Source organism: Delphinapterus leucas, chromosome 1 (assembly GCF_059928025.1).
Source record: "Delphinapterus leucas isolate spDelLeu-1000000601 "Yukka" chromosome 1, BTC_Dleu_Yukka2, whole genome shotgun sequence".
In the NCBI taxonomy this organism is placed as follows: domain Eukaryota; kingdom Metazoa; phylum Chordata; class Mammalia; order Artiodactyla; family Monodontidae; genus Delphinapterus; species Delphinapterus leucas.
The window spans coordinates 88,705,665-88,845,253 of NC_143129.1; the positions used below are offsets into that span (position 1 = coordinate 88,705,665).

General features: G+C 46.2%; 2 protein-coding genes across 4 annotated transcripts; one reads left to right on the forward strand and one right to left on the reverse strand.

The window, feature by feature from the left end:
• Positions 1-4,178: 4,178 nt before the first annotated feature.
• On the forward strand, positions 4,179-65,989 carry CASQ2 (calsequestrin 2). 2 transcript variants are annotated; one of them, XM_089917330.1, is made up of 12 exons: positions 4,179-4,433; positions 25,032-25,116; positions 28,566-28,666; positions 30,127-30,238; positions 36,932-37,005; positions 43,439-43,569; positions 44,978-45,023; positions 51,660-51,714; positions 62,188-62,288; positions 64,434-64,508; positions 65,481-65,589; positions 65,662-65,684. In XM_089917330.1, the coding sequence occupies exons 1-12, from the start codon at positions 4,200-4,202 to the stop codon at positions 65,682-65,684; spliced, it is 1,146 nt and encodes a 381-aa protein (XP_089773456.1). In that variant the 5' UTR covers positions 4,179-4,199. The 2 variants fall into 2 exon arrangements, with proteins under 2 accessions (XP_089773456.1, XP_022439539.1); XM_022583831.3 differs by having other exon boundaries at positions 65,481-65,989.
• A 13,224-nt stretch (positions 65,990-79,213) lies between these two features.
• On the reverse strand, positions 79,214-133,053 carry VANGL1 (VANGL planar cell polarity protein 1). Of its 2 annotated transcripts, XM_089917317.1 has the most exons (9): positions 123,699-127,473; positions 115,730-115,862; positions 111,158-111,762; positions 104,839-104,962; positions 98,001-98,008; positions 93,359-93,492; positions 91,776-91,908; positions 90,346-90,580; positions 79,214-86,356 (listed from the first exon to the last, which is right to left on the reverse strand). In XM_089917317.1, the coding sequence occupies exons 1-9, from the start codon at positions 123,767-123,769 to the stop codon at positions 86,096-86,098; spliced, it is 1,704 nt and encodes a 567-aa protein (XP_089773443.1). In that variant the 5' UTR covers positions 123,770-127,473; the 3' UTR covers positions 79,214-86,095. The 2 variants fall into 2 exon arrangements, with proteins under 2 accessions (XP_089773443.1, XP_022439696.1); XM_022583988.2 differs by lacking the exons at positions 98,001-98,008; positions 104,839-104,962 and adding an exon at positions 132,953-133,053 and having other exon boundaries at positions 79,215-86,356; positions 111,155-111,762; positions 123,699-123,905.
• Positions 133,054-139,589: the final 6,536 nt, after the last annotated feature.

Sequence of the window (139,589 nt, forward strand, 5' to 3'; positions counted from 1 at the left end):
GAACTTTCTCAAACCTGTGGCCTGTGCCAGGGCCTATCCTGGGAAAGATAATATTCTATGGGCGGAACAAATCCTAGAAGTTTAGAGCCAGAAAGCGGCCATGGGAGACCAGTGAGTCTGACCCTCTTTTCCACACATTAGAAATGTGAGGGCCGAGAGGTGAGGAGACCCACCAAGGTCACACAGCTGGGTTGTGCTGTGTCAGACCAGCCCAGGATCCAGGTGTGCTGGCTCCCGGGCCACAGCTCTCTCTGAGCTGCCTCCGAGTCGTTCAGATAGGTTCCTTACCCCGTGGACCCACCCATGGAGGTGTGAGCCCATATGTCTTATTAACAGACAAAAAAGTCTGAGAGAGAAAACTGATGCTTCCATCGGAGGTGGATGCAACGCCCCCTAGTGGTGGAATCCCCGTAGGTCTCAGTGCGGAGGCACCTACCTCTTCTCCCTGGAAGAAGAATGCTCTCGGCCTCAGCCCTGCCCTCCCTGCTGCTCCTAGGTTCCCTCCTTGAAGATGCTTTCCTTCACCCCCGGTCCAAAAGGGCCACCTCCCACCCACTGTCGCAGGCTCTCCCTTGTCCTTCTCAACTGCTCTTTAGAGCACGTGCCTTTATTTGAAGTCCTATTTTATACGGGTGCACACACATATACCCCTTAAGTACATTGATTATTTACTGCTCATCTCCCCTCTCGGATGTAAACTCAGTGAGTTCAGATGAATAATGTGTCCAACCCCAGTACCCAGTAGAGTGTCTGGTACATAGAAGTTGCCCATAAAAATGTATTTAATTAACAAATAAATGAAAGATCATGGCTTCAAATACTGATTCATCTGTAAAACGAGTTATTGTGAAGATCCAGTTAAATAACATATGCAAAATGGTCCTGCCACCTGTCAAGGGTAAACAAATGAAAGGGGGAGGTTAGAATATGGGATTCTAGGGAGTGGCCACTTGGAGTGAGGGACTGGAAATTGTTAGCAAAAACAAGGGGCCTATGTCATATATCGTGACAATAGTTAACGTACATTTATATTGATTTCCTTTCTTTGTTTTATCCTTTCTTGTTTAAAAACAAAGACAAAAAATACCTGCTAATGGCACATAAAGACACATGTACAATTCAGCACAGTCACATAAACCAGGCGTGTGTAGGTGACACCCTGACCTGGGTAGCTGCTAAAACTGGAATGAAAAGCTGATCTGCTAGATGCCAAATTGACTCAGACATGTCAGAAGCATCCCTTGTTTACAAAATAAATACATTGGGAGGGAGGGAGACGCAAGAGGGAAGAGATATGGGAACATATGTATATGTATAACTGATTCACTTTGTTATACAGCAGAAACTAACACACACACACACACACACAAATAATAAAAAATAAATACATTAAGGCTGGTGGGCAAGAAAGCAAAGGAAAAACAAAAACAATAAAAAGCAGTCAGAAAAAAATGGCTGGGACATAAAAAGTCGACATGCAAACCTAACCTTCCTAAGAGGGGGACACGCATTTCAACCCCCGTGTCTCGGTGTGGGTGGACAGTGGGAAACCTGATCACCACAACACGTGTGAGTAGCCATGCCGTCCTCAGGGCTGGGCTTTGAGGTCCCAAATTGAGCCAGGCTTTAGGGACAGAAACTTTCCACACTGGAGCTTTTTTTCTGTTAATACACAGTTGGTCATAAGCCAGACTTGAGGGCTAAACTGAATTTTTAAAAATTATCCCTTTACCCTGGTACTTTTCATCAGTTGCAAGTCAGTGGGAAATTCAAAGACTCTGACTTTAAACATCTCTCAGTTTTTTGGTAACATTTAAAAAAAGCATATATTAAGATAAGTGGAGCAAATTCTAAATAAAGATAAGCCAGTGAGATTGAGACAACTGGGAACAGTTTTGGGAAGCTGACCTTGAAAAGACAAGACATATATTGTTTCACTCAAAAATCATTTCCCCCTTAAATTTTCTAAAGAAAGCAGAGATCTTGCACACTTGCAAGTGACCTGAAAAGCTAACCACATCTTAGAACAGCTATTCTTGGCTCTATCTTTTTTTTTTTTTTTGCGGTACGCGGGCCTCTCACTGCTGTGGCCTCTCCCGTTGCGGAGCACAGGCTCTGGACGCGCAGGCTCAGCAGCCACGGCTTACAGGCCCAGCCGCTCCGCGGCATGTGGGATCTTCCCGGACCTGGGCACGAACCCGTGTCCCCTGCATCGGCAGGCGGACTCTCAACCACTGCACCACCAGGGAAGCCCTCTTGGCTCTATCTTTAAAAGCCTAGAGAATTCACCATCAGAAAGAACAGAATGCTGTCATGGGTTTCAGCGAGGGGTTCCCCAAGGTCCTGGCTTCCTGGACATGAACCTGTCCTGAAGACAACTCCCGTCAGCCTGACTGTCAGCATCAGGACCTCTGGCTGCAGTAGAGGGGCTTGCTTTCACTCATGTAGGCCACTGAACTTCTTTTCTCCTTCTGTTCCCTGCAAAGTTTGTATGGGACAGAGTCCTTGCTATTTCCAAAGCTGATTTTCCAACCAGAAGAAGAAAAAAATTTGGCCTAAATCATGAGAGCCATTAGACTACTCTAAAGAGCGGAAGGACAGGGGTGGACTGTTGTTTGACCAGAAAAGATGGAGCCACTTAAGAAAAGAAGTGTCTGTGGGGGAACTGCCCCATCAGAGTGAAAGCATCCAGGAGCACCAGGCTCCAAGGCAGAGCAGAACCCTCACTCAGGCAGTTGATAACGCAATCTCTGACAGGGTGCTGAGCTCCCTGAAGCTCAGTTAGCTCCCCTGTGCAATGAGCCCTAATCACGTCTGCCCCAGTTGCCTGCTGGATTCAAGAAGGCAGAGAGAAAAGGGTTCACAAACCATTACTATTAGAAACTGAGAAGTAATTATTACAATAACCTACGTTCCACCATCTCCAGGAAGAATGAAGTAACTATAATAGCTGCCGTGTTTGGGTAACTGTTTTGTACCATGCCTTCCCATCTCTGTGTTCCAAGCCTTACAATATAGTCGTAATTATCCCCATTTTACATGGTGGGCGTGGTGGTGGGGGGGAGAGATTGAGAATCAGAGAGGGTGAGTGACCTTCCAAAGTCTATTCAGCCATTAAGAGGCAGAGCACGGCTTCGAACTCGGATCTGTCCGGCTCCTGGACTCTCTACAGCAGTCTGTCTCTAATGAAGAGGAAAAGGGCAAAAATGATACATTGGGGGTTAATGTTAAAAAAGAAAGATGACGGGGATGATAGCGAAAAGCCTAAGAGGGCTTCTGAGGAAGACTGTTGAACTTTTATTTTATTTAATTTTATAATAGGGCAGGATCTCCTGGTGTCAGCAGCGTTCAGCGGTGAGCCGGGGCAGAAGGAGAGGAACTGTGACCCCGGGTGGGCTGGGCTCCTGGGAAGCTCCACGCTTTCTGTGGAGAAAAGGTGACCCTACATTCCTCGCCCAGTGACCGGCAGAGCCACGGGGATACGGCGCAGTGGCCAGCCAGGGAAAAGGCAGGTGCAGAACGTCAAGTCCACCTGGGGGTCCGGCTGGTCCCCAGGTCAGCAGTGAGTAGGTAGGGGATGAGCAGCCTGCCAGGAAGGGACAGACTGAAGTAGTTCCCTGGGGTAATAGACCGATTCAACAGCGTCTGAGTGGCCCTGTGCACATCCAAGTGCCACGTCTCTGTCCTCTCCTTTTCTCCTCCTCCCTCTTGAGTGAACTTCTCTCCTCTGACCTTCCCGCCCTCCCTATTTCATGTGCACACGTTCCCCCCGTCTCCCTCCCACCTCCTCCTCCACCGGCCTGACAAACTGTATCAGCGAATCCCTCAACAGTGCCATATCTAACTTTTTAATTCATTGCATGATTTATTTTTAGCCTGAAACAACTGCATCCTAAAAATGGAGTTCCTGATGAGACAGGGGCTGGGCAGAGCTATGCGAGGTATCTGGGGCTGGGCCGCCTAGCCTGGCTCTGGTTCTACACATGCATGGGTGTGAGCCTCTGCACGCTTCGTCCCAAGCCCACAATTACAGTCAGCAGCCGGAGAAGGTGAAGAGGGGGTTCTCGGGCCCAGGAAGGGCCAAGGAGAGAGACGAGATCGGCCTCTCTGCTCCCCACTGCTCCCAGCAAGTCCTCTAAGGCACCAGTCTCTTTCCTACACACCGTGTCTCTGGGAAAGAAAAACAAAACTTCGCCCAGATGAAGAGAACCCACCTGTTTGTGGTGGCGGTCTACCTGCTGTCCTCCTGCAGGGCAGAGGAGGGGCTGAACTTCCCCACCTATGACGGCAAGGACCGCGTGGTCAGTCTAACCGAGAAGAACTTCAAGCAGGTTTTGAAGAAATACGACTTGCTCTGCCTCTACTACCATGAGCCCGTGTCTTCAGATAAAGTCGCGCAGAAACAGTTCCAAATGAAAGAAATCGTGCTGGAGGTGAGTGGGGGGCCCCCAGACCACATGGCCCAAGGGAGCGGGAGGTGGCCAGTGGTCGGCATGGGAGGACCTGAGGGCTCTGAGAGTATATCCTCAAGTCTTGCCGCATTTCAGTCTCAGGCAAATCTGAAGATATTCTTGTTGCAAAGCTGGGATGTGTGAAAAACAGGGGTGGGTCCAGACTCTTAAGATGGGACAATTGAACGTGCTGCATAATAGTCTGTAAAGATGTAAAGTCTGTCATCTGATGGTCCTCTTGATTTCTCAAGGGCAATAGTTCAAGCTACTCTTTTTCTCAGAGAATGTTAAAGCTATTGTTAAAAAGCCTGACTGAAATGAAATTCAGGGTTATTTGCAGGTTTCATTCGGCGTGCTAATTTCCTACTCTTTGTTCCCTTAAGTCTCCCCATGATCCTGATGAAGCAGGAGTCATTTGACCTTGCCTGTCCTCGTGGGTCAGATGGGGAATATCACTAAGCGATGAGGCTCTCCTGTGACTCGGTTTTAGTCAACATCGCACAGTGTAGATGTGGGAAGATTTGAGCTGCGCGTTCATTAATGGGAATATTTCTCTTTCTCAGAAAGTTCTTGGTGTGAGTTCAGGGAAGATGCTGAAGTCAGTTCTTATTTCATCTGCATTACATGGCCTGTCCGTAAACCTGGCGCTGGGACCCGTTCTCTAATCGAACTCCTCCCACAGTTCCTCCTGGACAGTTTCAGATCGCTTACACTCAGGAACACCTGTGAGTGCCAAGAATTCTAATAGGCACCAAGATCCCTTATCAGTCCCCAGGTCGGGCTCAGCCCAGGCACAAATCTGTGAAAAGGACAACTGGAGAACTACAGCAGTTTATTAACCGGCGCAGCCAGAAAGCTCAGCTCAATCAGATGCCTTTTTTTCTTTCTTTTTTTCCAGTGTTATTGAGACATAACTGACATACTTTATAATCAAAGACTCTGATGAACAGAATTACCATGTAAAACCCACGTGGATTTTAATTCTCAAGAAAAAGTGGCTGTAATAAAATCCAGGAAAACCACCCCAAACACATCAAAATATCTTTGATAATTAAAAAAGTATTGCAGAATCCTGTGTCTCCCGATCATCACACACGTATCTATTTTCAGAGGATTTATACACGGCAGTGTGGTCATTACAGAGAGCTCTGGTGGACAAGAAACCTCTGTGGGTTACAAGTGAGGAAAAAGCAGGGACCGTTATTAGGTCTTTGTACTACATATACGGGAAAATTACAGGCTGGAAAAAACCAGGACATACAGCACAGCTGCTGCTCAGCCCATGAAATCCTCACTCACATGATTATCTCCATCTCAAACTGCCCTACTCAATTATAGAGACGTACTTATGAAAAGTTAATTGAAGGCGTAAGGATTCTACCATATCTGCTCGTATCTGTCCACTTAGCCTAGAACGCAAAAAGAATGCCAGTGCAAGCAATGACCCCATTTCTGATTCCCTGTTATATTAACACACATGCACACACACACACACACTCTCACACAAACTCCCTCAAGAATCTGTCTCCCCCAAAGATGAATTCTGTACTCCCAAGGAAAATCCTGAGAAGGAGCTTTGCCCTGGACTCACCATCCTTCCAGGCACCTTTGATCCAAGAGTGCCCGGCAGAGACTGACAAGGAGGAAGTTGAGCACAGGAGGTAGTCTGATGCCCCACAGACTCCTAAATCACTAAGGGAAAGAGATCACAGAACTTGGAGTCAGGAGTTCCTGATTTATATTCTGGCTTTGCCTCTACTGGACGCATGACATAGGGCAGGTTACTTAATTTCTCTGAGCCTCATTTTCTTATCTATAAATCTGAAAAAAATAACTATCATACAGGCTTATGAGATGATTAAATAATAATAATCAACATTTATTGAATGCTTCCTGTGTGCAGGGATTGTATGTGGTAGCTGGTTTGATCTTTACAGTACTTCTCTGATGTAGATACAGTTACTATCCCCCTTTTACAGATGGGGAAACTGAGGCACAGAGAGGCTAAGTTGCCCAAGATCACTCTACTCGTGCGGGTGAAGGCAGTTTTAGCCCCTATACTGCGTTACTGCTGGAATCAAATGAGACAATGTACAAGGAGTTGGTGGATACCCTGTTCAGTATTATTTCAAGAGTCTTCCTTAAATAGAGTGCTCAGCCTGTGAGCCTGGGCCTGATGATGCCAGCTGTATCATCTGTATCAGCTGAGAGGCACGGAGCCCCAGAGGCGCTGCTCGTGCAAATGTCCAAACCCTGGGGGAGGTAGGGCTCCCTCCGCGCGTGTCGGGGGGAGGGAGGGGTGGGCCTTTGTTGAGATACCTGTCAGGTGCCGGCTGTTCCTCAGAATCCAGGACAAGACTGGTTCCAGGAATCCCATGACTGATACGAGGGGGTAGATGTGAGCCTCTAAATTTTTTTTGTGGTCAGAAAAGCCTATTTTGTCCTCTTAATTCCCTGGACTCCAAACCTACACTAAGGAAAATATCCTGCCCATCCCAGAGCTGTGTCTGTTTGGGATAGAAGGAAGGGAGGAGACAGTGAAATCTCAGCCCTGGGCAGACAGCACAGGAAGGGGCGGGCTCCTTCCCTCCCAATAGTTTGGGAAGGTGGCTTGCTTTCTTCTTTTTGTTTTTATGAATTTTATTTTATTTACTTTTTATACAGCTGGTTCTTATTAGTTATCTATTTTATACATATTAGTGTATATATGTCAATCCCAATCTCCCAATTCATCCCACCACCACCCACCCTGGGGAAGGTGGCTGTCCATGTTTTTTATCATAACTCACTATGACGTAATGTGTACAGACACATACACAGGTGAAACAAAAGTTTCATAGGACAACACATTATTATTTGGGGAATACTTGGATTTAAAATACTTTTGTCTTCTATTTTATTGTTATTTTCTATTCTTCTATTGTATTTCATTAAAAAAATGCTAATCCCAACCTATTAAATTGATTTCCCTCTCCGGTGATGAGTTGCCATCCTCAGGTTGAAAACCCAGGGAATTTCTAAGGGTTAGAAGGTTAGGAATTAGAAGTTCATAACTTGTCACGTAAAGGCCATCCCATTCTGATAAAAAAAATCCAAAGGTACTATGGTCAATTTTTTGTCTGCTGCTGTAAGGACTGACGTTGAAACACCCAGAAACAGTCCCATCCACAGGGTAAGGAGGTCACTGCTCGACTTGGGGCCTTGAAATGCAGATCATTTAGTCATACATCTGTCACTTACTCTAGGTTGGGCCTTGGGGTGCACGCTGTGGATACCGGGAACATGAGGCACTCAGGTGGCTCATAGCCTGATGTGGAAATTACAGTACAATACAAATGAAAAACCACAGTGCAACGGGGTCACTGTAATAGTAGGGCAACATAAGGTCCTCTGGGAGTGCAGAGGAAAGAGGAAGCACCCTGCCCTCTGGGAGAGATGTGGAAGGCATGACAAGGAAGAATTGATTTGTGAAAATGAGTAGAATTTACCAGACAAATAAGCGAGGGTCAGAGAGGGAACCCCAAGAGCTAAGGTGCTGATAACTCCCAAATCTTTTTCCACCCCACTAGCTTTTTCCTAAAATTTGGCCACGAGGGCCTCGTTCCTTTAGGTAAAATTTTTATCCCTACTTAGTCAAGCCCCTCTGGGAGAAGCCGTCTTTTAAGACATTGCTATCCATTTACACTTCCATCTGATCAAGTTTGAGTTTTGTGTTGAGAGCAGGGTTTGATAAGGGGAAGAGGAGAAAGGGAAGAATATGAGGCCATTAAAAGCTTAGGCAGAAAAAGGGCAAGTCAAATGGCACCGGGAGGCATCACACTCAAACTTTGCTTTGCGTTTGGTTGGGGTCTAATTCTGGGGGACCCCAGTGTTGGTGCATTGTACGTAGCTCTATACAGATGTTCTGTAAATGCTTGTTGAATGAATGAGTGAAGTGTTAGAGCTCAAAAGAACCTTGTGAACCATCTAGATTTTTCTGAACCTCTCACGTCATACATGCGGCCTTACAGTGTTGTGACTTACACAGCTGGTAATCCTGATTCTTGGTTGGGCATTTCATCCACAAAGTAACAACACACTAGTATAAGAATATGTTAGACTATGTGGAAAAGACAAAGCAGGCAATAAGAACTGCCACCCAGAGCTAAACATGGTTAATGTTCTGATAGAGTTCTTTCCAGTATTTTTTTCTATGCATAAAATCACGTTTTCCAATTAGGTTTACACCTTTTTTTTTTTTTTTTTTGCGGTACGCGGGCCTCTCACTGTTGTGGCCTCTCCCGTTGCGGAGCACAGGCTCCGGACGCGCAGGCTCAGCGGCCATGGCTCACGGGCCCAGCCGCTCCACGGCATGTGGGATCTTCCCAGACCGGGGCACAAACCCATGTCTCCTGCATTGGCAGGCGGACTCTCAACCACTGCGCCACCAGGGAAGCCCATATACCATTTTTATAGTTTTGTTTCCTGCTTATTTCGTTTCAGTATATTGTGAGTGTTCCTATGTCACTAAATAGCTTTAAATTCTTGACAAACATAATGTTAATGCTGGCATAGTATTCCACTGTATGATCATACATATTTTTAAGATAATTTCTGTTCTTTTTCCTTTTAATTTTTTAAAAAAATTTTATTGGAGTATAGTTGATTTACAATGTTGTGTTAGTTTCAGGTGTACAGCAAAGTGAATCAGTTATACGTATACATATATTCACTCTTTTTTAGATTCTTTTCCCATATAGGCCATTACAGAATTTCTCTCTTTTTGGACACTGACACAATTTTCAGGGTTTTAAAAACCTTTGTCTATTTATATTTTTATTGTTGTTTTAATGGATATTCTTTGATTTCTAGCTAGGCTGAATTTTTCATAAAATTATTTGCCATTTACATTTTTTCTTATTTTTCTATGTCTTTTCCCCATTTTTTCTATTGAGGTGTCAACTCAGATTATAAAGGGAGTTGCAATTTTGTATACTATTTCCTTCAGCTTTGGCCAAGTCAGCAAATGTAGTCATACCACAATGGCTGAATCCTGTTAGTACCGCAGGACTCAGAGACACAAGAGGAGGATACGGGCACTGAATTTGATTCTTCCTTGCTCCTTTGTTGCCTGCTTCCACCTTCGCCTTGAAACAGCAGTGCAAGTGCTATGCCTATCATGTTCTATAAATATTGCCAGAGAAAGTCCTCCCACATTCGACATCACTGACCTCTCTCAGGTTGAAATGCTTGAGAGGGGATGTGCTCTAACGTGGGCTTCCAAATCAGATAGACCTGGGTTTAACTCCCAAGGAAGTCTGTCTGTGTTCAGGTTCCTTACTTGTGATGTGAGATGCCGGAGATGGCGTGAGGATTCAGTGAGGCAGGATGGCAAGAGCTCAGCTTCTGGCACACAGAAGGTACTGGACAAATGCTGACTCCTTTCAGCCCTCACCCCCTTTCAGTCGGGATTTTAGATACAGCCCAGCCTAACCCGTCACTTTAGAGACTGAGGACCCCAGGCCACTCTCAGAGAGCTCAGGACTGGTGATGCGATGCCATGTTGCTTATTCACAGCCAGCCACGCCCAGAAAGGTGGAGTGACCTTCCCCGATCACAGACCCTCTCCCTCTGATCGCCAAGGCTTACGGAGCCTGTGTCTGATAGATTCCACAACATCATCAGCGTCAGTTCTTAAATTAGGCCCCTTCCACATTTTCAGTCACACTGCAGCCTCCTTGCATTTAAGAAGTTCTTCCATTCCCTTCAGGCTCCTTCTAACTCACTCTTTCTCTCCTTGGAGACATATGTTGGAGTTCTCCCCCTAGATTGGAAGCTTCCTGAAGGCAACTGAATTCAAAGCAAACTTGGTAAGGGGGGAAAGTTAAAAAAAAAAAAACAGAGATGGAATCAAGTTCCTATGGACAAGGACAAAAAAACTGCTTGTGAGCCAAAAACACAACTGAATGAATGACCTGGTCATGTGACAGAGGGTGCCTTGATGTCAGAAGGAACCCCAGCAGTATGGTGTCCACATTGTGAGTTCCTGAGCTCGCTGGAAACGGTGTCATGGTCCTGCCAAATGCCTAGGCCAGATTTGCAGAACCATTTACTTCTTCCTCTTCCCCTCCTACCGTCACACAGATCTTATCCCCCAGTCCAAGGCCCATTTCCTTTCCTCTACACCACTCCACCTCTAGGAAACCAGCATTCCAACCTGAAAAAGAAGGAAGGAAAAGGTGAAAACTTTTCCTAGTGAGCTTCATGCGTACGGAGAAATGATTTCATGGCCACTCTAGAGGGAAAGGAGAAAGGAGGCCTCAGTGTTGGAATCACTGGGCACTCTGATCACATTCATCTCCAGAGCTGAGGCTGTGCACTGTGTATGTATGTCCTATGGGAGCAACTAAACACACCAACCTGTAACCAATATACATTTACAGGATTAGGAAAAACTACAGGGGATTTTTCTCAGGCAAGTTAGTGTTTCAGAACATGAAAATACGTACTGTGAATCCTTGAATAGAAATATTCATTCGTCAAATATCTTTTGCTCTTAGTGGGACTCTCAGGAATCATAGCATGAATGAATGAGTCACTTAATAGATGGTGAACAAGCAATGCTTTCCACACTGTGAACAGTAAATATCACTTCATTTGTTTAGGGTGACTGGTCCCTGGGATTGGCAGGCAACCTGGGGTCCTGGCACAGAAATAGCCACATCACTCCGGTAGTTGACCGCCAGGTTGACCAGCTGCACCTATTGTTTCTTGGGACGTCCAAGGCTGCTTCCCCTCTGCATCCCCTCTGATGCTTCCCCAGAGGATCCCCTCTGCAGGGCCTTCTGCTCTTCCTGCTTAAGGAGGTCCCACTTCGCTCACCACAAAAAAGCCACTGCCATCCCCACACATGACCTGCCCAGGGGCTCTCTCCCGAGCCCTCTTGGATATCAAATGGCAAGATCACTGCCTAAAAATTATTGGAAATGGCCTGTCCACCAGCAGGGAGGGTTATTGTTATGACTGACTGTCCAGGGCTGGTAAGCAGGTTATTTCCCAATACTTTTTAGATGGTGATTCCAGAACAGATCATCCATTAGGCCCTACAGGGGAGGAGGCTGGTTCCTCATCTACGGCAGAACCAAGGATCTGAATCCCGTGCATTGCAGGCTTCTGGGTTCTGCTAAGTGTCCTAATGCCGCTGCTCTCAGTCTGCCAAGGCCCACAACAGACTGAGCTCCCTTCTATATTCAGGTCTCAGTTTCCTAATCAATCTATATATCAGTGAGAAATCTTTGGTGGGGTGACTGAAGCCTCTTTAGGTTCTGCCATATGCCCAGTGTCGTCGACATGACTTTTGTGCACAGCCATCCTCGTGTATCCAACTTCAGGTGAGGTTGCAGTGCTTGGGCAAAACAGACAGCTGTGGGTCAGAGTAACTGAATTTCTCTTTCATTTACTATTCGATCCTGGGCAAGTCACAAATATGCATCACATTTTATTCATCTAAAACATCAACTGTGTGCTTTCTACCTCAGTGAATTAAGAGAATTCAATGAAAACAGGTGAATAAAAATTTCTCATAAGATTATAAGAAGCTGGACAAGTGTCAGGTATTATTACTTTGTTACGTTGTCTACTACTTAGGAACTATGTAGACTGCTGAGGGCCTGAAATACAGCTGGTGCTTATCAAATGCTAATTCCCTTCACCTGTCACTTGAAATGTAGCCCCTGTTCTTGGCCAGTTGCAGTAGTTCTCAACCTTGGCTGCACGTGGGACTCACCTACAGAGTTTTAAAAAACACCTATGCCTGGGTCTTTCCCACCCCCCCCACCCCCCACCAGCACTGATTTAACTGGTCATAGGGGAAGGGATGATATCCAGGTGCTACAGTTTTTAAAACCTCCCTGGGTGATTCTAATGTGCAGCCAAGTTTGGGGACCACTTGAGGCTTGATGTTCAAAATGTGGACGGCAGACCACACCAGTGGCAATGGTATAAGCAGGGTGTTTGTTACATTTAAACAGGATCCACAGGTGATTCATAGGCATGTTAAAGTTTGCAAAGCACTATACTGGTCTGTTGGGTTGGAGAAATTTTCCAGATGACCATAATCATGTTGCACCTGCTTGACCTTTGGTCTGTTGACGCTCCTGAATGACAATGGACCTGTCAACATTCCTCTGATTTGAAAAACTGCTGAGATGTGAAGTTGGTTTGGGGGCTGCAGGGATTCAGGTCTGCTCCAGGGACTCTGCCAGGTCTCCCAGTCTTCTCCCACGGTCCCCTCACTCACACAGTCAGTGATTAATACTTTGGACCTCCTAAGAAAGGGAAGATCTGGGCCCATGGGAAGCCTCCCCCTCCTTGAGAGGTTTCCAGTGGAATTACAGGGGTTTCTAAGGCCAGATCAGAAGGTGCCTTAAAGAATCTTAGATCAGGGTCCAGGATTTACCTTCAGAAAGGGAGAAAAAGCATCTATTTGGTTGCCATGGCACACTTCCCTTTTCTGCATAAGAGATGACAAAAATCTGAGAACCCTGGGGGTATATGAATATGGGATACTAACATGTTAGCATGTTTAACAGAAAAGTACGGGGAAGCTGCTCAGAGAAAACTGGTGAGTGTTCTATAACGTGGAACTAAGTCTTGTGAACACCCAAATAGAAATATTCATTCTTTCATTTATTTGTCAAGTATTCATGCACTGCTTACTTAGAAAATGCAGATGACATGGTCCCTGGTAGCTAAGGAGTTGGTCTTCTTTTGTTGACGATGAGAACTCACTTCCTTTAGGTCTATGCTTAAGTGTCATCTCATGAAAGAAGTCATCTTGACCACCTATATAAATCACACTCTCCAAGCACCCCCTTATCCCTTCAACCTTACTTTGTTCTTCTCCATAGCCCTTGGCTGACATAGTGCATATTGTTCTACACTGCTGTAGAGTGTAAAACCCACAGAGACAAGGACTTTGTTCTCTTCATTGCTGTACTCCAGCACCTAGATCAGTGTCTGATTCACAGTGGGCTCTCAATGGTGTTTGCTGAATGAATGTTAAATGAACACATGAGGCTGGAGGGGTATGGAAATGGCACTTATTATGAACTTACCATAAAACATGTCCAATATGGGTGCTTTGCATATGTCATTCTGTTGAATTCTTACAACGTATTCTCACATTATGTACAAAGAAATGATTCCATAGAGTTGAGTAGAAATTGCCCCAAGTCACAAAGCTATAAAATGGCACAGCATGAAGCAGGATTTGAACCCACGTCTACTTGTTTCCAAACATCATGTTCCTTCCACTACACCAAGGAACTGGGATTGCTGAATTGGATCGCTTCCTGTTTGTAAGCAGTGCCAACTTACAAAAGGACAAGTGTCTCTAGTTTGAATTCTGGATTTTCACCCACACTTAAGCAGTGTTTAATTTCACAACTGGACTATGTGTTGAACTGAAGTGACTGGTGTGAGTAGAGGGAATAATGCTTAGCACCGCCTACTTGGTATTTAATAAATGTTGGGTGGGTGGGTAGAAGGATGGATGGAGAGAAAAGAAAAAAGCATGGAATTACAGATTCATTGCCTACATTGGAACTATATTTCTCCTTGATATCTTTTAAAAATTAAATCCGTTTTTAAAAAAGAATTGAGTGGAAATGTGAAAAATTAAACTGAATCTGTCAGATTCAGGGAACTGTTTGTCATCCCTGCTTAATCCTGCTGAAATATGGGTAAAACAGATTTTTTTTTAACCATGGGACTCTCAGTCCAAAATACATACACAGTATGGGCAGAAACCTCTGGGTTCTCTAAGGCTGATGCTGTCTTCAAACCTATTTAGCACTGGAAAATGTCCCAGTGGTTGCATTTCCAAACCTCAAGAGAGGAAGGCAAAATGAAGTTTTGGGAGGCAAGTGAATCCACAGATGGGATGATGTGGGAACACTGGGCAGAGAAACGCAACACACACAGGATTCAGGTATTTCTTCCAACTGTTCACTGCCCAAGGATGGGATTCTCCAAACTCGCACCTGCTGCACCCGGAAAACTCAGATGAGGTCAGGCTTATTTTGTTTTGGCTTTGGGACTAAATCCTCGCGTAGAGCCAGTGCTCTCAGAAGATGAGTGCCCAGGCTCACTCTTCAGTTGCACTTCTCCTTAGAGCCCACGTGCCACTGAACTGTTGGGTGCGTGTTTGCTCTGCACTTCTCAGTAATAAAACTAGAGCCTGGGGTGAGATGGTGAAAAGACAAGAAGTGCTATGGTAAGAGTGTGGATTGAGTTGATTACAGTTAAATGTTCTCTTCCATACACAGAATTAATACGGAAATAGAGATTTTACAAAATGGCAAATACAGTGTTGATTCAGAAGCTTTTAGACCATTGGAACCTTCTTTTCTCACTCCTCCCACCCGCAAAAGCCCTCGATAATATTCAAGCCCAAATAGGATATCTAGTCATCGTATCCTTGAGGCAGACCTCCTCCCAAAGTTATAAATTTCTAAATGGAGATATGAGAGACCCCAAAATTCACTGTGATAAAAGTATTATAAGGATAATTGTAGTGTAAAGTAGCAAAATAGAAACGAACAAAATCTGTTTCAGAATCACAAGATTTTTCTTTAAAAGCAGCAGCCCTATTGCAGTTTGAGCTTCACTGGTTGGTGTGGAGTATTTTTGCATAATTATCAGCTCAGCCTTAGCATCTAAAATGACTTGTTCCAAAGAATCTGAAAAAGGATATATATACATAATATATATATATGTTATATATATTATATATCATATACCTGTACAACTGAATCACTTTGCTGTACACCTGAAACTAATACAACACTGTAAATCAATTCTACTTCAATTTAAAAAAATAAAAATAGGATGTATTGCAAAAAAAAAAAAAAAATGACTTGTTCTATTAAAAAAGCCAGTCCCCACAAAGTGCTGCATCTGTCCAATGAAGCCTCTGAGGTTCCCTCTTCCGTAGACTGAATGTGGTTTGATCCAGATAAGCCATTTCTGTTTGGAAAGACATGCAGGAACATGGCCAGAGCACCATCTTGCCATGCAATGGGCTGGGCAGGCCAGAGCCACTTCTCAGTGCCCAGAGAGCCTGTTCCAGGAGCGCCCGCCTGCTGCCCGGTGCCCCAAGCCAGGCAGAGCTCTCCTCACCATCTGCCGTGTGCTGGGCAGGGAGGCGGGCCAGCAGATACTCCTTCACACGCTCACCTGCCTCTACCTTACACTGCCCTGGCTCCGCACCCCAAGCCATTCCTTAGCCTGGCCGCACACACCCAGCTTCCCTGTGAAGGAACTGAGAGCATTTCTTGAACCTGAAGGAAAGAGTGAATACAACCCATAAACAGCAGCCCGCACCATGGCCCAGCAATGCAAGAAGCATATACTTAGGAGGGAGACCCCGTGGGTCTGAGTCCTTACACTGTCCAGACAGTTGGCAGGTCACTGAGTTGCTCAAGGCTGAGCCCCTTCCTTTGTAAAAGAGAGACCACCAACCCCTTGTCCCAGGGTTCCTCTGAAGAGAAAAGAGGGGTGTGTGTAAAGTGAACGGCCCACGTCTGGTGCTCAGGAAAGGACTATTCTCGAACGTATTGTGTATGTGAAAGTACATTGAAAACTAACTCTCAGGTTAGTTATACGTGGCATTTGTTGTCATTAGCAGATGGTATCAAAATAAACACTAGTCAGACATTTCGTAAAGTTCAGCCAAGCAGCAGCAGGTTTCTCTTCTGCTTTTTAATGTGCGCTATTGGGGAGATGCAGCAAAGAGGCCTGTCTGCCATCATTTTACATTTAGAAGGGCTCTCCCAGCTGCAGCCTCCGTCCTTCCCTCTGATTTCTTTTTCTTTTTTTTGAGGAAGTGCACCAACCTATGGAAAGTCTCGTTAGAAAAGGGATAGTCTCTCTCTGGCTGCAGGAACGCGGTGGATAATGTGTGGGACTCTTCCCAGGAAGGGGGTTACCAAGGGGTGTTGACATTTGGGCTACCAGACTGCATTTTCACAGGCTCTCGGAAACAGAACTCTGCTGAGAAAAAATTGGAAAAGGGCATGGCCTCACCCCCATGTCAGTCAAATCCATTTTCCCCCCCAAATCCCATTGCAATAATATTTTTAGTATGAAAAACAGAAAACAAAAAAGAACCCCTGGACTCCAGGAACAGCCTCCCTCAGTCTGTCATTTTGGACATTACAAAATGCTACCCAGGGAGATCATGTTTATATGTTAGAGACAGTTGTAAGGCGGTGGTTCTCAGGGTGTGGACCCAGGACCCGCAGCATGAGCATCTCCTGAGACCTAGTCAGACATGCACACTCGTAGGTCCCATCCCAGGCCTGCCGAATTAGGAATTCTGGGTTGGACCCAGCAATCTGGGTTTTTACAAGGCTTCCCTCCAGGTAATGCTGACGCGGGCTCAGATTCAAGAACCACCGGCTTGGGTAATGAGGTTGCCCTATAGTGAATTTATAGGGAACAAACATTCATAAGCACTTGCATACATGTTACTCCTGCAAGAATTAGATCTCGCATTTTCAGATTAGAAAATTGAAATCAGGGAAGTTGTGACCTGCCCAGAGTCTCATACCTGATAAGTGGCAGAGCCAGGATTCAGGCCCAGGTCCCTCTGAGGCCCAGATGAAGGGAATGTAATGTAATGGATGAAAGCTTGGGCCCTGGAGCCAGAGTGTCAGGGTTGGAATCCCAGCTGTGTCACTTAAACGCTGTGTGGCTCTGGGCAAGTTGGTTAACCTCTCTGTGCCTCTATTTCCTCATCTCAAACTTCTACTTCATGTGGCTTTCGTGAAGATTCCATAAGATAATTCATGTAAGGTGCTGGAGCAGTATCTGGCATATAGCAAGCACTCAAGAGGCGCTATTTTTATTGTTGCTGTTATACTGCTTCTCAATGTGGTGGAGTGGAAAGAACACATAGCAATGACCTCTGGGTCTTTTCCTTGGCCTTGACCAAGGTGATAGCCCCAAAGTGCTAATAAAAACAATCAACAGCCTCCCTTTCCCTCAAGGCTCTTTTAGAAGCCTCCCAGTCCAGCCCCAAGAGGCCCCAATGTTCACTTGAATCTCATAAAATAGCTGTTCCATTCCCTTGCCTGCCTCTAGCATGGACACATCATGTGCCAACCCCCCAGCTATACATAGCCCGGGCCTCATCTGAGGGCGGTGGAAAGTGACAGATTACCGGAGCTAAACGTCAGCTCTCCGGTTTCAAGGGAGGACACAAACAGTAGTTGAATTGCTTGACGTGTGGCCAGATGGTATCAGGGACAGTGGGTGAAAAGAGCTGTTTGGCTCTTGGCTTACATGGAAAGACCAGGGTTGCAGCCAGGGTATTTTTAATGACTGGCCTGAGGGACATTCACTTGGAGCAAAGATCTGTGACATTTCCCCCCAAATTTCTCAGCCCTTGATTTTTTTTTCAGATTCTTGACCCTGCAGAAAGTAACCCCGCCTCAGCTCCCTTTAATAAGTAAACACTCCTTTGTCTCTGCTACCGCATGCCTCGCCAGCTTCCTCTGACCATGAAACAAATCAGTCTTTCTCCTCCAGGAAGACCATTCTTGGGAAGTGGTACAAATGTATCTTTCTTCCTGTCCGTCCTTGGTTTAGGGCTGAGACGTCTCACAAAGGGACTGGACTTGGAGGGACACACATAGACAGAGAGGGCATCTTGCATGTCCTGTCCTCTGAGGCCAAAGGGAACGTGTCCCCTGGCGCTGCTGTGTTAGTATCCCCTTCCCTTCGTGGCAAACTTTTTGACCAAGTGATCCACATCTGCTCTAATGTGTCCTTGCCACCCACTCGTCGGCCACACTCTCACTGCTTTGGCTTCTGTCCCAGCTCCTCGCTAAAGGTCACCCATGTCTTACTATCCTGAAAGGAGAGACCTCACAGTGGTCCCATCTCCGTGACTCCCCGCAACACTTGATCTGACCACCTGCTCGTTCTCAAGCTTCTCATGACTTTGGAGTCACGAGACTGTGTTCCTTGGTCTCCTACTTCTCCCACAGACCTCTCGGCCTCCACACAGCCTCCTTCTCTCACCTCCTACAAGGCGGCCAGTCCTGGACCCTGTGGTTTTCTCGTACACTCTCCTCACTCCTTCACCCCTCACTTGCACAGTGCCTTCAGGAGCTCTCCCCCAAGCTCCAGGTTGGCACCTCCAGCTCTTGGCTGGATTTCCATGGCCGTGAACTCATTGCATCTAAATCCAAGCTGAGAAGCTGGCTCGTGGTTCTGGCATGCCCTCCTGACATCTGTTTGCCCTTCACTCTGTTCCCTGGCTGGAGACCCTGGAATCATCTTGCCTCCTTCTCTCCTTGGTTCCCCGCAGCTTCTCCAAGGTCATGAAATAGTTACCAGGTCTGAATGATTCTCAACCTCTAACATTACCTCACAAGTTACTTCATGTGCCGCCTTAGCTGGAGACCAGTCTTCTCCCACTCAGTCTCCCAAATGGTCACCTTCGCTTCTACTCTCCTTTCTATCTGTCTGGTCTACGCCCTTAGATCAACCCTCTCCGAACTCAAATTAGCCATATTGTTCTTCTACTCAAACATCTCCCAAATCGGAACCGCTAGTCCTAATATTCCAAGTCCTATGTGCTCTTTTTCTAACATGCCTTAAATACACTAGGCCTTTCAGCTCCCCTGAGAAGCCCTCTGCTCGAGGACAGAAGCCTCTTCTCTTCCACTCACGCTGTGCATCTGCCCCTCCAAACCTTCACCTATTTATGCTGCTTTTTCATCCTTGGATGTCTTTGCTACTCTCCTCTGCCTATCCAGACGCTCCTCCTCTTTCAAGGTCTAGCTGGTCTCCCCTCTTTCTTCCATTCATTTATTTAATAAACTAATATTTTTGAGCTCTCCTCTGCTCAGGTACTGTACTGGGTGCTGGAGATAGTATATGGAGAAAAGCAGACAGGGACATGGAGCTTACAGGCTCACACGTGGATAGTTGATAGACAAATGATCGTATAAGTGAATGTGTACTTACAAACTGAGAAAGGGCTGTGAAGGGAAAGCACAGGGCACTGTGGACAAGTGTAGAAAGGGCACCCAATTCAGACTGGGAGTCAGGAAATGCCTTTTGAGCAACTGACGTTAATGTGCAGACTTCAAGGAGAAATAGGAGCTGGCAAAGAGTGGAGGGAAAGATCTTTTAGGAAGAGAGAAGGGCACGCACAGAAGCAGAGCATGTTGAGTGCCTTTGTGTGAATACAACCAGGCATCCCTGTGGGCAGCTGCGGCCCATGTCTTGGTCTAGGACATGGGAGCTGAACGAGGTGATCCTGTGCAAAGACCTCCTGATTCAGGAAAGAATTTGCTGTTTTGAGCAGCCGAAGACGAGTGTGTTAAGTAAGAGGCAGAGTGGCCCCAAATGAGGCTGGAGAGGCAGGCAGGCCAAACCGTGCAGGGCCTTGCTGGCTATGTTAGGGATTTTGGATTTCATCTTGAGTGCATAGAAATTAAATCTATACTCCTTATCATAGCTTATGAAGCTCTGTATGATTTGACCTCCCTGCCCACGAGCTCTCTTGCTCTGTCTCCATAGCCCTTATTTTCTGTCCTAGTTCTTTAACACTTACCAGCTAATTATTCATTAGCTTCCTCCCTAATGAAATCACAAGGTCCTTGACTCTGGAATGTGTCTTACACTTTTTGGAGCCTTGATCACGGTGGGTCCTCAATTAATAATTATTGTTCTTTTTCCATCCCAATATGTTAGGCTTTGGTATTTCTGAATTAGTACAAGGTTCAGAACCCTATCCAGCTGTCAGAATAGTAAGAAGAAAATATAACACTTATTAAGCACTTACTGCATGCCAAAAACTGTGTCAAGAACTTTACACATTATCTCATTTAATCTTCAAAACAGCCTTATGAAATAGATATTGGTATTGTCCATATTTTACAGAAGAGTGAGCACTTATGACCAAGTCAGGAATCCAGGTCTCTGATGCCAAGCTGTGTACTCTTAACCACTAGGATTCCTGGGTCATTTAAAGCTGAGATCTATTTCTACCACATCATTACAGAGGTAACAATGGTACAATAAATACCTATACAATGCAAAATTTAAAAAGAGAAAGGATAGGGGGCTTCCCTGGTGGCACAGTGGTTGAGAATCCGCCTGCCAATGCAGGGGACACGGGTTCGAGCCCTGGTCCCAGAAGATCCCACATGCCGTGGAGCAACTAAGCCCGGGTGCCACAACTACTGAGCCTGCACTCTAGAGCCCGCGAGCCACAACTACTGAAGCCCACATGCCTGGAGTCCATGCTCCACAACAAGAGAAGCCACCACAGTGAGAAGCCTGTGAGCCACAGCAAAGAGTAGTCCCTGCTCGCTGCAACTAGAGAAAGCCCATGCACAACAACGAAGACCCAATGCAGCCAAAAAATAATAAATAAATAAAATATATACATTTTTTTTAAAAAAGAGAAAGGACATACTATGAATATCCACATTTTTACTACTGAGTTATGCATATTATTTAATATAAATTTTTTTATCTAAAGTTATTTTTGTACTCAAAAGAATCAGCAATGGTCAAAGCAAATCCTAATGTTCTTGGAAAGAATGAGCACTGCACCAATGCCCAGCGGCTGCATGTACCAACTGACGAGACAACCCCATTCTCTAGGATGGACAAGAGGCAAGACCATCCGAGAAGTAACCAACCAACCAACCAACCAACCAACCAAACAGACAAAACCAGCAGGGGAAAGATTATAAGTCAACAGGAGAAAACTGGAGTCCGATCTGAAAAGAGTATTCCAGTTTTCTGGGAATTTAGGAAACATATTGACTCTATCTTTTCTCCTCCTCATGGTTGTAAATTTTAATCACTGTAATTGGTAACAATTTCCTCTTCGCCCTTTGACTCAAAAGCCTCTTAAACTTTTGAAGTACTTGGGCCAGTCCGTTCATTCATCCAAAGTATGTTGAGTGTCTCTAAGGAACTATATGAGATACAAAAGAAGCACAAAATGGGTTTTTTCTCCTTAGGGAGGAAAGATGCACAATACAGAATCCTAATGATTGCAAAATAAGAGCCAGAGTGCTGTGTCCCTGTAATGGGCTATTGGAATTCACAAAAAGGAGGCTGGACTCAAAGATGAGTCTGGAGCTGGGCTTTGCAGCCAAGGCCAGGCTGGCAGCAACTGGAGTGAGCCCGGTGGGATTGTGGTGCAAGAGAATGGAGAATGGAAACTATGAGCTGGAAATCTAGGACCAGAGCAAAGGTGGAGATGAAGCCAAGTGGGAGAGGCAGACAGTGTCTGGCCAGCCCCATCAGCCCAGCAGGGGTTCTTGGTCCTGGAGAGAATGGTCATGGTAGGAGTCAGCCCAGAAGTTCCCAGTCTTTCGCCACAGCCCTTCTCCCCCATCCATCTCACTGCTCTCTCTTGGGTGGCTGCCAGTCCTGGCCACCCTTGACCTAGGCCCAAGAAGGGTACTTGCTAGGGCTGATGGAAGTGATGACAGAGCTCAAGTGGGCAGGCTTTGGGCCTAATCGCCGTGGGAGGTGAGAGTGACAGGATGCCGCAGGGATTGTGTGTAAAGGTACCAAGGAGAAGGTGGGCAGGTGTCAGCTAGCACAGGTTCCTGGACCATCTGTGACTGCCAGCTCTGTCTATCCATCCGTGCCTAGGACGATAATTGGCTGTGCTTAGACAGAAAAGCAGAAAAACAGAACTGAGTTTGCCTGAGCTAGCACCTTCCACTCATATATCTTCAAATGTCACATATAAATACCAATAAGGTAATGAGAAGGGCATGCTTTACAAGCCTAGGAAAGGCACACATTGGCATCTACCTAAGAAACCAATAAAATGTGGTGATGTATGTCTAGAAGAGGTCAGAGTTAAATTCTCTGTTTAATTCTCAGTTAATCTCTAATATTCTTACTATTATTAATATTTCTCTCCTACACTTAAGATGAAGTGGCCAACAGGGCTAAGCATGGCCCGTGGGTCACAGCTGGAAAATATTATGCCACAGCACTTTTGGATGAACTGACAAGCATTTATAGCAGTTTTCCAGAGTGTGGTACGGGATCTGCTGCATCAGAATCATGGGGCTTGGTAGTGTGGTTTATGAAAATGTAGATACTTGAGCTCCACCCCAGCTCTATTCTCTACTTTCCGGTGCTGAAGCCCAGGAAGCCCCATTTTAACCAGTGCTCCAGGTGATTCTTATGCACACAGAGGTTTAAGAACCACTGTTAGAGGCTCATGCTTTAGGAGTTGGGAAACTTACTAATATCACAAAGCCATCAGGTCTCATCATCATTAATTTTTTTTTTTTTTTTTGCGGTACGCGGGCCTCTCACTGTCGTGGCCTCTCCCACCGCGGAGCACAGGCTCTGGACGCGCAGGCTCAACGGCCATGGCTCACAGGCCCAGCCGCCCCGCGGCATGCGGGATCCTCCCGGACCGGGGCACTAACCCGCGTCCCCTGCATCGGCAGGCAGACCCTCAACCACTGCGCCACCAGGGAAGCCCCATCATTAATTTTTAATGATAGAAAGGGAGCATTTAAGTTAATGTTTTGACAGCACTAAATAGGACAGAGTGGCTTACACTGAAAACCAGAAAACTCATTCAAAAATAACCTTGTCTAATAAATTGAATGCAATAGACTAAAGCCAAGTGACTTCGCAGAAAGACCTGTTTAAGCATTACAGGGACGCTCAAGATGAGTCATAATCTAAACACTGATGATATCTTTCATCCTAAGCCCTTCCTAGTCTCAGTCAAAATCTAAGAAAGAAGAGAACACCGCCTGAGGGGTGCCTTAGAGGAACTTAAAACTCTAAAATTTTAGGGAGTTCCCTGGAAGGCTAGTGGTTAGGACTCAGCACTTTCACTGTCATCACCACACGTCTATTAGAACAGCTAAAATAAAAATCAGCGACAACACCAAATGTTGGTAAGGATGCAGAAAAACTGGATCTCTCATCACTACATTGCTGTTGGGAATGTAAAGTGGTACAGCCACTCAGGAAAACAATCAGCAGTTTCTTTAAAAACCACGCGATTATGATCCAACCCAGCAATTTCTCTCCTGAGTATTTATCGTAAAGAAATTAATACTAACCTTCACACAAAAAACTGTACATGAATGTTTACAGCAGCTTTATTCATAATAGCCAAAAACTTGAAACAGCCCAGATGTCCTCCAATGGGTGAATAATTGAAGAAACTGTGGTACCTCCGTACCACGGAAATACTGCTCAGTAATACAAGAGAATGATCTATTAATATACACAAGAATCTGGATGAATCTCCAGAGCAATATGATGAGTAAAAAAAGACCAACCCAAAAGGTTACATATTATATGATTCAACTTATATAACATTCTTGAAAAGAAATGGGGAACAGATTACTGGTTGCCAAAGGTGAGGGAAGAGATGAAGGTGTGGTTGCCAAGGGTTAGGCAAGGGATGAAGGTGGAAGCAAGTGGATGTGACTATAAAAGGACAACATGAGGGATCCTCTTGGTTATGTTCTGCATCTTTACTATATAAATGCCAATATCCAGTTTTGATATTGTATTATAGTTTTCCAAGACGTTACTTTGGAGCAAACTGGGTAAAATGTACGAGGGATCTCTCTGTATTATTTCTTACAACTGCATGTTAATCTACAATTATTTTTTTTAAATTGTAAATAAAGAAATGTAATATTAGTATTACATGATCTTTTTGGTAGCTTCTCCACTCTATTCTATTTTAAGCTTCCATTCAGCCAGATGGCAGGAATTAGATCTCAGGCAACTGAGGGTCTCCCTACTTCCTTATCTCTAAGTTTCAGGGAGCTTAACACGATGCCAGTCTTGTGCTTGGTGTCATCATCTAGGCTGGTGTCCACCCAGAGTAGTTTACAGCCATCTGTCCACCTGACACTGTTGTATCCTCTTCACCTTCGGGGCTATACTTCCACCCAGGTACTCTGATAGTTCTTCCTCTCAACTGGAAGCAGGAAAACTTCAGAGGCTGCCTCTGGTCTTTTTACCAGATACACTCAATGGGCGTTCTTACTCCTCAAGCCCACGGGGTGGAGGGACTTGAGGATTATCTTGGGTACTGGGGTCACAGGTTTCCTTTGTCCTAAGGTCCCTCAGCCTATCTGGCATCTTTTGAGACCCCACCGAACCCAAGGTTCATTTGGTAGCTGCGATGGGCTCCAGGCCCCATGTTAGGTATCTGTGGGTATCTAGTACTTTTTGCTTCCTTTCTGATCCTGCGGTCTCCCAATTCAAATTTTATCTACCCTGAGGGCAGAGAAGGGTGTGCGACAAGGTCTTCCAAGTCTTATATCTTAGATCTGGTCCTTACACTTTTCTCTCCTTCCTTCTCAGAATTCTACTGAATCATCCTTCTTCTGAGGGCATAAGCATAGAACCCCTACATTGCTGCTTGAACTGGTCACAGAGTAACAGGAAGTATGGAGGAAAATCCTCTTGTCAACATATCAAAATAGTATCCCGTGGTATTTTCTACAGTCTTTCTGATCTTGATTCACTTACTCTCCTACTTGTCTCTCCCTTCAGCTTGTGGCCCAAGTCCTGGAACATAAAGATATAGGCTTTGTGATGGTGGATGCCAAGAAAGAAGCCAAGCTTGCCAAGAAACTGGGTAAGTGTGATTTTCTTTGAGATACATCATGAAGAAACAAATGTGTCTTGCAAAAATAAAAAGTACGGTCATTTTTTCTTGCATGATAACTAGACTATTTTTGAATAAATTTAAAATGATCCTGCATACCTTAGTCTTGGCTTGGGGAAGAGTCTCACAAAAGTAAATACAGGTCCGAATTAAATAATTTCACATCAGTCATCTAATATATCTTTGTATCAGTACAAGGAAGAGGGTTTCTTCCTGGAGAAATGGACACTAAAGATTCAAACCTTGGGCTTCCCTGGTGGTGCAGTGGTTGAGAGTCCGCCTGCCGATGCAGGGGACACGGGTTCGTGCCCCGGTCCGGGAAGATCCCACATGCCGCGGAGCGGCTGGGCCCGCGAGCCACGGCTGCTGAGCCTGCGCGTCCGGAGCCTGTGCTCCGCAACGGGAGAGGCCACAGCAGTGAGAGGCCCGCGTACCGCAAAAAAAAAAAAAAAGATTCAAACCTTTATTTCCAGCTTCTAGATCATGTTAAAAGGCTAGCTTCTCGATGGCGGGTGGGAAGTATAAAATAGGAATTTGGAAGTAACATATACACACTACTATAAATAAAATAGATAAACAACAAGGACCTACTGTATAGCACAGGGAACTATTCTCAATATTCTGTAATAACCTATATGGGAAAAGAATCTAAAAAAACCAAATATATATGCATGTATAACTGAATCACTTTGCTGTACATATGAAACTAACACAACATTGTAAATCAACTATACGTCAATTTTTTAAAAAAGCCTAACCTCTCTATTTCACTGACATGGTGATCTCTTTGAGGGAGATCAAATCTCTTTTTCCAACACCTATCATTTCCTGACCTCTTGGCTGAAGCAGCCAACAAAGAATGTCATTAATAGTAGTGACTCTAGGGTCCCAGTGGTTTCTAAATTTAAGTCCAAAGCCCAGCTGGGCATTGTCACCAAGGATGAAAGGGAGGATTTAGATGAGGTATGGTTAAGCAAGCGACTGCACAGTGCAAGTTGTAATCTCTTGTGTCAATATGTCATGGTTAAGTGCAAGAGCGCTTTAAGATTCTTACACCTCTAATCCCAAGGAGAGAGAATATAGGTTACTCCGCTGGGTTGAAACACCCCCAGATGTGTACTGCCCATTTCACTTTTTCTGCATGACCAGTGAAGGATGGCTATTAAAAGAGAGCAGGAAGTTATAAAACAGGATCTTTGAAGAAAGGTTAATTGGATTTGGAGTAGTAAGCACAGGATAAAAAAGATTAGTGGTGGTTCAGTAAATACCTTCAGGCACACGAAAGTGCATTATCTTAGAGAATTTCAAACAACTGTTTTCTATTTTATTTTCAAGAATAGCTTTTTTAAAGAAAGATTTAAATTGTAAGAAACAATATTTTAAAAAAAAGAAACAATATTTAGGGTTAGCTACAAGGAAGAACTCATGACTATAAAATAATAATGAATTATTAAGAATGCCTGGGATATCTCTTTTCCTGGAGATAAATTAAGAAGATTTTTTCCCTTGAGCAGGGGAACAAAGCATGTTCAACTCTTTCTCTAGTCAAAAGCAAGTTGATGAGCTGTCCAGCGCCTCTTGATACCCTAGTCTTCTCCCTTCCCACTGTTTTTTTTTTTTTTTTTTTTTTTCGGTACGCGGGCCTCTCACTGTTGTGGCTTCTCCCATTGCGGAGCACAGGCTGCGGACGCGCAGGCTCAGCGGCCATGGCTCACGGACCCAGCCGCTCTGCGGCATGTGGGATCTTCCCGGACCGGGGCACGAGCCCGTGTCCCCTGCATCGGCAGGCGGACTCTCAACCACTAGCGCCACCAGGGAAGCCCTCCCTTCCCAGTGTTTTAATGAGAAGTTGAATTTGGGAGAATTTCCAGTAAATTTAGTTAGAGGAAAAAGCTGGTGTTCCAGAAATCTAAAAATTTAGGGAGGACAAGCTGGGTAAATAGTCATAAGAATGGACTGGTGGATATCCTCCCCATGGAGGATGTGATGGGGGTTTAAATGTCTAAATGAACCTCTAAATGAAATGGGGCGGGTTCTTTCTGACTATTCGATCCTCGGAGTTTACAGGACAGTTGTATTTTGTGAAGCTGCTCCTTGATCTCCATCCCCATTTCCATGTGCCTGAGTTTGGTCTCTGGACTGGTGCAACAACCTCCTAACTGGTTTCACTCAGAGAAAAATCTAACAGCAGGACACTGGCTGAGGTTCCCCATGGCACCCTTTGTGATCAGTCACTGCCTGCTTCAGGGATACCTGGCCCATCGCTCCTTTAGATTTACAAACGGTGCTCCATGGTGTGCCACGGGTTCTTCAGAAGTGCCCTGGGACACGGTGGGCAGCCTCCCTTTCCTAGAGGTTCTGCAGAAGAGTTCATCTGGAGAAGGCATCCTTCAGCTAATCCGAGAGTTTGAAAACAATTAATCTAAGGAATTAAGGATGCCGCGCCGTTGGACTTAAGGCCAGCCTCGGCTATTTAGCATTCCTGGGGGGAAATGCAGTTCTCCAGCAAAAAGCATCTGTGAAAGTACACAGCATTACGCTGAGAGTGGTGGAGGGTAGGAAAGAAGATGCAGAACCTGCCCTTGCAGCGTTATCAGCAGACTGGGAAAAGATGCGCAGAATTCAGCTACAATAGAAAAGCAAGCTGTTCATTCTGGCTGCAAACATTTATGGGGAGCCCAGTGTGTCCAGACTCCATTCAAGGCACTGGGATCCCAAGAGGACAGCAGCCCTACCCTTATAGAGGGCTCGCTGTTATAGTGAATACCTCTAAATGGAGCTGAGAGCAGATCCATAATGGCAAGGGAGATTGGAGCGGCCTTCTCTGGAAAAATGGGTCGTAAGCTGAGACCCAAAGGAGTTGACCGAGATGGGCAAGGGGGTGGTGGTGGTGGTGAAGGTCACTCTAGGCCCAAGGAGAACATCTGTGCAGAGAATCATGCGCTGTGATTTTTCCTTCATGTCCCCTTTCACAGCAGCTCTTAGGCAAAAAGCCAAGGGAGTTGCACAGGGATGAGGAGCGCAGTTCTCAAGGGAGCACGGGTCCACCCAAGGGAGGATGTAAAGGATAGGGCAGGCACTAGGTTGTGGAAGGGCTTGAATGTCAGGCTAAAAAGCCAGGTAGGCATTGGGCATGAAAACTTTTTGATAAGGAGAATGGGGTCAGCAATACTTTTAGAAAATTGAAGCAGTGGTGGAGTGGAGATTAGATTTTTGGTTCTTGACTAGTTCATTTTGAGTTTCCACTCTGGGAGCCCTTCAGAGGTGTGGCTGCAAGGGAACTGATCCTAGGGTTCATTCTAGTTCCACTGAGCCTGACCCCATGTCACCCAGGTACCCTGAGCCAGACCGTGGCCAATAGGATGGCTCTTCCTACATCGGAATGACTTTATTTGGGGAACTCTTTGGTTTTTTTTTAGGTTTTGATGAAGAAGGAAGTCTGTATGTTCTTAAGGGTGATCGCACAATTGAGTTCGATGGCGAGTTTGCAGCTGATGTCTTGGTGGAGTTTCTCTTGGACGTAAGCATTTATGCACAGTGGCCCTGCATGGCACTGTTCAAATACAGGGGGAAGTAAAAGCCCAAAGTAAGAACAGAGAAGGTGAATAACCTGACCTGGTCTAAGAAAGATATCTCAAGCTTCACAAAAAACTAAATCATGCCTATATCACGGCAATATGTCTACTGGGAAGCTGGCCCTTCAATCACCTCAGAAACTATTTTATTAGCGACCAGAGGGTCACAAATCGGGACTGTGTAGTAGTAAGATGTTAATTCTCTTAGCAATTATACACAAACATCCCCAGAATCCCCTTGGCTTTGTTCCAGGGCTTCTGAAGAAAAGTGTAGGAGAGAGAGTTGGATAGTACCTGGAAGATGGGGTAGGGAGAGGGCTAACAGTCGGCTGAGTGACCCCTCAGGCAGGATGAAAAGAGGCAGGGCTAATGAGACACCCAATATCACACTCCCTCTCAGCCATGGACGTCCAACACCCTGGGGTCCACGTGCTCAGGCAAACAGAGCAACAAACTTTATAAAAATATTCTTCCATAGATAAACTCACGCTTTCAGTAACAGCTGTGAAGTCAAGTTCTTTTGAACACAGGTGCCTGTGCAGATAAAGAACATCCATAATGGTGATTCCTTATCTACCAGCTGGAATACAGTGGCCTATTGCCTTTTCCCCACTGCCTCAGAAACCCAGACAGAGGGTCGGAAGTAAGTTGGAGGTTACTTCCTACAAAAAAGTGCGCATAGGCTCTGCTTGGCCCTCTCGCTAACCCATACCTTATAAGCCCTCAAAAAAGCTGAGGGAGGCAACAGGATAACTGTGGGCCCAATGGCCCTGCTCTGGCTCTGTCAACCAGGAGGGGGCTTTTAGATGCAAGTACCTTAAAGAATAAGCAGCGTCATTGACCCACACAAATGGAAGACCAGGGCGAGGGCAGATTTTAGGCTTGATCAGTCAGGGCTGTAGCTCCATTTTTCTCTGTAAATCACAGATAATGCTCTTTTCGGCGTGTTGGCTTTGTCCTCAGGCTGACTATTCTCAAGTTGGTTATAAGATAGCCAGAAGCAGGAGCTGATATATCACATTTCCTCATTCATATCCACTGAGTGGGGGAAAAATCCAGCCTCCCATTGCTCTCTTAAAAGGAAAGTAGAACTTTCCCCAGGCCTTCAGGCTTATCTACCCTGGAGATTCATTGGCCAGAATTGGGTCACATGCCATTCCTGAATCAATAACCGGCAAGAGAAATGGAGTTGCCCCCAGACCGATCAGCCTACCCCTTGAGGTAAGGTCAGTTCCTCTAAGAAAAGAACTGTGCTCACGGGGGAAGGTGGGGTGGCCATTGAAGCACCAGGACCTAGTCCACAACTTCCCTCCAAAGCCCTCTATACATGTTTCTGATTTCCCCTCCGGGGAGGGAAAAGTTCTCTTATTTGAACAGCTTTTGTGTCATGTGTGTGGTATTCCAGCTCATTGAAGACCCCGTGGAGATCATCAACAGCAAACTGGAAGTCCAAGCCTTTGAGCGCATTGAGGACCATATCAAACTCATAGGCTTTTTCAAGAGTGAGGACTCAGAGTGTAAGTTGTCTGTCAGCCCCAGCCTGTCACTCTAAAGGCTCTTTTCCCAACAAGGTGTGTTAGCTTATCCAGAAAGAAGATGAGCCATTAGCACATCACGTGCTAGGTAGAATAGAGGGAGAATCTTCCTTGCACCCTATGGAATGGGACAAATGAGCAGAAATTATGCAAAACAGGCAGGGGAGCTGAAAGAACATTAAGGTTGGGTCTTGTTTGCTGACCTTGAAGGGGGCCGAGTATTTGACAGAAGAGAGAAAAGCCCTTCCTCCACCTTTTCCACCTGCCCACCAACCCGTGGGATTCTCTCCCCAGATGGGGCAGAGAGTGGGCTGTCTCTCTGACATCGGCAGCTCCTGTGGTCAGCAGTTGGAGAGCTTCTCAGTTACTTGGACAGCATTAGAGGAAAATCTGGGTAGGGATGGGCTTGGGAGCTACAGCACAATGTGGAAGACTGCTGGCCAACCCCCCTTGACCACCAAGGCTGCCTGCAACGGCACAGCCACGCCCTTTGGTACACTCCCTTTGAAAGCTTTGTGGCCAGCTTTGGGGTGGGCAGAGGAACATATCAGACATCACCACAACCCACACAGGGGTGATCGGCGTAGCGAGTGGGAGTCAGGAAGAGTCAGGAAGAGAAGGAACCAGGAAGGCCAACTACTTGAGGACACTTTTTTAAACTGCTTTGGCAACAAGGGCCCTATATGACTTAAGGCTTTTTCTGGTGTCTGAGCCTTGGAGAGAGGGACAGTGTTAGAAAGAGTGGGCATAACTATGAAAGAGAATCTGGTAGCATTCGTACGTGTGGGAGGTGCAAATAAGGGCTGCTCATGACTATTTCTAGAAACTTCAAAATATTTTGAAATTATTTGTAAAGCCGTTTCTGTACCCCATCGGCCAACTGGCATCCTTAGTCGTCTCATCAACAACCCACCTATTTTCTCTCTCTCATGACCCAACTGTCTTCTCATTTACTACATAAAAGCCTCTATTCACCCTCCTTAAGGGTGTGTTTGCGGGAAGGAGCCTAGCCAGGGAGTTTCAACCAAGTTCTTTAGGTGACTTTATTTCAATTTTCACATTCCTATATAGATGCTGACTACTCTGGGGTGCTTCTCCTGACCCCTTCTCTACTTTCTCCTCTTTATTTCACTTCCTTCTATTTCCCTTAATCTTTTTCTGCCTTCCCCGACCCCCTCAATTTTTTCTATCCATTTCCATCCTTCTGTTTCTCTCTCTTCCTCCATTAAGCTCAGGATAGCATATGGGGAGGGAGACGAGGCCAAGATTGGGATAAGAAACACATCTTCCAGGGAATTCCCTGGTGGTTCAGTGATTAGAACTCTGCGCTCTCACTGCCGAGGGCCAGGATTCGATCCCTGGTGGGGGAACTAAGATCCCACAGGCCGCACGGTGTGGCAAAAAAACAAAACAAAACACATCTTCCAGTTTATACCTTCCCCCACCCTAAATGAATAACAATAATAGGTCCATTTAACTAACATATATCCTATGCCAGGGCCCATGCAAGGAGCTTTCTGTAGACGCCTTAGTTTCATTCTCACAACTAGCCTGTAAGGCAGTTACCATCAGTATCAGCATTTTAATGATGAGGAAATGAAGGAACGGAAAGGTTGAGTGAACTCACCCAGTATCACACAGCTACCAAATAAATGGTAGAGCCAAGGTTTACACCCCAGACATCTGACTTTAATGCTCATACACTGAACCACTGGGCTGCACTTTCAAGACTTTACAGCTTTGTCGGGTCATGGCACACATGAAATGTGACCATGTTTGTAAGACACATAGTGGTAAACTGGAAGAGATTTACTTGGGCTTAGCAAAAAAAAAAAAAAATTACCTTCTTAATATAATAATATACAAAATAATAGGAAAGATATCAAATATTACATTGTAGAAAACTACCAAGTAAAATATTTTTAGATTTTGAATGAAAATCTTGTGCTTGTTTCTAAGAATATAGCTTTTGATATTAGGTTTTATGCTTGAAATAGCAACATACAGTTCCTGATCAAGGTGTTTTTTTGTTTTTTTGTTTTTTTGCGGTATGCGGGCCTCTCAGTGTTGTGGCCTCTCCCGTTGTGGAGCACAGGCTCTGGACGCGCAGGCTCAGCGGCCATGGCTCACGGGCCCAGCCGCTCTGCGGCATGTGGGATCTTCCTGGACCAGGGCATGAGCCCGTGTCCCCTGCATCGGCAGGCGGACTCTCAACCACTGCGCCACCAGGGAAGCCCGGCTCTTTCATATTATATATTTCAAAATAATAATGAAGCATTTCCTTAGGAATATGCAATTATCGCTCTACTGGTCTTACACTTTTTCTTAAGATTTAAATAATAAAATTACTAGTGAGCCATTTTAACCTCCTTTTTAAGGTTAAATTTTTGCTTTTAAATTGACAAACTTTGTCAGTACACTGTGTATTTCACATGGTCCTTGGAATTTTCAGTTAACTTCATTCAGGATCTCAGCAAGGTCCGGCATGTTTTGAAGCCAATAATTTATCCTTTGAAGAGTTTTTAACATAATTCAGTTTTTTCAGTTTACCTCTTAGCTCATAAACTCTTAGTAAAATTCCCCTGGGACAGTTAGACTGCTTTAGTGTGAAACAGCAGAGGCAGGTCTTCTGAACCCATTTCTTCACCTAGAGCTAAGAAGAGAAGGGGCTATCAAGATTTGGATGTTATCAGGATCACTTTTTTAATAACAATCTTATATGTGGAATTCAGACCAATAGGTAAAGTTTATATAACAAAGAATTTCTGTGAATAAATACTGCTTGAATCTCAAGATTTTCAGAATGAACTTGACAACAGTCTTTACACCTTCTTGTCATTACAGCCTCACCATCAGTCCTCTTTAATGAAACAATTAATTATATTATGTCCAATTACTATTTTTGAAAGAAATTTTTTTTTTTTTTTTTTTTGCGATACGCGGGCCTCTCACTGTTGTGGCCTCTCCCGTTGCGGAGCACAGGCTCTGGACACGCAGGCTCAGTGGCCATGGCTCACAGGCCCAGCCGCTCAGCGGCATGTGGGATCCTCCCGGACCGTGGCACGAACCCGTGTCCCCTGCATCGGCAGGCGGACTCTCAACCACTGTGCCACCAGGGAAGCCCTTGAAAGAAATATTTTTAATTTACAAAGACAAATAATAATACATTATGAAAACTCCATCTAGAATTAGATTGGCTAATTGTTAATATTTACAGGCATTAGAAAAAAGAAAGAAGGAAGGTAAGAAGAAAGAATGGTAGGGAGGAAGGGATAAATTGAATAATTCAGAAAATTAAGAAAATCAGTTTTGTCCTCTTTAGGAATCCTAATGCCAGATTTTGTTGATAATACTGATTACAATGATTACTAACCTAATAAACAGATAGCAATCATGCATTCCATTGGTGTTAGTAGAAAAATATGAACATTACAGTAAATTAAATCAAAAGAAAAAAATTAAATACTTTAGAGTCTCACAAACCAAAAAACTTCACTGATGATAAACAAACTTGGACTAAAGTAACAATCACACCGAGAAGATCCAGTGGGGAAGGCAGGGGAGCAGACTCTCTCTAGCTGTGATGCTTGCTAGTCTTAGGCACAAAATAATTGTTATTGAAACAGAACATTTATAGAGGGAGCCATTGTTTTCAAATATAATATTAACTACCATAAAATCTGAATGGCTGTAGAAAACATCTAGAAAGATTTATCACCAAAATAATTTATGTCTATCAAGCTCCTTGTAACATACCTGTGGCCATCACACACTGGCTGAAAGCATCAGGATTCCTACTTGGCATTCCCATCACTCTGTCTGTTTCTTCTTGCCTTTCAAAAGAGGCCAAGGTCAGTGGGTGGGGAAGCTAGGAGTGGATAAAATACCCAGGGAAGCAGTTGTTGAGAGTCCTATACTTCTGCTGTAGTTTGAGGGTGATTGGTCAGGAAAGTTTAATGGAACAGAAGGCATTGGCTTTGCAAATGGTCCCAAGCTTTTCTATAGAACAAGAACAATGGAGGCAGTGGAGAAACTGGAAGGATTTAAAACATAAGTAGACTGGAATAGTCTCAGCAGAAAAGGATGCCTAAGAGATTTGGTACCAGATTAGAAAGGACCTGGAAGAACTGGGAGGCTACATCTTCCAGGGAGGTTGGGCATGAAAGTCCATCTCCAGCTTGAGCGTGTAGCTATGGATGCTAGCGTTGAGCGAGCGTGACAAGAACTTCCTAGGGGAACTCAGCTGATGGTTAAGAATGCCAACCTGGGGGAAATGTGGAGCTAAAGGGTCAATACCCAGTACGGAAAACCTGGAGGGATGGGCAAGAAAGGTGAGAAAATACTAAGACACGTCTGCAATAAGCTGGAGGTTGAAGGCTGGATGTTGAGGAGCCCATTCCAGAGGGGAATGAGGAAACAAACAAACAAAAACAGGACATGAGGGCAGGAAAAATCTAGGGAATCACATGAGATCAATAGAGCAGAAGACTAGACCGGGTTTCCTGGAAGACAGCTGTTGTTTGGGCAAGGCTGAAGGCTCAACCACAGTTTGAAGCACCAACTTGGAGAATTACCTTTCTCTACCCTTCTTCATCTTGAAAGGGATGTAGATTGGCTCCTCAAGTGAAGAAGAGAGACCTCTGGACACAGATCAGGGCCATTCTTTCTATGACGATAGGGGGTCATGGAGGTGGGGAGAGGTTCACCCAGAAGAGGGGGTCTGGGAAGAGGGGACAGAGGATTCTGATGGAGCCCACTGCTGCCTTAGAGAGACGTAAATAACAGGTACGGCTATAACCACTCCACTTTCTATACTCTCCCACTGTCTCTCTATTCATTCTCCACATCTCTCACCCATCTTCTTCCCCTCCACCTAATCCTCTATCCCAACTCTCAGGTTTTATGACATATTTTCTTTTTTTTTTGCGGTACGCGGGCCTCTCACTGCCGTGGCCTCTCCCGTTGCGGAGCACAGGCTCTGGACGCGCAGGCTCCGGACGCGCAGGCTCAGCGGCCATGGCTCACGGGCCCAGCCGCTCCGTGGCATGTGGGATCTTCCCGGACCGGGGCACGAACCCGTGTCCCCTGCATCGGCAGGCGGACTCTCAACCACTGCGCCACCAGGGAAGCCCTATGATATATTTTCTGATGACACAACTACTTTTATGAGGAATGAGTTTGTGTAAACGTGTATCAGTTTGTACAGCTGTTCTTGTAAATTTTTCAACCCCTGTCTCGCTTGTGTTTATTATGCTTTCGTCTATTCTAGCAGCTATCACTTGCACTGTGGTTCTTTAAGGGCCCATAACCCTACTTGGCTGTGAGCCTTTGATATCAGTGTCCTTGTCTTACTCGTCTTGGTGTCCCCTGAGTCAGCATGATTCTTGAAATGTTTTTCATTGAATATTAGAAAATTCTGCCTGCTCCTGGGATTCTAGCTAAAGTTTATGCCTCTGATGATTAAGAGATATGAAATTCCATGAAATGGAAAAAAAGGTAATCTTGTTAAGAATGAATCATAGGATCATTGACTCTCAGGATTATAGACTTTATGCAGAACAACCACCAACACCAACACCATTACCATCACCCTCACATATCAGACAGGAATACGAATGTCTTTACCAAACAATAACTATCTAGGTGTAGTGAGGCACAGCATGGCCACACTCATGTGGTCTCATGCTTATCTTGACCAGTTTAGATTCAAGTTTGGGGCCAGAATCAAGCAAGGGCTTGGTTAATTTTTTTTTTTTTTTGTCTGCATCGTATCTTAGTTGCGGCACGCAGGATCTTTGTTGTGGCACTCGGGCTCTTCGTTGTGGTGCACGGGCTTCTCTCCAGCTGTGGCATGCAGGTTTTCTCTTCTCTAGTTGTGGCATGCAGGCTCCAGGGCATGTGGGCTCTCTAATTGCGGTGTGTGGGTTCCAGAGCGTGTGGGATCTGTAGTTTGGGGCATGAGGTCTCTAGCTGAGGTGTGCGAGCTCAGTAGTTGTGGCGAGCGAGCTTAGTTGCCCCGCGTCATGTGGGATCTTAGTCCCCTGAACAGGGATTGAACCCGTGTCCCCTACATTGCGATGTGGAGTCTTTACCACTGGGCCACCAGGGAAGTCCCTGGGGTTGGTTAATTTTAAGTCATCTCTCAGGAGATCAGAATGAAAAAAGAAAACTTAAAAAGAGGGAAAGAAAAACTAGGAGTTACCCAAAGAAGTACTCCTGTTAAGAAGTTTAAAATTCTTCTGTGATGTCATTTTTGATTGAGTTGCTTTGCATACTAAGTGGGTTTTCTTCTTACTCAGTGCTCACTTATACAGCAGTACTCTTTAGAGGGCACACGTAACTAGCAGTGAGTTTGAGTGAAAAAGTTTCTTTTGGTTTTTCTCTCCCTTGTCCTCTCTTGGTTTCTTCTGTTTTCTCCTTTCTGTCACCCAATTTCCTAAAACACAGAAAAGTGTGATAAAGAGTTCCTCTTTTGGGTGATAGAATGCCAGTCAGTTCAAATTCCTTGGGGTTTAAAATAGTATCAAATAATTATCTATCTAAATAATGGCTACTAAATAACTATCCAATCGGAATTAATTGGTTTCCCACTTTCTCTACATTATTTAAAAAGAGAAATTTCTGATGCAGTGTGTATCTTGAAAATGTCTCTCCCTTTTTTCTTCTTCCTCATAGATTACAAGGCTTTTGAAGAGGCAGCTGAACATTTCCAGCCGTACATCAAATTTTTTGCTACTTTCGACAAAGGGGTAAGTACCTATGAAACCGCTTTAAAGATTGAACTTCCCACCACTTTTCTTTTGGCCACATTAACCATCCTCTATCCATTAACACTTTCTCCAGAAGCGTTAGAAATATGGCAGTGAATATGGCAGTTAATACGGCAGCGAATACGGCAGCGAATAAGGCAGCGAATAAGGCAGCGAATATGGCAGTTAATAAGGCAGTGAATACGGCAGTGAATACGGCAGTGAATACGGCAGTGAATAAGGCAGCGAATATGGCAGTTAATACGGCAGCGAATAAGGCAGCGAAAACGGCAGTGAATACGGCAGTGAATACGGCAGTGAATAAGGCAGCGAATATGGCAGTTAATACGGCAGCGAATAAGGCAGCGAAAACGGCAGTGAATACGGCAGTGAATACGGCAGTGAATATGGCAGTGAGTGAATAAGAAATGAGTATGAAGATGATTCATTCAGAAGCTCTGTAAGGGTATTTCTGAAAGCGTCCAATAAAGAGAGATGAACCACTCTTTATCACCTTCAACACTAAGAATGGGAAGTGTGTGAGCCCAGAGTGTGCCAGGACACTGGTCACTGCTTCCTTTTTGTTTAGGGCCATCCTCTGCCTTCCTGGGGTTGCATACTTCCCCCTCTACTGGGTCAGGATGGGGGATGAAGTGGAGAGGAGCGCTGACCATCTGAAGCCCTGGTGCTTCAGAAAGTTACTTTCATCCTCAGGAGAAGCTATTGATGTACTTGTCTGTAATTCAATGGATCTATATTTTCTGGATGTGGCAAGTTCCTTTTTAAGCCAAAGAACAGCAGAGATAGAGGGATCTTGAATCAATGGGTAATTTATCTGGGGTCTACTAAGTTTGCAGTACTCCATTCTGGCTCCAGTTACTACTAAAATGGCTACTTATTGAGTATTTTCTGTGTGTTGGGCACAATTTGATATATTGCATCTATACTATTTCTAATCCTTTAAACAACTCCAAAACAACTCTGAAAAGTAAAATACCCTGTTTCCCAGATGAGAAAAACGATTTAGAAAGGTTAAGTAGTATCCAAGGTCTCCAGCAAATTAGTAGTAGTGCTGAGATCACAATTTAGGACAATCTTTACCTAAAACTCATGCCATTTCTTCTGTACCACACCATTGAGCAGAAAACTCTGTATCTGCCCTTGAGATTCAGGGTGCACACCCACACACCCACATTCATACTCACATCCACACAACACACACAGAACACACATACACAACACCCATGTAACCACACACAGTACACACACTCACACAACATACAAGCGTAACACATACCTCCTCACACAATCACACTCACACCCACACATATATAACACTCCCAGTGCACATACATTCAAACTTACATCCACATCCTCCTACACATACGTACCCCAACTAAAGCCCTAAATCACAACGTTTACTAGAACAAATAAATCTAGGACAAACTAAGTCCTGATCAAATCCAAGTGGTAAAAGTTGAAAGTAAAAAAGGTAAAAGTTACTCCTACTGAGGAGTAAGGCATTGATGAACAGTGCTCATGGGCCTTGCTACTTTGAGGAGTTCAAGTTTTCTGTGAAAAACAAGAGGCGGCCTGTAGGTGCTGGAGCAGGGAAGGAGTATGGTGAAAAGAGATTGCATTAAATATATAGGCATAACCACTGCTATGGATCTGACCCCAGTCTACAAGCCTATAATCCAGAAGGGAACTCTATAATCTAAGTAATGTAATCTAAACTTGAAGAAAGTTTACCCTAATTGTCTGGATTAGAGTTGGGAGAGAGCTTGAACAAGAATATCAAAGGGAATAATATCATTTATTAAGTACTTTTTATGCGTCAGGCTGTGTGCTAAGAGCTTTACATAGGTTTTCTCATTTAATCCTCTCAACACCCCTGTATAAGAGGGATTAGGATTCTCAGCCTACAGAAGCTGAAACCAAGGCACCAAGAGATGAAGTGATCTGTGATTTGCTCAGGGTCACACAGTGAGTAGGTCAGCCTGACTTCAAAGTCAACTGCTCTGTACTGCTGCACCCCAGAGAGAGAAACACTACATGTCAAATGATTAGCTGCCGCCTGGCACATAGTAAGCACTCAGTAAATGTTAGCCAGTACTATTGCTAAGAAGAGGCAGTCCTCTAAGCCCAGGAGGATGGAGGTTGGGAGGGGATATTAGTAGAGAAAGGAAGGTCCAGAGGAGCCTAAAGGAAATTCATCGCTGGCGTTTGGTTACGATGGGCCAGGAGTAAATAAGGTGGCTCCTGGGTAAGAACTCATCTGAGGTAAGAGAGAGTCAGGTGGGCAAGCCAGGCCAAGCAAGAAAGCCTCAGTTCTTAAAAGGCTGGTCCAATGCTGAGTTCAGGGTAGTGTCTGGTTTTAGGTGTGCCTCCCGGCCCAACCATATGGCTTCATATCTGTGACCCATGAAGAAGGTGAGGTCAGGCTATAATCAAAAACTCAGAAGGCTCTTCACTAAAAACTCTGTAAGACGCTGAGTCATAAGTGCCCTTGTTCATAGAGCCTTGTGGGATTTTATAACATTTATAAAGAGAAAGATGCACTCTCTACCTCTCTACCTCTATAGAGAGCACAGAAGGAAGAGCTGTTTCACTGAGCGGACCCGATCATGCCATTTGGGACTTGAGAACTTGCACTCATCAGTTGTGGAGTGGGGGAAACGGTGGTGTCCAGAAGGCACGGCTGCCCCCAGTCCAAGCCTCAGTGGTGTCCAGCAGGGGGCGCTAGAGCAGAAGAGATGGGTGGAAGGACCTGGTTGTGAGACACATCCTAGGGAATCCCAGAGGGACCGGGGAAGGGGAGGTGCTTTCTAGACGTTTGAAGTCAGGAGAGGCAAGGGCCCGGGAAGCCCTAATACAGTCCCAAAGATGAAAAACTAACTGGCAGAGGTTGAGATGACTAGAGGACCTGGCCACTGTTGACATGAAGGAGAGAAAGACGAGAGAAGACACACCAATAACTTAAGATCTCAAGTCTCTGCTTCAAGACAGCAAAGATTGTAAAGCTACTGAAAACATTTGGAAATCTAGGAAGGAGAATCTATATATAGGAACATAAGATGGGGTGATGAGCTCTAATCTCTACAAGCTGGGAAGACATTCAACTGGAAGGATCTTTCATTTATTGATTCATTCACTCACTTAGCAAGCATTTATTGAGTGCCTGTTTTGTGCCAGGCACTCTTCCAGATGCCAGGGACACAACGTTGAGCAAAACAGATTCCTATCCTTGTAGAATTTAGAGTTTAGTATATGGGATTGGTGGGTAAGGTCTGGGAAAGGAAAAGATGGGAAGACAGAAAGTAAGTAAACAACGCAATAAATATATTATATTAAATGTATTATATGAGTTGGAGAACTGTAAAGAGGATGAGATATCAGGGCCGCTGATGTAGATTTGGGAGTTTAGTAGTTTCCAACCACTGTCCATATTGGTATGCCCCAAGGAGCTTTTAAAAGCAAGGATTCTTGAGTCCCATCTTGGAAATTTGGATTTTTCTAGCATTGTGACAAGGCCCAGAAATATGCATTTTTCTAAAAGCTCCCTGAGAGATTTCACTTGGCACACAGGTTTGGGACCAGCACTGTTATATGGATCTTGATCCTACATCAAGCCACACAAGGGCCTAACCTCCCTGAAGCAAATGGAGCAAGAGTCAGAGGGCTAAGGATGGTGTCCACTCTATGGCACCTCACAGCCTGAAAAAGTTAGTTCTAATCATCTCATGCCATCTCCCACTGGCCTGTTCTTTCCTTGGAGTGAACAGTGAGAAGCAGAATCATTTTTTGAACCATATTGGTCCAAAAGAAGCTGTGATTCTCTAAACAAGTTGATGGGCAAGACAGATGTTGAGAAGACCTAAATTCATTGAATCGTTTTCATCTGCAACAACCAAAATGGCTTTTGCTAACTTGTAGAAAAACATCTGTTATCAAAATTCATACACATGCAAATGTCAAAAAATTGTACTTTGTAACTTTCTTGTCTTTGGCATACTCCATTCCAACTATTTTTTTTTAAGTACAAAAGAATTCATTACATGGACCTCTTGAGTTTTTAATAGTAAAATCCACTCTTACCATCCATGAAACAGGTCTCCTCCCAGAACAGAACCTTGGATATGGTAGACCCCACTAAATATTTATTGAAGGAATGAAAGAATCAATGCCCCAATCAATCAAATCTCCTTCAGTCTTTACCATCCAAGATACAATTAAAAGAATGGAAGAAGGGAATTGTCTGAGATTCAAAAGGAGGAAATTCTATGGTAGTGATGGGGATATAGTGAATAGGTCTGGAAAATTTTGCTCAGGGTTCCAAAGACTTAAACTTACGAACATCATAATCCAACTTTACATTCATGGTCTTAACACTACAGACCCTAACATACACACACATATACACATACACACTCACGTGCATAGGTGCGTCTCCACTGCTTACCTCAATGGAGGGTCTGATGAGCTCCTTTTCACCTTCAGGAAGCCTTCGTTCTAGCAGACTGTGCTAGGGATGAACTGATGAGAGCATGATACAAGAGGTAGAAGGAAACCTCTCACTGTGACATGCGCAGTGTCAAGGCAATACTTAAAGCGACATAAATTCCTTTCTGTACAGTGTCAAGAAGAAGGTAATTTTCAGATGAGAGGAAAGTTGGAACGGAGGCAAACTGTTAGTTGAGAACACTCTGCTTGACAAATTGCATACTCAAATTGTGCCTCAGGTCTGTCATTTGTAAAATAAGTATAATAATAGTTCTTACCTCATACAGTCAAAGTGGGGATTCATAAAGTAATCAACTGAAAACACTTTGCATCAGGGCCTGGCACATAGTAAGCACTCCATATGTTTGCTGTTATTAGTTTTTGCTCATCTGCTCACTTCCTACTTCATATAAACACAGTTTCCTGGTTCCTAGAATATGTAGTAAGTGAACTCAGAAAACCAGAATCCAATGTCATTTTCAAGCCCATTCTATGATGGGCCCAGCTTTGTGAAGAACTGTGCGTAAACCCAAACAGTGGTTGTAGAGTTGCTCTTTCCTCCCTTCCTCCAACCACACTCCTCACCCCCACCCCACTGAAGAGGGAAGAAAGTAAGAAAAAACCCCCACACCTTCTTGTCCTTTAAAACCAAATCAGCATGACCATTAAATCTCTTTGATGGCTGGCTCTTAACACAGTTTGTTTTCGTTAGCTCTGAGTAGGATGTTGGTATTTCTTTCCCTTAAGTCCTTAAGAAATGTCTTTTGGAATAGAGTGACCTGGATGAATAGCAATTGACAACAAAAGCCATAGGGATACCAGTGTGTGCTCAGAATGGACCTCCTTGTGTAACAGCTTATGTAACACCCAGTTCCTCCCGGACACCAATTAGTCACGGCTGCCCTGGGCCTCCACACTGTTGGTTACCACCACAGGGCGTCAGCTCTTAGGCAATTCCTCTTTATTTTCAAGGGAACCACTGTTCATCCCTGTGCTTTCTTGGACCACAGCTTTGAACTAGAAAAGAATGGCATTTGGTTTTCTACAGAGCGTTGCACATTCCAGGCCTCTCAAATCATTTCACAAAAGGAGATGAGAGTTCAGCAGCTCTGCAGGCGAACACAGCAACCATTCTGCCCTGACCAGACTGCGTGGCCACGTTAATGAAGAGCGCAGATGGCTCCCAGGCTATGGGCTGGCTCCCCATGCTTTTTATTTGGTACAGCGTGAGCAACTCATCCCAGCTTGCTGGGTACTAACCCAGTGTTAGCACTGAAAGTCTGAATCCTGGGAAACCCCTCCACTCTGGACAAACCAGGATGGTGGGTCACCTTCTGACAGGTAACTAACCATGCAGTTCCCAGAGCCTGAGAAACCATAAAACAAGCCCAGGACTGAGAGACAACCCTTGGGCCAATGCTTCAACCAAAATAGCAATTAGGGTTTATGAGCTGATCGAGGACAGATTCCTGAGTTGGCCTCTGATTCTGAGTACCTGTATGCTTTAAATTGTTTCTGTCAATTGCCTGTTCTATAAAAACTGATTCAATTAAATCCATACATCCCAGGACACTGAACATGATCTGTTGACATTTGCTTCCTCCTCCAGCCCCTGGCAAATACAGTAGAGTGATGGTGATGGTGGAATTAAATTTCCCACCTTTCATTCTGACGGCTCTCTGGCCCTGATTGGATCTCATTTGCCAGAGAAGTTTTTTTCTATCTGTCCTTTGATCATAAAAGTAGATCGGTCCAGCCAGGTGGACCGATGAGTTAGGTGATGAGTTCTTATCGTTTCAATGTTTAAGAAAAAACCATGCATACACTTTCATGTCTTTTGCAGACAACACACACACTTGTAGCCGGACAACCCATTGCTACTCTAGACTAGTGTTCAAGGAAACTATTGTCTTACTTCTAACTGTTACAGGTTGCAAAGAAATTGTCCTTGAAGATGAATGAGGTTGACTTCTATGAGCCATTTATGGACGAGCCCATTGCCATCCCTGACAAACCCTACACAGAAGAGGAGCTTGTGGAGTTTGTGAAGGAGCACCAAAGGTGTCCCAGATGGCATGCAGGGGTGGGGGCAGGGGGGGATCCAGGGCCTGGGAGATGGAGAAAAGCCTCTCAGTCCTACCATTTCAGACCCCCAAGGGCAACAACCTGGAGTTAGTAACCGAGCAGACCTGAACTCAGTAGTGTGGCTTTGTTGGTCATCGATCAGTGGCAGGGATGTTGCTATATTTTCTGAATATGGGTCTACATTGCAAACAAGGTTAGACCACCTCCCTGCAGTGAGGAAATCACCTCATACAGTAGGATGTAAGTAAATTCTACAATGATAATGATAGTGATTTAGTGACAGCCTCCTAAAGTACTATGTTAGGTGCTTTTGGAAACTATATTACTTACTCTTCAACATTATGGGGTAATTATTATCATCCTAATTTTACAGATCAAGGAATTGGGCTCAGGGTAGTTGAGTAACTTAGTCAAGGATGAACATTATATGCCTAGAACTTCTGGGAGAGGAATCGTTGATACCACCAGCCCTAGCATGGATCAGCAAGCTTTTTCTACAAAGGGCCAGATAATAAATATTTCAGGCTCTATGAGCCAGATGGTCTCTGTTGCAAATACTCAATTCTGCCGTTTTAGTGTGCGAGCAGTCGCAGGCCATATGTAAACAAATGGGTGTGGCTGTGTCCCAAAGGAAGTTTATTTATAAAAACAGGAGCCATTGGCTGGATTTGACCCACCAGCTGTAGTTTGCTGACCCCAGCTCTTCAGGGAGGGACAATACTGGAACATGGAATATGGTGGTGGTTCACCCTCTCACCCACCCACCCTTCCCTCCACATGCTCACATAGGTTCGTTGAACCTGGAGCATCATGATTCCATCACCCAGTCAGCTTGGTCCCTACAGGGATGCAGCACCTGGAGGAACAAATATCAACATGTCTAACAGTATTTGTCAACATTCAAAAAGAAATGAAACCATGAGCAAAAGATAGATCCTACCTGCTCCTCCGAACATCCCCAAAGGGCTTTTGATGGATGACCCTGGTGATAAAACAACTGTAGTTCTGGGCTGTTTCCTCTCCTGGGTCCCCTCATTCTGGGCCTGCTCTGGGTTCTCAGGAGTGGCAGCTGTATGTGAGGAGGGAAATGGCTTCTTGGCCTGGGAGTGAGCTGACTCCGTGCCCTCTGAACCATTATTTGTAATAGATTTTATAATCCTTGGATCAAATGGGCCCATGAAAAGGCTGAGAGCTTTAGGCCCAGCTCTGTGTGTGACACAACAGGGTCAATCTGCTCTGTCTCATTAGGGGAGACAACAGGTACGTAGACACTCTTGAAAATGGACCAACATCTCATTCTACATTTCACTGTGCTGAGGCTTTGGTGTCAGCCAAGGTAATCCCTACTCAACAAAGCTCATCTTATTATTATTTTTTTTTTCAGACCCACTCTACGTCGCTTGCGCCCAGAAGATATGTTTGAAACATGGGTAAGAAAGTGGCAAACTCTTTCTGCTTTGTAGAGATGGGTATATTCCCCAGGAGGAATACTCCTTTGAGTTCCAAAACTCAAAGCAAGTCTTATTTGCCTGGAGTGGGTGTCTGGATGGTGGAGAATTTGAAATGTGGACAATATCACACTGAGTTACAACCCAGTTCTTCTGGGCTGGCCAGTAGGCAAAATTACTCTATCTCTGAGTTCATTTCCTAGAGTTTCTACTGGCTTTCATTCACTGGCCACCAGAGACCCAAGGTCACGTGGTAGAAGGAGCTCAGACCATGAGTTACATACAGACTTGGGCTCAAGCCCACAGTCTGCCTCCTAGTAGCTTTGCATCGTAGATCAAGTCACGTGGTCTTTCTGAGCTTTAATTTCTATATCTAAAATCCGGCTTTTTGTAAGGATGAAAGGTGTGAAGAACCCAGACATAGGGGGTACTCCATTAATGCATGGTAGCTGTTTTTGTAAATATCAACTCAAGGCACTGGAAAATGCTGAGTCAGACTGTCCCCTAGGTCTGTGTCACGGACAAGATGTAAGGTGGGTCAAATTGCATTAGAAACAGGGCCTTGGAGATACACTCCCCCCCCCACCCCCAGCTTTATACAAAATTCTGTAAACAGTAACAACCAAAGTCTATGGAGCATTTTTCAAAGCATTTCATGCATCTTTTTACTTGGGTCTCTCAACAGTTCTAGAAAGTGATATAGAACAAGCATTATTTTAGCTTCCTGGGGAAACTGACAATCATACAGATTAGATTAATTACTCACAGATACATAACTAATAAGCATTAGATCTTGGGACTTAAATTTAGACCGCCTGGGGCCAAATCTCATTTCTCCAGTATACCTCCTAGAGTGGGCCATGTCCCCATAAGGCAACATTCTGGCGGGGAGGGGGCAGAAAGGGATTAACATGGAAGCATATATTTACTCTCTAACTCAGTCTAAAGTGACAGATGAACAGAACCGTGGAGTAACTTGACACCCTCTGTTTTACTGGCACGTAACTTCTTTGGATGTCTGAAGGTAGAACAAACATTTCACACCGAAGGCAAATGATCTGGTCCAGAGGAGAGGACTATAGAAGAGCAACACAGCACAATAGAAACATCTTTTCCTAACATTTAAACCTTTCAAAAATCTAACCTTTAGGAGGTCTCATTATTAGATTTAAAAATAACAAAAAGCATATAACAGTGCTTTGAAAATAATATTCCTTTTAAAATTATTTTTGCTTTTCACCTAAAACAATTTCAGACTTATAAAAAATAGTGCAAAGAATTCCATGATCCCTTTACCCAGATTCCCCAAATGTTAACATTTTACTCCTTTTGCTTTATCACACACTCTCTTGATAGATATACAGATTTTTTCCTGAACTGTCTGAGACTAAGTAGCAGACCCAATCCCCCTTTGCTCCTATATACTTCAGACGTTGTCTAAAAACAAGAACTTTCTCTTACATAATCATAGTATGCTTATCAAAATCAGGAAATTAATACTAATACAATTCCACGTTTAAATTGACCAGTTGTCACTAATATCCTTTATAGCAAGAGAAAACATTTGTTTTTTCCTGGCCCAGGATCCAATCCTGGATCACAGGCTTATGTTTGGTTGTTATGTTACTTCAGTTGCCTTTAATCTGGAAGAGGTCATTGGGTTTTGTCTTTCATGACACAAGGTACCATTTTAAATCGAGGGTGATTATTGCTGTTCCGTTCTGCTATGCCTTTATCTTTATTTCTTCTTCTCACTTTGTTCATTCTTAAGAGATAAGTCTATAGGCTCCTGGAAGGGAGACACTGCAAAGCTGTAGACCCCTTCTCTCAGGCCTTTCCTCACTGACATAGCAGCATCACACCCCGAACCACCACACCATAGCGGGAGATGTCCTGTCCCCTCCTTCACAGACACCCCTAATCCTCCACACTGCCCTGAAGAAATGCTCTCTCTCCCATAACGGAGGTAGATGTTCAGAAAGAAAGTTCACTGCCTGGCTTCACTGGAACCCATTCTCTGCTTTCTTTTCACTTAGTAAGTTACAGCTTTTGCTATACTGTAAAATAACAGTGATGGCTCACATTATTATATAGTCAATTGTTTTCTAGTTGGGAAAGGGCTGTGTATGGAAGTTAACCAGGTAGAGAAAAGGGCAACCAGACTGGTTTACTCCTTTCCAACACCCCATCATGGAATACCCACATGATTCCCCAGAAGCCCTAGCCAGACCTAGTCAGCCCCTCATCCAAGTCTCCAACTAGGGAGGGAGGGCAAGACAGGCCATCCAGGGTTATCTTCACATCCTGAAAAAGGAGGAGCAGAAATCAGTCTGTCAGAAGGCTCTTTGGGGAACCCCTCTGCCTATCCCCAACCCATCCACATGTGCCCACCCCCAAAGCAGCATCTTCTTGGGCTACTTGGCCATAGCAACTTAAACCCCACATGTTGGGGAAAGTGACCAGCTCATGAACTTTAAAGTCTTTATCTTCAATACCCACTTCCTTAGACATTGCAAGATATTTAAATAAAATAGTAAAACTAGGTAGAACTAAAGCAACTATTGACCTTCTTCTCTCCCAAACTCTACAGGTTTTTAAAGCAGCAAATCATAGAAAACACATAACTTATTATTCCTAAAAACATTATGCCTAATAATATTTGCTGTGTGAAAATCAGACAGCTATTTTTTTTTTTTTTTTTTGCGGTACGCGGGTCTCTCACTGCTGTGGCCTCTCCCGTTGCAGAGCACAGGCTCCGGATGCGCAGGCTCAGCGGCCATGGCTCACGGGCCCAGCCGCTCCGCGGCATGTGGGATTTTCCCGGACCGGGGCACGAACCGTGTCCCCTGCATCGGCAGGCGGACTGTCAACCACTGTGCCACCAGGGAAGCCCCAGACAGCTATTTATTTATTTATTTAGAATATTCAAAGAATGTCAAGGTAGCCAGGGTGGTCCAGACCCAATGCTGACCTGTCCTTCCTCTTTGAGACTCCACCTTCCCACCAGCTCTCCATCCTAGCAAGTGGTCAGCCAGAGTCCTTAGCAAAAGCCCACAGAAATGGGAGTCAGCAGTTCTTTCTAAAAGAATCTTCCCTTGGTTGCAATAGGCAAGTAATTCCCAGAGGGGGGCAGAGGTCTCCTCCAGATGAGCCCCTGCACCACTTCACTGCCCCTTAGTTAGGGAGTCTGACAGTTTTAACTGCTTCTTTTTTTCCTTTGCATCTCTTCATTCAACATGAGAGCAAACATTCAACCAAGACTGGAAAGAAACAGAGTTAAATAAGAACAATGGTAATTGATTGGTGGGTAATTGATGTTTCATTTCTCCTTGGTATCTCTAATATTTGCTAATTTTCTTCAAGAGATATGTAAGATTTTTATCACTATATTCTTTTTTTTTTAAGTCAATAAACATTAAGAAGAACCTATTACATTGTGCTAAGTACGGAGGTTATAAAAATAAGCCTTGCTGTCCCGTCCTTAGGAATTCGAGGTTAAGTGGATGAAACAGTTGCAATAATACAACACCAGCCCGGTATGCTTGCTGCTATGACAAAGGGACATACAAAGTGCTAGGGAATCTAGAGTAAGGTATTCACCAAAGTAACTCCCAAATTTCCACTTCTTCTGCAAAGCCTGTGGAGAGACAATAGATTTAAGGAGCCCATTCTGCTGTTGATCATAATGTCAGGGAGGAAAATCTTTCCTCTACCCTCTCAGGTTCATTTCTTATGGCCTACAGATTAACCTGACAAAAGACAGATTGGCAAGAGAGAGAGAAAAAAAAAAAAAGATTTAATTAGCTATTTATGCATGCGAGTTCACAAACGTGATTCAAGGAGGGGCTTATATACCATCTTAATGGGGAATAGGGTGGGTAGGGGCAGAGGAGCACTTCTGGGAGAACGAAATGACTTTTTGGAAAGATAAATGGGCCCTTAGGAGAAGAGATGGCAGATATGATAGTTTCGTGATAATGTCTATCTGAGAAAAGAAAATTAGAGTGATGACAAGTTCTTTGGGGATGCTCTACTTTTAGGCAGATAAAAGATTTCAGGAATTCAAATGCCTTCAGCCAAAATAGTTTTTATGCCACAGTGGCTTATTCTGGACCCCTTCAGTGAGAAGGAGCATGGGCTTTGGGGCCAGACAGAACTGGCTTGAATCCCAGTTATGTCACGTACCATCTCATGCCTTAAGGGAAGTCACTTAATTCTTGAAGCGTTGCATAGGAATGAGACTTTGATTTGAGATTTAGAAACAATGTATTTACAAAGTACTGATACAGAGGGTGGTAAATATTATTGTCTCCATTTTCATCATCATTATCATTTTAAGCCATAATGCCTTCCCTCAGAGAGCTTGCCATCTGGTTGAGAAGAGATTTGTGCAATTAAAAAGGTTATTTCTGGGCTTCCCTGGTGGCGCAGTGGTTGAGAGTCTGCCTGCCGATGCAGGGGACACGGGTTCGTGCCCCGGTCCGGGAAGATCCCACATGCCACGGAGTGGCTGGGCCCGTGAGCCATGGCCGCTGAGCCTGCGCGTCCGGAGCCTGTGCTCTGCAACGGGAGAGGCCACAACAGTGAGAGGCCCGCGTATCACACACACACAAAAAGGTTATTTCCAAGGCAAGGCGATGACTAAATGGGTGATCTGGGCAGCAAAGGCTGTGGGGTTCAGAGAAAGCCCCTGGGGTATTCTCAGGCCCGTGGATGGTCAGCTCGGCTCTTCCTCCCCCCATGCACATTGGATTCTCATTGAGTAACCCTGACTTACTGGCTTGTCCATGGATTCTTGCTCTGTGAGTTTATTACTGAAAATACTGAAAACACCTGGCACTGAGCAGAGCCTGCCTCTTTGCAGGTGTTCAATACAGTTTTGTGGGCTGAATCTTTGAGACCCACAAAGAGAGAGGCTCTTTCTTTGGGTTACGTATGGCTCTCCATCCAGGGACCACCTCAGGCCTGGGGAGTGACAGCTGTATTATAAGCAGCCTCTTAGCAAACGAATATGGATTCTTAATTCTAAAACCAATTTCCAAATGCATTCTAGAAGGGCACACAGAAATGAACAGAATTAACACTGCTTACTTCCAACTGATGGCAGGAGACAGAGACACGGGGCAGCCTAATGAGAACTGATCAAGATATTCTGTCTGGCGATAATAGCAAATGTAAAATAGTGAAACCTCAGACTCCCCTTCTGGTTGCTGTCGGATTTGTGTAATAAACCTGCACTCATGCACGCGCGCACGCACACACACACACGTTATCTGTAAAATTCAATTCCCCAGAGAGTCTGACCATGGCAGTGCCTACTCTCTTGTTTTTAATAATAATGTTTTCCATTTAATCTCTCTTAGGCTATTTGGAGGTTTTTGTCCATTCCAAACTCAAAGGGGAAAAAATTAGCATTTAGATAGGATTGCACCAGCATTAAAATCAATTGAAATGGAAACAGAGATCATGGGAGGGTTGAGATGCCTGGAGTTTTTTTTTTTTTTTCCCTAGAATGATTCTGATATGACACATTCAGGGCATCCAGTGAATCCCTCTGCTGGTGTCAGTGATAATCATATTCACTTGGATTTGTCCCCGGTGCCTCGTTCTCACACAACTTCCTCTCCAGGTCTTCTGAGGATCACATTTCCCAAAGAGGGGACCCTCCAAGCTCCCGCTTCTCCTTCTGCAGGAATAATCAATGCAGAGGAGACACAAGGCACATATATGGTCCTTTCTGCCCAGGACATAGAAACATGGAATGCCACTTGCTTGTCCATGGATTTGAAATACTCTCTAGATTCTTTACCTCGTCCCAGCCTTCACATCCACACACACTTTTACTGTCACACCCTCAACCTTCCCTAACTCCAAATTCCAGACTCTCCCTGTAGCCTCCCACTTTCATGACATTTTAGAGGCCTATCCTGCTTTGGCAAGCTTGGGTTCCAGAGCAGAAAGGACCCCAAGGAAACAACCTGGAGGTCACAGTCAGCAAGGCGTCCCCTACTGACCACACAGGTTCTGCTTCTTCAATAAGAGATGTCTTAACAGGGAAGCACTACACTTGCATGTGATCCTCGTGTGACCAAAACAGACCCACATCCTAATTTATTGCATAGAGTCCTGTCTGCTGCCTGTTTGGGGACAGCTGCAGGATCTGTCAGCAGCATTCGGAAGTTTCCATAATCTGGTATATCGCCGATTATATTTGCTGGAGGTGAATTCTTGAGAACACAGACGGACGTGCGCACTCACTGAGCTGTGTCCGGAACGCTTGTTGCCCTCACAGCTCCTGATAAGCCAGACTCACATTCTTCCTCATTTTGCCTTTTACTGCTGCTCTCCTGGACCCACCAGCCCACCGGCGTGAGGCCTCTTTAGTGCTAATGTCTGTGTGCAGTTGGTGTTTTCCTGTCTTGCAAACCCACTGATCAAACTCCACACATTCCTCCCAGGGGCTCATCAGTATTCCTGTCCTGAATGCATGCCCTGCTCGGCTCTTCTGTGCCCCTGCGTCCACCCCCCTCCACCACCTCCCATTTCCATTCCAGTCTCTGAGTCTGTCCTTGGTACCTCTCTACCCAGGAGAGTAACTTTGATTCTTTTCTCCCATAGGAAGATGATTTGAACGGGATCCACATTGTGGCCTTTGCGGAGAGGAGTGATCCAGGTAGGAAGCCCCCTGTCTGCTCCTGTACACCTTAAGCCTGACTGACCTCTCACCTTTGTCAGCCCTCATCCTCTCTTCCGTCACTTCCGGTTTTTCGCAACCGCAAGGTATCTGGCGCCCCCTGGTGGTCGCCTGTTAGGGACGACTCCACTTTCAAATGTGCGCACAGCTAACAGAACGTTGAACCTCATTCTGCCTACCTGTCCAGCTAGGAAGAAGCACCAAGTACTGAGGTTGAGGATATTAAAACGTCCTAGCTTTAAGGATGTGTGTGTGTGTGTGTGTGTGTGTGTGTAAACGTCTGTTCACATTTAAAGTTCATTTACCAATGTTGTGACCTAGCCTATGTGAATCACAATCCTACCTTAAAATAACAATCATGTACCCTTTGGTCTGAAAAATATTGTCTGTGCTTAGGAGACTTCATAGAACATATTCCCCCAAATAACGAGAACTGGGCAAAACGAGCAGCTTATTTCTAAAGTACAAACTGACCCTATAAATGGATGTGTAATTTTGTTTTATTTTGGAACTTTTTCCTGGTTTCACTCTTTTTAACACCAGTGGAAAGTGAAGTGCAGGAAAAATTAATTTTGCAGGTGGTAAAATGCCGGGTCCCTTCAGCAGTGCTCTGTGAATAAAGGGTCCCCAAAGGGAGGTGTCAGTGGTGATTCTGAAGTGTGTTTTGGAAGACCTGGGGCAATCCAGAATGCAACCAGAGAAGGCAGGGAACTTCCTTTAGGATGGCTAAGCAGTCAGGCTTTGGACTAGGAGGTGCCTGGGCAGGGATTCCCAACCTGAGAGTGCCACAAAGCCACCTGGGGCTGACTGAAACAGGACCCTCAGACACCTGTCAGTTCACGGGGCTCTGAGGCAAGTGCTGATGCACCGTGGGGTTGGGAACCACTGTTCCAGGTAAGATACAATTGTGTCGTATTTTCCTAGGACCTCAGCCTCTTATACATTCATAGGGACAGATGAGGAAACAGTGGGTCAGAGAAGTTCAACAAACTGCCCAAGAGGGCACAATGAGCTAGAGGGAGGCCATGAAGGAGGGACAGATTGTCTCATTCATCAATATAGCCGGTTCTTGCCCATAGAAAGTGCTCGATAAATGCCTGTGGGCAGATGGTTAGATAGGCGGATGACTGATCGAGACTAGCCCAGTTCTTCACTGTCTGACCAGTAGTTTTTTGGGTTTTGTTTTGTGTTTTGGTAACACATTATCAGCCTCCATAGTTTCTTACAGGCTGAAACCCAAATGTTTTATCATGCAATTTAAAAAATTGAGATATAATCCACATACCATAAGATTCACCTTTTTAAAGTGTGCAATTCAGCAGTTTCAGTATGTCCAGAAAATTGTGCAAACATCACCACTCTCTAATTCCAGAACATTTTCATCACCTCAGAAAAATCCCATACCCATTAGCAGCCTTTCCTATTCCCTTCTCCCCCACCCCCTGGCAACCACTTAATGTACTTTCTGTCGCTATGGATTTGACTGTTCTGGATCTTTCATATAAATGGAACCATGTAATACGTGGCCTTTTGTGCTTGGCATCTTTCACTCAGCATAATGTTTTCAGTATTCATCTGTATGTATCAATAGTTCATTCCTTTTTAGGGCCAAATAATATTCCATTGTATGAAAAACAAATTTATGCTGCAAATTATCTGAAAGCTTACTTCCCCCTTTTTTTTTCATTAATTTTTTTGAATGTCCATTGATATCCCAGTTTTCCTATCATTGACTTGCAGATTTGGAAAAACTCTTCAAGAAAATCTAGCCTGCGTCCAAAAAAAAATATACCAGTATGCTTCCAGCTTTTTTCCACAGATTCTGGCCACGCCTCAGCCCCTGGAGAAGAAAATAGCAAAGAAAGCCAGTTGCCCAAGGTTTACAAGCTATAATCAAACAGAATGGGATCCCCTGGTGTTGTGTGAACAGAGAGGAGATCGCCATCCGCAGCAGCCTCCTGGCTAGACTCCAGGGGGCTTCCTCCCCCGCCCTCTCCCCCCTCCCCTCCCCCTCCCAGGATTACAGGGAGGCCTGTCTGGCTTTCTGGAACAATGGAACAAAGAGGCCTCCGAGAGGTTGCAGGAACCTGTTTGACCGAGATTGCTGCTGTAATGAATCAAGCTCCAGAAACTACTTCCACCTCCTCCCTGCACAAACACCCCTGGGCCCGAAGCTGTGTCTTGCCCCAAAGGAGCCCAAGCTGGGGCTTGTTACTGGGAAGCTGGAAGAAATGCGCTGGGGGTGGGGGGAGGGGGAGGAGCTCACAGCATCTTTCCTTGGTGGGGGGGCGGGGGCGGGGACGGGGTGGGGGTGGGGGTGTCTGGCCTGCTCAGGGCTGGGAAAGGGAAAGGCTTTTCCGTGAAAGTCCCTGAGTCTGCGACTAGTCAGTCATTACTCTCAGGTCACTGATGTGTAACCGGGCCAGAGGGGCCTGGCTGCAGGACTAGGAATTTCATTCCTACCCAGATGGTACTTCCTCATATACCTTGCTTTTGCTAACAAGCTACATGTGGCCCACTGCGCCAACCAAACCCCTCGCCAAAGAAAACGGGTCATACATCCAGGAAAATAATACAGCTCTCCTTAAAGAGCTAACAGTCTGGAGGAACTGTGCTGTGAGCTTTATGGAGGTGGTCCTATTTGGTCCCTAAAGCCACCCTGTGATATATGCATAATAATGATCATCCCAGCGTCAGATGAGAAAAGTGATTCTTAAGGGTTAAATGACTCGCCCAGATCACTCGATGTATCCAAGCCAAGATTCAAATTCTATCAGGCTTTCTTGACCTCTGAATCCATTCTGGTTCTGAGGAAGAAGGTGGTGATGATGGTGACTTACCGTATGCTTAGGTGACATAGCAACCCCACGTGGGAGGTGCTACTTTTATTCCCACTTTACAACTGAGGAAGCTGAGGCCCAGAGCAGCTGACTTGCTGGGAAGCAGTGGAGCTGGAATTAAGCTCAGCGCTGTCTGGCTCCCCAGCCGCACCCTGAACCACAAGGCCCTGCCTTGTGTCTGCCGGCCCTTTGGAGTTACTACCCCTGAGGACGTCTGGGTGACCATTTAGCCCGCCCTCCTTCCTCTCTGCTGTCCTTTACCAGCCCCTGCACCTCCAACATTTGAAAGACCCAGAGACATTCAACGACGCGCTTGAGATCACACGGTTAGAGGCACAGCGGACACAGGAGCTCAGATTTCTGGTTGGCTCCTCTGGTCACTGTCCATCTGACCACACTACCGTCTCCAGGACTCCCCAGCCAGCTGCAGGCTCTGGGCATGCGCAAAGCCGCTGCAAGGAATGGGGGCGGGGGGAGCCGAGAGCGCACGAGAAAGAAGAGGGAGTGAGGAGAGCGAGCGGAGCCATCTGGAAGCTTGAGCACCCGATCAATGAAGAAAAGTCAAACTTGCTCCCCACTGATGTTTCCAAATTTGGAATCTACGATTTTTCAGCAGCAGCAATAACAAAGGTCTGAGTGACCCGGGTCTCCCAAGGACTCTTACAGCGGTTCTGACATTCGCAGCCGAGAGCTTGTGTTCAGGGATTGCAGTGACTGCTCTCCGGCCCGGAGCGTAATCGCTAGGTCTCTTCTGCGGTGAGCTCTCATCCTCGTTGCCCCTGCAGGCGGGCCTGGCTGGGAAGGACATTTCCGCCTCTCTGGTCTTGCCCGGTGCCCTGTGGTGCGGCCCGGCTTCCTCTTTCACAGCCTCCTCTCAGCTCCTGCGCTCAGAATGCCGCCGGAGCTACTGTGTGACAGGTTTGAACATGAACTAGTCTCCCCGGCCGCCCCCAGATGTGTCTGCATCAGGCTGACATCTTCTTTAGAACAGTCGATGAACGGTTCACAAAGTGGCGTTTCTACGTGAGCGCATGCTGGGTGGGTATCCTCCAAGGGCACTGGCAATATTAGCACTAACAAGCTGGAAATGCGCGAACCGGCTGCCGTCTGCGCCTGCGGAGCACAACCAGTGAGGGGCCCCGAATCAAAGTCTCCAAGCCCTTGTTCCAACCGAGTTTCAACAGCCTCGATTTCGTTTTTGACACCTGTTGCCTCGAATAGGCAACTGCTTAACCGAGCTTCCAAATTTAAATTTGATTTGTCAGTTTTAAAATTTGGTTCTTGCTAAATGCTAAACGTAGTTCCGGCCCTTAAATATCAACACATTTAATCTTCACAGCAGCCCGATTGTGCGCAGTAGGTACTGTCACTATCACTCCCCGATATGCAGATAGGGAAACAAAGCCATGGAGAAGTTAAGTAGCATCCCCAGGTCACGTGACTAGTCAGCGGTAGAACTGGGATTCCAGCCCAGGCAGTCCAGCCCCAAGCCCAAGCTCTATAACTACCACCTGCGCTCCTCCGTATTGCAAAGCTGTACCGCTGGACTTTTCCACCAATGCTGGGCCCCGAGAGCTAGGAGACAGAGCGGAGAAGGAGGGCTGTAGTAAGGAGTGTCAGGGTGTTCTGATGTCGCAGGTGCCATCTCGGGACCATGGCGCCCACACAATGTCCCCCGGTTCTGAGCGGATGTCTCACTCTAACAGGTGACTGCGTGACTCGCCTTGTCTGGGAGGTGCTCTCAACCTTGTCCTCCCTAGGCTCCCAAAGGGCCCAGCTTCAGATGCCATGCCGCAGCTTTCTGAGACCTCCACACTTACTGAGTGGGCCTTTCTGCGAGGGGACCTCTCAGGTGACTGCCCTCCACACCTGTGTGTCCCAGCACCTGGCCCTGGGTCTAATACATGTGGGCACTCAGAACATACCTGCCCGATGAAAAAATGAATCCCTCCCATTAACACTTGAAATGAATTAAATGTTGATGGAGTGGGAAAGAAAGAAAATTTTGCAGTTCCTTCTGCAAATGCCACACATGGTAACAGCGGTATCATTATTATCAATGAGCCCCCAAGGTAATAAGGGAGCTGTTTTCTCCATCTTCAGACGATGAGATGGAAGCCCCAGAGAGGTTAAGTGACCTGTGCAGGGTCTTCAAACTCCAGACACAACCTCCAAGCTGCGTGATGCCTGCTTATCTGTGTCGTCTGCTGTAGAAGCAATGGCCACAGGATTGGGCCAAACAGCCTGGCTTCCCAAGCCTAGGCCTGTCTCCAGGGGCAAGACCCCGAGTCCCATAACTGCACATGGTGTGGCGGCAGGGAGGGTCTTTCAGTGCCTTTATGGAATGAGCACCGCCAGTCCCCGAGGTTGGGTCCAGAGGATGGTGTGAGAGCTGGGTGGGCAGCATGCTGAGGGCCTGGGCCTGTTACTTTGGGGCCACTGCTTGGTCTGAGACACACGTGTCTCTGCCAGACAGGCCTTGGTTCCTGACATGGCTGTGGCTGGCCTGGAACTGGTCCCCCAGGGCTTGTGCAGCCTCATTCCCACCAGGCTCTCTCTGCCTGGAAAGGAGGAGAGCATAATCACCGGCTTCCCCTCCCACAGGATGTGATTCCCAGAGGTCTCTGGCTCGCCGTGGGAAACCTGGCCCATCCTGAGCCCTCGACCCCGGGTCGTGGGATCTCAGGGTCCAGGCCTGTGTGGCAGGGACAGAGTCACAGCTTTCACAGCACCGGGCCCCTCTTCTTTAGTTAGGGCCACCTCTGAGATTCCAGGCGCACTCAGGGAAATCGCTGAGACAGCCAACCAAACAGGCTGTAGCTGGGGAGTGTGTGGCTTAGCGGCAGGCTAGAAGGAGGGGAAGGGACCCTGACTACTCCGGGGGAGGGCAGGGGCCGGCCACCAGCCCCCCTCTCCACCCGGGTGTCTCCCCATGCCCCTGCCCTTGCTTCCCTCACATTGAAACTTTTACACTGGGCACTGGGCTGTCAAGCGCAAATTCGAGCAAGAAGATGCAGCAGTTTTGGTAGGAATGTGGAGACCACAGGTGGATTGTGGAAACGGCTCTCGACCTGCACACCAAAGACCTGAGTTAGAATCCTGGCTCTGCCACTTGCTGGCGTGTCATGCTGGGCAAGTCAGGTACTCTCCCTGTGTCTCAACTTCATCCTCTTTAAAATGGAGATAAAAACATCTTCCTAACCTCCATCAGGACTAGATGTGAAGATTAAATACGAAAGGACTCAGTAGCCAGTAAATGCTCAAGAAATACTCATAAAGTCAAAGTTGGGCTACATGATCACAGACTTCCTGCATGTAAAGAGCAATAATGTCCTGTGTTCATAAAGGAAGAAGTTGGGAGACGATCTTCTTGAGAAAAAAGGAGATTTCAGCTGGATGTAAGAAAACGACTCTTGTCTGTCTGGGTTATTGACTCTATAGTGGACCTTTAGGGAGGTCCGAGGGGCTCAGCCCTGGAAACATTCAAGAGAGAAGACAGACAAATGTTCTGGGTGGGGCTATACACCTGCCTGAATCTGTGGGATGTTTGGGAGTCCCTTCTGGCCTTGAAAATGGCTGCTCCTCTAACTAATGACTGCAGAGAATTGTCCTCTAGTTTCAATGGTGAAATAACTGCTAGCCTACAAATTTCAAAATAATATTTCCTTTTTTTTCTTAACCTACCTCTGAAAGAAATTATGGGCTATTCCTTTTGAGAACTACATGGCCACAATCTTAAAAGGCCTCTTAGCTGTGTATATCACTGATAAAGGAAACAGTCATTAATTTCAAACTCATTCATTCATTCATTCATATAATTGCAACTGTGAACTGTCTTCTGCTTCACATTGAATTACAAAAGCGAAATGTGAAAAAAAAAAAAAGCGAAATGTGGCTTCCTACACCTGCCTTCCTGGTCAAAAAGGGAGGGTCCACAGTGGACGTGTCCCTTTTCCAGCTCACCTGTTTTACAAAGAAATAGTTACTGTCCCTAAGAGGAAACTGAACTTCTAACTTAAAATGTTAGCGGCTGAATCCGTGCGAGGCCAGTGTGACTGCCTTAATTCCGCTTTCCCAGATGAATGAGAATCCATTCCAACAGGTCTGTATTCAAGGCTGGGGAATAATGGGGGGAAAGGTATGGGGCTTGTGAGCCTTGGATCAGGAATGTCCAAATTAGCTTAATGACTTTAAAACAAAGTAATTAAACCGTGCTTTAACCATGTACTGAGGCGAGGTACTCATAGTCATACCACCTGGTACAGCCACCCCTGCAGACTTCAGTCACTGAGTCAGCAACAGGGCCCGGAAGGAATAGCTCCATGATACACCACCTCCTGGTGTAACTGCCTGGGAGTATGTCTTCTCTGACACACGGGGCCGAGACTGTGTCTAACTGCCCCCTTGTGCCCAGATCATTGCACTTAAGACATATGCATTGAACGAACAGATGAGTGGCCAGGTTCCTTGTATTCAAGCAGAAGAATGTCAGAGCATTTCAGAAGAATAATGGCTAAACCTTACTATGTGCCAGGCACCATTTAAGTGCCATAGAGACACTAACACATTTAACTAACAGTCATTCTATGAAATAGGTACTATTATTATCATCCCCATTTTATAGTTGAGAAACCAAGACATTAAATAACTTGCCCTAAGTCACACTCTAAACGGCAGACCCAGGATTTGGACTGTTTGCCGCAAGTGTCCTTTGTGTTGAAACATCATGCTGGGCTCCCTCCCTAAAGAACAGGTTCTGTTCTGTTCTTGGAAATATTCAGGGATGCAGAAGGATGATGCCCATTATAAAATCCATCATCCTGAACACCAAAAAGCTGCCCTTGACTCCGGAAGAAACTTCCCCAGCTTTTGTCAACTCAATTATTAATTTATTCTGGGCATGTCTTTTGAGCTTTGCTCCTCCATAGACACAAAGAACATCCTCCTCACAAAAACTTTTTGTATTCTTGAAAATAGGCATTAAGCCACAATTTTGACTTCTCTTGTTTATGTAAAAACTCCAATCCATTTGATTTTTCTTGCAGGACCCAGTTTTTGTTCCTTCAATCTTTCTCTTTTTATCTCCAAACCTGCTCTAAAACATAGAAACGATCCCTGTATGTACATTCTTATTCATAAATCCCGTTATGTGGGTTTTTCCATCAGAAAACCACAGTGCCGTCTTGTGTGTTCGGCTTCCGTTCAGACCTTCTCCCTCTACAACACTGTATCTAGACAGTTTCTGCCTGCCCTTTATGTGAGTTAGTCTTTTGCGCTTCAAGTTTACTTTCTACCTGAATTCGGGTGTGTGTGGTTGAGTTTCATCCTCTTTGTGAATTTCTGACTTGTCACCTGTGATTCTCCTCTTCCAGGGTACTGACAACATCACCTTATTTATTGCCATTCATCTCTTCTCGGCTGCTGAAAGCAGCCACTGAAGCTGTTGAGGAGAAATCCCCTGTTGCAGTCTGTGTATAATGATACTTAAATCCACAGATAACCCAGGTGGCACCATAGTCCCTGTCCTGTGACACGGCCACACACCCAGAGAAGGAAGATCCATAGTGTCCAAGTAGCAACAGCCAGTGGCACTCTGGAGGGATTTGACTTTCTCGGCCACACATCAGACAGCAAGAAGAGTATCCCTACCTCCACCCCCATCTCCACCCCAACCCCTACAGTAATAGATAATGAGCGCTGAAACACAAGACCCCATCCATCTCAAGTGTCTGTCATACAATCTAATTTGTCATATAGTTCAGAGCACAGATGGAAAAATCACCTAGGCCACCCGGATCTCTGCTGGAGAGGGCTGCAGGCCATAACGACCCTCTTCTCTACTAGCAGGGTAGCTCTGCCTTCCAGGTAACAAGGCCTGAGGGGGCCGAGTCGGAACCTTTAGTGTGATTTAGCCACAGTTAAAGAGGCTACACCCACTCAAAGCAGAGCTCCTAAGAAGAGTGTGCATTTTGCCTAGAATATGTTAAACATGAGGAAGTGCAGAGAAAAACCTTTCCCAAGAGGCCCCAGGTAGCCAAACAAAGGCTAGGGTGCCGGAGAGAGGAGGGGTGTATTCAACAGAGGCCACAGAGAGGGGCTTAGAATGGCTGGGGCCCCCATCAAAAGAAGGAAGCTTTTACAAAGAAAGAGCAGTTGCCGTACTGAATATCTAAGTAGTGGGTGAGTTAGTTGCTTATATAGAAGGTAAATTTCAGGCCACAAATTCATCTATGCAAGAGATACAACTTTATCTTCTAGAACTGAACCTAGATTTTACCACTGGATGGTGGAAACTGGGTCTGACAATGAATGGTCTCCCCTCCCCCACCCACCGTCCCTCGGGATCCGGCGTCTTGCTGGCTCTCAGGTATGATGTGTGAAGTGTGCATCTGGTCAGAGTTATCATCATCACCTATCCATGCTGGCATCTGCAGAGAAGTCCGTCATTCTGTCTGGACTCTAGCTTTATGCCAGGGTCACCACTGGTCCCCTTCATCCCAACCGCTGGACTTCTTCAGATCTGCCCCCTCCACTAGCCTTGTCCGTGTTCCTCAAAACCACAGAGAACTCGGTGGGGCCTCCTCACACTCTTCTCTGCCCTAGTCTTCCTGCACCAGAGGATCCGCCGAGAGAATCTGAGGTCTTTCCATTTTCATGAGTTTTAGAACAAAGCACGAATCCCCTATACTCTGGGACTCCCTGAAACTGTGGAGTTTCTCTACATGGGCTTGCTTTCGCGCACGTGCACATGTACACACAAACGCATACACACAGGCACAGAGCTTATTCTCAGGGACTTGCCAGAATCTAAACTCTTTGTTTCTACCTGGGAGTGGGGCAGAGACGCTGAGGGTTTAGGCTATCCTTTCTCTTACTAGACATTCTTCCAAAATTTTTGTCTATGATATAAAGTTCAACTTTCTCATTTCTTCAAGATTTAGGCTTTCTGTGTTCTTGAAGCTATGAGTTTGTCCTTTGAGGCTTGTCTCTGCTTTTCTTATGAATCATCCCTCCCCTGGGGGGCAATGAATGCTTCGAATTGAATAAAGGGATGGCAGAGCATGCAGGGAAATGGTGACGAGGGGAGGGAACCCTATTTACTATCTTAAAGCTTTGAAACCAACTGTCAGTCAGAAGCCCACTTAGTCTGAAGGTTGTGGGAACTCCAGGTTGTAGAAAACTAAGGATCCAGGCTAAACATTCTTGCTCCATAGAGCAAATGCTATGGGGAACTCTCAGGGATAGTATCAATAAATTATCAGTTTTAAGAGATGGCACAGAGCACTGAGGACCAGACAGGAGTTTCTCTGTTCTGGGGTTGCACTTTCTGACACAAGGCTGGTCAATTTTCATATGCAATTTAGCTTTCAGTTACAACCAGACCCTTCCCTGTGAAACTTTCAATTTCTTTATTCAAAATGTTTATTGTTTCCTTTGAATAAGCTGCTTTGTGGCTGGAGTTCTCATCTGACTCATTTTATAGAATAATCCTATAATTGAGGGTATGCACCAAATGGCCTAAGAAACACTTGTGGAATAACGGCACTCTGCTCTCCACATTAGAAGCCATATATGCACAGGGCTTACTCAACCTTCTTGAATCCTGCTTCAGATGGCTATGAGTTCCTGGAGATCCTGAAGCAGGTTGCGCGGGACAACACGGACAACCCTGACCTAAGCATCGTATGGATCGACCCAGATGACTTTCCTCTGGTGAGTGACTCAGACTGGGGCCCCGTCCTTGGCCACCTTCACAGCCTCATGTTTGTGTTTAGTGTGAGACCTGGATGCACGAAGGAGGATGTGAAATAGGAGGGGCACTTGCAGAAGCTCAGTGGCTGTCCCCACCCACTGTGGGAGATCTTAGCCGCTGGGGCAACATTGAACTTAGGGCCTGGTGCCTACCTGACATGGTGAGACTTATTGTTCTCACCCCCTAGAGGCCAGAAGTCCTTCTGCAGGGCCCACTCAAGGGTGTTGGGTGAAATTCTTCTGCCAGCAGCTCCATAGCTGCCCTTCACCCCACCACCACACCACCCCTTACTATAACCTCTTTCATTTTCTGGGCGGGGACCATCGCTGTGAGGCAACCTGAGTTACTAAGTAATAAATGTTCAGAGATGAACATTTTGCATAGAGTTAAGAACAACCTCTGCTGGAAATTCCCTGGCAGTCCAGCGGTTAGGACTCTGCACTTCCTCTGCAGGGTGCACGAGTTCAATCCCTGGTGGGGGAACTAAGACCCCGCAAGCCTCGCAGCCAAGAAAAAAAAAACAAACCCTCAGGGAGGGCAGAGACCCTGCCTGTCTTGTTCAGCATGTTCTCCCAGGTCCTTAAAGCCCAAACTCTTGCTGGGTCAGTGATCAATGGCCAGAAAGCCTTGATTATGCTTTGTTTTAAAGAGAATAAACAGAATTTGTACAATACATGAGCCCAGTGGTAATGACAGTGAGGGTGGCTAATATACTATCTGCCTAGAACTATGGTAAATCCTTTCCATGCATCATCTCATCCAATCCTCTCAACAACCCTGTGAAGTACAGACTATTATAATCCCTATCTTTTTTTTTTTTTTTTTTAGTGGTACACGGGCCTCTCACTGTTGTGGCCTCTCCCGTTGCGGAGCACAGGCTCCGGACGTGCAGGCTCAGCGGCCATGGCTCACGGGCCCAGCCGCTCCGCGGCATGTGGGATCTTCCCGGACTAGGACACGAACCCGTGTCCCCTGCATCGGCAGGCAGACTCTCAACCACTGCACAACCAGGGAAGCCCTATAATCCCTATCTTACAGGTGAAAAGAATGACAGCTGGAGAGGTTAAAGCTGTAAGTGGTAGATATACTCTTCCAGTCCCCATGAGACCATATGTTTGGGAGACTTTTTTTTCTTTCTTTCTTTTTTTTTTTTTTTTTTGGCTGTGTTGGGTCTTAGTTGCGGCATGCAGGATCTACACTGAGGCATGCGGGATCTTTTCCTTGCAGTGTGTGGGCTTCTCTACAGTTGTGGCACACGGGCTTCTTCTCTAGTGGGCTTCTCTCTAGTTGTGGTGTGCAGGTTCTTCTCTCTCTAGTTGTGGCACACGGGCTCCAGAGCACGAGGGCTCTGCAGTTTTGCGGCACGTGGGCTCTCTCATTGAGGCGTGAGAGCTCAGTAGTTGTGGCACGAGGGCCCAGTTGCCCTGCAGCATGTGGGATCTTAGTTCCCTGACCAGGGATTGAACGTGTGCCCCTGCATTGGAAGGCGGATTCTTCACCACTGGACCCCCAGGGAAGTCCCATGTTTGGGAGACTTTCTACCACTGAATATCTCCATTTTCTTAGCCCCATGGCCCCTTACTTTTTTAGTCCTGCCCTAGTCAGAGATTAGTCCTCATGGAACCCAAGTCTGGCTGAATGAAGAAGCCCTCTTCTTACTCGTGTGCCCACTTACAGCACACCACTGCTTTCCTGGGCATCTCACGAGCAGAGTGGTGCAAGGTAAGGGATTTTTAAGTGAGACATTGAAAGAGAGGTGGAGGGAAATGGCTCTTTCACCACACATAAACTGTAAAAGAGCCACAAGTGACTTGGGAATCAGCTTTGGACTATCTCTGTAATATTCTTCCTTACAGCTGTAGAAGCTTTTATATTACATGCTTTCACAGTTTGTGTTATGACTTTTTTTTTTTCATGTTTATTTAAAGTGCTGAACGCTGGGGCCAAGTCTTCAATTTCCTCAGTGCCCACAGCTGTTTTGGAGACCTCTAACCAATGGTGACCTAATTACTGTGATGGGATGGCAGGTGGGTCCAGCCACAAAAAGTGGCTTTAACAGGGAATGCCTTCTGCCCGCTGTCTAATTTTATTTTTTGTTGCTACAGCTTGTTGCCTATTGGGAAAAGACGTTCAAGATTGACCTATTCAAGCCACAGATTGGAGTGGTGAATGTTACAGATGTGAGTATACCTCATGAAAGTTTGCTCAGATGCCCTCAGTCTGCCCTGGTTTCTGCCATGCAGCCCAGACTATAAGATCACGTATAGGAGTCTGGCCCCATGTGAAATAAGCAGGACCCTTGGCCTTGCCAAAGCTCAGGAGACTTGCCAGTGTGGCCCAATCCTAGTCTGAGCCAGTCCCAGCCTGTTGTTCCATGGTTCTCTTCCATGGGCACATTTCCTTGCTTTGGGAGCCAGCCTAACCTGGTTCACTGACTATTTAGAACTTTCCACACAAGTAAACTCTCCTATATTTTCTTCCAAAGCCCAACAAGTTCTCTTTACACAAGGGAACCCACACCGGGAGTTGTTATTGCTCAATGGGTGATGGGGAAGCTGTGGCCCAGAAGCCCATGGAGGCAATCACCATTGTGTGTGTGTGTGTGTGTGTGTGTGTGTGTGTGTTCATGAATATATGGATATATATGATATATAGGATCTATATGAAACTTCTGGTAGGACAGCCATGAAACTACCACCAATGAGACTAGGGATGGGGTCAGGGCAGCCAGAAATACTTTTGCTTTTCACCTTGTATCCTACTGTTCTGTTTTAACTTAAGCAGAATTTTAAATTATTATTATTTATTATTATTATTAATTTTAAAAGTAGTTTACAAAATAAAGAAATGTAGAATTTCCCAGGTGACTGAACATCTACCAACAGGGTAAAAGGACATTGCTAACTGGCTATCTATACATACAATAGAAAAAAAAATATATATGTATATGCAATGGAATACACCTTTCCTTTTATGTTGCACAAACAGGATACTACACACACCATTCTGCAACTAAGCATTTCCACTTAACACTGTGCGCATATTCCTGATAAGTGTAAGTGACCTGGAGCCCACTCAGCACAGCTGCTTGGAAGCCCCTGGCCTTGCTGACCCTTCGTGCGCTCACTCACTCATTCTGTCTCTGGCTGCAGGCTGACAGTGTCTGGATGGAGATTCCAGATGGTGATGACCTGCCCACAGCTGAGGAGCTGGAAGACTGGATTGAGGATGTGCTTTCTGGGAAGATAAACACTGAGGACGGTGACAGCGAAGATGAAGAGGATGAGGAGGGTGACGACGACAGTGATGATGACGACGACAATTCTGACGAAGAGGATGATGACGATGATGACTAGCCCCCAACTCCAGATGACGTTCATGAAAACAGAAGCACAGCTACCCACCCCCATGCAGACAGCACAAGGTAGCAGCAAGCAGCCCTGGACCACGTCCAGCCAGCTCCTTTCCCTTTTCCAACCTCTCTTTTCCCACTTCCTTCTCATCAGATGTGCAACTCAGCAAATGCCTTTCTAAATCCAGCAATCTCACTCAGCAAGAACAGTGGGGAATTTTTCCCATGTCGACGGTCTTGATTGTCACGAAAAAACTCTCGTTCTTTGCCAGATCATCAGTGGCCATGGCAGTGCCCGAATCTGGCAGTCTGGGGAGAGCAATCCCCAAACGCCTTGACTCGAATTTACCTGTTGTCTTTGACTAGGGCGGTAACAGAATTCACAGCTTGCTAACTCACAAGCATGGTGTGACCTTATAACCAGAGCCCAGGGAAGACACACAATGCATGTAGCCCCCATGCCTACAACGTCAGTTAGGATCCCTCCTAAAGCCAAGAGGATCCCTCTTAGGGAAAGCTCAGGCTTGGAAACAAGTTTATAAATCAGCTTCTCTTGGTTCTATTAAACTTATTTTAAGTGTAGGTCAGACAATTATAAACTCACATCCAAACCTTTGGATGGCTATTGAGAGGTAGGTCTTGAAAAACATGCATACTGATGTCACCATCATTTCTAGTATATTAGGATACTGGGATGGGAGGTTGATTTGCCCTCTGAACTTCCCTCTAGGTGACCGTCTCGCATAGACACACAGGGGTTTGTTTTAATTCTTTCTGATGGCTTTAGGTCTCTGATTGGGTCAGCTGGCATCCTAGCCTGAGCTGGGATCCTGATACACCCCTCTCTCTATTTTTTTTTTTTTTTTGCGGTACGCGGGCCTCTCACTGTTGTGGCCTCTCCTGCTGTGGAGCACAGGCTCCGGACGCGCAGGCTCAGCGGCCATCACGGGGCCAGCCGCTCCGCGGCATGTGGGATCCTCCCGGACCGGGGCACAAACCCGCATCCCCTGCATCAGCAGGCAGACCCTCAACCACTGAGCCACCAGGGAAGCCCCCATACCCCCCTCTCTTTTGCTCCTAGTCAGCCTTGCCATTCAGAGTCAAAGTTGGTTTAACCGGAGGGCAATTAACTCTCCATCTATCAGTGCTCCCACAGTTGAACAGAACAATAATAATTAGAGTTCATAATGATACCCTGAGGCACTGAAAAAAATCCCTCAGTGCCTTCCGAACTATCTAAGTTATATTGTGCTCGGTAGTTTTAGTGTTAAGTGTGCATTATAATGTTCTAATTTATTTTCTCAATCTTTTAACACACGTGTAAGACACTGCAAATTCTTTGAAAATAGGGCAATCCTTTATGGAATAGTAGCTAACTAACTCTGTCATTAAAGTTATATTTTGAAAATACTGAGACTATCTTGAACATCCTCTCCTGAGTTTTTGTTTCTGCTCATTATCTCTGGATGCCTGTTCTCCCTCTCTATTCTTTCTTCCTTTTCCTTTCTGGCCCCTCTTCCTCTGCCTGTCCTTGAAATGTTAGTCTTCCACAGTATCACTCAGCTCTAACATTCTTCCAAGACAGTTTATCATCCATGCCCATCAGCTAATAACTTCCAAGTCTGGGTCTCTAACCTTGACCTCTCTCCTTAGCTTTAGACTCACTCGTTCAACTGCTTCTGGACATCTTGGTTTGGACATTGCACAAGTGCTTCAGACAACATCACAAAAGCCAAACTCATTACCTTCTCCCCTAAACGTCTACTCCTCCTCTTCTTGGAGCCCCAGTTCAAATGATTAATATCACCATCTGTCCAATTGCCTGGGTGGTCCGAAGGGGTCCCCTCCCCCTCTGCTCCCGCGGCATTTTGTGTATACCCCAAATCCTGGCACTCGTCATTTAAATGGTAGCACATATTTGTATGTCTGTCCTTTCACTAAAACACAGGCTCCTTGGAGACAAGGAATTTATTTACTCTTGTATCCCCAACACCTAGCACTTTGCTCAGCATGAAGTAGATACTCATTTATTGAACTGACGGGTGAATAATTGTTTGATCAGCACTGTTGGATCACAGTGCTTCCAAGGCCTCCTTAGTTTTATCCCTTCGCCTCACAAAACAAGGCAGACACTTCCCAAGCTGGGCTATGTTGCCATCCAGACAGACCCAAATAAGTTCCTGGCGAGGTGAGTTTTCAAAGTGATCTTTGAAGCTAACCTTTCAAATAGCCAAGGAATGTGCTCTGTCATGAAAGTGGTCGATTTCCCAGCCCAGGAAAATTCCCTGGTTCTTACAGGCCTGAGAAATATGCATTAAGTTTAAATCTTGCTATGCTGCTCCTGTGCTAGAAGCACTGAGTGTTAAGCTAGTACTATCTGTAAGTAGTAGTGCTGTTTAGTTATTGGTCTAAAACTTTTTCAGCTGGTATTTATTGAATGTTTGGTATGTGCCCAGTGCACTATGCTAGATGCTTCACATGTATTGTCCCGTTTAATCCTTACAAAGATCTTATGAGATGAGTTTTGTTATTTTCCCCATTTTACAGATGAGGAAACCGAATGAGGCACAGAGGCCTCGAGTAATTTTCCCAGGGTCACACAAATACTTTAAAGGAGTGTAAATGTAACCCCATTTTTATAGCTAAATCAAGAATTTAAACTATATTTAATTCCTTAAATTAAGCAATCAAAGGATTCCATTTCTTTTCTTCAGATGGTGTCCCAAGATGGACTCAAGTGAATTTCTCGTAATCCTTTTCACTGCTTAAGCCAAGATGCCCTTTCCCCTTTCATTCTGGAGGCAAGTAATCAATTATACAGTGCTAGAAATGTAGGCTAATTAGAACTGTGAGATCTGGCCATCCTGCTAGAAAACAAAATAAAACAAAAAATCATTGTGTTATCAAGAATGCACAATCATTTAAATATATTTCTTTAGAACATCATCTCATAGTTGAAATGAGCTTGTCTCTTCTGTAACAAGGTTGTGTACTGTCCAGGCCCTAGTCTGTATTGCCCAGGAAGCCCTTTCTGTTAATGATGTCACCAGTCACAGGTCATTATCGAATATTGATCAACAATCCCTGCTACACCCAGACACACACATCCCTTGAGTGGGTCCTATGGCCTGTCTTCGAACTTCCCACTCTCACCAGGGCTCCTCAACCCTGCTCAGTGAGCATCAGAATCATGTCTGAGCTTATTCTAGAAAACACAGACTCCTGTCACCAGCCCAGACTTACTGATATACCGGCTCCAGAGTTGGGGCCTGACCCTCTCCATTTTTTTTTTTTTTTGCGGTACGCGGGCCTCTCACTGTTGTGGCCTCTCCCGTTGCGGAGCACAGGCTCCGGACGCGCAGGTTCAGTGGCCATGGCTCACGGGCCCAGTCGCCCCGCGGCATGTGGGATCTTCCCAGACCGGGGCACGAACCCGTGTCCCCTGCATCGGCAGGCGGACTCTCAACCACTGCGCTACCAGGGAAGCCCGACCCTCTCCATTTTAACAAGAGTCACTGGGGATGGATGCAAGTCAGCACTGACCACTGCTCTTGCCACTCCCCCCCGTCATCTCATCCAGCCTACGTCTTCCAACTCTGTCTCTAGCCAGGCCTCTCCTGAGTTCCAAGCCCCTCGCTCCAGCTGTCTCTCCTGGACAGCATCACCTGGATGCCCCATAGGCACCTTAGACCAACACAGCTTTGGGGCTTTAAGTGTGGGGAGGGTGCCCTTAAAAAGTACTGATAGCTCTCTTTTCCTGACTGAGATCTGAACCAACTGAGAAATTAGCTCCAAAAGTCAGCAGTCCAAAATATCGTCCTGATTACAGAGAAGCAGTAATTTGGAGACTAGAGATTAGGAGAATGGGCTTGCCAGTTTCCAGCCTTCAAGTGCAGGTCATCCAGGTGTGCAGAGAGGACCAGTGCTCTCAGCGCTCAAGGATGGAGAGGCAGGAGAAAAGGAGTGGACCCCTCACACTAACTGCACCCTAGGCACTTCACTCTAAGAAACATGGACAAATGGCTACCGCCCATTAACCAGGTAACTTACACCATCTCAGGACGGGAACAAGGACTGGACAAAAGGCCAGCAGTGTTTTGGGGAAAGTCCTTCACGGAAGCAGAGGAGTGGGGAAGAGGCATCCCCCTCTGACAACGTCCCAGCCAGAAACCTTAGAGCCATTTTCTTGTCTCCCACTTTCGCATCCAATAGGGAGCAAGTCCAGTCCTCTTCTCTTCACTCGCTCTTACTGTGTAATTGAGGCTTTACAATCTCTCAGCTGGGTGACCACAAGTTTCTGACTGTACTTCCACCTCCAGCCCTGCACACTGCAATCAAACGATCTTTTGAAAATGAAAAACTGATCATGTCACACACATGCTTAAAATTCTTCAGTGGTTCTCTCTATTCCCAATAGGTGCTTAAAATTTGTTGTTGTTGTTGTTTTTAAAGATGATGAGGCCAAAGATCAAGTAATGAATGGAAAGTTTTCTGACGGCCAAACGTGGAATCTAGACTGTGGGGCATGAGGTTGGGGAGGAACAATGAGGTAGGGCTTGTAAAACTAAAAGTCCTTGAAGAGTCTCTCCTCCACAAGAGGAAAGCGAAGTCTGAGTACTGTTGACACTGGGGATATCTGGGCTCAGGGATGAGAAGAGCACTGGCCTAGCTGGGGTGATCCATGCTGCAAATGTGGAGTGCCATCTTGGAATGATGGCGTCCAAATGCTTCATCTGGATTATAGCACCCAATTGTTATTTAAGCAGAAGTGGGGTCAGTACCACTGCCAACGAGCTAAGGGGCCAGGACCAGCTTTGTCATGGGGTAAAAACTGATTTCCTTTACAGGACGCCGGTGGTCTATGTGAAGTGTCTCTTGTCTACCTTACCATCCTCATGTCTCATGACACCTCCCAACCATCTGCCCCTTTGCCCCTCTACCCTTAGAACCTGAAGTTGGCCGAAGCTGTGTGGCTGTTTAACACCTCCAAGCCTTGGCTTATGCTGTTCCATCTACTGGAAAGCCTGTCCTTCCCCATCTGTGCCCGCCTGGCAAACTCCTATAGAGATACAGTCTGTGACACTTCCAGTCACGCCCCAGGCAAAAGGACCACCTCCTCTGCTGAGGCCTAGCTGCACCCCGTGGAGGCCTCTTACAGAACCTGCAATGTATTGTACTATTAATTGTGTGTCTCCCCACCCCCACCCCCCGGCCATTAGTCTGAAAGCAACCTTAGGGAAAAGACTTTGGCTGATTCTGTTCTATCCTCAGTGCCTAAACTCGGATTGGTACTTAATCTTTTAAAAAAATTTTTTTTTTTTTATACAGCAGGTTCTTAGTAGTCATCCACTTTTTACACATCAGTGTATACATGTCAATCCCAATCTCCCAATTCATCACACCCACCCCCTGCCGCTTTCCCCCCTTGGTGTCCATAGGTTTGTTCTCTACATCTGTGTTTCAATTTCTGCCCTGCAAACCGGTTCATCTGTACCATTTTTCTAGGTTCCATATATATGTGTTAATATGAGATATTTGTTTTTCTCTTTCTGACTTTCTTCACTCTGTATGACAGTCTCTATATCCATCCACGTCTCAACAAATGATGCAATTTCATTCCTTTTATGGCTGAGTAATATTCCATTATATATATGTACCACATCTTCTTTATCCATTCATCTGTCAATGGGTGTTTTTGTTGCTTCCATGACCTGGCTATTGTAAATAGTGCTGCAATGAACATTGGGGTGCATGTGTCTTTTTGAATTATGGTTTTCTCTGGGTATATGCCCAGTAGTGGGATTGCTGGGTCATATGGTAATTCTATTTTTAGTTCTTTAAGGAACCTTCATACTGTTCTCCATAGTGGCTGGATCAATTTACATTCCCACCAACAGTGCAAGAGGGTTCCCTTTTCTCCACACCCTCTCCAGCATTTATTGTTTGTAGATTTTCTGATAATGCCCATTCTAACTGGTGTGAGGTGATACCTCATTGTAATTTGGATTTGCATTTCCCTAATAATTAGTGATGTTGAGCAGCTTTTCATGTGCTTCTTGGCCATCTGTATGTCCTCTTTGGAGAAATGTCTATTTAGGTCTTCTGCCCATTTTTTTATTGGGTTGCTTGTTTTTTTAATAATGAGCTGCATGAGCTGCTTCTATATTTTGGAGATTAATCCTTTGTCTGTTGATTCATTTGCAAATATCTCCCCGCATTCTGAGGGTTGTCTTTTCGTGTTGTTTGTAGTTTCCTTTGTTTTGCAAAAGCTTTTAAGTTTCATTAGGTCCCATTTGTTTACTTCTGTTTTTATTTCCATTACTCTAGGAGGTGGATCAAAAAAGATCTTGCTGTGATTTATGTCAAACAGTGTTTTCCCTATGTTTTCCTCTAAGAGTTTTATAGTGTCCAGTCTTACATATAGGTCTCTAATCCATTTTGAGTTTATTTTTGTGTATGGTGTTAGGGAGTGTTCTAATTTCATTCTTTTACATGTAGCTGTCCAGTTTTCCCAGCACCACTTATTGAAGAGACTGTCTTTTCTCCTTTGTATATCCTTGCCTTCTTTGTCATAGATTAGTTGACCATAGGTGCATAGGTTTATCTCTGGGCTTTCTATCCTATTCCATTGATCTATATTTCTGTTTTCGTGTCAGTACCATATTGTCTTGATTACTGTAGCTTTGTAGTATAGACTGAAGTCAGGGAGTCTGATTCCTCCAGCTCTATATTTTTCCCTCAAGGCTGTTTTGGCTATTTGGGGTCTTTTGTTGTCTCCATACAAATTTTAAGATTTTTTGTTCTAGTTCTGTAAAAAATGCCATTGGTAATTTGATAGGGATTGCATTGAATCTGTAGATTGCTTTGGGTAGTATAGTCATTTTCACAATATTGATTCTTCCAGTCCAAGAACATGGTATATCTCTCCATCTGTTGGTATCATCTTTAATTTCTTTCAACAGTGTCTTATAGTTTTCTGCATACAGGTCTTCTGTCTCCCTAGGAAGGTTTATTCCTAGGTATTTTATTCTTTTTGTTGCAATGGTAAATGGGAGTGTTTCCTTAATTTCTCTTTCAGATATTTCATCATTAGTGTATAGGAATGCAAGAGATTTCTGGGCATTAATTTTGTATCCTGCAACTTTACCAAATTCATTGATTAGCTCTAGTAGTCTTCTGGTGGCATCTTTAGGATACTCTATGTATAGTATCATGTCATCTGCAAACAGTGACAATTTTACTTCTTCTTTTCCAATTTGTATTCCTTTTATTTCTTTTTCTTCTCTGATTGCCATGGCTAGGACTTCCAAAACTATGTTGAATAATAGTGGCGAGAGTGGACATCGTTGTCTTGTTCCTGATCTTAGAGGAAATGCTTTCAGTTTTTCACCATTGAGAATGTTTGCTGTGGGTTTGTTGTATATGGCCTTTATTATGTTGAAGTAGGTTCCCTATATGCCCACTTTCTGGAGAGTTTTTATTATAAATAGGCATTGAATTTTGTCAAAAGTTTTTTCTGCATCTATTGAGATGATCATATGGTTTTTCTTCTTCAGTTTGTTAATACAGTGTATCACATTGACTGATTTGCATATATTGAAGAATGCTTGTGTCCCTGGAATAAATCCCACTTGATCATGGTGTATGATCCTTTTAATGTGTTGTTGGATTCTGTTTGCTAGTATTCTGTTGAGGATTTTTGCATCTAAATCCATCAGTGATATTGGTCTGTAATTTTCTTTTTTTGTAGTATCTTTGTCTGCTTTTGCTATCAGGGTGATGGTGGCCTCATAGAATGTGTTTGGGAGTGTTCCTTCCTCTGCAACTTTTTGGAAGAGTTTGAGAAGGATGGGTGCTAGCTCTTCTCTAAATGTTTGATAGAATTCACCTGTGAAGCCATCTGGTCTTAGACTTTTGTTTGTTGGAAGATGTTTAATCACAGTTTCAATTTCATTACTTGTGATTGGTCTCTTCATATTTTCTATTTTTTCCTGGTTCAGTCTTGGAAGTTTATACCTTTCTAAGGATTTGTCCATTTTTTTCCAGGTTGTCCATTTTATTGGCATAGAGTTGCTGGTAGTACTCTCTTAGGATGCTTTGTATTTCTGCGGTGTCTGTTGTAACTTCTCCTTTTTCATTTCGAATTTTATTGATTTGAGTCCCCTCCCTCTTTTCTTGATGAGTCTGGCTAATGGTTTATCAATTTTATTTATCTTCTCAAAGAACCAGCTTTTAGTTTTATTGATCTTTGCTATTGTTTTCTTTGTTTCTATTTCATTTATTTCTGCTCTGATCTTTATGATTTCTTTCATTCAGTTAACTTTGGGTTTGTTTGTTTTTCTTTCTCTAGTTCCTTTAGGTGTAAGGTTAGAATGTTTGAGATTTTTCTTGTTTCTTGAGGTAGGCTTGTATAGCTATAAACTTCCCTCTTAGGACTGCTTTTGCTGCGTCCCATAGGTTTTGGATCATCATGTTTTAATTGTCATTTGCCTCTAGGTATATTTTGATTTCCTCTTTTATTTCTTCAGTGATCTCTTGGTTATTTAGTAACGTATTGTTTAGCCTTCATGTGTTTGTGTTTTTTATGTTTTTTTCCCTGTAATTGATTTCTAATCTCATAGCGTTGTGGTCAGAAAAGGTGCTTGATATGATTTCAATTTTCTTAAATTTACTGAAGCTTGATTTGTGACCCAAGATGTGATCTATCCTGGAGAATGTTCCATGTGCACTTCAGAAGAAAGTGTAATCTGCTGTTTTTGGATGGAATGTCCTATAGATATCAATCAAATCTATCTGGTCTATTGTGTCATTTAAAGCCTGTGTTTCCTTATTAATTTTCTGTCTGAATGATCTGTCTATTGGTATAAGTGAGGTGTTAAAGTCCCCTACTATTATTGTGTTACTGTCAATTCCTTCTTTTATACATGTTAGCATTTGCCTTATGTATTGAGGTGCTCCTATGTTGGGTGCATATATATTTATAATTGTTATATCTTCTTCTTGGATTGACCCCTTGATCATTATGTAGTGTCCCTCTTTGTCTCTTGTAATAGTCTTTATTTTAAAGTCCATTTTATCTGATATGGGTATTGCTACTCCAGCTTTCTTTTGATTTCCATTTGCATGGAATATCTTTTTCCATCCCCTCACTTTCAGTCTGAATGTGTCCCTAGGTCTGAAGTGGGTCTCTTGTAGACAGCATATATATGGGTCTTGTTTTTGTATCCATTCAGCAAGCCTGTGTCTTTTGGTTGGAGCATTTAATCCATTCACGTTTAAGGTAATTACTGATATGTGTGTTCCTATGACCATTTTCTTTTTTCTTTTAATTAATTAATTAATTAATTAATTTATGGCTGTGTTGGGTCTCGGTTGCTGCGCACGGGCTTTCTGTAGTTGCGGCGAGCGGGGGCTTCTCTTTGTTGCGGTGCGTGGGCTTCTTATTGCGGTGGCTTCTCTTGTTGCGGAGCTTGGGCTCTAGGCATGCGGGCTTCAGTAGTTGTGGTGCATGGGCTTATTTGCTCCACGGCATATGGGATCTTCCTGGACCAGGCCTCAAACCCATGTCCCCTGCATTGGCAGGCGGATTCTTAACGACTGCACCACCAGGGAAGTCCCCCTATGACCATTTTCTTAATTGTTTTGGGGTTTTTTTTGTAGGTCTTTTCCTTCTCTTGTGTTCCCCACTTACAGAAGTTCCTTTAGCATTTGCTGTAGAGCTGGTTTGGTGGTGCTGAATTCTCTTAGCTTTTGCTTTCTGTAAAGCTTTTGATTTCTCCATCAAATCTGAATAAGATCCTTGGCAGGTAGAGTAATCTTGTTTGTAGGTTCTTCCCTTTCATCACTTTAAGTATTTCATGCCACTCCCTTCTGGCTTGTAGAATTTCTGCTGAGAAATCAGCTGTTAACCTTATAGGAGTTCCCTTGTATGTTGTCATTTTTCCCTTGCTGCTTTCAATAATTTTTCTTTGTCTTTAATTTTTGCCAATTTGATTACTATGTGTCTCCACATGTTTCTCCTTGGGTTTATCCTGTATGGGACTCTCCGCACTTCCTGGACTTGGGTGGCTATTTCCTTTCCCATGTTAGGGAAGTTTTCGACTATAGTCTCTTCAAATATTTTCTCAGGTGCTTTCTCTCTCTCTTCTCCTTCTGGGACCTGTATAATGTGAATGTTGTTGCATTTAATGTTGTCCCAGAGGGCTCCTAGGCTGGTTCATTTCTTTTCATTCTTTTTTCTTTATTGTGTTCCGCAGCAGTGAATCTCACCATTCTGTCTTCCAGGTCACTTATCCGTTCTTCTGAGTCAGTTATTCTGCTATTGATTCTTTCTAGTGTAGTTTTCATTTCAGTTATTGTGTTGTTCATCTCTGTTTGTTTGTTCTTTGATTCTTCTAGATCTTTGTTAAACATTTCTTGCATCTTCTCAATCTTTGCCTCCATTCTTTTTCCGAGGTCCTTGGTCATCTTCACTATCATTATTCTGAATTTTTTTTCTGGAAGGTTGCCTATCTCCACTTCATTTAGTTGTTTTTCTGGGGTTTTATCTTGTTCCTTCATCTGGTACATAGTCCTCTGCCTTTTCATTTTGTCTGTCTTTCTGTGAATGTGGTTTTCGTTTCACAGGCTGCAGGATTGTAGTCCTTCTTGCTTCTGCTGTGTGCCCTTTGGTGGATGAGGTTATCTAAGAGGCTTCTGCAAGTGTCCTGATGGGAGGGACTCGTGGTGGGTAGTGCTGGCTGTTGCTTTGGTGGGCAGAGCTCAGTAAAACTTTAATCTGCTTGTCTGCTGATGGGTGGGGCTGGCTTCCCTCCCTGTTGGTTGTTTGCCCCGAGGTGACCCAGCACTGGAGCCTACCTGGCTCTTTGGTGAGGCTAATGGCATACTCTGGGAGGGCTCCTGCCAAGGAGTACTTCCCAGAACTTCTGCTGTCAGTGTCCTTGACCTCACAGTGAGACACAGCCACCCCCCAACTCTGCAGGAGACCCTCCAACAATAGCACGTAGGTCTGGTTCAGTCTCCTATGGGTCACTGCTCTCTCCCCCTGAGTCCTGATGTGCACACTACTTTGTGTGTGCCCTCTAGAATTGGAGTCTCTGTTTCCCCCAGTCCTGTGAAACTCCTGCAAACAAATCCCACTAGCCTTCAAAGTCTTATTCTCTGGGAATTCCTCCTCCCATTGCCAGACCCTCAGATTGGGAAGACTGACATGGGGCTCAGAACCCTCCCTCCAGTGGGTGGACTTCTGTGGTATAAGAAGTGTTCTCCAGTTTGTGAGTCACCCACCCAGCAGTTATGGGATTTGATTTTATTGTGGTTGCGCCCCTTGTACCATCTCATTGTGGCTTCTCCTTTGTCTTTGGATGTGGGGTATCATTTTGGTGAGTTCCAGTGTCTTCCTTTTGATGATTTTTCAGCAGTTAGTTGTGATTCTGGTGTTCTTGCAAGAGAGAGTGAGAGCACGTCCTTCTACTCTGCCATCTTGAACCAATCTCAGTGATCTTGGTACTTAATCTTGTTTGACTAAATATTCTGTAAGCCCCAATGTAAAGCTAATTTAACAACTATTAGCACCATTAAGAATGTGCTATTGATTCTCGAAAGTCTATCTTATCCCAAGACGTTTTTGGCAACACGGTGTCATCTGTTCAGGTTTGCTGAGGATAGCCAATTGCTGAAGAAATAGGAAGACTATCTCCTTGGCTCAATAAGAAGGTTTCCAATGGGGGATGTTCTCTTTCCTCATGTTAGCAAAGTCCCCCAGCAATATAGCCATCATGACGGGAAGCAAAGCAGCATGGGGATGATAGCAGTGGTCCCAGGCCCCATTCTCTGGGCATGGAATGACCACAGCCACCTAAGTGTCCATGCATTTATTTTAATGCACCTTCAGACCCAAATGGTTGCAAGGTGAATTAAGGACCTTTTTCAAATTAACCTGGTATTTCATTGATCAGAACTCTTTGGAGCAGCGATGACCAGAATTCTTAATGATCACCCTAGTCACTGATGATTAGGTCACACCCAGTAGTTTTAGCATTGAGTGTGCTGCCACGTTCTCATTCATTCGTTCACTCATTCCAATATTCATTCAATGGACCCATAAAGCTGGTTACCACATGTGGATCACAGAAGGCAAAACGGAGTGGGTAAGATGGGAGAGTTGAGCAAGGAAACATGTTTAAAGCCCCCGTGTCAGTTCTACAAATGCATCATCATTTTGTCTGAGACATTATGAATTCTCAGAACCACAGAAACACATTCAGATGTAAATACAGAGAACACATCCAGAAGGCAAATACAGTTTTGATTTTCCACGTCAGCGTTAGCCTGCATAACTAGAAGATGCTGCATGACACCAGGAGGGAATTACCAAGTCTCTCTTGTGCAGGGATACTGCCCATTCCCACACTACTACCGGTGGGTCTTGTCTCTGGCACTAGGCAAGCAGGCAGTGGCTGTAGCTGATGCCATCCTGATAGCCCTCATTCCACTTCCATAATCTCAGTTTATCATCTGACATTCTCGAAACTCTTCCAAAATTCTATATCTGTATTATGGGTAATGAATGAAAAAGAGAAGTCTTTGGTTTATATTTGCATACACTTTTAATCTTTTCTCTAGTAGGTTTTGCTTGTGCAGGTGTAAATTGTGCCCATCTTGGCCCAGAGAAACAGAGTTTATCAATAATCTATACAATGAATATCATCAAATCAATCACTTTCTCTGATCTTTATCCATGCAACAGGTAAGAATCTGACTGTGTGCTACCAGCATTCAGTAAGGACAGCTGGGAGTAGCAGAAGGCAAGCTCCAATATTTCTTTGTCAAATAATCAAGTTCCCTTTAAATAGACCTATTGAAAATAAGTCAATAATTTAAATTGAATTAGCAAGCCATTTGCAAAAACAATCCAACATTCATTCACCCTCCTCACAATTCCAGGGTCTGACATTTTCCTCCCTCCTTACTTGACTCAAAGATCTTTTTTCACTTGCTGATTTACTCAAAAGGCCTGTTTCACCTCCAAGTTTTAGAGCCTAAGGATTTAATTTTCAGTTATCTATTCATTTAAAACATTCTCTTGACCATAAAATGATTGCAACCTGTAGTTTTTCTTACAATGGCAATTCCACTTTCCCGTTCAATCTACCATTACAATTATCTTGGTTTTCAGAGAAACTTGACAGGTTATATTTAAGAAGGTATCAAAATTATTCAAGAGTGAAAATGTTCCTTAAAAAGTAGAAAACACTTATGGTTACCAAAGGGGAAGGGGGGAGGGATAAATTAGGAGTTTGGGATTAACATATATACACTACTATATATGAACTATATAGATAGCCAACAAGGACCTACTGTATAGCACAGGGCAGTATACTCAGTATTATGTAATAACCTATAAGGGAAAATAACCTGAAAAAAATAATATGTATAACTGAATCACTTTGCTGTATACCTGAAACTAACACAACATTGTACATCAACTATACCTCAATAAAAAGAAATAAATAAAATAAAACTTTTTAGATTGAAGTAATCACATGAAAAAAAAGTAACAAAATGTAATTTGGGATTTCAGTTTATTTTCCGAGTTTTACAGTATAAAAAATGTAACATGTAAAATGTTTTACAATTAATTGGAATAGGGGACCCAAAAGAGAACAAAATAACTTGGATGCCAGGTACATGATGCCCCTCATAGACTCTAACATTGTTACTGATGTTACAATGAAAAGAGGCTTCACTGCATACATCTTATGAATATATGTAAATGTACTTGGGCAGATGGTTGCTGGTAGTGTAATTCATTCATTCACATGTTTGCAATGTCTCAATAGAGCCCACCACCCAGTTTATGCAGGAAGTCACACTCAGACTTTGTCATACATATCTAGTGATTGTGCATTTTGCTAACCAGCAAAACTTCCCCTTCTGGTTACAAAGTGCAGTATTAACTAATAAGGGAGAATGAAAAAGACCCCTGGCCACATCTTTGCACAAACAGTTATGGCCCCATCAGATAGACAGATGGTTTTGTCACTGAAGTTGCTGGGTTGATACTGGATTCTAAATCCAGAAATGTAAAGTCCTTTCAACACAAAAGCGATGGTCAAATAAACTTCCCTTGAGTAAGACCTGGCCCCAGCCTCTCTGGTCTTCTCCCAAGCATATTTGTTGAGGAAGTGGTCATCACAACATGAGTTAATTCACCACCCCAGTGAGCCAGTATCCACCACTGCCCTCATCCTGGCTGGTGTCCTCCACTCTATGCCATAGTTGTCATAAACAACTGCTTGGAAATCAAGTTTTTTAAACATGTCATAATTTAGGAGTCCCAGAGGACTCTGCTATTTAGTTAAAGCCTACTGTGAATCCATTATAAAAATAAGGACTTCTCAGCAAAGTCTGGATTTTTTTTTAGAATGATGATCAACACTAAGTGAATATTCCATTATTTCTATAACTGAGGGGCGCTGGCCAATGGAAAGCGACCGCCACCTCTCTCCACCTGGCCCCTGGAATGGTGATGGTGTATTAACTGTTTAAATTCGCTACAACATGAATTGAACTAGACTTGACACGTGCAGATCAGATGCCCGGGTCCTACTACTAATTCCCTGAGCAAGAGTCTCTGGCCTCAGACATGAAGCTTTCCCAAGATGAGGGCTTTTGGGGGTTTAAAAACTCCTAAAGGATGACCTCCTTCAGAATGAAAGCTCATGTGCACAAGGGAAAGCTGAGATAAATACAAGCAAATACAAAACCAGACACTGCACAAATATTTTTATCCAAGTATTATTTCAGTGCCAAAAGAAGTGCCAAAGACACTCAAGATAAAAGCCTGGGAATTGGTCACATTTGTCCCCAAGGCTTAAGAGTGTTTTTATCCCACTAAAACAAGGACAAAACACTGATGTTTTCAAGCTGACAGACATATCAATTGTAGATTCCTGGTGCCATATTGGGAGTAACATTTCACTGTGCTGCTTCAGGTGTCGGAAACCTGTTGTTGTGTTGGGGAGACTCTAAAACAACCCATTGAAGAGATTTATGTTACAGGTGAAACAAAACAAATTGGGTTATCTAAGTAGACAGGGACAGGCCTGGTAAAAGGGACACAGAGTACTAAAATCTAATTTTATTCAGTAGTTATACATTCCCTATTTACCCTCTGAAAATGCGTCCTACTCGTTCCTAATAAGCAGCAATGCTGAGAGGTGTGTTATCTTTCCTTTCCTATCCTCTACTGAAAGCAAACAGCAGGAGAGAAGGTAGTTTATGCACAACTAAACCAAAACCTCAAGACATTGGAATAGAGAAAAACAGTGTGCTCAGGGTCCTGTTTTATGTCTAGTGATTAAAACTCTAGAGGGCAAATGTGGGGAAGATAGTGGGATGCAAAGTGCTTGCTGAGAACATGAAGTTAAGGGTGGAGGCCAGGGGCTCCAGTCCCAAACCTCCCTAGGCTGGGCTGCAGGCAGTCCCTCTCCCACCCCAACCAGTGGAAGCTGTTGGGGCATAATGTTGACAAAGCACCAGGAAGAGGCCTCTTCAGATCAGAGGGAGGCCAGGTCAGCCCCTGCACACTTCCCCAAGGTGCACACCTGCCCAAGCCAGCAGGGTGGGAGTGGAGGGGGAGGGGACAGAAGCAAAGGGTGGCTACCAGAACAATAGCACCTGAGTCCTACAGCAGGTGCAGCGCTAGCAGGGCTGGTTTTCCTAAGGGAAGGAGGATCCTCAAGTTCTTTCCATCAAAATTCCTGAGAAATCTGCTAGCACGGCGGAGCAGCCTTCCCTGGAGCCACAGCTCTGGTGCAAGCCCGAGGTCAAAGAACAGATGTGATTCCACCTCCAATGAACCCCCAATCCCAGCTTTTGATTCAAGGTTAAGTATCCTCAGGTCTCTCCTCCACATCCAGAAAATGCCAGATTATTTAGGTAATACTTCAAGGTAGTGACTGAGGGATTGGAATCAAACATTAGATTTGAAATTTCATTTATTAGCCATGAGATTTTAAGCAAGTTCCTCCCTCTCTGCTCATCCCTTTTCTTACCTGTAAAATTCAGATAACGCCTACCTTAAAGGAATTCACATTCTAAGACAACGCCTAACATTCGATACCTGATAGATACATCTTATTACCCTTCTCTTCCTTCTTTGACCAAAATATATTTTGTCAAAAATGTGACCCCAAATCTAATTTTCTAGGCATCCACTTGGTTAAAGCTCAATATGGAGATTTCAGTGTAGTGCCTAAGGTACCTTATTCACTACTGCACTGAATACCATTCAAAAACTGTGCTATGGGCTTAAGAATAACTCATATTTTATTTATAATGGATTCTGACCACAGGGTTACATAGCAGTAAATTCACAGTAGTGATTTATTTTTTGTAAAACAAGACTCGCAAAGCACAAACACTACCCAGAAATACTTACACCACTTTACAACTGCAGGGTCTCTGCTGGGCTATTTGAATATTATGGCACCATTTCTGTGCTGCTTTTAGTAATCAATCTTTTTTTTTAAATGAAGCTCAATTTTTAAGTTATACTGAGAAATCTATGGTAAGGCTTCCGGGGTAGTGAAGTTGGAGCAGTCATCATCATGGAGCTTGACCTTTCTTTCTTTGTTTCTTGCTGTTTTCAGGTCATAAAGTCCTGAGGCAAGAAAGTCTAATGGACTTGCCTACAGGACAGCAGGCTCTCCAGAAGACACTGCTGTGCTAAAGCCATTTACTCCTGGGGAGAAGCCAGTGTAACCTAGGGGAAGGAGTAAAGGAGGCGAGGGAGAAGTATCTGGCTTTAGAGTAACCTCCCAGAAGATGGGTGCTGTTAGGGTATCTCTCAAACACAGGGCATATGTAGAAACACATGGACTTTCACACACTCATCTATATAAACACATCCACAAGTTATTTGCTGAGATACACACCCATCTGTTACAGATAACACAGATGTTCAGATGGCTAACATAAACATGCCGTCCATCTGGTAATTACACTCAGAGAAATGCTCACATATATAGAAACACACACCCACAAACAAATGTGCGTCCCAGTGTAGGGAGCCTTCCATAGCAGGGTTCACACAGACGAGGGTAAACAAGGACTTGATTTTGCTGATTTCATTGAGCGGCTGCTACACTCACTCTCCCGGGAAAAAGTAAGGAGGGGCAGGGTCATCAGTTTCTGTCAGCCTAACAGGCTCATGGCTTCCCACAGGGCTACAGGCTTATCTATATACATGCACACCAAAGTGACTGGGAGACACAAGAAAGAGAGTACTCGACTACCACCAGCTATGGTGAAGACAGCGGAGCACCTCGTGCCCACCCAACACACACCCGAACAACCACCGTCTCCCCACTGCAAAGGAGGTCCGAGCTCTGGCAATGAGCCGCAGCACGACACACACATACACACATACTACGGCCACTTTCCTCTATCCATTGGCCGTACAGAATTTGTCCTGTGCGTAGACAGAGGACAGAGAGGAAGGAAGGGAGATGATGGCAGCTGGGCAAAAAATGGTCAAGCATTTTCTCTAGGGCTTACTTGAAACACTTTCGCAAAACCATTACACGTTTTGACTTAACTGATAATGCAAAGGATGGATCAATCACAAAACCTTAAAATCCCTTCCAGCTCTATGAATGCGGACTTCAATGTTTAGTTCATGGACGATTAAAAATTGTCATTATCTTCAAAAGTACACACTTAAGAACAGAAACTATCTACTGGTTAAAACATCACCAGGGAAGAGAACAACCTCAGACATACACTCCTCATTAAGTTTTTCTACTCCTTACTGTTTAACGTTCACATTTTAATAACAGGTTGAAAGTTATAGAAAATCTATAAACATTTCAGGCAAACAAAATCTTGTATCCTCTAATGTGAACTTATCTTCTAATTCTACTAGCCCAGGGCACAGTTTACTCCTTTTCAAAAGAAGAGCTTATTGACTGCAAGAACTGAAAAGAACTGTGTTCAATTGTATGATACAGCTTTTCTGAATACTTACATTTTTAAAAAAATGCCATTTACATTGTTCCCACTGCACCAGTAACTCAGGCTATGAAGAGTTTGCAAGTGCAAAGCCTTGATACAAAGATCCTGCATTTTATTACGTTGTTCTCTCGAAAAGGACTCAATACAAAGTCAGTGTAAAAAAATCAATATTCAATTTAAAACAGAAACAATAATTTCACAAAGTCTGACATTCTCCTATGCAAAGACTGGGAGAGAGAGAAAAGAAATTCCTTAATTTAAACCTTTCTTCACCCTGCTGGGAAGGCAGGCACCAAAGCCATGAATCCAACTTAACCCCTTCTGGACTGGTAATTGAAGACAGGGTTGTAAGCACAGTGTTTTAGAATGCTGACGGATAGTGTCGTTATTAACCAGATGAATATACATGTATGGCACTTCTATTGCCGGGTTTCTGATGCTGCAGCCTCTGATACATTTAGTCTGGGACAGTATAACCTTTATGCAGCCAAAGTCTCTTATACATTCACCATCCCTTGCCCAGTCTCCCAAAATATATTCCTGAGAAAGACATCAAAAGGAACGTCCGGCTCGAAGGGACCTAAAGGCAAAACTAAGAAGAACAAAAGCACCATGGTTACATGGTATGTGTTTTACATAAACGGAAACCATGTAGTTAAATAGTATGTCTTGGCTTCACACCATACCGATTGGTTTCTCCTTCCTGCTTTTCCAACACATCTTCTTGTTGACCTGAAGGCTGTGGATTCAAGAACGCTGTTTACTTTTTCAGGTACAGGTGTGTGACAAATATCAAAAGCCAATTTTGGTTTAAGACAGTAATAACAAACACTGCACCACTTGTGGAATGCATAAACCAGAAAGGGTACATGCGAACACATACACAAAGAGCATTTGACAGTGTAATCCTTGGCTATAGCAAGGTGACTGGTTACCCTAAACACTGGGGAAAAGCGAGAGTGAACACTTTGCAAAGGTTTGCTGTGGATACAGGAAGGCAGATGCAGGAACTGAAGGCTGCTGCAGGGCTCTGCCCGTTGGCGCCTCCGCTCGCCTGGCCCGGCTGCTCCCCTGGGCCCGGGCCCAGGCAAGCCCACTGAAACCATCTAAGAAACAGACCAGGCTGGCATCATTCTGGATCACAAGCTCGGCTCCCTACTTTCCTTTCCCCAGATGCTGCAGCTTGCCCATTCCCTCTCCTCACTTAACTGCCAACTACGAGTGATTTAGCACCAGGGCCTAAAGGAGCCCCTGCACGGGTAGTAAGGGGCGGAGGTGATGAGCGCACAGTGACGGTGGTCAGAGTCAGGGGCTGGACGCCGCAGCTGTCCCTTGGCAAGACAGCTTGCTATGGAGCTTTGTGAGGACGTACCTCCAGGGAAATGGAGGCTCTGAGCTGAACTTGCCAGTCCCTGAGTCACAGCGTGGGTCTCCCCCTGGTGGGTGCGGAGCAGTGGCGGGGAGGGGCTCCTGCCGCAGCCTGAATGGGACATCCTAGCTGGCTGGCATGCCCTCCCTGGGACCTACCTGGGGGGTACTTCACCCTTCCCTACGTAAACAAACAATCCGTGGGGCGGACCTGAGGCTGTGCATGGAGCCCGAGGGCACACGTGAAGAGCCAGGTCCTGGGCGGCTCTGAAAGCTGGGCTCCCTGGCCGGGGCTGCCAGCCAGGTAGGGTGTGGTGTGTTTTGGGAGGGTGGGGGTGGGATGGAGCGGGGTCAGGTAGGCCATCACTGGGTTAGGAAAGAGCTACCTGCTCAAGCTGGTAGGCAAGCAGGTCAAAACCAGGGCAGGTAGATTCTCTCTTTGGGGAAAAAAATAAAATCATTAAGAGCTGTAAACTGACAGTGCACGTTTGTCGTTGTGACCTTTCTCTGCAGAACCTAAGGCAACAGAGAACAAAGACGAAGGCAGGCATTTCGTGAACGGCCCCTGGCTCCCGTGGTGCCGGATGTTTACATATACAAACACGTGTGGACATGTCCCGTCTGGTTCCCTGAAACAGGACAAAGACGTGTCCCCAGAGGCCCACGAGTGGGATGGCCAGAAGCCAGGGCAGGGCTGGGTGCTGGACGAAAGGCAGGGACGAGTCGTAAGGCGAGGTTCCCAAGAACCTCCAGCTCCGCTTTGGTTTGCAGCTGTCACAGAAACGCCAGGGAACGGCTTCTCGAGAGACGTCCCATCCCCAAGTCAGATGTCATCAGTCACTTTTTTCCAGGACGGACATCTTCTGCTTCCTTCCAAATAAAGTGCAGATGGTCAAAGGACCCTGGTCTCTCATCTGCCAGTTCAGTCAGCAATGAAGAATAATAAAAACAAAGATGCCCCTCTGGTATACATATATATCTCTCTATATATTCTTTTTTTTTTTTAATAAAGCCACAAATATAGAACTTTTAAACTGACGTCTCAGACTGTAAGCGAAGGACAAATTTGTGAGACTTGGGGTCTATGAACTCTTCCGAGAGCATGATGAATGGAATTTTCTTCACATTGACTACGAGGCTGAAGTCCAAGCATTTGAGGACAAAAACGAGTCCATCCCGCAGCCCGCTGGTCACGGCCTCATCACTGACGAGCCGCCACTGCATGGCGAGCCAGCGCTCCCGGTCGTACTGCAGCGTGGGACCCGTGCTGAGGTACCGCTCGAGGAAGGCCTGCAAGGACAAGCGGAGATGCTATTAGTGAGGGAGCACCCGCTCCAGGCGGTGCTGCTGGGGGCTGCCTGCTCTCACTCCTGGGAAAACATGTCCTCCCAACAAACCAGGATGGCCCCACAGATCACACCCAATTCCATCAGGACTGCCCCACGGAGTCCCTGATGGGGAGGGAAGGCTCCCCTACTTTCTCACTCTCCAACCAGAGGGTGCCAACGGTGGTAAGCAGAGACGCGAGGAAGGCAGGGTGGCTGGTACCCACGTCTGCCCAGAAGCCGCGGCTGAGGCACCAGCCGCCTCTAAGGGCCTGGGTCCCATGGCCCAGGCCACGGCTTGTACCTGTTCATAGGTCAGCCTCCTCCCATCCCGAGAGCTCCTCGGGGCAAGTGCCAAGCACGGAAAAGCACTCTGGGAATGTGAGCAGAAGAAATACAGGGATATACCTGCACACACAAAAACGCATGCTCTGCCCTTACTGCTGTGTGCCTCTGGATGAGCCGTTTAACCTCTCTGTGGGTGGAGGAGATGACAGCGCTAATGCACAGGGCTGCTGTGAGGACGAAGTGGTTGACTCTAACCGTCTCACGGTGCAAGGTTGTTTTATGGGGGATGGGGTGTGCACGTGGCAAGTCCGGGGGATGGCCGGGCCCCACGTCCACCTCCCTCTCTCTCGGCTCTAGCAGGGCTGAGCTCCGTGGGTTCCTCGACATTCCCCTCGACATGTGCTGTTCCTCCTGCTGGATGTCGTCCTTCAGCAAACTCCTCCTGGCCCTTTAAATCTTCTCACACCACTCCCTGAACCTCTCAGACAGGCGAACATGTCCTCCTTTAAGGGCCTCTAATCATGGCATGACTCCCGTGTGACATTTTACTTTCTGAACAATTACTGCCAACTTGCTTGTCTGAGGCCTATACTAAACTATACTCTCCTGGAAGGCAGGAACTATTTTTTTTTTTTTTTTTTTTTTTTTTTTTGCGGTACGTGGGCCTCTCACTGCTGTGGCCTCTCCTGTTGCAGAGCACAGGCTCCGGACGCGCAGGCTCAGCGGCCATGGCTCACGGGCCCAGCCGCTCCGCAGCACGTGGGATCTTCCCGGACCGGGGCACGAACCCGTGTCCCCTGCATCGGCAGGCGGACTCTCAATCACTGCGCCACCAGGGGAGCCCAGGAACTATTTTTTAAATTCGGATTTTCCATGTGCCTGGCATATGCTGGGGGGCTCAACAGCGTGTGTGTTACATCAATAAATACATCGATTTAGCTTTGAGAAAGCAGAAGAAAGAATGAACCAGGGATCCAGATAGAAAATATTAGGATAAAACATTCTGGTCCTAAACACAGGTCACAGATGGTTTCTAAGTGGTATCCTCCAACCACACCTCACTGCTGCTGCCAGGTACATTATTTCTCATCTATAAGCATATATTCTAAGGCAGAAGGGAGAGTTGTGCCTCTACCACAACACTCACTCATATAAAAATAACTCCTATGTGGGCAATTCCTGGCGGCCCAATGGTTAGGACTCAGCGCTTTCACTGCTGGGGCCCAGGTTCAATCCCTGATTGGGGAATTAAGACCCTGCAAGCCACGAGGCATGGCCAAAAAAAAAAAAAATACAACTCTTATGAATCATAAGGAAAAGAAACAGCTCAACAGTTAGATAAATGAAATTAATAAGACAATTTATAAAAGAATAGAAAATTAAGATATGAAAAGATGTTCTATCACATTAATAGTTAAATATGACTTCAAATAATAAAAATCTATTTCCCTCCTCTTAGATGGGCAATGATCAAAAAGAATGGTAACACCCAATGCTGGCAAGGGTAAGGGGGAAATAAACGGTCTCATATCCTAAAGGCAAAAGTGTAAAAACAGTAACACCCCTTAGAAGGACAATTTGGCAGGATCTGTACCTTTGATCCAGCTGTTCCTCTACTAGAAATTTATCCTTCAGAAATACTTGCATAAATGTACAAACACATATGTAAAAAAGAGATATTCACTGCAACACTGTTTAGACCAGGGATTGGCAAACTTTTCTTTAAATATAAATATTTTTGGTGTTGCAAAGGCACACACTGTCACAACTGCTCAACTCTGCTGTAGTAGAGAGAAAGCAGCCGTAGACAATCTGTCAACAAAAGGGTGTAGCTGTGTCCCAATAAAACGCGATTAACAAAAACCACCAACCCCTGGTTTAGACTAACGAAAGATCTTAATCCAAATGTGCGTCAGTAGGCAATCCGTTAAACAAACCATGGTATTCAGTGGAGTAAGACACAGCTATTACAGGGAATGAGTCAGATCTGTGTAACGGAGATTGCGAAGTACTGACATGGAAATACAGCCAAGAGACAGCTTTAAGTGAAAAAAGCAAGTGTCCAAACTTTACCTATATGGTATGAGATCCCATTTCTGTTTTTCTTTTTTTTTTATCCATTTCTGCTTTAAAAACACACACACACAAACACCTGAAAGAATACACCCCTACTCTTTATATCAGTAAGAACTGTCTGGGTTAGGGGAATGAAAACTTCGCTTTGTACATTATACTTTTCTTTAACGTTCGGATTTTTATACAAAGATTATTAGTTTTAATTCAGAAAAGTATACTTTTTTTTAAATGAAAAAGAAAGCAACCAGGAAACTTAAAAAAAAAGAAAAAAACCTTGAAAAAGGAAAACCACCACTTCCATTCTATGTGGTACGAGCTATCACTTTGCACATGCAGACATATTGTACTCACTCGTAACCACAGTGTTCAAAGCTTTTTGCATTCTGTTGTTTGTAAATATCCTAACGAAGATTCTTCCATGTTTTAACAGGTGAGACACTGTACTATGTAAGCCACTGTTCTATTTTTAACTCCAGTTTGGAGTTAATACAGGTTATTTTGCAAAAATCACGTGCATATATATTCACGAGTATAGCTGACTGTGCTGAGTACTTTTTCTAGGAGACGGATTAGTGAGTCAAAGAATATGGGAAACATTATGGCTTCTTAATGAATATTTCCATATTGCTTTTCTAAGGATCGTTACTGGTTAGTGACAATGCAACCAGCAGTTGTATATTACAAGGCAATGTATGAACACAGGTCCTTATACTAATAATATCACTACCATGTGTTATATGTGTACTACAGGCAAGCTCATTTACTTTCTACCTCATGATTTACATGTCATGCTGCCATATTTAATATAATTCTCATACAACAATCCTATCAGGTAGATACTATTATTATCCCCATTTTATGAAAGAGGAAACAAGTGAAGAGTAACTTAGGCAAAGTCACAAACCAATTAGGTGGTGGAGCCAGGATCTGAACCCACTTCTGTTTGAAGAGAGGTCCTTTGCTGAACCCTTCCTTCTACTTTGCCTCCTTGGCCACAGCCCTCTATGAGATGCATGGTTGTTTCTTGTAACAGCCCCAAAAGTGTGCTCATGTCATAATCCCAGAGAGCATTCAGTAGAACTAACCCCCTAAGAGCCAAAACACCAAAGTGATGGCACGTTTTCTCTGGCTGATAATAATGGCTACTTATTTGGTCCTTATATTATGACAGACGCTGTTTTAAGCACTTCGTAAGAATGGACTCTCTTAGTTCTCATGACAACCCAGTGAGGTAGATATTAGTATTATCCCCAATTTACAGGCTAGCAAACTGAGGCACAGAGCCATTAGGCTCTTGGCCCAAGGTTTCCCACTAGTTGGTGGAGGTGCCAGGTTACAGTGAGTCAACTTGGCCCCAGAATCCGCAGAGTAACCTAAACTACTACCTGGACTGTCTCTAAGTGAAAGTCTTTCCTCTGCTTGAATCTAGAGGCCTTCAAAGGCACATTTTTAAAACGACGGTATCAAAACAACATAAAATAAGTGAGAATCATTAATTCTTATTAGCTGGTGCTTTACAGAAGCCTTTGATTTTATCATTCCTGGTAATACCCTAAAATGGGACTTTCCAAGCTCGGTGACAAGTCGCACCTTTGGGGTCATGCTGTTGGTGATGCAGAAGGCCAGGTGCTGCAGGATGCTCTCCATGCTGTGGTAGTGCTGCTGCCGGGTGGTGCGCAGGTACTTCTGCAGAGCCCGGGCCATGGAGGGGAAGATGGCCTGGGCGGCCTCCCTGGGGTCCATCACCTCCCCTGGGGCTTTCTGCTGCTCCTCAGCCTGGAGACGCTGGATGTGGATGAAGGCCTCCTCCACTGCAACCACCAGCCTGCAGGCGATGAAACACAGCAGTCAGGACCGTGGTGCAGGGCTTGAGAACAGAGTCACACTGAATGTGGGATGACTCCTCCCAGTCTGCCACCAGCTCACCCAAGGCTCCAGTCCTTAGCTGACACTCCAGATGGTTGGGAGAGGAGGGAAGGGGAAAGGAAGGCAAAGGCAAAAATAATACGTGGAATGGGGGCTCCAGGGTGAGGAGGAAGGAGGCTGGGGTTTGGAGATGACTTCTGTTCTCAATTCTGCCACTAATTTACTCGGGAGACTCAGTTCAGTCCCTTTCATCTTTACAATGAAGGGTTAGATGAAAAGAGTTTTAAGGCCCCTCAGACTCTGGCTACAAAAGGCTCTGCTTGCACTGAGAGGTGGCTGGTGGTGCGGAAGCAGCCTTACAGAGAGCCAGAGCTGTATCCCCGGATCCAGCCGCCCATACCAGCAGCCCCTGGGAGAAAAGAAGGAAGGGGCCCAGCACACATGATGAAAACCATCTCTGTCCACTTTGGCTAATGTGATCAGATCTTGAAAATCAGCAAGAGCCTGGGGATATAGGGCGGGCCACTCAAAGTGCGGGCTGCGGGCCAGCAGCTTCATTGTCAGTTGGGAATTTTAAAGAAATGCAAATTCTTGGGTGGGCCCCGCTCTAGACCTTCTGAAAAGTTAAGTATCCGTTGCCGGTAGGGCCCAGAAGCTGAGATCTGTGTTTTAACAAGTCCTCCTGGTGATGCTTTTGAATGCTAAAGTTTGAGAAACACTGGAGCGAGATTCCCTCCAAAGGCCCAAGCAGGTCATGTTTATAAACTGAAATTTCATTCTGGCTAAAAAAAAAAGTCTTACAGAGAACAGACTGTGGGTTGCCAAGGGGGAGGGGGTTGGGGGAGGGAAGGAGTGGGAGTTTGGGATTAGCAGATGCAAGCTGTTATATACATAAGATGGATAAACAACAAGATCCTACTGTATAGCACAGGGAACTATATTCAATACCCTGTGATGAACCATAATGGAAAAGAATACGAAAAAGAATGTATGGATATGTATAACTGAGTCACTTTGCTGTACAGCAGAAATGAACACAACATTGTAAATCAACTACACTTCGATAAAATAAATTTTTGAAAAAGAGTGTTAGTATGCCATTCAAAAGAAAAGTGTGTTACAGGCATGCTAGTTTTGGGGGGTGGGCAGTGTACCTTGCTCTCCGCTTCTTCACCCGCCGTTCATGTTCCGCCTCCTCATAATACAACTCGTTGTGGCTCGAGTCCCTGCGCCGAGCAGCTGCGGCGATCATTGCCCGGGACTGACCAGTGGCGTTATTACTGGGGCCTTTGGGGGAAAGGACGATGGAGGAAGGACAGTTTTAATGCCTTGGGGCTGCGAAACAGAGCAGAAAACTAGTCCACAGTCTGTCAGTACCGTCTGCCCATCCCCTGTGAAGCACATACACAAATCCCCGAAGTAACTTCCCAGAAGGGTGAACAGGACCCCTGCTCTGCGTTCAAAATGCTCACAAGAAGAAGGATATCTCCCAAAACCCCAACTTGATGAGTGGAAATGGAAAAAGAACTCCGAAGGAGATGAAGAATGCTTGACAATTAAAATGCTGGCCAAAAATAGCACAGACTGTGCTGAAGACGTTACTTACCATCTGTTACATAAAGTTCCATTTTGGCCGTAGGGGCAGCTGGAACATTCATTTCAGCGACAAGACAATGGGAGAGGATGAGAGGGATGGGGGGAACAGGACAGAGGAAAAAGAGAGTCAATGGCCAAGGAGACATTAACCACACACGTGCTGGAGGGTCATGGTAGCCACAACTTTTACAGAAAATACCCATGCTTGGGGTCTTGCAAAATGTCATGTTTATTAATACACACCTAGAACTCCTGGTCTCGTTCCCCTGACCGTGGACTGCCTTAACTTTTTAGAAGGACAAGGCAGACTGTACGCTTTCTTACGTAGCATCTACTTAATGGCCTGGCTTGCTAGTGGGATTCTGCACTAGGTTTGTGAAATTTACCAGCCCTTTAGGATTCACAAGCGACTGCACATCTCATAGAGCCAAAAACAAAAAAAGGGGGAGGATATTGTCACTAAAACTGACACCGCCTATAAATCACTCGACTTGTTAACAATATGATCCTCTTCTAGGTTTTGCAAAGCTCTTGCCCTGACCCAAGGTACCTGGCAAGAAATGACACCGTGTCCTGTTTCTTGCACTTAACCATCTGATAGCCCGAAACACAGCTCTGATGTCCCCAGCCTGGCCTCCGGCCTCCAGCCACCCACTCAACTCTGGCTCTCAGCCAGGACTGACAAATGCCTGTAAGAATCTCACCAGAGGCCTGAATTATAGACTTAATGGATTGGGGTAGCTGAATCTTTGGTAATTTATCCAAATTTTGAAAAGCAGCCTTTTCCTATGAGCTTTCAATGTAAGATGTTCACAACAGGAGGCAGGAAACCCACATCACTCCTGTTTCATGTAGTTTTCATAAAATCCTCAAATGAATGAATCTCCCACATATGCAGACTATCAATCAACATTTCTCTAAAAATATCTTTGTCGGGAAAAAAAAAAAAAAAAAGGAAAGGAAAGAAAGGAAGAAAAGACAAAAGAAAAAGAAAAAAGGAAAAATTGTTCTGAAATGAGAATGTACCATAAAGGCAGACCCTGAGAGGGGTAGAACCAAATGGAACATACAGTTTAATCTAAGTACTGGGTTGGCCAACTGCTCCCTGCACCCACCAGAGACACCACTTCAAGGCACGTACCATCTACGTTGTAGACTTTCAGCCCGGCCATGTGCTTGGCTGCTCGGAATTTGGAGGCTGTTAGGAGGTTGGGGTTATAGATGGTGAAATCTTTATAGTAATTTTCCAGAACCACCAATGCTGCTCGCTGGATACTGAGAAAAGAAGGCAAAATTAATGCAGTTTTTCCAAGCAGGTTCTATGTGAAAAAAATACTCTTTTGGAGTCAGGTAAAATAACGGATCACCAAGGATAACCGCACATAGAAGGCTCCTGGGTTTCACCACATCTTTTGTCTCCAGGACAAGAATTTGAAGATGAAACTTAAGTCCCATCGTTCAGTGGCTTCTGTGCCTTCCCCCAGGCTACATCATTAGCCGCATCCCATCTAGCCAATAGGCGAGAAAGGAATGTTATACCTTCTAATTTAGATTTGCTTAGGCTACACAGAACGTTCCTCGTTTTCTCAGTTTACAGAAGAGCAAACTGAGGACCCCAAAAAGGTCAAGGACTTACAGATGGCTGCAGAGCTACTGAGTGAAACAACAAAGTGTAGATTCAAGTTTGTCAGGTCCTAGAGCAGTGTTTCTACCTACACCTCATTGCCCCTGATGGAAGGAATGTAGGGTTTTCAGTTTTCTGTAGGTCAAAACAACACCCACACAGGGCAAAGTGCACTGGAAAAATACTGGCTGCAAACACTAGTTAATCCTGATTCCTACTCTTCATCCCATCCATCCCAGGCCAGCGAGAGCTCCCTCTTTCAGAGGAAACAAGATCCTTTTCCCTGAGCCCCCTGAGGCCTCAGCTGAGACCTCACTCTTTCTCGGTCTACAAGGCCTCCTGCTCCGTGGGTTGCTGTTTCCAGTCCTCCGCAGGGGTGTGTTAAGAGGACTCCACTTGCCAGTGTCCTGAGATCTCTAACCTGTCACCAGCCTGGCCACTCTGAGAGCAGGAGAGGAGCAGAGAAGAGGTAGCAGGGTGGGTGAAGGGGGCACCCATACTCAGTACTGGTCGCAAAAGAACATGCTCTTGGGCACAGATACAGGACACTTACCACTTCAAAGAGTGACCTGTAATAACACAGTCAGGGATTTTACATACCTCATCTAATTTGACCCTCACAATCATTCAAGGGAAGAAAACCAAGGCCCAAAAATCTATGACCTGCAAACAGGACACATCTTCCAAACAGCAGAGCTGGAACTCCAATCTGTTCCTTCTCCCAGATGTGTGGCCACTGTAGGACAGTGTACATATGCACTGACCTCTCCAGGTCTCTTAGATGTTCACCAACCACCAGTATGCTAAACTCCTCATAGTTATTTGTATCTTGCCCTTTATATTTTTCTTCTTGTTTCCCTGCTAAGTAGGTGAGCTTATAAGGATTATTTACGATAGCCTGGGCACCAGGATAGGGCTGCCTTCAATTCCTGGATGACCACACTGCCTTCTACAGCTCTCCGAGTGGCTCAGGGTTCTTCACACCAAGACAAGACTGCCCCTAACCCATCAGCTTGACACTCTGCCAACCCAGTCCTCAGCTCCCCTTGGGGCTGTGCCCCCAGAGTTTAACATGGAGTCGAAAAACAATCTAGAAGTCACTCAGCTAATCTCCTTGAGAGCAGAGTCATGGCAATGCTTTCTTACTCATATCCCCACAGTGCCTCGATCCGTGATCCGCATTCAGTTGGGGCTTAGTATCAACCTAGATATGCACACTCATGCAGGGCTGGGGAAATCTGGGAAGACCAACTTCCAATAACAGAAGTATAAGATTCCTAAGAGCAAATCCACATTCAAAAGCCCTAGTCATTTAGTCTTCCAGTCGCCCAATCACCACTCTCATATTTAAGAACCTATGTCAGCCAAGCTCTGGGAATGCAAAGATAGGGTGGGAGGAGCTTCTCCTTGCCGGCGTTATGTGGAACAGAAGCTCTGTGACCACGAACTGGAATACACAGGGGCTGAGGAAGCACAGAGGAGGGCTTCTAAGCACCTAGGACTTGGGTAGGCATAAAAGCAACTTCCTGAGGAAGTGAAGTGGCCCTTGAGTTGAGGTCTGTGTCTCATAGATCTTTGTGAAGAAGTCCTCTTGGCTTTCAAACACCCTGCCCGGCGGATCCCCGGCTCAGCATGGCCAGCCTCGGCTCTGTCCCTGTGTCCGTGACATTCTCCCACGGGCGGGGCACGTGCTGCTTCTCCACCTGAGGCTGACGGTGGCCTCTGCCTGCTGCTCGCTGATCACACACGAACACTCCCTCCTACGCACCTCCACCCGCCTGCCCAGGCACTGCTTTTCCAAAGTCTCTGGGCTTCTTGGAGATGAGAAGCCCCTCTACACAGAAGGAGGTCTGTTCATGAGCACAGACTTGCCGCACGCAGGCTACTTCATCCCAGGCTCCTGTGCTGACATGGACACATCTCAAGGGGCCTGGATTCCAGCAGAGAAGTATTTCCCTGATCAAGATTTAAAACTTAAAAAGGCAACTCAGAGGTTATGCTCAGGCCCATCTTCAAAGCAAACCCTCTTGTGGTTGTGGGTTTTGGCTTTTCTGTTCAGCCAGCCCGCAAGGAGGGGCCCAGGGCACCACACTACCTCAGCCGGGGCCTGCAAGACAGAGAGGGAACGGCTGGACCGGAGCCTGGCGGCCCTGTTTCCCAACCTCTCTACCCCCAAAGCCACCATGCTGCCCAGAGAAGGGGTGTCTGTCCACACCCAGCTCTGGCAGGAGCCTTGCTCTCCAAACTGGGCAAGTCCACAGTCAGCATTACGCCAGAGCCCTGGGCGGCCTGGGGAGGGCTCAAGGACTGGACAGGAGCCTCCCCAGGCTCGGGAGCCTTTGCTCAGAAAACCAAACAAGGGGCAGGGCTCGGGTGATGTTTTCTTCCTTCAGCCCCATCTCAACAGAGAGGCACCAGAAAGCCCCAGAATCAGCTGTGGACCTGCCCGCCTCCACAGGCTGACAAGCTAACACAGGAGCTAAAAAAAAAAAAAAAAAAAAAGTTTTTGCAGTACGCGGGCCTCTCACTGCTGTGGCCTCTCCCGTTGCGGAGCACAGGCTCCGGACGCGCAGGCTCAGCGGCCATGGCTCACGGGCCCAGCCGCTCCGCGGCACGTGGGATCCTCCCAGACCGGGGCACGAACCCGTGTCCCCTGCATCGGCAGGCGGACTCTCAACCACTGCGCCACCAGGGAAATCCCTCTTCACCTTTTTGAAGAGAGCAGACTGTAATATATGATGTAAGTCTTGTTGGTGAGTCAGGGTGATCACCAGCCCCAATTAGGTACTGGGCTGTGCTTCGTATGTATCAGAGGGGAGTGTCAGAGCCCTTAGGAGGCCGGGGCTCCTCCTGGTGCCCATGCTGCAGTCACCTTGAGTACTCACAGCCGTTTCTTCTCATTCTTCACCATGTTCTCTCTCACTACTGGCTACCGAAGTCATTCCTAGCTGCTGTCAACCTAGCTGCCTCAGGCAATGATCCTCTGTTCTTGTACATCTTCAACCTTGGTATAGAGAAAATGGGCTTTGCGGCACCGGAGTGAGGCGCTCTGCTCGGGCTAAGTGATATCCACTCCAGTACGGCAGTCCGATGTTGATTTCAATCCCAAGTCTAAGGGCTTTCTCATTTCTGTTCTGGCTCCTGATTCATGCTCTGGACTGGCTGAGTTTGTTAGATAACTTCAGGAGAAAAGAAATCTACAACTACTATATCATTTGGCATCTACTGAGGGGACACCACCCTGCAGGGCACCCTAGCATCAGCCTAAGTTATGGCTCCACAATGCCAGGATGCAGGAGCACCCCTGTCCTCAGCCAGTGTTGGGGTTCAGAAGCCCCCTGCCTCTGCTCCTTGGCATCTTCCAAATATGGCATCTCACAGGGCCAAAGCAGGGCTGATTTCTTTCAGGAAGCCTTTTCCAACCCTCCGGTCCCCACTGACCTGTCAGGGGAGTCACACGGGCAAGGCTCGCTCTCTAACAAGCCCCGGGAAAGTCCCCCATGCACAGGGACGCCTGCGGTGGCTTCCCCATGGTGCACGGTACTTGTTGGCTCAACCTGCACATTTAGGAAACCCTAGTAATTGCCACAGGTATAGGATCAGTTCTGAGCATGTATTTCATAAAACCATGGAGTTTCAGAGGCACAGGGGCCTCAGAGATGAACAAAAGCAAACCCTTCAACTAGCCTCAGTCTCCGGACCAGACTGCCTCTGGGGAAGGAGGGAGGCAAGAACAACTGAGCTGGTGAGAAATTTGCTGCCTCTCTTATGACTACCACAGTCATAGACAAAAGACAGTAACCTGACTAAATGATCCTCATGCAGAAACCCGGTATACAGGCAGGCGGAGCCTGATGTCCAGACTGATTGTGGACACGGCCACACCAAAAACCCATGAAAGGAGCACTTTCCCAAGATACGGAACTCTGAGCTCAATAATTACACCCTCCCAGGGAAATGCCCCTTTTCACAGACCACATATATTTGTGGAAAACAGCGCATGGATACGCATAGCTCATAACAGAAATTCACTTGAGACCTGCACATAAAAACACAAGTATAGGAATCCCAGATATGCCTAGAAAAGGACAACATGGATGATGGACTAGCCATGATCAGGACCAGAAGAAGTTGATGCTGTTCCCAGTGGGAAAGTAACCCCCTCAACTCTACTTGGTCCAAACTTGAGCTCGTGGATGAGACAGGGCAGCAATGGATCAGCACAAATGTCTGAGGGAATTCAACAGCCACGGCTGAATCTGAAACTCACCCTTGACCACGTTGCCTTACTGGTCTATTTTCTTTTCAGGACAAAGAGGGTGCAATGTGAAATGCTATGTCTAATCAGCTACAAAACATCTTCCAGGGTCAGTGACAACTGTCATACAAAACTACCATGGCAATGGAGGCGAGGGCTCACCCTCGTGCTACATTTCTAAAACACATTTGGAGAGAAGCACCTCTGAACACAGTTCAAATTTTAGTTCATAAAACTCTGAAAGACATGTCTTTGAAAAATAAATTCTGAAAAACAAAACCAAACTAATGCCCTACGTATCTGTACCCCCACAGCCTCTCCACTCTCTCTGACTGTGGGTTTAGGATGCACGCTGTAAATGGTGCAGGCTCAGGGCTCAGAGAGCATGACCCTTGACTCTTCCATTTATTCTCTGACCTTGAACGAGTTAACTCACTTCTCCAAAGCTCAGATTCTTCATCTGTAAGATGAGAATATAACAACACAGAAAATCCTGCTATAACACGGTAAGTGGGCTTCAAAAGAGTCAACTGTATAAATGTATTACTAAAAGGTTAATGAAGTGACTTGGGCCAGCCCGGTGCAGGTAGCTGGTCAGAAAATCTAGTGACAGACTGCAAGACCCAAATATACAGGTTTGGGCTGAGGTCTGGAGTCACCCGTGGTAGTTGTCTCATGAGCTTAAATGTTAATGGGGACAATTCCAAACTCAATGACTTTCTGAGACTTCAACAGTTGGCACTGAGGCCAGGAAAAATACTGGAGACTCAGGAATCCACCCTCCACTTTCCTATTTCCCAAGGAGAAGCTGCCTGCCTGGTTTAGGTTTTTGTTAAAGATTAAAGGAGGTAATATATTTTAAAGTGCCTGACCCAAAGCAAATGGCTTATGAATGGTAGCACCGTGAGCTTACGCATCTGTGTTTGTTGGGGAGGCCAATCTGTCCCCTATGTGTACCTGTACTGCCTTCCCCACCAAGGGCTACCACGAGGGCACTACTACAGGAAGTGAGCCAGGACCATTGCTTTCCTTTGGGACTTAGACCATAAAGTCATGCTACTCTCTGTTTTTATGCAGTATTTGCTGCCAACTCTCAGCCTCCTGAAAAATCAAACCTGTAGCTACCGAGAGGCACCTGTGGTACAAAAAGTAGAAAAAGCACTGCCTTGGAGTCAGAAGGCCTGGATTCCTGCTACTCTGTAAACCATATAAGTTACTTCCCCTTTCTGGGCCCTGTCTCTTGGCTGATGATAGAGAGGGAATACCAACTACTGCATTTGGTTGTCGAGAAGAGCAAATGAAATACTGCCGGCGAAAACATTTATAAACTTACAGGATTATACAAATATAAAATAGTATCATATTACTAACGAGTCTGAGCATTTTGTAGCAAGGGATGGGGTTGGTTGTTGGCTAAGATATTCACACAGTTCCTGGACATAAAAGCATGACCCAATCTCCACATATATATATATATATATATATATATATATATATATATATATGTATTTTTTTAAATTAATTTATTTTATTTTTGGCTGTGTTGGGTCTTTGTTGCTGCGCACGGGCTCTTCTCTGGTTGCGGCAAGCAGGGGCTACTCTTCGTTGCGATGTGCAGGCTTCTCACTGGGTGGCTTCTCTTGTTGCAGAGCATGGGCTCTAGGCGTGTGGGCTTCAGTCGTTGTGGCACACAGGCTCAGTAGTTGTGGCTTGCGGGCTCTAGAGCGCAGGCTCAGTAGTTGTGGCACACGGGCTTGGCTGCCCCGTGGCATGTGGGATCTTCCCGGACCAGGGCTCGAACCTGAGTCCCCTGCATCGGCAGGCGGATTCTTAACCGCTGTGCCACCAGGGAAGTCCCTCCACTTATATTAAATCAGAAAACATTCAGCCTCTGCTTGAAAAGAAAATATGCTCTCACTTTGTACTGAAATGACCTTATTTTCAGTTCTACCCATTGGTCCACCCACAGCTTCCTTCCGCACCCAAGCCCCTCTTTCTTGTGAAAGCCCATCATATACTTGAAGAAAACAACTGTGGACATAAACCTCCTCCCTTTTAACCTTCCTATTTTGCAGATAAGGGCCCCGAGGCCTAAAAAAGTATGTGCACACCACCCCGCCCCCCCATACAGAGTTGTTTATTTCCTATTCATTCATTTTCCTCGGATCTGATTGTGGCTTCTGCAATTAAGCTAAGCACATGCTATTAAAATCAGAAATATTAAGGCTGGAAGAGCTCACCCAGTCAGAGGCCTCACATTCCGCAGCTTTAAGTTCTCCCAGAGCAGGGAGAAAAGGTGAGATAGGGCCAGGTGGGGAAGCCTTGTTCAGGTTTTAGCCACTTCTTTTCAAATGTTAATTGAGCCCTTGAGCTCTGTCAACAAAAACAGCTTTCCCACTGTGTGAAAAATGAGCGAGCATTTCCTACATATCAAAGCCCCACATAAACACTAGCTAGCCGCCTTTATTCTGACGGCCTGGGTATGTGCTGACAGGAAAGCTCTGGAGAGACCGTGTGCTGGTCACAGGATGAAATCTGCAAAGGCCCCCCTTCAGGGTTAGTGTTCATTATCCTGTCAGTCAACTAAGGATGCCAACATTCAGAAAGATTCTAATGACCAGCCTTGACCACTCCATCCAAAGGCAAGTAGGAATTAGGAGCACCCGCTAAGTCCTGCTAAGTCTCAAGTGCTGGGATGGATGTGCATGACACCTCAAGGGGCTCAGACTCCCGTCGGTGACAACCACCCAAACAGGGAAGTACAGCTGAGTGACCTGGGGGCCAAGACAGAGCATGTGAGTGGGGGTGGGGAGTTTCAGGTGAAGATCCAAAGTGGAGGCAAAGCTGAGTCTCAAAAGATGAATGATGGTCACACCATGTGGACGACAGCCTATAAAGCCAATTCCAGGCAGAGGAAGCAACGTAGGCAGACACAGGCTGGTGTTCAACAATCTACCTAAACGGCTATAACAAGAGCAATGGGGTCACAGTCCTGAGTCCAGGACAGCTCTGAGAACCCTGATGGGGTGGGTTGAAGAGCATCTCCCCAAAATCTGCATCTACCCAGAAACTCCGAATGTGACCTTATTGGTCTTTGCAGATGTAATTACAATTAGTTAGTAAGATAAGGTCATACTGGTGTCTATATAAGAAGAAAATAGGACACACAGAGAAGGCCGTGTGATGATGGAGCTGAGACTGGAGGGATGCAGCTACAACCCAAGGAGCCCCAAGGATTGCAGGCAGTGGCCAGAAGCAAGGAGGAGCAAGGGAGGGCTCTTCCCTGGTGCAGAGGGAACACGGCCCTGCCAACACCTAGATTTCAGACTTCTTTGCGGTACGCGGGCCTCTCGCTGTTGCGGCCTCTCCCGTTGCGGAGCACAGGCTCCGGATGCGCAGGCTCAGCGGCCATGGCTCACGGACCCAGCTGCTCTGCGGCATGAGGGATCTTCCTGGACCGGGGCACGAACCCGTGTCCCCTGCATCGGCAGGTGGACTCTCAACCACTGCACCACCAGGGAAGCCCTAGATTTCAGACTTCTAACCTTCAAAACTCAGAAAATTGGTTCAAGTCACTCAGTTTGTGGTCCTTTGCCAGCAGCTGCAGGAAGAGAATACACTTGTATTTAGGGAAAGCAGGATGGAGGCAGGTAGAGGGCAAGGCTGAGCTAAGGTTAGGTGGCCGAGGCGCTGCATGAATGGCAAAGGGGAGAGGGTGAGGAGAGAGGACGAGGGAGGGAAAGGTCGGTGGGGGCATGGGGGGTAGCAGAGAGGGTGAGCCAGCTGAGAAGACCCAGAGGACAACGGCCGTAAAGGAGCCTGGGTACCACGGCCACCGCATCTCTTGCTCTTTAAGGCATGCCTACCCAGTAGGTGAATTTTAGGCTGGAACCCAGGTCTTTGAGACAACTTGAAAATGCAGGATCCAAAATGAAAGTTGACTCAGCTTCTTGGGAAAATTCCCACCCTGGGAGAGAGCTTGATGCCCTCGGTTTCACCTGACTGCTACTTCTCCCCAGGAGAGTCAACAAGGGTTACATCTTCCTGAATGTGTGGGCTTCACTGCTCCCTGGACTTGGAGATAAACTGACTTTGTGACCAAGAGTCAGGAGCATTTGCAGTAACATTCGTGTGAGTCCCAGAGATGCACATATAATTAGCCTCTGAACGTTGCTGCCACCTCCTCTGCTGAGAACCGGACACACGAGTGTTCATACGTCCTGGCCCTCCTGTCCTTCAATCAAAATGTTTGTCTCACAGCTGCGTTGGGGGCAGTAGCTTACACAAGTCCTGCACAGATAACAGGCAGTGATCACCTGGGAACCTGAGGTCAGGGAGTGGCAAAAACTGGAATCAGCTCCTGTTTACTGACAGGTCTGGTTAGGATGCAGGAAGATCTGGGAGAACGGCAGGATGTTCTGGGACCTTCTCCTGACAGACCGGGGCGGGGGAGGGGACACACGTGGCTGCCTGAGATCTTGAGATGCGAGGCCCATCCTGAGAGGGGACAGTGGCCAGCGTCCCTGTCCTGCTGGGGAGGCCCATGGAGGCCCTTCTCCAGGCCACATGGATTCTCCAGGGACCCAGGTGTGCCGGCTCCTCAGCTTCAGCGACCAAGTTCTCTGAATCGAGATTCGAAAACTGGCAGGTGTCCCTGGACGAGGCTTTGAACACCAGCTGCAGACAAGTGCTGCAGGGGATCCCCATTGAAAGACAGCAAACAGAGACCAGAAGCCGCATAGTCCTATGGGGGAAGGAGGTGAAATGTGCTGTCTGGCGGGGCACACAGGGTACTTCTCCAAGCCCTTTGGTGTCCCGCTTTAAGTTCCTGCTAAGAAAGTGTAACCTGGGAAACACCCTCTCTAATAAAACAAGCAAAGTCACACTGGGAGGAGACCACGTTGCCAGCACCAGGAGTCTGTGAGCACAGAAGTGGCCAACAGCTACATACAACGCCCTGGTCCTCCTGGTCGCAGCAACTGAACAACGAGAGGTGTGTCATTCCTCTAGGCTGCAACACGGAGAGACCACCGGGTGGTTCTGAGCGTGCTGACGACACTGATGAGAAAGCCCTCACCTAGGGGATGATCCACTCATAGCTGGCTGTCCCATAACAGAAAGATGCTGGCAGACCCCTTGCGCTGGGAGGACCTACGAGATGTGCTTCCCCTCAAGTGGCAGGTTTGGCTATGGCCACATCTCCCCAGAGAGCTCGCAGCCCACTTCCAGGCCAGGGCACAGGCCCCTCCCACAGGATCCAACCTGGGCTGCACCTGCCATGCCTGCAATGGGAAATCGGCCTTCCAAGCTTTAAATCACTGAGCTAAATCACACCAGGTAAACATCAAAGACGACCACCTGTTCTGGGTGCCTTGAAAAGCAGATTTAGATCAGGACCAAGAGCAGCCCCAGGCCCACCCAAGATGCTCGGCTGGCCTGCTCTTATCCAGCCTCACCTTCTCTTGACACCGGTACCTCTGGCCCTGGGAGGAACGGCAGGCACCCAAATGGAGAGGTCTGGAGGCCAAGGGCAACCAGTCTAGCCAACGGATCTCTGCTCACAGAGACCAAGCGAGGCCAATAAGGGGCAGGACAGGGAAAGGGGACCCTGTTCACTTGCCCTCTTGAGTGTTAGTGTACCACACACACTGAACCAAATCACACCCATCAATCCATGCGGGAGCGTGCAGAAAGCCAGGCAGGCCGAGGGGCGAGTCCTTGGGAAAACAGACCACACACCACTCCAGTGCGGATCCACCACCCGCCGCCAGGGGCGGGGGTGTGGGGACGGCACCATGGAAACCAGGTTCACGTCCAGGGCTCCGTCCCGTACTCTCCGCCTCGGAGAGAGGATCTGTGGGCAGACGCCGTGCAAGGGCAGCCTTCCCAGCTGTGGCTGCTGCCAGTAGGCAGCTGAGCAAACACAGGCCCGCAGTGTCCGGCACCTTCCACTCTCATTAAAGCCACTTTTAACAGGCACCACGGGGCCAAACCACAAACGGCAGCTCTGAGCCCGCCTTCGAAATTCTCCCACAGGAGAGCAGAGCCTGAGCAAAACTCTGCACACGCTACTCTTTAGCTCTTACTCATTTTCATCCTTTGTTTCCTTAGGGAGTGGGGGTGGGGACTGCTAATATCTTTACTGAAAAGCAGCTACGCAAGAAGACACATTTCCAAAACTGAGACTGCATGGGAAACCATGATCATAAAAAACATGAACCAAGACCTTTGGCGGTCATTTTAAAACACGCCCTCACTTCACAGGCGATGGAGTCAGGCCCTCCCGCGACAGTTGGTGCCGGTCTTGAACGTGGGAGGGAGGGGCCCACAGCCCAGCGTGACAGCCAAGCCTGATCAGTGGGGTAATCACCAGCTTTGATATCATTTGACCCAGAATCACAGACGCAAGATTTCCAGTGGAGCTGGATATATCCTGGCGTTACTGGAGTAACCTTAACCTCCCCAGGAGACTCTCCTTTTCTCACTTCTAACTAGAAAACCAAAGTGCCATCGAGAGAAACAAGGCCCCCACTCAAGCTGGGAAGAGGCAGGCGAGAGCTGGAGAGAGGACAATAGGAGCTCTGTTTCATGGGGTTAAGCTCTGCTCATTGATCCGTGGTTTCCTGGGGCTTTAGGGTCAAAGGTCACCAGGGTGCCTAACGTTCCTGTCTTAGCTCGGGCTGCCATAACAAAATACCAGAGACTGAGGGGTTTAAACAACAGAAGTGACTTTTCCTACAGTTCTGGAGCCTAGAAGTCCAAGCTCAAGGTCTGGCCAACTCAGTTTCTGCTGAGGACTCTCTCCCTGGCTTGCAGACGGCTGCCTTCTCACTGTGCCCTCACATGGTATTTCCCCAGTGCGTGTGCACCAGGGGAGAGAGCGTGCAGGCAAGCTCTCTGGTGTCTCTCCTTCTAAGACCACTAATTTTAGAAGATCTATGAACTCCCTTAACCTTAATTACTTCTTTAGAGGTCCTATATCCAAACATCGCCACACTGGGGTTTAGAGCTTCAACCAATGAATTTGGGGGTAACATTCCACCTCTGGTTCCCTCAAAATTCATGTCCTTCCTGCAAAACATAATCCCACCAAGTTCTTTGCCATTTTATTATAAAGGTCACCTTTTCTCCATCATCCAATAACATGTTCCTTGTTTCCTCATTTCTAGCTATGAATTTTTCAAGGAACACATTCAGTCTGTATTAGCTCCTTTTCAACACAATGCTACAATCATACATGATCATAAATTTCCACTGTTTGAAAAGCAATCTAAGAATCATTTCTTCTAAAGCATGGTTGGTTCTGTGATCAGTAATCAGAACTTTGATTAAATGGTCCACAGTCAATGCCAATTTGTAAGATACTTTTAGTCTCAATGCATGAAGCATTGAGTTAAAAAACCTGCTGGCTGAATTAGGTACAGTGGAGCTTCGGCAATATGAATATCTTACAGAATGGGTCACTGTGAATAGACAAGTTTCCCAGAGGACTGAGATGAGAGTTAAATCTGCTTTTGTGGTTTCTGTCCTTGCTGATGACTACCAGCTATCACCCTCCATTGATGTTCATGTACCTCCTTATAGCAGCTATTTCCCTGACTTATGTTACTTCTGGACTCTTGGAGACCTCAAAGTCAATAATTAAATTTTTTAGAGCTATAAGAATATATGCAGGCTCTGAGAATGAGGGCCTGAGGCTGTTGTGGGAGGCTGCCACACAGTGAACCCCAATGAACCAATGCTTCCAATATCCCCCACCTGGTGCAGTCTTTGCCCCTTAAATCTGGGCTGGGGCTCTGATTTGCTCTTAGAAGAGGATGCAGTGCAAGTAGTACTGGGCGAGTTCCAGGCCTAAGCCTTAAAAGAGAGCTTAGAGAGCTCTGCTTGTGTGTTCTTAGGAGCCCTGAGAAGTTGTCTAGCTACACTAATGAAGACACTACTCCCCCAGAGGGAAGGCCCTCTGGGGAAGGAGAGAACCACAGAATACCTTGGACAAGAAAGCAGCGAAATCCCAGCGGATTCACCACATGACTGCACCGGGACCACTGGCCAGACCAGCCAAAGAGCCTCCCAGCTGAGCCCAGCCCACAGAACTATGAGAAATGATAATAATGTTGCCCTAACTACTAAGTTTTGGGTGGTTTTAACAGCCATAGTTAAAAGAGGTCTTCTTCGGCAGGGGGCCCCAACCCCCCGGCCACGGACCAGTAGCGGTCCTCGGCCTGTTAGGAACCGGGCCGCACAGCAGGAGGTGAGCAGCGGACGAACGAGCAAAGCTTCATCTGCCGCTCCCCATCGCTCGCATTACCTCCTGACCCCCCCCCCCACCCCCACCACTGCTCACATCCGTGGAAAAATTGTCTTCCATGAAACCGGTCCCTGGTGCCAAAAAGGTTGGGGACTGCTATTCTTCAGGACATGTGACAAACAGAAAGTTAAAAATGTTTGACCAGGGGACTTCCCTGGTGGCACAGTGGTTAAGAATCTGCCTGCCAATGCAGGGGACACGGGTTCGAGCTCTGGTCCGGGAAGATCCCACATGCCACAGAGCAACTCAGCCCGTGCGCCACAACTACTGAGCCTGCGCTCTAGAGCCCGCGAGCCACAACTACTGAGCCCGCGCGCCACAACTACTGAAGCCTGTGTGCCTAGGGCCCGTGCTCCACAAGAGGAGCCACCACAACAGGAAGCCCCTGCACTGCAACAAAGACTAGCCCCCGCTCGCCGCAACTAGAGAAAGCCCGCGGGCAGCAATGAAGACCCAACGCAGCCAAAAATAAACTAAGAAAAAAAAAGTTTGACCAGACAAAGGTTCAAACCTACTTACTACTGTGGTTATAAGGCAGAGGCTTTGTTTGCTGAGCAACTGAATAAAAGAACCAATGGAGCTAAGGAACGACCGTAGAGTGGGTGCCAGCCATCTCTGACAATCCTCTTCACACCCTCCTTTCCAGCCCTGAAGCTATGATTTAAATGAGATAGAATAAGGTGTACAAAAATATCTAGCACCCAGCCTGGTTCATGGTAAGCGCTCAAAAAATGCTTACAAGTCCACTCATGCATTCTTAAAGCAGTGATATGAACATGAACACATCTGTTCAGGGGCGCCATGGTGAAACGGTTAAGATCATTCTGGAACCAGCCTGGGCTCAGATCCTGGCTCCCACAATTACAAACTGTGTGGCCATAGACAACCTACATAACTCCTCCAAGCCTCAGTTTCCTCACCTGAAAATGAGGGTAACAGTGCCTACCTCACAGGATTGCCGTGATGATTCAATGAGTTATATGTTAAGCGCGTAGAAGGTGCCTGGCACACGTTAAGGTCTATGTCAGTGTTAACTGGTAAGGTTTCCATTGTTGTTGCTTTGCTCTGCATCTTGGATTCAGTCAGTCAATTACGCTGGCTGCTATGCTCCAATATTTACAGGATTTACATTTAAAGATTTCAAAACTGAGAAATCATTAATGAGGATCATTAAATGTCATTTTAAGTCTCTTTTTTCTTCTGGGTTTCTCCCCAGATACAGTCAGATCAAAACCTAGTGCTTGGTGAAATCCTGGAAAAGTTAGCAACTCATTGCGAGAACTCGGCCAAGAAAAGTGACACGTGAGGTATGTGTGGAGAATGACGAACCCAATGTGCCAAGACCCCAGGATGCTGTGGAGAACACGGGGACGGGGCGTGATGCACAGGAAGGCGCTGGTTCCTTGCGGTCTCAAGCAGGTCCCTGAACCCATGGCTCGGGGCCCTCAGTGGTAAAGGGGCGACACCACTACAGCACCTGCCCCCACCCCTGACAGCAGCGAGGAGGGGAAAGGGAGACATCCCTAAGGAGCCCTGGTAATCCCTACGGCACTGGGCAAAGGTTAGGATGTATCTTAATCTCCTTTGGGGTCTCACTTTGTACAACTGGAACCTTTTACATTTCTGAAAGTTTTCAAATAAGCCCAAACTCCCGTTCCTGCCAACAAGCAAGGTTCCTGCAAGTACCTTTTATGAGAGCTAAGGAGAAACATATTTTAAGACACTAAAGAATAGATATTTTTCTGACTATTCTCAAAAATAGCTCAGTTGACTTTATAAAATCACCTTTGAAAACAAAACAACAAAAGAACTCACCATCGCTCTGCATCTCAGCCCAGTAGGCCGCTGCTCCGGGGAGGGCCTTACATAACGGGAGAGTAGACTGGCCTGATTCTGGGAGGGTCTGGGGATGACCTGCTATTCTGATCCCCGGGACCTGCTTTGTGTCTATTCCAATTCCCCCTTCCCTCCTGTTTCGACACTTTACAAAAGGGCTTAGAAGTTCTATTTCTGATCCAGTGACTCTTCCAGCCACCGATGGATTTAGACCAGATTTAGCCCAAGGCTCGGCGGGTGACAGGCCCACAGGGGCCAGCAGGGAGAGATGGATCCCGAGCCCGCCCCAGGTCTCGCAGCCTGGCTGTCGCATGGGTGGCTGGCCCTGCCCGAGGGCTCTGGGAGTAAGGACACCTCTCCTTCCCTGGCCATCTTTCCACCCCACAACCAGGGTCTCCATGTGAGGGGCAAGAGGGGCCTTATGAAGGCAGGAGAGGAGGAGAACAAATGGTCCTGCAGAGGGGCTGGAAGATATGGGGCCACCCCTGGGCCGCCTTCCGTCTCCCTGGGGAGCTAGGGTGAGTGGCTTCAGGGATAGCAAGTTAAGGACTAGGCAGCTGTTTGGTCACGGTGAGGACAACCCCGAGAGGTCCGCGGCAAGCCCTGGGCCACACAGCACTGTGGGCCCTGCGTCTCCTGCCCAGGTCTACGTCTGGCTGGCGCAGCCATGTGGTGAGGAACCGGGACGACCCACAATTTTCTGAACATACCGTGGCACACTGCCCTGGGGCTGTTTTGTGTGTCCCCTCCCCACCTCCACCCTGATCCAGCACGCAGAGCAAGCAGTCCTAGAGGGAGGAGGGACACGGGAGCCCACGGAGGGAGTCAGCCCCACTGCCTGGACTACCTAAAGTGGGAAGACTCCCTTCCCTTTTCCACCTCTGCAGGTGGGATCCACACAACTAGAGCTGAGCCAAAACACAAAACCACGGCAGGCCTCGCTACGGGCCAGTGTGTTAACTACTTACATTTACAGAGTCCCAAGTGTCACTCATCTCTCTGTGACCAGAGCTGGATTTCTCTCCACCCTCCTGACCTTCAGCAAAACCTGTCCAATCCTGAGATAGATGTGTGGCCGGGCTTTATCTCCGTCACTGCCTGAAGTCCACCCCATCCTCCTGTGTTCCCGTCGCCCATTCCAAGGCCAGTGTCTGCAACTGTGCACTGCTCAGTGTGGCACTGGTCCCCCTCCCAGGAGTTCCGGGATACAGCTTTGGAGGCAGCCACCCTGTGTCAGTGGAGCCCCCAGGTCCGGGCTCTGTACGCAGCAGACGTTTAATACAAGTCTGCTGGTCATTCTCCCATGTAAAATATGGGGAAAGAAAGCTGCCTGAGATGAATAAGCAGCAGAGACTTACTTGCCTTCACAGCCCCTCTGGCATCTGCAAAGGACTCAATACATCTGATTTTGCTGCGTAGAGCCTGTGAATCAGATGCCGATTCCCTCCAAGGATCGGTCAAAGTGGCACAGGCCTTGAATGCTAAACCACCCAGTCCTCAGGCGGTACATCTGAGCCAGAAGAATGAAAGAAGATTCGTGCCAACACCGAGATGGTTCGGCAGTATCACTGACTCCAAACCGGGGTTGGGTCACCTCCCCGGGCCCCAGCCAAAAATATGACAAAGCCCACTGTTCTGATCTCCACTAAGGTGCCCTTGCCATCTTGGCTGCTTTGCAGTATCACAGCAGTAATAGCTACAACCAACAAAGTGCTTACCATACGCCAAGCAGGTTACACACGTCGACATACATGTTGATGCAGAGGAGGGAGGAGAGCCCTAGGAGAGGACAGTGTCACACATCCCAGGTCATTCTCTCATCCGGTAACCATCTGAGTGCCAACCATGTGCTATGCTCTAGGCCAGGCACTGAAGATGCAAAGAAGAGTAAGACACAGCACCTGTCCTCAGGGAGCCCACAGTTTGTGGAAGAAAACACAGAAAAATAGGCCAATGACACCAAGTGAGAGATGCCATAATGGGGGCATTAACTTAGGTCTGGCTTCATGGCGTCTAGTGGATCCTGAACAAAGCTAGTCATGTTCTTTTGTATCAATTACTTAAATTCCCTAAACCCCCATCTCTTCATCTGTAATATAGGGATTAATAGTACCCACACCAAAGAGTTCTGTGAAGACAATCTATACAAAGTGCTTACCTCGGGGTACATAAAAACAAAATAAAATAAATAATGATGATCACTCTTTTAGTTAACCACAAAATAATTGATTTTATGCACAGATTTAAAATATGACATCTTAATGTATTTCTAACTTCTTCTCACGCGCATACATTTTTAAAACACTCAACTCTTCCAAATTTGTACTTTGAGTCTTTACTGGAGGATCACTAAGGTGACCATGTAAGTTATTGCCCAAACCAGGACACTTCTGAGAGTGGGGAGAAAAGGAATGATTAATAATTCCACTGGGACAATGGGGTAAACCAGATGTACCATTATGAACAAAATGGAACTGCTGATGACTCTATCGTTCACAGGCCAATTTCCGGGGCAAGGTCAGCAGCCATCACTAAGGCTTCCTTTCTCCATCATTTTTAAGAGCTGCCAACAACTCTGGAAATAGGCCCAACAAAACTCCAAGCTGGAAGAGAGCCAGTACCTGTGCCACCCCATCTAAAAATCAGGAAAGTCAATGCACATGAACAACCCCACCTCCACCCTGCCATACACACAGCCACACACACACACAGCCACACACACACACACACACACACACACACACACACACACACACACACACACACACACACACCCCTCCCAAAACCTGAAAAAAAGACTCAGAGCCCGGTCCTGGCTCTTGGCACCTGCCGTCACCCCTCACTTGTTGAAGACTAGCTGTCTTCTAGCAAGACATCAGTGGTCCTTCTGCCCCGAGACGATCCCCCTCACCTCAGGTGTCCAAAGCTGTAGAAGCGGGACTCGCCATCAGTGGAGCGGACCACCTGCAGCGTGAACATGGGCTGCAGCTGTCTGAGCTCCAGCAGGACAACGGCCAGGTAGTGGATGAAGAGGAGGGCGTCCACGAGGGAGACGGCGTATTGCACGATGCCCTGGTAATTTCGGTCCCGAGAGTCCAAAATGCGGACCCCGTAAAAAAGCCAATAGGAGACCACGAAGAGAAAGATGAGGACCAACAAGAGTGCACGGAACACGAAGATCCGCGGCACGTCGGCTCTCTGCTTGCGGAAAAACAGAGCCCAGGTCCCAATGAGCAGAATCAGGAGCTTGAATGCCATGGAGATGAAGAGTCCCTCGCAGATGGTGCCACAAGGCTCCAGCTCCTCCCGCCACAGGATGGGGGGCAGCAGGATGAAGGCAATGGGGGTGAGGAAGACCAGGAGTCCGAGCACCGTGGCAACGGTGAGGCCCAGGTAGCGTCTGCAGTCCAGCCCCACGCTGTCCTCCATGTCCTTGGTGATGCGGGCGATGTCCTCCTGCGAGATGCTATGCTCCGAAGTGCCTGTGATGGCCGTGGTGGTCTCCCCCCAGTTGTCATCCTGACAGGGAGAGAACAGTGAGGATGAAGAGCCACATGGCAGGTCACGTGTAAAAGCCACAAAGCCCGCGGAGGCACAGGGGACAGGGAGGGCCCACCTCCTTCAACCAACCCACGTGAGTGGGCTTCCTGGGAAATGGAGGCTTAGCTCTTTAAATAGAGGAATTTTTAAACTTTAACAATTTTCATTGAAATTTTTCAAAATGTATTATATATCTACCTTTTCAAACAGAGAAAACATAATTTGACCTGTTTGTGTGTTTGGGTGATTCGTGACTACAACAGTGATTATCATCCACTGTGTTGGCTTCCCTGAGAGGCTCGGGGATAGACAATCCTGCTGTTAGACTAACGTGTGCGAGCGCACCTACCGCCTAAGGAGAGAACCCTCTGCACTTCCTTCTTAATTCATGGCTGGGCGATAAAGGCTTACTTTAAAGCCCAACCCCTGAGTGGGGAGCATTACTACGCCCTCCAGGAGCTCTGACGAGGGAAGATCTTGCACAGGAGGGAAACTTACATGGCTACATACATATCAAAAGCCTCCTGTAGTTGGTACGCACATTTTTTAAAACTCCATGATGTTTTCCGTAAGTATCAAGCAATCTGACAACATTTCTCATTGAACAAGCTAAGCAGATGCAAGTATCTCTGGCCAGGACAGCTCAAAAATTCCTCCCTAAACACATGTTCTCATGGCAAACTAAACATCAAGAGCATAAAAATACTGAGATTGGGCTTCCCTGGTGGCGCAGTGGTTGAGAGTCCGCCTGCCGATGCAGGGGACACGGGTTCGTGCCCCGGTCCGGGAAGATTCCACGTGCCGCGGAATGGCTGGGCCTGTGAGCCATGGCCGCTGAGCCTGCGCGTCTGGAGCCTGTGCTCCGCAACGGGAGAGGCCACAACAGTGAGAGGCCCGTGTACCGCAAAAAAAAGACAAAAACAAAAACAAAAACAAAACTGAGATTACTAAAATGTGTGCCTTTTACTTTCTTGCTTTCACTGTCTCACTTTCTCTTGCTTTTTAAAGTCTGAGGTAGTGTGGAGTGATTGTCTCTTCATTTAACATGATCCAGTTGCCAGGGTTTTAAACAATTTCTCTACTTCTCTAGCAACTACGGCATCGTTCCAAAGCAACAACAGAGCAAGAAGACAATGAAAAGCCACATTGGGTCCAAAGAGGTTTTTGCCTCAGAAATTTGTGTACATGACTTAACTTGGAAAAAAACAGTCAGCCACGGTGGTAAGTTGGGTGCAATTAATGCGTAAGATACCAATTTAGAAAAATCTAAGTTGATAGCTGAATCGGCAAGATAGAGATCTCACAGCCAAACGATAACCTCAAATCTAGTAACAATCAAAAAAATTAGGATTCATGAAACGTATAAGCTATGGCAAGAAATAGTGGTGGCGGCAGGGAAGGTCTGGACCTGCGAACAATAGGTCTTCAACTCGGAAAGTTACAAGTATCAAGTACTATGAGGGAAGTTACTAGTTAAGATAACAGCCAGAAGCAACCGCTACTCTCACTGCTGGTAGAAGTTTAAAATGGTACAAATCACTCTTGAAAACTGGTCTGGTAGTTCCATATAAATGTAGATTTACACTTAACTGTATGGCCCAGCAATTCTACTCCCAGATTTTTACCCCAAATAAATGAAAACATACGTCCACAAAAAGATTTGAACCAGAATGTTCTTAACATCTTTATTTTCATGCCAAAAACGATGCAACCCAAATGTCTGTCCACCGGGAGAATGGATAACAAATTGTGGTATATTCATACACTAGAACATTATTCAGCAAAAATAAAAAAGAATGAAACACAGCAAAACATGGATGAGCCTCAAAGTTATTATGCTGAGTGAAAAAAAAGTCCCAAACAAAAGAATATGATTCCAATTATATTAAATTCTAAAACAGGCAAAACTAATCTACAGTGATAGAAATCAAAGCAGGGCTTGCCTTAGAGGGGTTTGGGGGCAGGGATGACTGGGAAAGCATAAGAGAACTTTCCAGAGTGAAAGAAATATATCTTGATAGGAGTGTGGGTTATATGGGTTTATTCAGCTATTACAACTTTTCAAACTGTACACTTAAGATCTGTTCATTTCTCTGTGTGAATTTACTTCAATTTTGAAAAAGAAAACAACACAAGCACGAGAAGAAACAGCCACACATTCAAAGATGGACAACTTGCTTTAACATAAGGTGAGTTTACAGATCAGTGAAGTCACTTTGTAGCACTCTTGGTGAAGGCAAGTATTGGATTCCATGTTTTGTATTGGGCCTAATATTCAGCTGATGTTCAGTATTGAAATAATGATCACTAGCATTGTGGTCATTTTGTTATGTAGCTGATTTAGCTTCTCACCCTTTTTCCTGCCAAAGAGTTGCTAACTAAATCCCCTGTCCATTTTAAGAATATGTGCACATCTGTGCCTAAAAAATGAAGATATCCAACAATCTTCCCAAGACTGAGGTTCTTAGAAGAGAAAGGATCTTAGATCTTCTATCTCAATCCCCTGCATTTTCAATGAAGAAACTGAGGCCCACAAAGGTTGTGAATGCCCAAAGTCAAGTCACACAGCCACTGAGAAGTACAGCCTCCAAATGCCCACTTCAATGCTTTTCCCTGGTGTAAACACCAACAGCTTCCTAATGTAGCTTCCTAGAGAGCTACAAGATGTAGAGAAGATGACAGACGAAATGCCTTCACAGTGGGCCACCAGCACCTCTGAATTCACATCCAGGAGGAAACTGACCCCTGCAGCACTTAAGGGTGGCCCCGTCTTAGGATTGGCCCCATCCATCCAACCATTCCTCTGGCCCTCTGGCTCTCCATCCCTATGACTGCCCCAGAGCCAAGGCAGGCTGTGCAACAGTAAGGACTAAAGGCATTTACTTACCACTGAACAAACCCCACATTCAACCACAACTGCAGCTTTGGCTTCTAAGAGCATCTTGCATGCTCTGAAGAATTCCAATTTCAGTCCATATATCTGCTTATAAATGCACATCTGTCTGTACCCATAGGTACACACAGATACATGCTTATCTATATCTTTACAGCTGTGTGGGCACACATCAGTTTATTTGGGGCTAAGGCTAGACATGCATATACTTCAAGGGGCTGTGCAAACATGTTTCTGAGTATAGCTCAGATGTTTATTCAAATCAAGTAGACTGTGAGACAGTTGGGACCCAGAGAGAAGAACACACACAATGTTTTAAAAAAATTAATAAATAGTCCATACTTTAAAATTGGATGATTTCACATAAAATCCTAACTTCCAGCTTTTCTTAAATATTGCAAGACCCAGGAACACTTAATTCCTGCATTCCTGGTGTTTCCCTGACAGAGGAAATGCATTCTCCAGGTGCCAGATTCCATCACTCCATGCCATAGCCCTGACACTGACATGCCACACAGATTGCTATTTACTCCCAAGCTAGCCTGATATATTTTTGCCTCTTCTGTGTAACCCAGGGTCTATTTCACTCACCTATGTTTCCCTAGCAGGCATCTAAGTGTATAGCTCCAGGTTTAGTGAGGCTTCATCTGGGCCGTCCTAACCTCTCAGCTCTTCTTCCCAACATGACTTAGGGTCTCTGGAGAGCGAGTTTCCTTCTCTCTTACACTGTTCTACTTTGGAATGAGTCTCCAGGGCCTGCAGCCTGCAACTTTCCCTTCTCTGCTCTGTCGTCAGCCTTGCTGGCTTCTTTTCAACACCATTCAAAGGAGGCCAACCAATCACACTTCAGAAGAATCCTCAAGCTAGCCAATGGTAGGTCAGGCTGTCCTTAGACCAACAAGAAACCACAGGATATAGATAAACTAATTAACATGCTAGAGAAATAAAGATAAAAACCCAAGAGAACCTATTACAACAAGACTTGGGAAAACATTTACAGAAAAGAGGCTTGATCGAGTGCCAGTGTACTTACAGACTGCCTTTGATCCTTACCTGAGCTTCCTCCGTCCGAGTAGAATCATTTGCCAACAAGGGCTCTCCGGTGGGAGCTTGAATGGTGACAGATTTTTCTGACCCTCTGCCATCTTTATTCCGGGGTGATTTGTGCCTCTCTCTATTTCTTTCCCTGAAAAAAAATAATAAAAGATAAATCCGCTAGCACATTTATGCCATGTTAATTAACCCTCATCAAAACATGTTATAGGACTTCCTTGGTGGTGCAGTGGTTAAGAATCCACCCACCAACACAGGGGACACGGGTTCAAGCCCTGGTCCGGGAAGATCCCACATACCGCTGAGCAACTAAGCCCGTGCACCACAACTGCTGAGACTACGTGCCACAACTACTGAAGCCCATGCACCTAGAGCCTGTGCTCTGCAACAAGAGAAGCCACCGCAATGAAAAGCCTGTGCACTGCAACAAAGTGTACCCCTGCTCGCCGCAAGTAGAGAAAGCCCGTGTGCAACAACGAAGACCCAACGCAGCCAAAAATAAATTAATTAAATTAAAAAAATATATTGTTAAAAAAAAACAAGTTATAAATTTCATTTTGAATTTAAGAAACTTCTACACACACAAACACACCCATCCCACCCCCCGGCAAAGAGTAAGCTGATCTTTACTCCCTACTTACTATTTTCTTTCTGCCACTCCAAGACCCCAAAAAAGACTGTCACTTCTTCTCTATCAACAGTGATCATATTTTTTCAAAGCCTAATACTGTGAACTTTAGAATTTCTGTAGGTAAGGCACATTTCATTGTAAAATTACTGACTTGAGTTGATCATAATTCGCCTAAACTTATTTTCTAGGACTTTTTTTATCGGGACAACACCGCAAAATACTTAAGTTTTGGTCTGTCCCAAAAAATCTGGGACACACTGTCACCCTACACCTTTGGACAAGAAGAGAAGAAAGGAAACCCTAAACCAATACAGAGAATCAGTTACTTCCCATTACTACAAATTCAAAACTAAAAGTCATTCCCATAGATTCTAGATGAACTTAAAGCACCCACAGAAACAGGCAAAAGTTAGAGCAAATGACCCCAAGAGGTACACACACGTGTGTGTGTGTGTGTGTGCGCATGTGTGTGTGTTTTCAGGCCCCCTAAGGAAAGCAGGCTGTTGCATCGTTTTACCCCAGATGAACTTCCTGGGTGGTCTTCCAGGGTGACGATGAGCACACCCTGCTGTGGGTCAATGCTGAAATTAGGAAAGGAATCAACCACTGTGCAAAGCCCAGGGGTCATGACCTGGCCATTAACCACCTCTGGAGACTGGCACCTCTACCCCCAACTGTGAAGAGTCAACCCAGGAGCCCCTCCAAAGGAGCCCCTCAGTGGCCAAGAATAAGTTCCCTCAAACTCCGTCCCGCAGGCCGCCCTGACATCAGTCCTCCTTCCTTCACCCATGCGCCCTCCTCCCCAAGGTCTCCCAGGCAGGACAGAAGCATCGCACACACACACTACAGAGACAGACGGTCAGATTTTGGTTCTGCCCCTACCTGATGTGTGAGCTTGCACACGTTACTGAACCTGCCAATTAAAGAATGTCGCTCACCAGTGGCTCTAAAAGGATGAAGTCACTAGCCCCTGCTGTTGCTGACCTTCGACACACCCTGAAAGGAGTTCAGGGCAGAGATCAGGAATGAGGCACTCTGTGCTCTGAGAACACTGGCAGAACAGCCCTTCAGGCAGTTAAACATTTTCAGGAGAAAATGTTATGAACCCAATTTCTCGCATCTTCTCATACCTAGAAAAGCACTAAAATCATTAAAGGAGACGTCTGCTCCTCATGACCAGCAGCAACCTTCTACCAAGATGTGTGCCTGCTTGCATGTACCCCTTTCGTCAAGTCATATATATGCTGACCTCCCCCACTACCTCTTCAGAGCAGTTCCTCAGAGCCATGTGAGAGGCTGTCTCCCAGGCTTTAGTCTTCAGGAAGCCCCAAATAAAAGTGACCTCACAGCTCTCATGTTGTGTTTTATTTCAGTTGACAAGCCTCTGAAAAACCTCAGTTTCATCATCTATGCAATGGGGATAACAATCTCACCACATAGACACAGGGATGTGAAATAATACACTGTGGCTATTATTACTGCTATTACTATCCACAGATGGCAAAGAATGGTGGCTTGACATGGTGAAGCAGAGTATGTGTTCCTTGGAGACAGATGAAAAAGAAGCTTTTAACACACAATCAAACCCCCTCCCCCCGCACAGCATCCCTCCTATTAACCTACTACTTAGCTAACAAAACCACATGCAGACTTTCTGTGGTCAAACTTCTGCTTTATCAGTGTCTCCCTAGGATAAGCCCTGGTTAATTCCTTCAAAGGGCAGGGAGGCTTCAGCTGTCCCAGAGACGCTTTCAGTGATACCATCTCTAATCCCTGTAGCGTAATTTATCACTACAATCTATTGCTAAATTAGAGTCCAGAAATAGATGTGTTCTGGTCAACTCTGGTGTTTTATTTTAACTGGGCAACTAAGGAAACAGCTAAGAGATATTGTTTGTTTATCCAGGGGTGTGTCTCACTGCCAATCACTCCACTGCCCACCCCAATTTAAAGAGCACTTTACCAAGTGCTTTCTTATATTAATCTTGTTCAATCCTAACAATAACCCTATGTGGTATTATTGTCTGCATTTTATAAATGAGGAAACGGAGGCTCACAGAGGTTAAGTGACTCCCCAAAGTCATAGCAAGTGGCAGAGCTGGATGTGAACCCACTGCCTCGATTCAGACCCGCTCTGCGGCACTGATTTGAAGAGCAACTGGAAGATTTTGTAGCGTAAGTATTCCTTATGCTCATTCCCACACCCTGAACTTGATGAACTTACCAGAGCTATGGAATCTGCCTTTGAAGCTACTGCTAGAAGTCATGACTGGACCATGACCTTGGAGAACACAAAGCAGTGCACCCAGCACTCTGGCTGCCAAAGACAACCACTTCAAAAGGACTCACTGTGAGAAACAATAAGCAGTTGGGGAAAGTTTTCCCATGTGTCTGATCAGTCTTAGCTGTTTAGACTAAGTCTGGAATCACTGTTCCCCAGGACCCCCACCTTGGCCAGGCCAGACCGAGGCACTGCTCCTCTTACTGTGTTTCCACTTTCCCCAACTGCTCTCACATCTATCACTGCCCTGCCATCTGCCAAGTCACGTGCTCCCCTAACCCATCAATCTCTTCACTAGTCCCACGGGTCAAATCCTGTGACAGCACAAATTCCACTGGAAATCAAAATTCTTCCACCGAGTGCCAATTCCTGCAGGCTGAACACTACCAGGGCCGGAGCGGATAGGGAACCACCCAGGGCTGGAAACAGCCTCTCAGGGGCCAGCCCTTCCTCGACCCTACCCCAACTGGCCCAGCCCTGGCCCTTAAAGGGCCCGACAGTCCCCAAAGGAGACGCAATCTCTACAGTTCCCCTGGTAACATCAGAGGTAAACCAGCCTATTACCTGACAGCCCCAGAAAGGTTCCTCATCCTCCAAGCCCCAAACCCTAAACCACTGCTTCTCACACGTGAATGTGCAGACAAGCCACCTGGGGTGCAGATGAAGTACAGATTCACTGGCCCCATCCCCAGAGAAATAGTCCGGAGGGGAGAGACACCAGGAATCCGCCCTTTTCATCAGCACCCCAGGTGATCAGGAGGCAGGTGGTCCAGGAAACTCTGCCCAAGGCTCTCCCACCCAAATGCTCCTGGGGGAGGAGGTTGTTGGAGCAACTACTCAGAAATTTCCCTGTTTGTAAAATGCCCTGTATACAGCGGGGGCTCAATAATGGGAGATGTGAGTGCAGCGCTCAGCTACACAATGTTGCAGTGTACAGTGTGGCTTCTATACCAAAACAGCATTAAGTGCATGAGGCTGGGAGCAGGACTCAGGACAGTGTGCATCAGGCCCAGAGCCAAGACCCTTCCATTCACTGTCAAGTAAGGGGCCGACGGAAAGCTCACCCTATCAACTCAACGTGGGCTGCATGTCGTGTTGGTCCTTGTCAAGGGAGAAAGACCTGTTGTACAGCTTTTATAAAAATCACTGGTCCTGAATTACTGCCCTGAATTACTGTCTGAGCCCAGACTACATAGAGAAGCCCAACAAAAAAGGCTGCCTTCCAAGTGCTTTCCAGCATGCAGGGCTATGAGCCCAGTATGGCTGCCACTTCACTGCATCGGTACCCAAACGTTCATCCCCAGAGCTCCAACTGCCGTGATGTCAAGGACGTGCCAAGTACCCTCCAGGAGGGGGCCCGCCAGTGGTGAAGACCACCAGTCCACGGTGTCTAAGAGAAACAGGAGACAGAGAGTAGGCTACCAAACCACAGAAAGGATTTTTCAAACACACGCGCACTTGGTGTTTCTCCAACTCCACCCAAGTTGTCTGGATCAGCTACGCATCTTTGCTGGGCAGGTGTGTCAGCCACAGGAATCCTTGTATCTTTATCTCTGAGCCTGTCTCCATGCATCATGTGCCCGTATGAGTAAAGATAAGTCAGGGGTCGGGGGCAAGCAGTAACATGCTGGAGGCCTGGGCATGTGTCTGTACCTGCACGTGTGTGACTGTGTAAATGCTTGTATTCAGGCGATTCCAGAGCTCAGCCCTGGGGGTGCTGCTGTAAAGCCCGTCTCACTCTGACCAGAATCCCCGTCGATTCCTAGACCGTTCCCACTTACAGTCAACATTTCCTGGGAAGATGATTTTGCCCTCTTTCTGTTGTTTGTCTATTTCTACTTGGGGAAAGCCAGCCCCACCGGTTACTCTTCCCTTTCCTTCTCTACCACCACCCACTACCTGTCCTTTCTCCACCAACTGCGACTGCCGGGGCCTGGCTGCTTCCTCTCGGCACTGCCTTGGGTGCGAGGGCTGGGCACAGGACAAACTGACTTGGAAGCGGCCTCGGAACAAAAGCACAGACCCCCCTACCGCTCAGGCAGCCTCTTTCGGACAATGCATTTTAGTACATTAGTCACATGGCTTACCCTCCACTCCCTTTCTTCCCTATCAGTTACTCTGCCGCTCTCCACCCAGCACAGCCCAGGGAGGAAAGCATGGCTTCCAGAGGAGGACTAAATGGGGCCTGAAACCTGAGGGTCTCTACCAACCTCAGAACTTCAGGCAAATGGTGCTGTCTTTCTGCGTCTCAACTGTATCACCTGTTGAACGGGGGTCCCACCTCCCACCGGTTCTGGGACTGCTGTGAGGATGGGGGATAACGACCAAGGGTCCTAACAGGCACTCTCAGACTGGTCATGAACAGGTACTGGCAGCCGCTGTATTGAACTCGGGGAACTGGTGCTCCAAAACCCAAAGGTTAGGCGAGGTCGGCTGGAGTCTGTGCCGTTTTCCCAGCAAGTTAACTGGATACCCTCTGGAGATGGCAGGTATCACAAAACCAGACCACTAACCTCTTTGTTAGAAGAGAGTCACTTGTCATCTGCTTAGAACCCAGCCAGTCCTCCAGAGATGATCTCGGTGTCATCAGGAAAATCATGTTTGCTGCCCTTCATGATTCCCCGCTGACAGTTCTACTAAGGTTCCTAAAGAGCAAGCTCCCTCTCCTTCCCTACTCTGCCATTCAAATTCCCAACAAACCCCTGAGCAAAGCAGCCCTCACAGGGACACTCCCGGCTGATAGAGACCCTCTGCTGGGTCCAGGGCACGCCTGGGGGAGGCTACTACTACTCCCCAATACCACCCCGACAAAGGACTCCCGGCACCTACTCTCTATGGATTACAACCTCTGCCCCACAGTCACTATGCCCTACAGGGCTGCCTGTCAGGGAATCCAACTCAGAGGCTGTTGCTTTTCTAAAGATGCCAGGAAGTTCACCTATAAATCTCCAATCTCTCACCCTGAGCTCTTCTGAGTAGGCATTCAGCAACACCCTTGGTTAACTTATTAAAGGTCTCGGCTTGTATTATTTGCCAAGTACTTTCCGCAGGGGTCCAAGAAGGCCCTCAGAGTTCTGCATGCTGTTTTCATTGAAAGTTACAGTCTCCTAAAGTTACAAGAGCACTGCAGTATCAATTTCTCGGGGCCCCAAGGGGCCTGAGGAAACAGCAGTGCAGAGCAATGACAGTCGGGACACGAGTCTAGATAAAGGAGGCCAGAGATGGTTCCTCCTCTGAACACTGCAAGGCGTCCCTCTCTACTCATCCCCAAGCACCAAGAGAACCCCAAATTCCCACTCCACTCATCACAGTGTAGGATGGGGAAGCTTGGCACACTGACAAGGGAATTGCTTTTTCCAGTTAAGTTCAAAGATTGGACATTTTTACACAGCTGTTTCTAGTATTTTAGAACAAATCTGATATGTTTACCCACTGATTGAAATTTGTGATTAAATGTTTCTCACCAGAGGGTTCCTGACTTTCTCAGGATCTGGGTTCTGGCATGTTGCTTTACGCCTCACTCAGCAGCCCTCCTTGCTGTTTCCCATGCTGACTAGAAAGCCTTGTCTGGACTCCAGCACAAGCTCATTTACCTCTTTTCCCCAGATTGTTATGACTATAAGAGCAATACATGAAATTTAGAAAATAAGGAAAGTTAAAAACACACACACACACACACACACAACTATAATCCCAAGAGTTGCACACCTAGAGACAGGCATGGTCAATCTGTTACCATTCATTGTATCATAAGAATATATAACCATTATATGCACAAAGTTTTGAATCTTGTTTTTTAGTAACATGGCATCATATGTATTTTCTCATGTCATTAAATAATCTTTGAAAGTCCTTCTTTTACACTCATTCCATTTCTACTTTTAATCACAAAATATACACTTGTAAAAGACTGAACAAGTGCAGAAAGATAAAGCATAAATGAAAGTTCCTATCAGTCACCATCCTGTGTGGACCCCTTCCCTGTGGATGACCGCTCTGGGCAGCTCGGACACTATCCTTCCAGACCCCTTTCTGCGCGTGTACATCCATACATGCTAACAAACGAATAAATCAATTAGATATCCATATCTTACTGCTGTTTTACAAAACAAAATCCTGCTCTGCATTCAGCTGCTTGTATGGGGAACTGCTTGTCAGTCAGGGAAACACCACTATAATCACCATTCCCAGCCATGGCAGGGCTGTGACCACAGGTGGGCCTTTGAGTGTGGTGCTGAAATGCCAAGGCCATTGATAGCATTAATACAGCCACTGGTTGGTGACCTACTATGTGCTGTGTTAAATGCTTCACAAGCATAATCTCATTTAATCCTCTGAACAGCCCTGCTATACCCATTTTACAAATGAGGGCTCTAAATAAGAGGCAGCACTGCAATTTTATCAACTGCACTCTTCACCAGCACAGTACCACCTCTTCATTCATTCATTTCCTAGTTTCTCTCCTCACCATTCTGCAGGCCTGTAATACTGCAGGCCTTATGAATACCAGTGCCCACCTGTTCATTCCTCACAGAGGAGAGGAAATTTGGCCCCATCACCGAGGGTCAGAGTTTTCAAAACCCAGGCCTGCTCACTGGGAAGACTAGTCAGAGAGAAATAAATAAGGCACTAGGCCAATCCTGTCACTTCAGTGGATAAGCCTCAGGCAAATGCATAATGGATAATGAGTCAGCAGCTTTGGGTGAGAAGCAACAAATTAACACTTTTTTTTTTTTTTGGAACTTTCACTGCATTCTTGGTAAAGCTTTGAGAGAACTGTCATCTATGAAAAGTACTTAGAAATGAAAAACATTTCCACTGAAGGGAGAAACTTTAATTTAAAATCAACTGTGAGAACTTAAAGTCACCAACTGTAACGGTGGCTATAAAATGTAAATTGGTGGTATAGTTCCTCCCAATGCCTGTTAAATGCTCTTGGACTGAACCTCCGGAGTCAACTGCCCTGCAGGGGGACTGTTTGAAAGTGAGCCCAGGCAGCCTGAGCAACCTGCAAGTTTCCCCCAAAGGAAAAGTGGAACAAGCAGTAGCTTACATACCCTTGTCTGTGAGATTTTTTCGAATGACTAGAGTAGTAAGAGTATCCAGAATACGTGGATTCGGTATCCATAGCAACGGAGAGCTTGCTCTTGCTGAAGGAGCAGGTACTGTTTCTCCTTAGAGGTAGAGAATCTCACCTACCGGACTCCTCCTCAGACCTCAAAGGGCCTGGGAATCAAGGACTTACTCTTCGGCAGGAACGAATTCTGGGAAAACAGGAAAAATAAAGGATATCAACCTTCAAAGCCAAACCCGAGGGGCGAGAAGATAAGTGACAGTAGCAACCTCCTCTCTGGGGTCTCTATGATGGAACAAGTGAGCAAGGGTGAGGCTCCTGAGTGCTAAATGCTCCACTCAGGCAGCAGCCAGCTTGCCCAGGTGTCTGGGAGGGGGACGGGTGGGTGCCGGGCAAGCCCAACCCCTGCCCCGCAGCAGCGGGGAAACCCGAGGTGGGAGAGACCTGGCCCTTGGCCATCTCCCAGACACAGCCAGCCTTCCTGGCATCCCAGTCCTAGACACCGTGCCCAGCTCCCACTGCCAGTGTGCTGGTTACAAAACAATACCCAGGGAAGCAGCTTTTAAGGGATTTGCTCAGAGCTTCCGAAACCACTGGGAAAAAAAAAAAAAAAGGTTCTCAATCTCTTTAATCCAGGAATCCAAACTCCTGAGAATTTATCTCAGGGAACTAATCTCTTTTTTTAAACGAAAAACTATTATTAGCACATCGTCTAAAATAGTGAAAAGCAAGAAACACTCTCAATGCCCCCCAAACAGAGGACTAGGTCAGGGAAACATGATTCATTCACCCAAAGAAATATCACAGAGCTGTTTAAAATGATAATTATGAAGAACAGAAATTTGTATGATGTAGTGATAAATTTAAAAAGCAGGCTACATACAGCATTGCAGATAGACGCTGAAATCTACATTCCAGTTACAATCACACAAAATCACTTATGTAAGGACAAGGATGACAGAACATCAGAAAATGAAAGCAGGTGATTTATTAGCTGCAGGTTCCTGGGTCTTTTCCCACATTTTCATTAAATATTGCTATGCAATAAAAATAAATTGGAAATGTTTCCAAGTACATTCCTGAGCCCCACATGCTAAGCCTTTACTTCGAGAGAAAGGAGTTCTGCACCCCTCACCCCAGAGCTGGTCTCCACCCCACAGGGCTCCTCCTTCCAGCGCCCCTGGAAGCTGACACTGCAAACGGAGCCAGTGAGATCAGTGTGAAGAAAAAACAAAGAAGCTGCAAATGCCATACCTCTACCCACACTGGGAGGAGGCCAAGGCTCCTGAGCAATGACCTGCCAGCCTGGAGGGAATCACCCACAAACCACCACTGGCCAACACAGTCCGAGCCTCAGTACCACCTAGGTTGTTTGCCCTTGTCATTCATTCCCTAGGGTCTGTCACCTAGGGCTAGCTAGCCTCCCTTGTCCTGATGTCCTGACTCATTATTTCATGGCTGCTCTCCTGCATGAGCCCAAGGTGAGCAGTGGGGAGACCCGGGGTCTAGCCAGGGCTGCTCACTGTCAAGTACAACCTGGGATAAGTCACCTGCCTTCTTGAGCCTCGATTTCCTCATTTGTCAAATGGGGATAAACCAACCAGCCATGGACTTCACAGGGTTGATCTGGAGACATAAGCTGATACAGTATTAGGAGCTGGGTTCCAATCCCAGGCTTTACTCACCTGTTAGCTATACGACCTCAGTCAAATTATTAAATCTCTCTGAACCCACATCTGTAAAAGGTGAATAAAAGGGCTCATGCGAGAAACAAACAAGCTACAACTGTGACCACTCCCAGCACCGGTTCCGATATGCTGGATAAGGGGCATTTGGGGTTATCAAGACTCCCGCGACCAGTCCCCAACCTAGAGGCTCTCCTTGTCTCTCTCAGTAAGAGAAAGACACGGAAAGGAGCAAGACAGAGTGGGTGCCCATGCTCACCTTCCCACCTGAGGCTCACCTGCGGCCAGACAGCGCTGGGCTTGCATCCCAGTGCAGTCCAGGGCTTGCTAACTAGCTGTGTCCCCCTCGGAGCCTCAGGTGTCCTCATCCGTAAAATGGAAATAAGGCAGCCTATTTTGTGGGGTGACTGTAAAGAATCAAATGTGGGAAAAAACCCACTGTGGGCATTTTAAAAACATGTTAGTTTTGCTCTTGGACCTTCCCCCACTTTTCTAGAAGACTTTAAGAACAAGCTCATCTTTTTTTTTTTCTCCCTACTCTTCCCAGCATGTTCACTAGCAATTTCAATGAGCTTTCAGCACCTTAGACTCTCACTTCCTTTCTGCTCTGGGCTATGCTGCTTGTTCTTCTCCATACCTGGCAGACGCCAGCCTCAGGAGGTGAGCCAAGATCTCCAGACCTGCCCTGAACGAGCCTCTTTCCCCAAAGGTCCTTCACCCAGCTCTCTGCTGACCTGCAGGTTCCAACACCCGGCTGCCTGGCCCAGAAACCTGACTGCTGTCTTCTACACCCAGAATTGACCATCCACAACGTCTATACTTCTTTCTGCCCTCCAACCCACTAACTCTCGATTCTCTTTTCCATCCCAGCTTCTAGCTATTTCCGGCTAAATGCTGCTGGGGTGTCTCAGAGGCAGGTGGCCCAGGCCCCGAAGACCTGCACGGATCCTATTCACGCTCCCCAGCCGTGACACCGCGGGGCAGACACTTACCTCTCTGAGCTTATCTCCCCACCCTCCCACCCCCCTGACACCCCCGTAAAATGAGGCCATTTAATATGATCTCTTCCTAGGGTTGCTGTTAAGCATTAAAGGAAGCTCCCAAAATAAAGCCTCTGGCACATGCTAATGCAAATTTCATTCCCCTACTGCAAGAGGACGTCATCCTTAGTCCCCATTAAAACCTCCGGCCATCCGTTAAGGCAACTCCAGGCATGTCCCTCAAAGGAAATCATGGGCTCCCAAGTGCTGTTTGGGGGAAAGCTTTACCTCCACTCTACCAGCTGCCCTTGTCTGGTTTCTCTCTCACAATTCCTATCTATACTTATCAAAGGGTCGGTTTGCATATGCTGCCATTCCCTCCCTCTTGTCACCCCAATCCTCCATCTCTGACGCTCCATTGAAACAGCGCTAAGTTGGCCAGAGATTGCCAGGAGCCAAATCCAAAGGTCCCACCCTTGTCCTTCTTCCCCCCGCAGACCTTCTTAACCCATGTATTCATTCATCTGCCTCCACGTTTAGTGGGGCTATGAGAGACCTGCTAGGCGATGCTAGGTTACAGCAATGACAATGGCACACAGCACATGGCTGCCCTCGCGGAGCTCTCTGCTGTCTGTCCTCCTCCGATTTGATGATGTTTGTGCTACTCCTCCTCCAACAGTCCTCTCCCTCTCCCCCATCAAGTTATCTTTTAAGACTCAAAACTCACCCATTATTCTCCTCCGTCCATGGATTTACTCTAGGATAAGCTCCATGGAGACAGGAGCTACTGTTTACCTACCCCAAGATACACTGAACATAAGAGGTACCCAACAAATACTTACTGAAAGGATAAATCCCCAGTGCACATTTCCTACTCAGATGCCTATTGCTCCGCTTGGGATTCCCATCACCCCCACGATGCTCTCCGGTGCCCCGGACTGTTCTTTTCAATTTCCTCCACTGGCGCCATGCAAACATCCTACTGACCCTATACAGCCAACCCAGCACCATTTTCACAACTCTCTCCCCGCTTCAGCCCACACATTCTACTGTCCCTAACTGCCCTCTGTCCCGTTATCCACCCCTCACTCTCCCAGTTCTCAGGCCACCCACTTCCTCCAGGCTCCACGGACACAGGGCTAAACTATTCCAAAGCCTGCAGGTTTCCTCACAGAATCCAGTCTCTCGAGAGTTCGGGCCCCTTCTGCATCACACTGTCTCTATCAGAGCTATCAATTCTTGTCCCAGATCTCAGCGAAGATTAAGAAGCAGCAACCAGAGGCAGACGGACAAAATCCAGAGCGAACTCGTCTCAAAAGCCAATGGAAGGGTTTCGACATCGTTAACAGAAAAACACATCCTGAAGCTTATCATTGCAGCAGTTCCCTTGTATGCACAAGAAATTAGCAGAACTCAGATAAGGTCAGAGGGAGGCCTTATCAGGAAGATAATAAAGTAAAGGAAAGGAATCAGGTTCTCTGGGTAATAAAGTGATAGGCTGCTGCACTGGCTTGAATAGGATAGGGTCACATAAAGGTGTAAATGTGGATCCTGGAATCTGGAACTATCTATCTATCACACTGACCCCTGACATGACCCAGACTGTGCCTGGCTCTGGTTGGGCAGCTGCCAGAGTGATCTTTCAAATCACGACGTGGACGTCACTTCCCTGCTTAAAACCCCTCCACGGTGTTCCGCTGCACTTCAAATAAAACTCAAAATCCTTCACTTGGTCTGCCAGGCCCTGCCCACCTCTCCAGCTGGGCTTTCCTTCTCTACCCGAGGTTCTCTAAGGCACCCGGCTCTCTGCTGCCTCAGTACATCTGCTCCACTCACTCTTCACCCACCTATTTTGCCCAATTCCTACTCATCCCTCTCAGCTGAAATACAGCTTCTTTCAAGGGCCTTTCCAGTCCTCTGGCCTCACCTGGCCCTTTCCCACCTCCCTGTACTTCTTGATATCCCAATTTCCAATCACACAGGGACTGGCTCCTGCAGAGACAGTAAGCTCCACAAGGGCAGGGGCCTCTTTCATTACTCTCTCTCCAGCTCCTGGAGCACAACAGGCTCTCTGTAAATGTGTGCTGAATGAAGGAAGGGTTTAGGTGGCACATATCGGGACGTGGAGCCCATAGGTTCACTGTGGAAGAAACCTTAGAGGTCGTCTATTTTAAATCCTCAGTTTTACAACCGAAGAAAAAGATGCAGAGATTACATTCCACAGTGATAGCCGAACCACCAAGAGTGGAGCTGCTCTGCTGCTTGCACAAGTCTTACTCAGCGGCAAAGGTTATATGCCAGACACAGTAAGAGCTGGCATCAGTCTCTGCCTCCCCCTGTCCTCCTGTCATTTGTCCCTTCCGGGCTGCAAGCAAACACCAGGATAGGGCTAGAGCTTGTCAAATCACATCTCATGAAGGTCAGAGGGCAGTGTTGAGACAGGTTCAAGAGCACTTCTGACTAAGTGGCAGCATCTTAAATCTGGAATTCCCCAACAAAAATGTCAGAGAACCTCCTCCCCCCCCCCCACCTTTATTAAAAGCAAAGTGGGGATCAGAGGCCTCGAAGAGAATCTGCCCCTAAAGTCACATTCACTCACAAAATATACCTGACTCCTACTTGAAAGGAAAACACAGTGTTCAGAAAATCATATGAGGGAAATAATATGTTATGGTAATGACAGTGGTAAACATAAGCTAACCTTCTCAGAAAAGGAAATCATAAAAATGTCAACAGCTCTGCCTAGAGCTATTAAGTGAACTTGGGTTGGAGGGTAGAAAGTTACCTTGCAAGGGGTACAGAGACACACGCTGAATTCAAAGAGCCATTCTACTCCTTCTGCGGTGGACATACTTCCAAGGGAAGCAACTGTGTTTATATATACTGTGCACATCACTTTGCATATCTGATTTTTGTCATATATATAATTCTAAAGGGTTTACACCATTTATTATTTTTATTGTTTTCAAGCTAACATTTTTCTCAAGGTACCCGTTTTTAATTACGTGGCACTCAAGGGGAAAACGATAATTTAGATAATTTTGTTTAGTCAACTTTTCTTCTACAGGGGACAAGCAATGAGCACAGGTTTTGAAGTTAGATTGTCACTGTTCAAATCCTGGCTCTGCTACTTATCAGCTGTGTGACCTCAGGTTAATTACTTAACCCTTCTGTGCCTGTTTCCCTAATTATAACAACAGAATTATATTTTACTTACCTTATAGGCTCAAGGTGGGTTAAGTGAGATCATTCATAATCATTCAGACTAATGCCTAGCACACGGTAAGCATTATTACTACTTAGTAAAGTTAAATTCCTTCCATTGGAAAGAATACCTTTGTAAGGCACATGACTTATGTATCATTTTCATTAAACTTATGTACTTTTTTTGGTCTATGTGAGTCTACTTTAATGAATCCCATTAGCTATAGTTAACTAGTTTATTGATTTCCATTCTTTTCCTTGCAGGCCTTCTTTTACCGTCCCCAGGTTAGAAATGAGTATCACAGAAAGCTCTGTGTGTTTTATTGGGTTTATCTGGAGGACCTCAGGGTTGTAAGGGAGGATGGGAAGAAGTATTTTGCTGAACTTGTGGTCTATAAACCATAACACATCACCCAGGCCACTGATGTGGGGATCAGAAGGATTGTGGCATTTGCAACAAACCCAGTGATTCTTTCATTACAACAGTGCTCTTATAAATGAGTGATTCCGGGCCACTATTCACAAGAAAAGAAAATGTCAACCTATTTTACCAATGATTTTAACTCACCTTCCCAGAATATCTCCTCTTGGTTCCAGTCATCAATTACCTCTGAAACACCCTTAACAGCTGGGTATAGATTTCCAAAAGCTGTGAATGGTTAATGTGTCTGGAATTCTTACGATGTATATTTGTTTTCAAGTGACCCCCGCCCCTTGTCCCCTGCCAGATTTTTAAGCTTCGGAAAAGTAATTTCGAAAATACTACCTCCCCTGTAAATTCCAGGACGCAGGGTCCAATGACTGCTGTCCAATAAGGTGGTATTCAGAAGGACACCAATGGAGACAGACCTCAGCTGAACATATATGCACCTTTTCATCAGGCTTCAGGTGAGACCAAAGCCACTACTAGAAACATGGTCCAACCCCACGTCCACCTAATCCTGCCTTGTCCACCTTCTGGAAAATGGCACAGCACGATGTCCATACACAGCTAGTCCCCTAGCCACAGCTAGTTCACTTTATAGAGAGAGAAGGGCCATAATAATCTAATGGCTCACAGTTAATCGAGTGCTTCATATGTATTAGGAACTGTTTTAAGTCATTTGCACATAATATCTCACTTAACCCTCAGAACACGCCTTATATGGGAGAAAAAATAAGAATTTCATGTTACAGTTAAGAAAACCAAGGTGGCATACCTGGTAAGTGCTGGAGCTGGGCCTTGAACTCTGAGAGTCTAATTCTAGAACCTGTGCTCTTGACTATGGAAACTATATAACAATGTAGCAATTACCAAACGTGTTTATTTACAGGGAGGAGGGGAGGCAACCATCACAAATTGTCCCAAACCACACATAACCCACAAAGAATTCTGCAATTTCAACTCCTACTCACAGGTTCAGTGTCCCAAGCATTGTGGGGAGTCCAAAAGAAAAGAAATGAATCTGAAATAGTTCTAACTCCAAGGAGCTCACAGCTTAAAGGTAGAACCTGCCTATTAAAATACAATGTGATAAGTGCCCACTCAACCCAAATGCTGCTGAGGTCTGGGATAACAAACAGGGTGTGTGTTTGTGTGTGTTGGGGGCTGGAGGGGAGAATACCTTCCTCACTCAACATTTGTTTATTCTCCAGTGGACCAGGGTGACCTGGCATTGCTTCTTGGTCAGGAAACCTTCCTTTACGGTTTCATCCTTTTCCTCAAGTACACAAGGCAATGAAAATGTGTTGCCTGGCAAGCAGTCCTTACAAATATGCCATTCTCAAAATTCTCCCATTTTACTTACAAATTAAGTTGCAACCAAGTCACACTGCCAACACTGTAACAGTGAAAATTTCAACCTAGCTGTTTCAGTAATTATATTGAGAGACATCAAAGTCTGGGAATGCTAAATGCTTATGGATAGGTGAAGAGTGTTATTTATTTGAACTGGAGAATAAACAGTTTCCTCCCAGAAATCAAACCCCAACTATATCACATTGATTTAATTCAACTCTAAAAACTCTAATTAGTGGTTACATAAAATGACTAATTATATCTCCCTGGATTCAGTTTCTGCCATCTCACTTAAAGAGCCTAGGAGCTGTGTAATCAAACAACCCACCCACTGGAAGGAGAACGCTAATTAGCATTGTTGATTGGTGACACAAGTTATAATATTTTTCCAGCAACCCTGTAAAATTTAAAAACACATCAGTGAAAATGCCAGATTCTTTACAGCTTGTTAGCTTTTGGAATAGATATCCAAAAATACATGTATTTCCAATCACAGCCCCCCAAAAGGGGTTTAACAAAATGCACGTGCCAGCCACAAAATCATCATAATAAAGAGCTCTAACATCTCTTAACAAGCGGCTAAACGAGCTCACACCACCTTCGCGGGGTGGGCTTTATACCTGGTTTGAAGCTGCGAAAACTGAGCCACAGGTTTCTCGGCTCCAAGTCTCACTAGCTCATCTCCGGGCCGCCAGGCCGCGGCTCCGCCCCACTCCTGCCTCCGCCACCGACGCGTTTAAATTTTTATAAAGCTTCACACTTCCCCGGACACGTTTGCTTGGGGCAGTTTAAAGCCTGCAGGAGGAAATGAGGTCCTGCCCGTGGCGAAGGCTGCCCCGAGGCGGTGAGATTGCCTCCAACCGGGACGCCTCGGGCAGAGACTAGGCGGACGCCTGCTGCTCCACCCCGGCGTTTTTGAAAGTAAACTCCTACCTGCCTGTTGCGCTCTCCGATGCGCAACCGGACTCGCCCCCCGCCCGCCTCCAGGGCCAGCTCCCTTCTGTAAGCGAGGTGGGAACACAGGCCAGCTCTGTGCCGGTTTCTGGCCCAGGGTCGGGCGGGCCCCCGGGCGCGGGCTGTTCCCGGGTCGAGCCCCGCGGCGGGGTGGGAACCACGGAGCGCGCCCGGCTCCCGGGGTGCGCAGGGCGGTCCGGCCCCAGCCCCGCAGGGCCGGTGCCTCAGCGCGGGTGCCTGCAGGAACGCTCGGCCACTCCCTGCCGGCCGGGGCGCGCACCCCAAAGTGCAGCCACGGTAGAAGCGAGCGTCCGAGGCGTGGGGAGGAAATGCCCGGACCGAGGAAGTGGGGTGCGCGGGGAGCGCGGCCCCGGGGCGGGAGGGGCGCACCTCGCGGGGATGGGAGAGGAGTGGGGTCCCGGGAAGCACGGCTCGGGCTATGGACCGCGGGAGGGAAGGAGGCTCCCGGCCAGAGGCGGGAGAAGGGCAGTGAACCGGGGTCTGAGTCCGGGGTGGGGCTGCGGGAGGAGGACTCAGGGGCTCGCGGGGTCGCGGGTCCGGGTGGGGGCGTCTCCCCGCGGGAGGTCTGCACCCCGCGCCCGCCGCCCCGCCGCGCCCGGCCTGCGGCGGGACTCACCTCCGCGCCGGCCGTGCGGGCTCCGCGGCCCGCGGTCTCGGCTCGCAGCGGCCCCGACTCTGCGGCCTGCACTGGGCTCCTGTAGAGGCAGAGCCCCGCCGCCGCCGCCGCTGCCGCTGCACTGCTGCTTTCCGCTTCCTGTCCCGGCGCCGCCCCGCAGCCCGAGCCCAGCCCTGCGAGCCCGGCGCGGCCGCGAGCCAAGAGCAGCGAGCGCGGCCGGCCCAGCCGAGGGCCCGGCCCACCTGCAGCGCAGGGCGGGGCCCGCCGGCGTCTCCCCCCAACCCCCAGGCTCAACGCGCCCCGGACACACACGCACACACACTCAAACACACATACCGACTCACACACCCATTCAGGCACACTCGTACCCACACAGACCCTAGGGGCTGACCACACACACACACACACACACACACTCATCCACACATCACAAACACATGGTCAGGGATTAACCCCCTAGCACCCCAACATACTTGCACGCTCAAACTTACACACTCATGCACACACAGACTCATAATCATGCACAAAATTCAAGCCTGTCTGCCCCCAATGGAGCCCCAAAACACATTTGCCCAGCAGCCCAGGGACTAACCCCCTACACACACACACACACACACACACACACACACACACACTCAAATACACATATTCCAAGAACCAGCCCACAAACGTCCATATATACCCATACCTCAACCCACATACACACTCACACTTAAACTCACATGCAGCTCAGGAAATGACCCCACATATAACCATGCACACCCAGACCCCCTATAGGCCCCCAAAGCCGACCCTACCCCTCCTCCTCCCTTTAACAGCGTGGTCACTGCCCCCCAACCCCAGTATCCTAGAAGCTACTGGAAGAGCACACCCCTGAAGGCAGGCAGCCCCAGGTTCCAATCCCGATTCAACCAGGTCTGCTTCTAAGTCTTTGTTTCCCCGTCTGAAAGGCGGAGAGGAAGATAAAGCCAGCCTTTGCAGGACAGCAGTAAGGATTATGAAAAGTGGCTGGTGCCCAGTAGACACTGAACAGTTGCCAACTATTTATATGAATATTTACACTCTTCTTACTTAGTTGTCTTGTGTGGGTGAATAGGGTTAGGGATCCATGTGGAGAGTCTGGAGTCTGGCTGGGACCCAAAGCAGCTTACATGGCAGCGCTGCCCAGTAGAGGTGGCGCATAATGAAGTAGTGTGGGCAGTGGGGTGGGGAAACATACCCATGCTGAACTAGCCTTAGTTACGGAGCTTTAGCCCCCAAAGCCCTCACTCTTCCCTCACCACCTCTTCCCCATCCTCCCTAGTCCCCATTCTCTCTCCCATATATATTATTTCTTGAGGACATTATATGTTCAATGTAGGTGATCTTCATGCAGCCCCATCTGGCCACCAGGCTTACTGCTCACTCTTGGCCGTGTAAGGCATCTGACCCTCCCCCTCGCCAGCCTCATACCTGTCTCCTGAGGGCAGCCAGCTTCCTAAGGTTAAAGCCCATTGTCTGTCCACCTGAATCAGTGCTCAGGTGCAGAAATGTAGAGTTTTATAAAAACATGTCCTTTTCATCTTTAAAGTGTAGACCCTTCAAAGTTAGGCCAGGGTTTTCCAATTGTAGTTATGATATTACTGAATAGCCCCCATGAGATCTACAGGTCCTCAATGGATTTTCATGAAAAGTGATTTTAGTACACTTTAGTGTATTATGTCTACCTTACCATGTGGTGCTTTTGTGGGAAAGAGAGGTAGTGCAAAATAAACCCTTTTTTAAGATAATAAATTCCATCTTCTTTAAATGCCATCTACTGTTTGTTTTTATCCGACAATCTCAAGTATTCGAGTTTAAAAGATGAGTTGGAAAACTTCTCAGGAACTGAATGATGGTATAACCTGGCTCCCGTTACCTGTCACAAAGTGGGTCAGCCTTAACCTAGGGTTCGGTTAGCAGGCTTACCGAACTCTTGCCTAGACTCTGGCTTAACCTTAATCGGTAAAAAGGGTAATATTGGGGGCTCCATCTGCCACTCCTTGGTCTTATCATTTGTGCCAAAGTCAGTTGGGGAAAGGGGGTACTATGTACTGGGTGCTCTCAAGACAACAGCGTGACTGTAATTCCACAAATTCATGCATATATCTCTCTCCCTTCCTGCCCATTCTTGCAGATTTCCCAAACCCTGAAATGCTACCCACTAAAGTTCTTCCTGCTACCAAGGTCCAACACAAATGCTGTCTCTATAAAGCCTTCTCCAGTTCTCCCAACGAGAAAACATTCTCTTCTCCTCATTTGAATTCTCTGGATTTTTATGTTCACCTTCTACCGTGTATTGGTTATTTTGTCTCCTCAATAATGTGTAAATGCTAAATCTTTATCTCTTTTCTATCACAGGTCTTTCCACATAGTAGCCATTTTGAAAACTACTTAGCAAATGAATGAATGGCTATAAAATACCACTTGTCCTGGGAAATTAATAATCTAATCAGGAAATAATCTAATTGGAAAGTAATCTAATTGGCAAGTTATGACATGTGCACATAAAGATAGTTAACAACAAAAGAATATATAAAATGCTAAATGCACTATTGGCACACTTTTTACAAAGTCACTTATCCAGCCTCAAGAATTCTGAATACACCTGAAAAACAGGAGTTAAGTGAGAAAGGCCTCTGATCAACTGAATAGATTGCATAAATTTATGCTTTAAAACAGATAGACTTTGGGACTTTCCTGGTGGTGCAGTGGTTAAGAATCCACCTGCCAATGCAGGGCACAGGGGTTCGAACCTGGGAAGATCCCACATGCCGCGGAGCAACTAAGCCCGTGTGCCACATCTACTGAGCCTTCGCTCTAGAGCCCGCGAATCACAACTACTGAGCCCACGTGCCATAGCTACTGAAGCCTGAGCGCCTAGTGCCCGTGCTCCGCAACAAGAGAAGCCGCTGCAATGAGAAGCCCACGCACTGCAACGAAGAGTAGCCCCAGCTCGCTGCAACTAGAGAAAGCCTGCGCGCAGCAATGAAGACCCAATGCAGCCAAAAATAAATAAATAAATAAAAAATTTTAAAAACCAAAACAAATAGACTTTATACATAGGAGAATCTCTCATGCCCTCACTTAAGACACTGTTTACATATAGTTTACAAATATTTCTATAAACTTTGTCGTCTGATTCCTAAGCCCACTGTAGGTTAGAAACACATTAAAAGAGAGCAGGAGGTGACCTCAGGAGATCCCAGGGACCACAAAGGGGGGTCATTGCAAAGACTGTTTAACTCCAAAACTCATGCCCTTTCCTTTTACCAGTTACTCCTCTTGGTACATTATCACATCACAGAATACTGATGACCCTGAGTTATAAAAGTTAGATGGATATTCTATAGATAGTACCCTATTTAAGAAGACAGGGAAGATGTTGAAAAAAAATTAGATTTCCATCCAAAATGTTTGAAATGTGAAGTGCTGGTTCTTTAAAAGTCCATTTTCTGTAAAATCTACATATGTGTAATATCTGCTTATAGGTTAATAATGCCAGTGATGAGGTGCTAAAATATGGGTTATTAGTGCCCACAGGGAGAGTCACACGGGTCTGAATGGTCAAGGTCAACTTTTCCATGAGGACAAGAAAAGAAAAGAAGGAAAAGAAGAAAGAAAGAAGTGGAACGAGCACAGGTGGAGGACAGTGGCTGGAACAGTTACTGGCTTATCTCAAGTACTTGCTTAATCAATATGAGTTGAATAAATGGGTAAATAGTATTTCTGTTTGGAGTCTGGGCAGGGGTGTGGAGAGAACAGTGTCTGAGATAGAGTCAAGGGCAGTGAGCAGAGTGGTTAAGCTCAAGAAAAGGGCTCATGCTGAGACATAGTGGATTCCAAGTTGAGTGGCTAGGATTAGAAGATGGAGAACTTGGAATCCAATATTAGTATTTGAACTTTTTTAAATGGGCTAGCAATGTGATAAAGTATTCATCCACCCAGCCATTCATTCAAAAACACATACTTAGTACCTACTAGAGGCAGGCAATGTATGAGCTACAGAGAAACAAAAGTAGATAATGTAATGTTGATCCGTGATTTGACAAGTTAGTCAACAAATATTTATTGAGCACTTATTTTTTTAAATTAATTTATATTTGGCTGCGTTGGTTCTTCGTTGCTGCATGTGGGCTTTTCTCTAGTTGCAGCAAGAGGGAGCTACTCTGTTTTGGTGCGTGGGCTTCTCATTGTGGTGGCTTCTCCTGTTGTGGAGCACGGGCTCTAGGCGCTCGGGCTTCAGTAGCTGTGGCACGTGGACTCAGTAGTTGTGGTGCATGGGCTTAGTTGCTCCACAGCATGTGGGATCTTCCTGGACCAGGGATCGAACCCGTGTCTCCTCCATTGGCAGGCGGATTCTTAACTGCTGCCCCGCCAGGGAAGTCCCTGTTGAGCACTTATTAGTTCCAGTCACTATTCTAGGCTCTGGGGATACATCAAAATAGACAAAAGCTTCTGCCCTCATGGAGTTTATATTCTAGTGAGGGGAGATGGGCAAATGAGCAGCATGTCAGATGGTTTAACAAGTGCTCAGGAGAGAACAAAGCGGGATGGGAGACAGGGGTGGGGGTGGGGTGTGCCCCTCGCTGTCCTGGAGGATGTCTTACTGCAGCTTCCACAGAGCCTCACAGTGGAAGAGGAGAGGCTGGAACCGGGACCAGAGCAACACAGAGAAAGGGGCCAGCTTAGCCTGAGGAAGCGGCGTGGCTTCACCCGGCCATGACCCTGGAAGCAAAACTTGAAGGATGAGTATTTGACAGAGGAAATAGGAGGAAGCATTCTGGGTACAGGCACAGAAGCGTGGCAGAGTACGCCCAGGAAGCCATGTCAGATGGTGTGCGGCGCTGATGCGCTGGAGGAGAGTGGGGGCGGGGTGGCACAGGAGGCCGTGCAGAGCCGCAGGTCTGGAAGGATGAGGCACCGAAATGCCGCTGGTGTCCGGAAGGACAGGAAGGAAGCTCTGAAGCAGCACGGCTCCTCGGGGGCCTGCCAGCAGTTTGGCCTGGGGAGAGCATACGGGAGGAAGCAGGTCTGGGATGGGTGGCAGGGGGCAGCACGACCTGGAAAAAGGGGGTAGAGTCCGGAGCTCGCAGGGCTCTATGTGGTGAGCTTAAAAGCGTGAGTTTTGGGCTTCCCTGGTGGCGCAGTGGTTGAGAGTCCGCCTGCCGATGCAGGGGATACGGGTTCGTGCCCCGGTCCGGGAAGATGCCACATGCCGCGGAGCGGCTGGGCCCGTGAGCCATGGCCGCTGGGCCTGCGCATCCGGAGCCTGTGCTCCGCAACGGGTGAGGCCGCAGCAGTGAGAGGCCCACGTACGGGGAAAAAAAAAAAAAAAAAAGTATGTGTTTTATCTGGTAGGCAGTAGAGAGCCGTTGAAGATTTTTACGGAGAGGAATAAGATGAGCTGACTTTGCGGTTTGGAGAGTGGCTTCTTGAGGAAAGAGTGAAGGCAGAGGGACCAAATAGGAGAGACATAGGGAGCCTGAAGTGATGAATGGGCCTGAGTTACTGCAGCCTTTGGAGGCAAGTATCAATCACAAATAGGGAACAGAGAGGAAGAAGAAGTTCAAGGAGAAAAGGTAAGTTCAGTTTTAGGTATGTTGAGTGTAAGTATCTTTGGGAGGTGCAGGTGCAAACAATAAGAGGTCACATTTATTGAGCATTTATTATATGCCAGCACTGTTCTGAGTATTTTATAGGTCTTACTCATCCTTCACAACAACCCATGTTTTAGGTATTATATCATCTATATCCATTTTACAGAGAAGGAAACTCAGGCATAGAAAGGTTAAATAAACGGCAGGAGATCATGCAGCCGCTGACAGGTGGCGCCAGGCTTTGACCCAAGTTTTGCTGACCACAGACTCCCCGCCTTTAATCCATCAGCTATACGGCTTCTTGGCAGTGTACATTTAGAACTCAGGAGGAGATGGGCTACTGACAACGAATACAATTTTCAGAGATTACATGTGGTTGACAATGAAGTAGAGAAAAGAGCAAGAGGTGGGTAGAAAACTGCAGAACGTGTGAGGCAGAGAGATATGACAGGGACATGCAGAGGTGACAGGTGTCATAGTTGTTTTGTTTCGAAATAGGAAATCCTGAAGCCTGTTTATAGACCAGGGAGAAGAAATCTTAAATTTCAAAATTTAGGATGGGAGGGGTAACTTGGGGGATGGGTGGAAGGACTAGCCTTGTAAATGTACAGACAGAGGTGAGCCTAATGTGAGCATGGAGAGTCAAGGGCATCTCAGTATTCTCCATGAAGTAGGAAGCAAGAGGCTCTAACAGAGCCTGGGAGGCCAGGAGATGGAGTCCAGAGAGAGGAGGTATTGATGGCTTCTCAGGGGCCCTTTGAACATCTGATTGCCACGGGGATGGAAATCACAGAAAATGCACATTCCCCTTTATTTTTGCAAACTATTTGAATGGACTCACAGACTCAAGGCCTCTAAGGGACCCCAGACATTGTCCTTTCTACAGCCTCTTCCATGTCTAAGAATTGTTATCTTTAATGAGTTGAGTTTGAGGTGAGAGTGGGATGCCCAAATAGAAACATGAAAAAGCAGAGGAAATGATGAGACTTTCTATATAACAGCTTTCTTGGGCTCGGGAA

What these genes read in the sequence shown, in the direction of transcription:
- CASQ2 (XM_022583831.3), top strand. Translation starts at nt 4,200, where the DNA reads ATGAAGAGAACCCACCTGTTTGTGGTGGCGGTCTACCTGCTGTCCTCC. An exon ending in TGGTGGAGTTTCTCTTGGAC is followed by an intron (nt 28,667 to 30,126) that starts GTAAGCATTTAT and finishes GTGGTATTCCAG; the next exon opens with CTCATTGAAGACCCCGTGGA. An exon ending in GAGTGGTGAATGTTACAGAT is followed by an intron (nt 64,509 to 65,480) that starts GTGAGTATACCT and finishes CTCTGGCTGCAG; the next exon opens with GCTGACAGTGTCTGGATGGA.
- VANGL1 (XM_089917317.1), bottom strand. Translation starts at nt 123,769, where the DNA reads ATGGATACCGAATCCACGTATTCTGGATACTCTTACTACTCTAGTCAT. An exon ending in GTGAAGAAGCGGAGAGCAAG is followed by an intron (nt 90,581 to 91,775) that starts GTACACTGCCCA and finishes CATCGCCTGCAG; the next exon opens with GCTGGTGGTTGCAGTGGAGG. An exon ending in CCAACAGCATGACCCCAAAG is followed by an intron (nt 86,357 to 90,345) that starts GTGCGACTTGTC and finishes TTGTCCTTGCAG; the next exon opens with GCCTTCCTCGAGCGGTACCT.